This window comes from Delphinapterus leucas, chromosome 2, assembly GCF_059928025.1.
Source record: "Delphinapterus leucas isolate spDelLeu-1000000601 "Yukka" chromosome 2, BTC_Dleu_Yukka2, whole genome shotgun sequence".
NCBI lineage: Eukaryota > Metazoa > Chordata > Mammalia > Artiodactyla > Monodontidae > Delphinapterus > Delphinapterus leucas.
The window spans coordinates 137,400,115-137,544,293 of record NC_143130.1 but is presented as its reverse complement, the minus strand read 5'-3'; the positions used below and the strand labels follow the sequence as shown (position 1 = coordinate 137,544,293).

The 144,179-nt window shown below is 40.6% G+C and overlaps 1 protein-coding gene across 4 annotated transcripts; it reads right to left on the bottom strand.

Moving 5' to 3' along the window:
• Nucleotides 1-32,445: 32,445 nt before the first annotated feature.
• TMEM260 (transmembrane protein 260) lies at nucleotides 32,446-93,098 on the bottom strand. Of its 4 annotated transcripts, none has more exons than XM_022570489.3 (16): nucleotides 92,798-93,091; nucleotides 87,426-87,457; nucleotides 86,546-86,697; nucleotides 65,990-66,167; nucleotides 64,475-64,588; nucleotides 60,862-61,041; nucleotides 59,305-59,345; nucleotides 56,177-56,260; nucleotides 54,857-54,971; nucleotides 53,379-53,548; nucleotides 50,901-51,072; nucleotides 48,048-48,196; nucleotides 42,511-42,687; nucleotides 40,967-41,020; nucleotides 39,143-39,233; nucleotides 32,446-34,741 (listed from the first exon to the last, which is right to left on the bottom strand). In XM_022570489.3, the coding sequence occupies exons 1-16, from the start codon at nucleotides 92,955-92,957 to the stop codon at nucleotides 34,487-34,489; spliced, it is 2,124 nt and encodes a 707-aa protein (XP_022426197.1). In that variant the 5' UTR covers nucleotides 92,958-93,091; the 3' UTR covers nucleotides 32,446-34,486. The 4 variants fall into 4 exon arrangements, with proteins under 4 accessions (XP_022426197.1, XP_022426198.1, XP_089763872.1 ...); XM_030763409.2 differs by having other exon boundaries at nucleotides 34,582-34,785; nucleotides 92,798-93,098; XM_022570490.3 differs by lacking the exon at nucleotides 50,901-51,072 and having other exon boundaries at nucleotides 53,408-53,548; nucleotides 92,798-93,090.
• Between the last annotated feature and the right edge of the window lie 51,081 nt (nucleotides 93,099-144,179).

The window sequence follows — 144,179 nt, the reverse complement described above, 5'->3', positions numbered from 1 at the left end:
TTACTTCAGTTCACTGCAACTACTACTCTTATAGGAAAAACACGGCTAAAAGCTCAGTTTCTCATTTAGTGGGAAACTAAATTTAAAGTAAGATGATGTCCAGACCTGCAGTTGTTCCAAATGCTTTATTGTAATTAAGTCTTAAACTCCGCTTAAGCCAGTGAGAGAATATGTCTACCAGCTGTGGGGATGGCACAGAGATGCTGAGTCTTACTGGCCACAGAGGGGTGCTCAACCCTGGAGATATATTCTCCCATAGAGATCCTGCTTCCCGACCTGCTAGTTCAGCATCTCCCCAAATGGAACATATGGGTTTCAGAGAAAAATCTCACAGTTGCACAGGATGTTTCAGATGGAAGGTAAGGGAATCTCAACAGAGCTTGTTTGCACCCTGGAATGCCTTGTAAGATGAATTTCTCTTCTCGTACCAACTTCCCAAGACGGCTTTGTCTTTTATTGTGGGAAGTCCAGGTAAAATATGTGTGTTGTCACTCCAGTTGTGAGTGTTCTTAAAGCCTCATAGAAAGGACCTGATAGTCTTTTTTTTTTTTTTTTTCCTGGCAAAACACTAAATATATTTATAAGTCATCTTTGTCTGGGACCAAATGAGGAAAAAACGGGTGCAGAGGGGAAAGAAGGAGGGGAGGGGAGGGAAGTGAGGTTTAAAACTTCCAATCATTCACAAAAGATAAAAGACATCTGATAGCAGCATGGAAGCAGTCAGCTGTGCTGGGTAGACCATCCAGGGTCGACTGCAGACCAGCTGTGTCCCAACAGGAGTCTTAAAACCCCGCTCCAAGGCTAGTCCGGGGAAAGTGCGTGGTAGTTCGATTGTTACTGTTGTTCCTAATCCTGGTATTGGCAGATACACTAAATACCACAACTTTAATGGGTGCTGGGCAAGTCGGAGGTCAGTGTATGATTACTTATCTCGAGATACAGGTGTATGTTCGAGAAGGAGAGCCGCGGGTGTTCGGCTTGGGCAGCTGGATCATTTAGGAAGTCCCTGATGAGGATTGTGTCATCATGTGAACCACTGACAATCTGGAATTCATCGAACTGGAGCTGGAAAACTCTTCCAGAATGTTCCACAAGGGCCTGTAGACAGAGAGTTCCTGCAGGAGCACAGGGGAAAGACCTGATATTCTTGAGAGAAGACTCTCTTACAGATCCCCTCAAGGAATCTCTGAAGGTAAATCTATGCAGATCCAAATTATACCTAAAGGATCACCCAGGAAGGCAGAAGAAAGGGACCGAAATGGGACTGGCTTGTCAGTAGCAAGAGCAAGAAGCGACAACAGAGGGACGCCATTGAAGGGGTATGTGCAATGACAGAAGTGTTCTTTGTGTGTGGGAGGGATTATCCATGAGAGTTTATGTTTCTTTTTTCTTTCCCTAAAATTTAATTTAATTCTGTTCTATTATTTTTATATTGTACTATATTTGTATGTGGGAGGATGTAGATAGGGTTTATGTAAATAGTTAACTACTGTGTGTGATATGGGACAGCCGTGGTTCTCTTGCATTCACTCATTCATTCATTCATTCATCCATCCATCAAACATATGTTTATTAAGTATCTACCGCATGCCAGTTACTCGGCTAGGCACATGGGTACAGAAAGAAGAGACACTGTCCCTAAATTCGGTATACTGGGGAGGGAAACAAACAGGTCGTGATAATCTAACATGACAAAAGCTATGGGAGATTATGCCTTGGTAGCTCTGGGGGCTCCAGGGAAGAGCACTTCCCGAACATATATCCCACAGAACAGAAATTCCACTATGGAGATGTATTGTCTTAGGTTAAGGGAGCGAGGCTTCTTGAGAAGTTCTCTATTAGAAGGGATGTCTTACCTTGTGTTCTCCAAAAAAGGAGAGTCTGAGATAAGGGCTTATGTGCAGGTTGTTTATTTTGAGATGTGAACTTAGGAATCTGGAGTGGAGGAAAGCCAATCCAGGGTTGCATTAGGGGGCTGGTTATCACTGTGGGTAAGTGAGATCAGCCCCCCGGGGGAGTTTCGGAAGAACCACGTGGAGGACAGGGGAGAGGGGAGTTTTACCCACTGGCTCTTATCTCCATTGGTCAAAATTTGCTCTGGGGAGTGCCAGCGCCCTCACACTCCAGATCTGTGCGTGGTTGTACTAGAGTGGCCAAGCTGGTCCCCACAGGCAAGGAGGGAGAGGAGACCTGGGCAGAAAGTGGGAGAAAGGAGGCACAGCTGAGGAAAGGGACTGTCGGGCAGCAGCTGGGTGCAGGTGTGCCACAGTAACCACTGGAGCGAAAAGGTGCCCTTAGTCTATATGAGAAAGGGCACAAAAGCTGTCTGGCAAAAAGGAAATGTTATCTGAGGGGAAATAAGTCATTATTACTTTAGGTTAGTGCCAGTCGCTGAATACATATATTCAACTATGATCAAGCATTTATCAAGAGCGCTGGGTTGCTCATTCAGGGTCCTGAGGAAACAGAGTAGAGGGCAGTAGATTTTGGTAAGTCAGTGGGAGGAGAACAGTTTGATGATGGAGAGGGAAGACCCAGGAGGCCAACTCAGGTCACCTGAGGAGAGCATGGAGAGAAGCCTGGGGTATCTTGTGAAAAGGAAGAGGAAAGCACCCAAAGCAAATCTCTGCTACTTTACTCAGGACTCAGGGACTTCAAGAAGAGGTAGGCTGACAAGTCTTCGAGAGGTCTGAGAAGCTTGCATCCTCAGCATATTTTTTGAACTAATGCCACATTGCAAACCCAGGCCATTGCGCATACTTGAAACAAGACATGTTTCCCCAGAAGGCGAGGCCAGTTTCTACAAAGATTGGTCGTCATGAATAGCCTTCTCATTGCTTCATCAAACTTGGGTTTCATTGGAATTGAGTTACACTATTGCTGCTTTGAACATACACTTTTCCTCAGCTGGGAGCTAACAAGCCAGCTCTGTGGCTGGAACCCTGTGCTATAATACAATAACTGTCAGAACCACTAGGCATCAGTTCTGACTCTTCTTTCCTTATTGTCGTTGGAAAATACCATAGTTGTGTTTAAGAATAAATGCCTAGGCTTCCCTGGTGGCGCAGTGGTTAAGAATCCACCTGCCAATGCAGGGGACACGGGTTCGAGCCCTGGTCTGGGAAGACCCCACCTGCCACAGAGCAACTAAGCCCATGCGCCACAACTACTGAGCCTGCGCTCTAGAGGCCGCGAGCCACAACTACTGAGCCCGCGTGCCACAACTACTGAAGCCCACGTGCCTAGACCCCGTGCTGCGCAACAAGAGAAGCCACCGCAATGAGAAGCCCGTGCACCACAACGAAGAGTAGCCCCCGCTCGCCGCAACTACAGAAAGCCCACGCGCAGCAATGAAGACCCAACAGAGTCAAAAATAAATAAATTATATAGCACAGGGAACTCTTCTCAATACTCTGTAATGACCTATGTGGGAATAGAATCTAACAAAAGTGGATATATGTATAACTGATTCACTTTGCTGTACAGCAGAAACTAACACAACATTGTAAATCAACTATATTCCAATAAAAAAAATTAAAAAATAAAAAACTGCAAGTAAAAATAAGTGCCCAAGTGTTTTATCCCAGAAGGCCAAATATAGCCTGGAATTCTTCAAGCAGCCTGGGCCTCCACAGTATCCCACGTGGTTTATTTTTCGCATGTGCAAACCTACAGAGATCCATATGCATGGGTTGTGATTCCTAAACCAGAAGAGGATAAAAGAGAGAAAATCATCCACAAGAAAAAGAGTTTCAAATCTCCAGTCATAGATTTATTAATTAGAGCTGCCGTTTCTTGCATGCTTGCACTGTGTGCCAGGCCCCACATAACATGCAACTCCTTGTTTAATCCTCACCACAACAGCATGAAGTAGGTGTCCATTGCCCCATTTTTTTTTAATTGAAGTATAGTTAATTTACAATGTTGTGTTAGTTTCTGGTATACAGCAAAGTGATTCAGTTATACATATATATATTCCTTTTCATATTCTTTTCCATTATACATAGTTTATTACTGGATATTGAATATAGTTCCCTGTGCTATACAGTAGGTCCTTGTTGTTTATCTATTTTATGTATAGTAGTTTGTATCTGCTAATCCCAGACTCCTAATTTATCCTTCCCCATTTCCCAATTTTATAATCAAGAGAGCTTGACAAAGTGACTTGCCCAAGATCACACGGCTTGAAGGGGAAGATCCAGGACTCACGCTTAGGTCTGATTCTGAAGCCCAGGCTTTGGACATTGAATTGGGAAAAAATGATTTTTATAAACAAGAATAAAAATATCCCCCATGAAAACACCTTCTCTCCAAAAGGCTAAGAAGAGTTGAGACGTTTCTAGTAATTTGTCATAATTGCTTCGGATTCTCAGCCTCCCGAGCCGAGATGCTACCTTTTCTCTTTCTTGATTGTTCTTCTACAAAACCAGGCCACCTAACCACCACCCCCCACCCCTCCCCCAAACCACAACCAATTAGCCCTACACACTCTGGCTAATTATGCTGAGTTATTTAGGTCCTTTTAAATGCAGAGGGAGTGGTGGGGCCAGTCGGCCATGAAATATCTTCCTTCCATGAATATTCCTCTCTGGGGCTGAAGCCTATTCTTGGCTGCCTAGTGCTGGGAACACAGTCTACCCTGAGCTGGGTGGAGACTTTTTCTTCCTTCTGACTCCAAAGGATGTTTGATTGCATCATCCCGTGGTGCTGAAAGGAGAAGGTACTGGGTAGATTAGTTGTGAGTTTTGACTGTAGTCTATGGTTAGGCCATGGCATGATTGATTTGCCTCTCTTTATTACAAGAGTTCCTCTTTCACATACGTGGATGCCTACCGAACCCTCCAGAGGCCACTTGTCAAGTAAAACGAGGCACTTGAAAACAACTGAATGAACAACCCCTCTTTTAAAAATTTTAATCGATTCTTTCATTTTGCCCTTGCTCTTGGTGGGTGACTTAGCATTTTAAATGCACACCTTTTCTCCATTATGCCCTCTTACCTACTCATGGTGCCTTTCACCTCCTTCTTGTGGAGCACAATCGATATTCTGTTATTCTCTGTCATTTGGATGTTACTTTGTGCAAACAGTAGTTTATAACGTCAGGAGCTCTGCTGTCTACACAAATCAACAACAATGAGAAACAAGAAGTGGATTACTACCAAAATCCTTTTTGTTCTAAATTGTAATCAACTATATTGGATGCAAGGTTTGTCCATTTAAAAAATTTAATAATGGGTTTTGGTTCTATAAAAAGGGCATTTATAAATATTAATATGGAATACCAGGGAAAGAACAATACATAACAATAATGAGAATCACAAAAATCCCATCACATTTGACACTGTCATATCACCAGCTTAAGGATTAGCAGGTTAACCTCAGAGTTAAAAATATTGCTTCGTGATTAAAAAAAAAAAATCTCAGAATAAAAAAAGCTCCTTGTTGCATTATATATTCCTTTCGGCTTCCTTATTTTTCTTCAGGTTATGGGATCACTGCTTCAATTAACATTTGGGGGGAGAGTAGGCTGATGGGGAAGGTGGTGGGTTGACTTATCTGCATTCTTCCCTGCCCAAGTCGTGCTGAGCTTGGCTTTTGTCTAATTCTAACCTCTGACACTGCTTGAGTCAAAGGCCTGGCGACTAATACCCACATCTTAGCTGGTTTTTTTTTTATCTACCCGAAGCTCCATTTTAAATGATAAAGTTACCCAAGGTGTCAGTTTTCACCAGTATTTCTAAATACATCTAGTAAAAATGCTGCAATTTCATAGAAAATCCAAGCTATTGAGATCTAATCACTGCGTAAGCTGTGGCTTTATTCAAATCTGAATCACCAATATGGCTTAAGATGTAAATGAAGTGCAGAGAGAAATAAAGCAAGAAAATCTCCGATGGCCTTTCTCTCTGCTGTTTGATGCCCGGGCCCTTATCAGTCAATTAATGCCTCTAAACTTCAGTGGCGGCATCAGTGTAACAGCCCCAGTAGCTGCTGAACTCCTCCAGCCTTAGCCAAACAAAACACACTTTGAGTAGCCCTAATATGAAACGGAAAAAAGGTCAAAATAGACGGGCTTTGCCAAATAAATCCTGAAGATCCATTCTAATTTCCACCCGTGGATCTTTTAAGTCGTCCTGGATGCTCTTTATGATACGTTGATCCACATTTAGTTTCATTAAAACTTTGTGACTTGGTATTTTTCAACCTGATAGCTTCACTAAAAACTAGTTCTCAGAGTGTTCACTAAGCCGCTATGCATAGAACTACTTTGCTGTCATGGTGGCTTCTAATATCACCTAAACGCAGGCAGCCGCCGTCCTGGAAATGAACCTGATCTACATGCATTCCATCTGAGCTTGGGAATTAACTTTGCTTTTGCTTTTACTGGATGTCTTACGAGGAAGACTTGGTGTCCCCTGCAGCCCCTACGCTAAGCCCTCTTGAAACCAAATGCTAAATTATCTACCACCCCGTATTTGCTCTGGAAGCAATCTACACAGAACACGACTTTTATCTGCTAAGGTTTCCAACTGGGATTAACAGATGCTAAAACATTTGGGGAGGAGGGAAAGAAGGAGGGGCCCACAGAAGAGAAGAGAATTAAAATTGAGATCTCTTTCAATAATGGCATGGCCAATACAGGGGAGATTCAGACTAAGCTGAAAAAGCAAGAAGTTTCTCAGAGGGGTGCACCAAGAACCTGACTCTGCCGACATGGATTTAAAATGGTAAAAGAAGAAAAAAAGAAAAGGAAAGGAAAAAAACCCCACCACTCTGGGCTCTTGGCTAGCCTGAAAATTTCTTCCAAGCTGGCCAGGTCTCCCTCGCTGATTAGTGCCCCCTTGGCTTCCCTCCACCCTGAGATCTGACAGAAGCCTTTATTTCTTTATCAATTGCTGTGCTCAGCATACATAACTGCAGTTAACAGAACTATTGGTAAAGGGCTTCAAAAGAGGTGGAGATTATTTTTCTAGGGAAAAAGGGGATTAAATGTAAAATAAATAAATCAACAAGGCAGAATAACCAATTCCTAGCCTCAGCTGAGTCTGCAGTTGTCATGTTTTCAGGTAACATGGTGGCCCCCGAAGTTCTTCCCAACACGACAGGTGGACATGGCTCATCATCCACTAGGGGTGCAGGGTGGGAAACCAGTCCTCACTTTAGCCAACCTTGCCTTCCCCCATGAGCTTTGTCTCAGGGTGTGGGAGGTATAGGCTGAGACCTGACACCAGGCCTGCATTTATATTCATAAACTACCCGGCTTTGCAAGGAAATCAACCTGGACTGGAAACTTCACTCTTTTGTCAACTGGCTGTGTGACCTTGGGTACCTTTTCTGAGTCTCAATTTCTTCATCTATAAATGAAGTGATAATAACTCCCTCTGCTTGAGTTGGTTAAATGAGGTAATTTATGTGAAGCAGCTAGCCCAGTGCCTGGCACATGCTTGATTCTTACTACGTGAGTTAATGCAATGAAACTTACTATTGTTGTATTATGACTCTGCAAGTACTGGGGACCGGGCTGAGCGCGCCTGTGCCCTGGGTCTGTTAAACAAAACAAAACACATCCTGAAGCATAAACCTCCGCTTTTCTAGTGTCGTTGAAAGACTCTCACTGTAACCAAACTGCGCCTGGATGCCCCCCAGGACTCGGGAATCAAGAATATTTAATTCTCCACTCACGACCCCTTCACCAGATTGTGTGTGGTATAAAGATATGACAACCCTGGGGAAGCTTAAGTCCCCACGAATGTTGGGAAAAAGTGAAAAATCCCTTTGGAGAACTCTTAGAAAAGCATAGTGGGCTCTGCTAGGGGACTTTAACTCCACCTGCCTTATCCTCTTTCCTTTCGCCACGGCATCTTTCAGCATGGCTGCAGGTGCTCTGCTTTTGGGCCCCAGCTGGCCAACAGGGATGAAGCATGCTCAGTTCTGCTTTCCTAGTTGAGAATCTGTAACCTCTGGGAACCTGGTTCAGAAAAGTGAAGCCTTGTGATGAGAAAGTGATGGGTATAAAGGCCAGAGGGGTGGAAGAGAAATCAGCCACAGGAGATGTTTCCTGTAATCCCGAAGAATCGGTTTTGAGGTGTGGCTTCAGGCTTCCAGAGAAGTGTGTTGATCACCTTTACTGATTCATGAGAAATGAGTAAGTCATCTCCTTGTCAATAGCATTGAAAAGTTTCTGACAGCTTGGGGTGCTGGAAGAGGCCTCCTTCAAAGAGGAATAGGTGGAAAGAGCATTGGGCGGAGAGGTCAGGGGCCCCTGTTCCTGCTTTGCCACAGAATCACTGACTTCACCTCTCTGGACCCTTGTGTCCACATCTGGAAAATGAGGTTGTTGATACCTTTGACAGGGATTCTCTCTGAAGTGTGAGATTGCAGGGAGAGCTTTCCCTCCCCACTTTGAACACCTCTCTCGTTTAAGAAAATTCTTCCTAACTACACACTTGTATTATTTCTACAATAGAAACTTTTCATTGAAAATGAAACTAAAGTAAAGGGATAGGACTGGTGGGTATGGATTACAGAGGTGGCCAGGTAAAGACAATTTGGGCAACCGAGGAAGTCTTTGAGCTCTTGTAATGACCAAGACAAGATAGTTTCTGGAATATGATCATAAGGTAATCAGATGAAATTGGGCCTATAAAACCTAGATTCTACTAAGACCTGCTTCTCACTCGGATAAACATATGACCAACTCAGCTCCCTCCCCTAAGATGCTGGTCCTTTAGAACATTTCCTGGCACCATGAAATGGGATTCTTGGGGGAAGGGGAGCAATGGGGCTGAAGCTGCCCCCAGTCCTTTCACCAAAAGGACATGGGCATGAGTCAGTAGTTCGACATTTCAGACCTGGCTGCATATCAGAAGCACCTGGGTAGTGAGTTAATAACACAGATTCCTGATTCCTATCCCAGGAGGTTCTTCAGTAGGTCTGAGTGGGACCCAGATGTCAGCCTTGACTACGAAGCACTGATGCCACCAGGCCAGTACAGTGAGATCCACTGTGACACATTACCAGATGATTTCTTTAGGGCTTCCCAGACCTGAAAACACAGCTACCCAGGGACAAAGCATCCAAACAGGTGAACCTAAACACTGACCGCAACCTCCCAACACACCATCCACACGTGGGGATTGGTGATGGGGCCTCTACGTGGGCCACGGGTGTTTTGGCAATCCCGTCCCAGACACAGTGCTCTGTTTCCCCACCGGCCTCCACCCTCCACCCAATGGCAAGCTAACACACGGATGGAACAAACCTCCAAAAACAAGAACAGCTCTGCAGGAAGCATGTTTCGCTTCGGGAGAATTCAGTCCAATTTGCCACCAATATCAAGGCTAGCTTTTGATTATGTTGATGATAAAGACTGTAAACAAAACAGCCTTTCTCTACTAATTAATTCCCTTCAAAGAACTCTAAAGATCTTTAATTACACAGTTTGAAAAGCAGCAGTTACCCAGTCAGGCTGATGGGCCTGTGCACTCCTCTGTCTGCCCACCCGAACGAAATATTTTCTTGTTTTCTCTGCTTCACACACCTAGGATGGGCTTGCAGTAAATCCTGTCAACTAAACGCCTGACAAAAGTGCTCTGATGTCAGGTATAAAGAATGCCACCTACAGCTTAATGTCTGAAAAAAAATTCCGAGGGCTGCAAACAATGAAGGTTTTTGTCTTCTTAATGCCCAGTATGCAATCGAGTGGAAATGCTACTTCCATCCGTAATCTACAAATGAAATTAAAGTTGTTGAAAGACACAGGGTAAACCAGAAGCCTTTGTTTCTTTGCAGAACAGGAAAAATTTAAACAACTAAATGTTTTAGCAGATTTACTAAATTTCCAATTAAATCACAGAATGTATTATTGCAGAGCTCAGAGACGGCTCTCTCTCTCTCTCTCTCTCTCTCTCTCTCTGACTCAACATAGATATCACAAATCAAACTGTGTCCTCCCATATTTAGCTTCATTCTGTTCCACCTGTGGGGAAATTGGAGCGCAGAGAGAGGCACACAAGCTTGCAGGGGAATGAGGCCAGCTCAGCAGTGTTTGGGGGCATGGCCTAGGCCAGTCTTTGGAAAGAAAAATAGCAATTTGCCCCACGTGAGGGTTCCAGGGCCTCCAGCTGGTGGAGACAGCCTGGCTGGAGCGGGAAGGCATCGGGAGCTCATTGGTGGGGAGGGATTCAGATCTGCTATACAAGAGCACCCTCTGCCAGTTGGCACAGAGGGCTGGCTGGAGAGACCTGAGGTCCAGAGTCGGGGGAGGGGGTGCGCAGGGAAGGGGAAGGGCACGGGACTCTGCATACAAAGCCAGCGGGGCTGGGGGCCAGGCAGGAAAGAGATTCTATCTCCAAAACTAGACAGAACACTCACCTCTGGAACAATAGCTGGTTTAGGCAGGGGCGATGCTGATTTTTCCAAGGGCTCTCCACGTTAATCCGCTCCACCAAATCCAGCCACTGGGAGACTGAATGGTCCTCCAGACACCCATTCAGTAGAAAATGACGGGTGATTTTTGCCCTTGTCTCGGGAGATCTCCGGTGAGCACCGCTGCTCTGGCTGACATGTGTTTGTAAAGATAAAGCACCAGGCTACTTTGGGGGCCCTTCCAGGCTATTACAAAGAGCAAGTGGTGCCAACTCAGGCTCTGCATGGCTTTTTAGAATTGAGTTGTTAATTTTTTTTTTTAAATACGCACCTCTTTCTGAAAAGGATTTGAAGCAACTTACAATAAAGGCAAACACAATAAGGTCATTTAACTAAAATTAGAAAAGCAGAGCCATGGAAAGGAAGAAGAAGCAAGCATTGACTGTGAAGTGTAATAGAGTTACTGTGATTTAGCATCAGATTAGGCTTTGAGCTTCCTGGCAGCCAGGGTGAAAAAGGACATTCAGTTAGATCATCCATACAACCTACTGGAAGGAAGTAGAACAATTCTCCAAGAGAGATATGCTTTTTTTCTGGCATTAATTTTCTTGTAGAAGACTTTGTATAGGAACTCTGAAAACATCATAGATGTGTGTTGGACTGTCTTTTCATATAGCAAACGCAGAGGCTATTCTGATATAGCTATTTCTTGCTATAATCTTTGTCACTTGTCAAAGGCATACAACATTCACAACTCAATAATGGTAAGTTTTTTTTTTTTTTTTTTTTTTTTTGCAGTATGTGGGCCTCTCACTGTTGTGGCCTCTCCCGTTGCGGAGCACAGGCTCCGGACACGCAGGCTCAGCAGTCATGGCTCACGGACCCAGCTGCTCTGTGGCATGTGGGATCTTCCCGGACTGGGGCACGAACCCGTGTCCCCTGTATTGGCAGGCGGACTCTCAACCACTGCACCACCAGGGAAGCCCAATAATGGTAAGTTTTAATGGGAGAAAACAGAGTGTGGGGTGGGGAGTAGCCAAACAAATGTGATTCAAATTTTAGCTCTTCAGTGTCTCATTCATTCACTGATATATTAGATGTTTATTAAGTTCCTACTAAATGTCAGGTTCTAGATGTGGAGAGTAGAGCAGTAAACAAGCAGGCAAAGTCCTTACTCTAGAGGTATGATCTAACCTGGCACTAGAAAAGAACTTAGCATCCTCAGAGGGGTGGGTGGGTAGCAGGTGAGCTTTCTTTAGCTTAGCTGCTGAATAAGGTCAGGTGTAACAGAGAGGATACTTTCAGATGCAAGTCTCAGAAATCCCAACTTATACTGGCTCAACCAATAAAGAAATGTGCTTTCTTTGATTCAGCAGCTCAACAGTGCTTTCCTTATGCTACACCACCTTCACTGTTGGCTCCATCCTCAGGCTGATAGCAATTTGGATACAGTAGCTCTAGGAGTCACAAATTCAGGACAACCTCCAGAGCAAGGTAGGAGACCATTTCTTCCTGCGGCTTTACTTAGGATGGAGGAAAATTTTTTTATTGCTGCCGTCCCCACCTCATTCAGCAGACGGCCTTTTTTGTCCCACTGGCCAGAATTGGCCCACTTGCCCATTTCTGATTCAGTCCTGGCAAGGGGGATAGGGGCACCCATAGACCAAGCAGGCCACCCCTGTAGTTCTTGGCCAGGTGGGGAAGGAGGATTCCTGAGCAAAACTGGGATTGTGTTAGGCAGGAAAAAGGGCAGGGGATTAATGGATGCTGGAGTAGACAGCTAACACCGCCATTTTTGGTCTTTAAATACCACTTCCCTGGGCAGACTGGTGTAGGTGAATAGTCGTCAAGGCTGTTGCAACATCTATCTGCTTGGCTTTCTCAGAGAAAGAGCATCCTTATTATTCGCCTTATTTCTTGAGTCAGATTTAACATTTCCTATACCTTCTGCCTTTACTTACTTCTCTTAGGTCTTTGCTTCCACTTGTACACATTGAGAAAAAATTCTCCCGACTGGTCTTCTTACCTCTAATTTTACTTAAATATAATCCATCTTTCACACTGTTAGTAGAACAATCTCCTTAAAAATTAATGTACATTATTACTCCTCTGTTTAGCCACTTCTTTGACTTCCTATTGCCTATAACATAACATTAACAATCTTTGCATTAGCACATAAAAATGAAATATTTAGGTATATGTTTAACAAACGTGTGCAAGATCTATATGAGGAAAACAAAAAACTCTGATGAAAGAAATCACAGAAGATCTAAGTAAATTGAGAGGTATTCAGTGCTTATGGCTAGGAAGACTCAATATTGTTAAGAAGTCAATTCTTCCCAACTTGATCTATATAGATTTAATGTAATTCCTATCAAAATCCCAGCAAGAGGGCTTCCCTGGTGGCGCAGTGGTTGAGAGTCCGCCTGCCGATGCAGGGGACACGGGTTCGTGCCCCGGTCTGGGAGGATCCCACATGCCGCGGAGCGGCTGGGCCTGTGAGCCATGGCCGCTGAGCCTGCGCGTCCAGAGCCTGTGGTCCGCAATGGGAGAGGCCACAACAGTGAGAGGCCTACGTACCGCAAAAAAATAAAATAAAATAAAAATCCCAGCAAGTGAATATTAGCAAGCTGATTAGAAACTTTATATAGAAAGGCAAAAGACCCGGAAGAGTCAACACAATATTCAAGAAGAATGAAGTTTGAGGACTGATACTACCTATGTGCTAGACCTATCAAAGTCCTTATCTTAGAGAAGCCTACAGTCTGTTGGAGAGACAACAATTCAAACAACCATTATAAATATTTTACTAAAGACTTTGGGTTCATTCAGTCTTGCTGATTGTACTCCACAGAGTCAGAACTCTCTTTGTAGTTATAGGATGGCTTCTGGTAGCTTCCCTGTTTCTCCAGATGGTAACATTGCCACTACCTAATGGTAGAGGGATGAAATGGATAATGTAGTGTTAACTCCCATGTGTATTTCCAATGTATAAGTTCCATGTAAGTAGTGTGCCCATTCTACAGGGTAGCAAAAGAAGCTCAGGGAAGTTCAGGAATTTGGGTAAGATTGTTCAACCAGAAGATGGCAGAGTTGGTATTCAAACTTAGGGCTTTGGAAGAACAGAATTCCTACCACCTGCTGGTGGCTTCAACTCAGACAGAGACCCCCATAGCTGGTAAATGAGAAGGGAGGGTGGCATCACAAGTCCCCTGGGCTCAGAGCTCACTCTTGACCACATGCCACATGCCAGATCCTCACCCAGGGCTAGCCCTCCTGGAAGAAGTGCCTAGAGACGCAAACTGGAGGCTGGAGCCGGCAGGCCCCGCTCCATCCTCATAACCAGGGAGATGCGCAGTCATCTCAAGAAAGCAAACAGGTTGTGGCGGTAAGATGTAAAGGTGTGTTGGGCAAAAGACTTAGTGAGGAATGTTCGAAGGCTCAGTGTGGTTCACTGACCTCCTCTAGAAACATCTCAGGTTACAATAAAATTACACATGTCATTCTGAATGTCTAGGTAGAGAGCTATGTGGGAAGCTTTCTGCCAATCTCTGAAGGCAAAGAAAGGGGCTGTAGCCAGAAAGCAGTATTGAGTAGGGCATTCCTAAGTGGGGACCATGGAACTGTGGATGCTGGGGAGGTCCTGCTTCTGTCTCTGGCAGATGAGAGGAAGACAATGTCCACCTTATCAAGCACAGGGCCAGGGCATGAAGGGCCTGGGGGCAGTGGGACAACATTGTGAATGAACCATGCACACCTGCATGGAACGATAGAGGAAGGGTGACAGCATACGAATGAGTTAACAAAGGAAACAGCGTTGTGATGCTGGTATTTATCAAATTTATCTTTCCTGGTATTTATCAAACTCCAGAACACACAGAGCCATGTTGAGAGGTGACCCTGTGATGGGGACTTCCAATTACCGCCGCCTCGGAGGGCGCCAGTTTCCAAAGGGATCTCTCTGCCAAGCAGCCGAGGCTCCTATGGACGGTGCCTGAAAACACTTTGAAAAGATGGAGGGAGATGAAATACTTTTCCCTGCCTCTAAATTAGGGATAAATTGGAGATCAAATTGAAGATCAAGCCTACGTTAACAGTTCCTAAAAGGACAGTCCACTCCCTGGCTGCCACGGGCAGGAGTGAAGAGGGTCGTGCAGGTGTTGATGCAGCCCTACCCCAGAATGGGGACCCACTGCTCATCATCCTGGGAGGTGGGTAGGACAGAGGATCCGGGGACTGTCTGGCAATGGGAAACTGCTAAATCATCTCAAAGATCCCCCTTTCAATTTAGGGCTGAGACATGCTAAGAGGGGAAGCAGGCTCTAGAATGGCACGGGGCTCTCGCTGTATGTTCATCCCTTGGCTGCCGTTTGGAGGGCAAATACTGCCATGAGTAACCCTGAGAAGAAACATAAAGGGGAGGCCCATCCACCCCATATGTTTCTCTGGCCTCATCTCGTCCCCACTCCCCGATAAAGTTGAAATTCCTGCGGGTGGCACACAAAATCCTTCAGCAGATGGCCTCAACCCACCATTCCACGCTGTCTCCCTGTTACTCTAGCCCTCGCTCCTACTTAGGAATCACACAGACCTTATTCCCTAAACACACTGCCTTCCTTCAAGCCTCCATGCCTTTACCAGCGCCGTCCTCTCAGCCTGGACCACCTTACCCTCTCTTAGACTTAGTTAGCCCCTGACCATCCAGATCTATCTCACCTTCCTCTGGAAAGCCTCCCATTTCCTCTAAATTGGGACAGTGCCCTCCTACGGACTTTCCATACTCCCCCCCAGGGTAGCATTTATTGCATTATAAGTACCCATTGCCCTGTTTTTGTACTCCACTGGGGCCTCCTGAGGGGCAGGGCTCTGCCAGGTTTCCAATAAGCATTCAGCTCCTGGTAGGAGGCCAATCACAATATTAGTTGGTTGACAAATGGAGTCTGAAAAGAGCAAATATTTGTTTAGCAAATATGTAAACAAAACATATTCATAATTTAATTCACTATATTTAAGTTCCTATATAATTAAGTTTTAAAAGGGTAGTAAAAACTCAGTTGACGTTTACTTATAGGCGTTCAGAAGAGGGGCTGGAGGAGTTTGGGATGAATTCATGGAAGCTAGACCTTGGATAAGGAAACTTTAGATAAGTGGTGAAGTGGTTAAGAAAGGAAGTGTTTGGGGGTGGGTGAGTAGTATTAAACTGGCCCAAGCGGAGCGTACATCTGGGAGAGTGAAGGGAATACACTGCACAAGTTGGGTTGGGAGGCTTTGGATACCTGGCCAAGGACTTTGGACTTTATCTTATAGACAGGGTTTGGAAAGAGATGTGACACCATGATAATGGCATGTGAGAAGGATGAATCTGATGCCTTAAAGGATTAATCAGAAGTGGGGAGGCTGGTTGGGAGCTACAGCAATTGTACCACATACAGCCTAGATGAGGTGATAGTCATTAAAATGATAATATCAGGAATTCCCTGGTGGTCCAGTGGTTAGGACTCTGTGCTTTCACTGCTGAGGGTGTGGGTTCAATCCCTGGTCGGGGAACTAAGATCCTGCAAGCTGTGTGGCCAGAACGTAAAAAAAATAAATAAAAATGATAATATCATCCTCAATTCTTCACCTGCCCCCACCCCCATAACAGAATTACACATTCACAGCCTTGCCATGGCCTCAAGCTGGCAAAGTATCCTTTCCCCAACTCTTGATTTTGAGCTTGGCCAAGTGACTTTCCTTCACTGATGGGATGATAGCATATGGAATGTCAGCACAGGCTAGAGATGTGCTTTTATGGCTGGGTTTTCTCCACTGGCTTCTGCCATTGCAATAAGAACATGCTCTGCTGGTCCCAGAAAATGAGAGATTCTTTGAACAGCCTGGAGCCAAGGGCCAGCTCCAACTTAGATCGGCCGATCTCCAATCTAATTACAGACTGTGAGCGAGAAACAAATTCTTGCCATTGTAAGTGACTGCCCCACCTTTCTTTGACCCCTCCTTCACAGGACTTGTCCCTTTTCTTTACCTGTTCTACAGCCCATTCTCACTGCTGTAGAACAGGCACTTCAGGCTCTCAGCTACATCCACCAACTGTTCTTTTTGCTTATTCCTTCTCATCAGCATTGAAGCTGGCTCTACTCTCTCCAGTCATTAAATGAAAACCTCCATATTGACCCCAGTAATCATCCAGTCTCTCCTCAGTCTGATTTCTTGGAGATTTGTGCATACCAGCTGCTAAACTTCCTGTCTGCATATCCTCCCTCCAACTCATTCCTCCACACTGAAATTGGATTGTCACCTCTACCATCTCATGAAGCTGCCATTCTTTGTCTGCTTCCTCTCAGTCGTACTTGACGGTGGATCACTCCCTCTATGGAATGCTCTCTAGCCTTGGTTGTTTGATACCACACCAGCTGTTGCCTCCTAGTCTCCTTTGAGGATACCACTTTCTCTGCCCTTCTCTTAAAGGTTCATGTTTCTTGGGGCTTGGTCCTAACCCACTTTCTCTTCCACTTTATGTCCTGCCCAAGGGAGATCACATCCACTGTGGGAGCTTTCTCTACCTGCCTACCTATCTATCTACCCATCTAATCTATCACCTGTCAACGGCTTCCAATCGTCATCTTCAGCCCAGAATTCACTCCTTGAGTGCCAGACCCATAACCCAGAGTCCCAACGGAATCCTGTTGCTTTATCCAGCATTTTATTGGGTACCTCCTACCTGCCAGACATTGTTGTAGGTACTGGATATATGTAGTGAACAAAACAGACAGAAAGCCCTGCCCTCATGGAACAAATATCCTGCTAGAATCAGAGAAGTCGGAGAATGAACAAACCAGTACAATAAATAGTGAGAGCCATTGGAAGGTGGTAAGCAGAGCAGGGATGTCATCTGTTCATGTTTTTAAAGGCTCCCCTGGCCTGCTGTGTTACAGACAGGCTGGGGGAGGGGGGAAGGCAGAAACAGGGATGCCAGTTAGTTGACCTCTACTTTTGAATGACCCACAGACACCTCAGACTCAAAACTCCAAAACCGAACTCAGTACCTTTCGCCAAACTTGCTCTTCCTCCCATGCTCTGCAGTTCAGTGAAAGGCAGCTGAATCCATCAAGGACTTGAGTGGGATACCTGGAATCCCTGACCACTCCAGCCCCCTTCCTTTCCCTCTAACCAGTCATGAATCCTGTCCACTCCAACTTCTAAGTACCTCATTCCTTCCTTCCTTTATTTATTATTTCACTCATTTACCAACTATCTACTGAATACTTACCAGGTTTTAGGCCAGTACTAGAGAGGTAAACAATCAGATGTGATCCCTGCCCTCTTGGAGCTTAGAGTTTAGTGTGGGAAATAGATAATATAGACAAAAATAAGCCAATACACATATGACATCCTCTCATGATAAGGACTATAAAGAAAATGAACTTGTTTCAGCAAAGAAGAAAAATATGAGAGAAACTCTTAGACAAGGTGGCCAGGGAAGAGCCCCCTAGGGAAGGCATAGGGCTAAGAAGGGATGGGTCATGTGACAATGGCGCCATAGCCAAGGACCACAAATTGGGAGGCTGCAAACAACAGAGTTTTATCCCTTACAGTTCTCGAGGCTAGAGGTCAGAAACCAAGGTATCAGCAGGGCCATGCTCCCTCCAAAGGCTCTAGGGAAGGATTTTTTGTCGCCCCTTCCTGGTTGCTATGGTTACCCACCGTCCTTGGCTTGTAGACACACCAGTCCAACGTCTGCCTCCATCTTCACATGGTCCCCTTCCCTCTGTGTCTATATCTTTATATGTCCTCTCCTCTTCTTATAAGAATACCAGTCATTGGATTTAGGGCCCACTTTTACCCAGTATGACTTAATCTTAATTAATTATATCTACGAAGGTCCTATTTCCAAATAAGTTCACATCCTGAAATTCTAGGTGGACATGAATTTTGGGGGAGACATGATTCAACCCAGTACAAATGGCAAGATCCTTTCCAAGTAGGTGGAGCAGCTTTTACACAGGCCCTTCAGGTAGGAAGGAGCTTAGAGTGTTTGGAGCCAGTGTGGCTAAAGTGTAGGTGTCAGGAGTAGAACAGACCCACGGAAGCTTGCAGAGAGAGGCAAAGCCAGGTGGTGGAGGAAAGAGGGAGAGGGAGAGGGAAGGAATGAGGTACGAATGATGTGGAAGATAAGAAGTCCGAAGGATCAGAGTCCTTGAGAAGGTGGCCATCGTAGGATGTCACGGTTGGGACAGGGTTGGCTTGTGATAGGAGGAGGGTTCAAAAGCAGAGAAGGGGAAGATGGGCACAGGAGCAGGTAGGTGTGATGGCGAGGAAAAGAGAAATCCTTTCTAATGGCTTCTATTTTTTCAATTAAATGGGAGATAGCTAAGAGGAAAGGAGGAAAGGAGGAAATGAGCTGGAGTTTAGAGGAGAGAAGAAACTTGTGATAGTTGTCTTGGAGAGAGAGAGATCAAGCTTACCAGGATTGCTAGGAGAGTTAAGAGCCCTTTCCAGGTTTGTGGTTCTCTAGAATATGCCCATTTTTCTGCCTTTCACTGTCGCCCCAGCTCAGGCCACATGATCACCTCTATGTGACTGCAGCCACATCTGATGGGTTCCTCTTTCTCAACCTTGCCCCTACTCCAGTCTATTCTCTACACTGCTGTCGCTCTGATCATCCTAAATTCACGTGGCATCACACTCCAGCGTAGAACTCTTCCAATAGTTTCCCATTACCCTAACATACAACCCAAGCTCTTTCATGTGAGTCTTCAGGTCCTTTATGGGCTGGTCCATGCTCGCTTCACAGCCTCATTTCTTGCCACTACTACTTCAAATTCCACATTTCAAACATCCAGGATTACTATAAATTCTTGAATGTGCTCCACTCTCTCTCCACTCTGAGGCTTTTCACTCACTATTCCTTCTTCCTGAAATACTTTCTCCTCCTGCTCTAGCCCCCTCCGCTGTCTGCCTGGTTGACTCTCCTTCTCCCCTCTCAGTGTCTCCTCCCCAGGGAGCTTTCTCTGCCATTCCCTCACTCCGAGTTTGGGTGGGTTTCCTGCATAACCCTCTGTGCTCTCCTTCAGTTACCACATTACAATGTAATTGCCTTTTTATTTCTATTTGGCACTCATAAAGCAATAACCCCCCTAAAGTACCATACCTATGGTTTTCATATTACTTTACACATAGTGGATACTTAAAAAAATCTATTAAAAAAGTAAATAAATGAAAAGACGAAGACAAGTTAATGTCTATGCTGAAGGTCGTCAGTAATGCAAAGCTTTAGAGCGGTTGACTCTGCTTCCCCTCAAGGCACGATGCGATTGAACTTTATGCTGTGACATCAGGGAACTTCACTCTGCATGGCCATCGCAACTCAGCTACCTGTTTCACGCTCTGGTTCTCAGTTGGACTCCTGACTTTCCATCATAAATTGCGCGAGGCTTTGTAAGGGTTCCCCACAGGATAATCTCTGCTGTCTTTTTGCTCTATCCACCTCCTTCCACAATCTGTGGCCTCTGTTATTTGGTTATAGGTTATGCTTTTCTTTATAAGTGGTCTTCCAGCTTCTGTAAGTCTTGGGACAGTGTGTGTATTGTAGTCTCTTGGGTCATTGGATTTTGAGTTCTCAGAAATTCTTTTTTTAAGCTGCTTTTTTCCTGCAGCAAAAACAACTTTGTCCTAGTTCTGACTCTTGAGTGGTACTTCCTGCTCTGCCTTCCAGCAGTGGCCCAGGGAGATACGCCCACTCATGCCCAAGTTGTCCTCAGATGGCTTCTCAAGTGACAATGGAAAAGAAATACAACACGTATTTCTCTCCTATCAGCAGGCCCTCTGATCTTGTTGGAGGCACGTTGATTCCACTACTCCTGTATGCAGACCCAATTCCCACCGTGACCACTTTACATCTTTAACCCGTTCTATTGGTGATGTAATAGTTTCCTTTCTCAGTTCTAGCCTTCACAGCAGGTGAGCCCACACCAGTTCGTGTGCCATTACTAGGTGAAGTCAGCTGCTACTTGCCCTTCTGCTCCATCTTCTAATAACGCACTGTTTACCATGCTCCAGATATCACATAAGCAGTTACAGTATATTGGCCTTTGCTGATTCCTCTATTACTAGGATAGAGGAAATGAAAGAATTCCCATCCCCGGCTTCTTTGTGTGTTGACCTCAATACCTACAAATTCTTATTGGGACAATCCTGCTTTACGAATTTGTCCATTTCAGAATGCACATTTATTTTTGGTTCAAAAGAAACTATTTTCTCTTATTTGTAAATAAGCTTTTTCCAAAAAACCATGTTTTCAGCACTGTAACTCTTTGAAGTGTAGCAGATACAGTGTACTGATGCTTGACATTTATTCCAGCCGCCTTCTAGAATGCCTTCCATACTGCAGAGGCTGGGAAATGAAAACTGTATTTCTCAGACACCAACCTTGCAGCTGGGATTCTGGAAGTGAGCTCCGTTCAGCCATTCAGATGCATGGGGTTTGGAAGGCAGGAGTGAGACACAGCCCTTGCTTCTGTTCTTTTCGCTGGAGGTGTGGTCATGCACATTTATTTTCATTGTGTCTGATCACTGGCTCTGTGTGTTGAAAGCTATAGCAGGTCAGCTGTTTCCTGGTGTGGGTTCTAGTGTCCACTCGGGTGGTTCAGGCTGTAGCAGATGCAGGGGCTTCCTGACCATGGTGGCTTCCCGAGGGCGGCAGGGGTGTTGTGGTTCTGGAGTAGCTTCCTGCTTTGGCAGAGAGCTTCCTGGTGGTGGAAGCCACAGTTCTGCTGGTGACCCAGCTCTGCAGAGCAGTGCTGAGCTCATCCTGGAAAGGACCAACCTAGAGCCTGTCTCTGCTAATTTGTGAGCCATTTAATGCCATGTACTAAGGCCCTTTCTGCTGACACTACCTGGAATGGATTCCGGACTTTGCAAGGGGGACCCTGACCGATAAACCATGGGAGTAGTTATTTGCAATATTAAATACAGCTTCTGCTTAGAAAGATTTTAAGGCAAGAGAAGCAGCTATCTAAGAAGAGAGGCAAGATTCAGGCTTTTTTTGTTTTGTTTTGTTTTTTGCTGTACGCGGGCCTCTCACTGTTGTGGCCTCTCCCGTTGCGGAGCACAGGCTCCGGACGCGCAGACTCAGCGGCCATGGCTCACGGGCCCAGCCGCTCCGCGGCATGTGGGATCTTCCCGGACCGGGGCACAAACCCGTGTTCCCTGTATCGGCAGGCGGACTCTCAACCGCTGCGCCACCAGGGAAGCCCGATTCAGGCTTTTTATTGGCAGCTGCAGCTATGTAGGAACCAAATGGAGGCTCTTGCCATTTTGGGTGCATATATAACTTTCTGCGCCAGTAGGGGTTTGAGTGATGGATGGGAGGCAGAGCTCTGGAGGCCCTAACTTCCACATTAACTTGAATTTATCCTAAAACTCAACCCTAAGTTTATAAGCTTTCAGGTCACATTCTCCTGCCCCAACTTTTCCAATGATGAGCAGCCCCTCCCCATTCTCTCCCCGTCATCTTTCTGGTTCCTTCCCTCCCCTCCTACAGGGGTCCTTCACCACCTCTAGTCACCCATCACAGACACACACACACACACACACACACACACACACACACAAGGGAGGAGTCCATTTGTAAAGAAACAGAGTGCTATAAACAACAAATTAAAGTTTCCAAGGAGAAATAACAAGATTTGCAGGAGAGTCTGTCCTGGGGAGAAAGGCTCATTGTTCCTTTATGAAAAGCACAAGGGGAGAAAGACAATGTGGCAAGGAGACAGTAAACAAGAGCAGGTCCAAGTAGACAAGAGCAGGTCCGAGAACGGGCAAGTCTCTCTTCATCTCTCTTAGGTTCAGGTTCCGTTTCTCTACACTTTTAAGATTAGGCAGTACTTGCTCATGGTACAAAAACGGGCACACAGCAAGTCTCCTGCCACCCTGGAGCCCACACTCCTCCTCCCCGACTCAGCAGCCAGCACTGTGGTGAGTTTCTTCCCCAGCTCGTTTTCCCAAAGGGGCACTTCTGACCTGGGGATTGCATGGAAGCCTCTGAAATGGTGGGGAAGAGCTCTGGGGGTAAAGGTGGAGGAAGGGGCGTCCATGGTGGTGGCGGAGGCGGTGACGGCCAGGACTCCAGCCCAGCCGGCTGGTGCCTGGCCGAGATCCGATCCCGCAGCGTGGACAGGACACCTGTGCTTTCCGCCTCCCAGCCGCTTGATCCTCAGGAAATAGCTGGTTCCCTGGCAGGAGGCGGGCCTGTGCCGTTTTCCTTTTAAGGTTATTGTCTGCTAGGTTTTATTATGTTGTGGTTTATTCCCACAGCTTTCCCTTCAGCTGCAAAGTAGAGTGCTTATGGATGAATGTTTGTTTATATATGTCATGTTGCTGTCCTTTCAGGTCCAAATACATGCATCTGAGGCGGGAGGCCGTGTTTGTTTTTTAAACTAAGTGGAACTGCCAAACACCCTCTGCCCAGATCATGGAAAGTTGCCCTATTAGGAGTTTACGGAAGAAAAATCGGTGCCAGTTATAGCAGGTATTGAGAGAGGAGGAGGGAGGGAGAGCCAGAGCCACAGACTGAGACAGAGACAGAAAACCTGAATAATCCTCTGGCAGTTCTGAGTGTGACACAAGATTCTCTTCTTTCTTAGCAGTTCCGTGCCTCGTTCCTGATATTTTTAGGGTCTGCTATGTCTCTTGCTATGAGAATTAGCATCAGCAGCTTTCAAAATGACTTACCAGTTAACCCCTCCAGAAATCTTAAGACATTATTCTTTTCTTCTCCAAATTTCCCATCTCTAAGCCTTCTAATTCTCCTTCAAATTTCCATCTGTAAAGTTAATACAATCCAATAAGAAAATAATGTGCTCTTGAGACATTGACATGCTCAGAGCCATTTTATCCTGCCCTAAAGCCTGGAAAGTTTGAATTTTCCTTAGGATAAAAAAGTAAGAAATAATAGAATAATTCACTGTACTGTAACAATTAAATCCAGCAATTTAACATTACGCATTGGTAAATATAATGCTCACGACGACCCAAAGTCTCCCATGCGCTGACAGACAAAAACAAAGTTATAAATCTAAACCTCCTATTCCGAACCACATTCCTAAATGTAAATAAGCAACCAAGCATGCTGCTACATATCTTTACAGAAGCAATTACAAACAAGCCTTATCAGTGGCTAAGTCGCCAACACACACAATGCTTATCTGCTATGCCCTCTACTGGATAGAGTACACAAGACAAGTCGCATTATTTCCAATTAATTTTTGGCATCATCCCTCTGCATCTGCTTTAAGAATGCAAGGCGTGAAATTTATAGTAGCAGGTTTAATATTCCATCCAGCCAAAATTATTTTGCTACAAGGACTTACCTTTGGTGGAATATTTTGGGTTGGCCTTTTTTTTTTTTTTTTTAATACATAGATTGCTTCTCCCCTTCGTGCAACCCACCGTCCCAACTCTCAAGCTGTCACCAAACTCTGTACATGGCAGGAATAATTTCATGCTGAGTAAAATGTGTTTAATTTCACATCCTGTAAGAATAATTACTTAGCATAATGCCACTTAAAATGTATTTCTATCTGCAAATGCTAATGAAGCTGCAAAAACCTGAATCATCTTTGGAAAGAATTAGGGAATTAAGGGTGCTTTGCCTTCACTCCCTCTTCTCCTGGAGAAGGACTGCCTGAAGAGAGAGACCCAGACCACAGGAATAATCCAAGGCGAGATCCTGCCGTCTTCAAACTGGGTGTGAGTCCAGTGGCTTTTCGGGGAAGTTAATCCCACAGACCTCTCCTGAGCCTCCGCCAAGATGCTGCAACAGAGCCTCAGGCTCCCTGGAGATGCCCAATCCTCACCCAGGTCCCACTGGACAGCCACTAGGAGGGGACTCAGGCCCAGGGCCAGTGAGGACCGCCTACCCGAATGGCAGGGCTGTGGCCTTTGGCCTTAAGGATCTTGTCTCTTTGATCACTGGTGCGCCCAGGTAGTAAAGACCACTGTGCTAGCTATTGCTCATCTTGAGGCTTAAAGCTTTCAATAAAGAACGACAAGGACTAAGAGAGAAAAGAAGTGCTTTGCCTTAAAAAAAATTCTTTAAACCGCTTTATTTTGAAATCATCTTAGAATTATAGAAAAGTTGCAAAAATAACTCAGAGAGTTCCTGTATACCCGTCCCCCAATTCCACCTAATTTAATAGCTTACGTGACTACAGTACAATGATCAAAACCAAGAAACTGACATTAGTGCAACATTATTAACTATTAACTACACGGCAGAGTTGGATTCGGTTTCACTAGCGTTTCCGCTAATATTTCTTCCGTTCTAGAATCTAATCTGGGATCCCTTATTGCATTTAGTTGTCACAACTCCTCAGTCCCCTTCAATCTGTGTCACACTCTTTGTCTTTCCTTGTCATTCACAACTTTGACACTTTTGAAGAGTACTGGTCAGGTATTTTGCAGAGTGTCCCTTAATTTGGGTTTGGGTGCTATTTTCTTGTGACTACATTGAGGTTATACATTTTTGGCAAGAATGTTACAGAAGTGCTGATTCCTTCTCATTGCTTTGTGGAAGAGGGGCCTGTTCTCTTCCAGCAACGGAGTGAAGCAACAGCATGTGCTGAGGGCCTGAGGGAGCCATTGCACCTCTTAGAACCTGGGTGGTGGGTCCCAGAGAGTCAGGCACTGAGCCTGAGAGCACTCAGCATGCTTTTCTTACCTGTCTCTTCCCTTCTCTGTTACCATGGTGGCAATGGAGAAGTGAGAAGGTTTCTTCTCTGTAGGCAGATAGCACTAGTATTTTCTTAATCCGGTGCTGTTGAGATCCGCAGAAGGACAAGGTGTAGCCAAGGAAAGCAGAGTATTATGGATGCTGGGGGGAGAAGAGGTGTGGGGAGAGGAGGACCACGATGGAAGTGTGGGGAAAGGAACTGCTTTGTGATCCAGTGCAGCCGTTTGTGGATTCAGCAGGGCTCTCTATGACCTAGGAGTGAGATGAGGACGTCTCCGTGGGTGGGAACCGTGTTAATTTGTGTTGAGGCAGTGGTGGTAAACATTTCTCAATCAGCATTTGTAACAATGAGACGGCAGGTTTGATTTCCTCAGTGGGGTTAAATGTAGTGGTGGTACAAAAGGACCCTCGGGTAGATTTTAAATGCTTGCATTTTGGTTTTCTCCTTCTCTAGATTGGAAGTTCCCTAGGGAACAGGCCCTAGTCTGTCTGGTTCCCCTCCCCCTCTGAAAACCTAGTACCCGGGGCCTGGAACACTGTAGAGCTCAAAATGTGTTTATTGATTAAATGAATTTTTAAAAATGAGTTTTAAAAAATTGAGTGGATGAGATACTCATTTACAAAACACACTGACGGGCACTCCACTCATTCTTTATTGCAAGTCTTTGGCCCCGCCCCCAGCATGGTTTTGGAAGCCCAGTGGTGGCTGTGAGTTCAGGGCTCCAAGCTTTCCGACCCATATCTGTCCTCAAAGTGCCTGGCGAAGCTGTGTTGTGGGGAGGCTGTTCTTTGAGAGGTCCTGGGAATCTACAACGGAATCTACACTCTTTGGGGGAAAGTGGAATCAGATCAAATGTGTAGATGGCAAAATCTCAGTTTGGGAAGAGGCAAATAGTACTAATGTTGGAGCTTCCTGCCTCGTGGACCATGGTTTGGGGAAGCCAGTAAAGAAGGGAAGACAGTGATGGTAATGGGGCTGCGTGGAATGGATTTTACTCGTGTGTGTGTGTGTGTGTGTGTGTGCATGTGCGCGCACACACATGCACACACGTACTCGCAGGTTGAGTCGTGTTTCCCTTACTGATGGGACTGACTTCATTTTTCATGTGTTCAGTCCTTGGTTATGCTCTTATAATTGCCAGTTTTCCGTATAATTTAAATAACACATTATTTATAATTATCATTGTAATTTAAATTGAATTGTTTTTCAGATGTATATTTAGTGAGAACTTGTTAAACGTTCAAGAGAGAAGCAAAGCAGCAGGAGGCTTTGAAGACTTCAGTGTGCTCAGGTGTGTAGAGTGGAGCACTGGTGTTCTGGCGCATTAATAACAGTCAGCACCCTGAACAGTGGCTATGCGCCGGGTACGCTTCCGTGCACGCTGTCTGCATCGGCCCATTTCGTCCTTACAGACACACCGTGAGGTAAGTCTGCTATAACTCCCTTCTCCAGATGAGGAGGTTAAGGCACACAGACACGTGCACCACGTCATCCAGCTACCAAGTGGCAGAGCCCTTGTCCAGCCCTAACCACTGTACATACAGTGTTCTAGTGCAGTCTAGAAAAGGCCTGTGCTATCTGCAACAGCCTGGCAGCTGGAAATGTGAAGGGAAGAGTTGGGAAGGACTAGGATTCTGCTGTTTCAGGGACGCAATGACCCCGACAGGCACACGTCCCTCTGTGTGTGTGTGTGTGTGTGTGTACTGCTTCACGCAGGCAACAAGATCTCGAGTTGTCCTTCCCTCCATGGGAGGTGACAGTGAGTTCCTGCAGGAGACTGCACACTGCTGGGGGAGCTTTCAGATGAGATGAAGGTGTTTGTTAAAGTATTTCTTTAATCCAGCAGCACTATAATAAAAAAGGAATATAAAAGGTCTATCTTACAAAATTTCAAGCAGGTCACGTTTCACATGACAATTATTAGCACAATTATTAAGAAATCTTATGGCATTGATTTAAAATAAAGTTCTAGTTTTGTTTGACTCTTGCACAGGCTCCCACATTTATCTTGTACAAATTAGCTCATAGTATTCAACAGGTTTAGGCTCTGTAGATCAACTATTTAATTGTTCACAAGGGGACACGTGAAAGGAGAAAAGTATCGTCACATAAACGCATGCAGCATGGCTTGTGTGGTCACATCAGAAGGAGTCTTTGTCGCACGAATGACACTAAATTTATTTGCCTCCCAAAGATGAAAAGCCAAACTACTTCCAGCTCTGACAGTAAATGCAGGAATGAAGCCATTCAATGGATATCAAATGGAATTAGTTGTTACAACAATAATTGTTATTATTGTTGTTATACATTTTTACAAATCATACTTATGACTTCAGAACCAAATCTGGAAGAAGTTGTCATCTAAACACTGAACTGGTAAGGCTCATAATTAGGAAAACAGATATTCAGTTCTTCACAGAGGCCTCGGGCCTTCTGGACACTGTCAGAAATTTTTCATAGAGTGGCTGAACCAAACAGAACAATCATGAACACTGGCTCTAGGTGGTTTTGGTTTCTGGGAGGAAAAGTCTAATTCCCAACTCAATGAACATTCCAGTGGAGCTGGGACATATTTCCTTCTGTAAAACATAGAAATACTATCATGTTCTGAACACTGCATAGGAGGGGGAAGGAGTATATAATCTAGAGCGACATTTTTCAAATGGAGCTTTCAGTAGCTGATTCAGCTGGAATGTAATTTATGCTAATAAGTTCCTGGATTTCAAAGTGACTTTTTCTTATCACACTAAAACCTTTAATTTGGGTATATATTCCTAAGTCCAGAATGGGTAGGAAAATTCTCTGTCAAAAGCCAGGGATACAACTGGTCCTGTGTAGAAAGGAAGAAAAAAAAAGAAATTATATTCCAGAGGTTTGGAGGAGGGCAAGAAAGAAGTTCAGCGTATGGCTTTTAAACAATTTCCTACGACACAGCTCTTGATTTCACACACCTTTTACAGCTAGAAAAGTTTATCATAGTTTTAACATGACTGCATGATTTGGGTCAGTGTGACACAGAGTTGATAGTAGAATGTAACTGGTTTCATTTAACTGTGATGGAAGAGGGGAAAGTATACCAGATTGAGCCAAGAACCTTGTTTCTAGTCCCTAACTAGATTAGTTGTGCTAGTTATACTAGATGATCCCTTAGCCAACCTTTTTGGCATTAATATTCAATAAATTTGGATAAATTCTCCTAGGCCAGCGGCTTTCACATTTATTCTTTACTGTGATCCACAATAAGAAGTACATTTTATATTATGACCTTGTTCACATACATTTATAGATTTATATGTAAATGTTTCTATATCTATATCTATATATCATTCATAGTATGATATATGTGCTGTACATAAACCACACACACATATATGTGAAATGAAACAAAATTTTGTGAAACAATAGCTACCCTTGTTACCTCTGATGCATTATATTTTTTATTCTATTTCATTATGAAAAAGCTGGTCAATTTCCTCTAAATTGACGTTACGACCCAGCCTTACTATCGCTGTAAGTAGGCACAGTGCTGCACTTTGGGGAGCTGCCTCCAGATGAACGCAGGTTACTGCACAGGTTAATGGTTAACACTCTGATCGCTGAAAGAAAAATATAAAAACTGTGTGGATACCAGTCCACATATTGAAGGAATATGCTCTAATTTTAGTGAAAAATTATGACACACTAAATAGAAAAAACCACTAAGTACAAGTACTCTCTATCAGTGAACTTACCCATTTTAAACTCTGCATAATTGAACTTTGGTTTTTCATTCTTCTATAAGCAAATCTATTTTTGAAACTTCCTCTCACCTGGTAGATTGGCTTTTAAGTCTTCAAGCAAAGGAACTAGAGTTTTGATAAATGAATCATCTTCTATTTATAAACCACCCCTTTTAAAGCTTCTGTGGCTTTTGCTGGAGTATTTTAAAAGAGCCCTTGATTTTTTTAATATTAACTTTTAAAAGCACTGTTAATAATAAAACAATTTTAGGGAATTTCCTGGTGGTCCAGTGGTTAGGATATCCGTGCTTCCACTGCAGGGGGCCCAGGTTTGATCCCTGGTCAGGGAGCTAAAGTCCCGCAAACGGCATGGTGCAGGCCAAAAAATTTTTTTAAAATAATAAATGAAACAATTATATAATGTTTTCCTTCCACTTTCAAAACCCATTTTTGGGGGAGCTACTGTAACAAGATTCTAGTCCTTGCATCTTTTACCCTGTCCTCAAATCCTCTGTGGCAGTTTTTGAGTAAAAGTCTTGGCATGCCAGATATTACAGGGATTTCTTGTGTCTCAGGTGGTACTCAAGGATGTGTGGTAATAAGTGATTCATTTAGGTTCCATTACACTATAATCCAAGGAAGAGAAAATTGGGTCTGACTTCACAAGCATTGTTCCCTTGTGGCTTTAATCACACATACTTTTGCATATAAGTGAGGGTATTTCCAATGGTTCAACCATTAGGGAATATCTTATTTATATGAGAGAAATCTCCAAAGATTTTCTTTAAAAGGTTATATTATAAAATAACTCCTCAGACAACATTTCTTTTTTTTTTTAATATTTATTTACTTTTTATTTTTGGCTGCGTTGGGTCTTAGTTGCAACGCAGCTAAGTACGCGGGATCTTCGTTGCGGCGCATGGGCTCTTCATTGTAGCACGGGTTTCTCTCTAGTTGTGGTGCGCGGGCTTTTCTCTAGTTGTGGCACATGGGCTTCTCTCTAGCTGTGGCTCATGCGCTCAGTAGTTGAGGCTTAACGGCTTAGTTACCCTGTGGCATGTGGGATCTTAGTTTCCCGACCAGGGATCAAACCTGCATCCCCTGCATTGCAAGGCGGATTCTTAACCACTGGACTACCAGGGAAGTCCCCAGATAACATTTCTAAAATAGAAGATGGTTATGGTTTGTTTGCATATTTTAAAAAACAGGATGTAATCTTCATTTATTAGTTTATAATATATAATGAATTTACCAATATAAAAATTATAATTCACCTATGTTACCCACCCCCCCATACTACTTGTACAGATTTATAACAGATTCTGAACAATTAACATTCTGAATGGGTTAAAACTTCGATTGGGCTTATTTCTATTTATCTTTTATTAGACATTTATTTAACATTAACCTCATCTAACGGCAATTATGTACAAAAAGACTTGCAACTACTTAGGTGCTCTGTGAAGTTGGATCACGTGGATGGGAACATGGTCCAATTATTTGTCTTTGTATTCGATCTATACCTTGAAACTTTCTCAACCTTATCAACTTTTTAAAATCATAACAATATCTGTGCTATTGAAAATTAACCCTCACCGATAACACTTGGGATCGGTGGAAAAGATCCAGATAACTCTATTTACAGGGCAATAATTTCAGGCTCTGTGTTTACAGTTTTGTAACCTCTACCTGTCTCTCCCATCTTTTTCTTTTTGCGATACGACATAAGCTAATCTTTCCAGGATATACAAATATATGTTACATTGTTGAAGAGCAATCAGATTTTTTTTTCAGAAAAATCCCTTCCTCAAGATATATTCGTACTAGTTTACCTTCCGATATCCAGGTAAGCACATCGTGCTATTCCTGAGGCTTGTTTTATACCGTCCACACTGATCCAAGTCAAACAGACCTTTAGAGGGTACTGACAATGACGTCTTCATTGAATATGATCGCGGCTAAAGCTTTAGCTCCCTGTTTGCTCTGTAATGCTGTGCCAAGATCTTGGCCTTTAGATGTTTCCAGAATCCCTGGAAACATTACTTATTTGTTTGTGAGTATAAGCCTTAGAATGGGTTTGCATTCACAGCAAAATATGAGGGTGAACAAAGCAGTGTGAATCTCTTACTGAGTTTGAGTTTTTTTTCTTTACCGAACCACAGGGCTTGGAGCCAGTTAGAAGAACAGAATTTTAAGTAATACTCTCCATTGGTGCTTTTACAGAATATACCAGAATTAAAACAGAGTAAAAGGATTTGCTGTAATAGGATCCACTTTTTAAAAAAATCTTTGGTGTTAACTTTTTGTCCTGAATATTAAAAGTATTAACATTTCTAAATTCTGAGGGATATTGGTAGGAACTATGAAAAAGGACTCACACTGTTTAACTTTCAAAATATAAATTAAAAAACTACTCTTCATATCCTAATCTGATGACTTAAAGAAATCAGCAGGGTATCATATAATAATCCTAACACTCAAAATGGCTTTATTTAAGTATAATAAAGGCTAAACATCATGGTTCTGTCATTAGAAAGGACTACAAATATAGGCAGAAATAACATTTCACAATTTCTATTAGAAGACTTCAAAATAGGACACTAGTCATTGACTCACTTCTATTTTGGCTGCATTTTGAGTCATAGAACAAAAGTATTAAAAAAAAAAAAAAAGGATCCTTTGAAAAAACAAAGAGAAGAGGAAAGTCAACAGCAAGAAGCAAGCATACCTCCATCATCGGGAACAGGGCTGGGGCGGTTTGTTAGGGAACATGGAAGCCACAATCTCCCTCTCCACTCACTCTCTGGTGTGTGCCAGCCTCGGTGCTGGGCAGGAGGGCACCACAGCATGTGGAGAGGCAGACAGTTTTGCTGGCTCCCACTTGCTCCTCAGGCCAAAGTCCAGGCAGAACTTGGCCTTGCAGGGTTCCTGTCATCCTGCCAAGCCTCGGCACTCCAGGGACACTGCTAGGAGAATGCCAGCCAAAACGTGCAGAAGTCACCTCCTTCAAATCCTCTTCCATGTCGGGGGTTAGACTAAAGGATACCCCTTCTGTCAGATCTTATGGTGTTTGTGTATTAGCCAAGGAGAAGTAAGAGAAAGGAAAAGAAAGCAACTTGTTTAACCTCACACAGTAGAAAGGAAAGAATTCTTCAAAAAGCAGTTGATCTGGGAATGGAGCCCAACATCCCAAAATCTCAGCTCAGTTTGCTCTTTTTTCATTCACTGCTGGTTTTTTGGAAATTTAAATGATTATGATCCTGTCTACTGTGGGCCATCATATCATTGCTTTCTCAAACAGAGAGTGGTCCAAAGCCACTGATGCACAAATACAGAATAATCTGTGTACCATCAGACGACAGTCAATATGCAAAGCATATTCAGGCATATGCTGAATATGTGTGTCCACATTATAGACACATTTAAAATGCAGGTATTTTCAAAAAGAGGCCCTTATTTTCCATTCTTAAGGCCATAAATAGGAAATATTACTCCAACACCAGATGTGTATGTAGATGCTGTAATAATATTTACATATTATTCCATATACAATATGTAGATGTTCAAAACCAATATGATCATCTCACATACGCATGCAATCTCTTTTCTGAAATAATAAAGACAGTGCATTTCCAGGGAAGGCATATATGAATTTTATTGTACTCTTTTTAAAGAAAAGTGGAAATCATCATCTTATATAATTCTTTCAAATGGATCAACTTAGACAATTTATCAATGCTTCCTTAAATTTTTACACCACACTGCACTCCAACAGGTTTTTGTTTTAAGGTAAACCAGGTTTTTGGTTCTTCCCTGTGGAGAAGTTACTTTCAAGTCAGTGAAAGTTCTTGGCCCATGATTAAAAGTCTTTGCCAATTAGTACTCAACAACTTCAATTCATTTTTTTCTGGTTCAAGATGAGTAGGAGCCTAATAAGGCTGTGATAAAAGGGCAAAAGGCACCGAGAGCCAAAAGCGGATTAATGAGCTCCTCCATTTATTTGTCTTCCTAACAGCTGAACTGTTACAACTATTGACACTCTTCAAAAGGTTCCGCTCTGAACCCCGTCCAGGCACTGCAGGCTCCAATGGACATCTTCAAATCCAGAGAATGGAGGGGCAAGAGCTTCCCCTGTGTGATGCCAAAACCAACAAAGCCCCATGGATCAGGTAATGAAACTTCAGCTTTTCCCCCTTTGAGATTTATTTACTGGCAGCTGACAAGGGGCAAATTCAGCTCGAATTGTGCAGTCAAGGCCCTGTCAAGCTTTTAGAGGCACCCTTGTCTTGAAGCACCTTCATGACTGGCATTTCACTCAAAAGCCCTCGGCACTGGTCCTTAACAGCTTATGACATCACAAAGGACACTCCAGACAGATGCCTACATGGCATCCTGCAGCATTTTAAAAGAGAATTAGTGGTTTTAATTATGGTCGTAGTATGAAAGGGAACCATGCAAGCTCCACAGGAGACCTTTGATCAGACCCTTTTGCTAGTACAATGCCACGGAACTGTGACTATTCCTGGTAAGGGGCCTTTTCTTGCTGAATGACTCACCAGTGATCTTTGAATGCAGACAAGCTTCTAGCCCTCCCTCTTCATTAGTGAGCATTTCTATACAGGGGCCTATATAGTTCTTGGAGTCTAGGAGCTATACAATTGGGGGGAAAAGAATCCCTATAGATTCAGGCCTCTACTTAGGAAGTGCTGAAGGACTCTGAGTGACTTTATTCATTAAAACAGGTTGCTATTAATTAACTGTCATAATAAAATAAAGAACTATTATTTGCATTTCTTACTATGTTCTCTTTAGTAATATGTATAAAAGATGCTTGTAACAGAAATGAATTTATTGAACCACTTCCCCACACCCCCCGAGCCCCTGCCCTTTTTTTTTTTTTTGGCATTTTGGCAGCAGGACTAATTATTGGGCCCAGATTTATGAGCCCAAATGGAAGTAAAACATGAATATAAAATTAATTAAGGAAAGACAAAATCCTTTTTACTTGCCAATCAGTTTAAGCAACTGAAAAAAAAAGCAAACAACAATTAGCTTAATTTTTTAGTGATTTCAGAGAATGATCTAAGACAATAAAACCCCAACCTTTTCAAAATACCATTTGGTTGGTATTTAGTTTGAAGTGTGAGATTATGTAACAACCACAGCTACTCAAAAAAAAAAAAAACCAACAGTATTCTAGTATTCTAACTTGAAGCATAACAAGATTCATTCTTAAAAAAAATGATTTCACTTCTCGAAAACAAAGAATGTCTTTGGTATGGTATTAATGTTTGAAGAATTTAATTTCAATCCCAATCCCAATAAGCAGGGCCTTTAAGATTCATGGTCAATATTTTAAGTATATGAAAACAGTTCATTCTCTTCTAGAATCTCATCAAGCAACTCATTTGGTGCAAGACTGTGGAAGTAGGAAGATTTTTCAAAATATTCTCGCTGAAATGCTAATTCAGTAACATGGGCTAAATAGAATTTGCATAAATAGCACATCTCGGTCTCTAACCACCCCCCCGAAACAGTACGGCTGCACCATGTACTTATATCTGGGAGATGACTTAGGCCCCCATTTTTTTATGCTGTTTCTTTTCTTGGATGAAAAACTTTTAGATTTTGGAAGCCAAACGCCAAGCAGGTTTTTCACAGTTTGCTGTCTCAGCCATTTTTCATATTTCTCAGACTTTGCAGTTCTTTTCTTAGGTGTTTTAGAGCAACTGAAATATCGGCCAGCTGTGGATCATTCTGGGCCTTCTGAGTGTAGAGACGGAAGTGTTTGATGGTTTCAGATAACAAGACTTCAGGGTCTGCACCTCTTTCCCGAAGGCGCAGCATCCGTTCACAGGCGATGGCATAGTTCTTATGCCAGTTCACTGGATGTTCCTTTCGTAAATAGACAATCTCCTTATAAAGCTGGAAGACAGCAAAAATGTTGGTATTCCATTGTTATCCCTTGACTTTTTTCAAAAAAAAAAACAAAACACAGAGAAATTAACACAAGAAAAAAAAATCCAACCAGCCTACAGTAAAAATCTAATTGTTGCTAGGCCATGCAGAAAATGCAAGGATGTTACTATAATTATTACAGTAGCAGGAGGCAAATGTGCTTCATCTAAAACTGCTTCTGGGGTTTTTTGGATGTTGCAGAGGGAACCTAAGACACACTGTGTCAGGACAAAATGCTGTTCCTCCAGAAAGATGTTCTGAGAAAGGGATTTAGTTCTAATTCATGGAAAGCTATTTACTCAACAGGCAGAAAGGATGAAACTCTAAATTTAGCTATAGGAGAAAAAGATAGCTTTCTTTAGAAAACTGCACGGAAAAAGAACTTGAAGAAATTTAAATTTTGTCCCTCATTTTTACATAAATTTCTCTCTATATTATAAACAACAGTAATAACAATAGCGACAATAAAACACATCAAACAAATCCAGCATCAAACAGACTGGGCATAATAGAATTTAAGAGACATCCTTAAAGTGAGATATTGAAAATCTTCACAGTGTCCTAAAATTACAATTTTCATAGTTAAAACTTTGCCCACAGGAATTCAGAGTTTTGTTTTTCAATATCAGAGATAGTATTAATTGGATAGAGTTAGAATCTTTAATATTGATTTTTCCAGAGGAAAAACATCAAAATTTAACAAATAAACCAAAAAGTAGATGCAAATCTACAAAACAGAATATTATACTTGCATATGTGGGAATTTCACAGCCTTCTTGGGGATTATCAAATTGGAGTCAGATCCACAGGCACTTGAGTTAACCAGTAGCCTCCATGAGAGCACAGGACAAGCAATGGTGCTTTCTCCAGGGACAAGGGCTTTCTGAATTAGAACTATACTCATTACATCATCCAGTTGAAAGGGACCCAATTATATTATCTATTTCCCCAACCCCTACTCCAGAGCAGACAAATGCCTACCTAATCTGTTTCAAAACAACATCCCCATAAAAAAGTCCCCAATCCGTATGTGATATGTCATTTTGATATTTAATAACCCTCAGGCCTCAAGCTGCCTTTTAAAGCTATTTTCCCCTTAGTTCTCTTCACTCCATAAAATAGGAGAGTCACCTCGCACTTTCATAGACATCAAAGCTATTAAGTCAGCCTCCTACCCGTTTATTTTCTTGGTAAAATATTCAAAGCTTCTCTACCTTTCCTCATAGTTTTTTGGCTTTTTTTTTTCCCTATCCCTTGCTCCTCTTCCCAAGCCTCCCTCTGATGAGCGACATCTGTAAACTGCATGGCAGGCTGCCCGGAACAAAGTAGGTGCTCAGGAACTGCTCAGGTTCTTTTCTTCCCCAAGTTTTCAAAATCCTGATAAGGTTCTGGAGTGCAAGACAGACGCTAGCACTTCATTTCCCAATGGCTCAAGAGAATAAGAGGCAGCTCATGACCTCCCTGCTTCAGTCTGCAGACAGAACAACTACGCTACCCTTTTCTAGAACATCGACTCATTCTGGATGGCCCATTAGGCCACATGTGCTGTATCTTAAGAAGCTAAGAGTCATTTCTCATCATGTGGAATTACATTTCCCCCTCTAGGCGTGTATCACTGTGACATTAGTGTTAGTGGAACGTATTCTGTCTTGCGGGGGAAATCTTCAATGTATCAGATGTATTCCTAAAGATAACAAAGATCATTCTTGCTCTCCCACTACACCTGAACTTAATGTCCTGTATAAGCTATTGAGCAGGATAATTTAATAATAACAAAAATATCTTTTATAGCTAACAAGACTGTTCTTGAAAAACCTGTACTAGGGGCTGATTTGTGTTGACCCATGGAGTACTTGGCCTCATTCGTCTTGCAAATGGTGTCACACATCTGGAGACATATGTGAAGGAGATACCTATAGACTGCTACAGACTTGTGTTCACTGAACAGAGTAATGCTTACAGGCCCAAAGGGACAATAAATCCATGAATTAGCTTCAGTGGTGGCCTAACAACTGACCATGGAACAGATCACTGATGAGAATATAAAATATTAGTTAAGTCTCAGATTTCTCCCAACTAAATACTACTTGTTTTTCACAGAATTATACAGGGTATTAGAGATGAACCGGATATGACCAGGATATGAGAGATAATCTATAAAGTTTACAGTCCACTTTTTTTTTAAAAGAAAAAATAGAGGTCTGGAAAGGTTAACTGGCTCACAGTTGACTGTGAATGGTGGAGCAGGCCTTGAACCTGGACCTCCTGACTGCCAGACAGAACTCCAGCATGCCGCTTCCTATAACTAGTCCCTGGCTGTCCTTGAGTGGGCACCTAGGAGGTTTCCACCTTTGTCCCTGTGGTTCCGTCGTTACGGACTGTCCGCCCTCCCCCACTTTCTCGCTACCCTGCCCCACATGTGCCTGGCCAGTTCCTTCTGATCTTTCAGGATGACACTGCGGTGACATCTCCTCTAGAAGCCTTCCCTCCCTTCCTCACCAGCCCCTCCCCAGAAGGCTGTGCTCATGTGCTGCTCTCTGCTCCCACTGCACCTCTGCAAACCTCTCGTAACTCTCACGACTGAATTAACTGAGGACCTTATCTTCCACCTCTCTCTCTAGCTTGTGCCTCTTTGACAGCAGGGAATATTCCTGATTGTCTCCATCACAGTATTTGGTACAGACTGGGTGCTCCATAAATGCTCCGTGAGTGAATGAATAAATGAATAAACAATGGACCAATGAGCACAAAATTGAGGAGTAAAATCTGTCATACCAATTGGACATCATGCAATTTTGACTCAGCACCAAACAAATGCCCTGGCTGAGTAGATCTACAGCAGCCCAGAGACAGCAGAAATACCTCCTCACTTGCTTAGACATACAGCTCCTGGGCTCTGTTCTTATTGGCCTTCGCCAGGATGTCTATTTCCTACACAGCAGGCTCCAAGACTATCTCTGAAGGTGATGAACAGCCCAGTGCTATAAATCTCAGAAAAGCAGGGACTTGTTAACATAGTGCTACAGCAAAGCAGGCCTCTGCTCTGGACTCCCCTTGCCATCACAGAGGACCAGCTAAGCAAGAGCCTCAGTGTGGCTGGATGTGAAGGCTGTTTGGTTTCCTGGGGCCACATCAGAAGACAGAGCCACTCTCCATGACCCTTTATCTCTCTCATAAAATCCCAACCAGGGCTTCCCTGGTGGCACAGTGGTTAAGAATCCGCCTGCCAATGCAGGGGATACGGGTTCAAGCCCTGGTTCAGGAAGATCCCACATGCCCCAGAGCAACTAAGCCCGTGTATCACAACTACTAAGCCTGCGCTCTAGAGCCCGCGAGCCACAACCACTGAGCCCGAGTGCCACAGCTACTGAAGCCCGTGCGCCTTAGAGCCCGTGCTCCACAACGAGAAGCCACCACAATGAGAAGCCTGTGCACTGCAACGAAGAGTAGCCTCCGCTCGCCGCAACTAGAGAAAGCCTGTGCACAGCAACGAAGACCCAACGCAGCCAAAAATAAATAAATAAAAATAAATAAATAAAAATAAATAAATAAAAATTAATTAATTAAAAAAAAAAGAAATCCCAATCAGCCACGGCCCGATCATTTCAAGTGCAGCCAGGGTCATGATTTTGCGTAGAGGGCAACCCATCAAAACTTGTTTCTTTTTTTAAATAAAGCCATCATATTAGTTTCCTATTGCTGTTGTAACTAATCACCACAAATGTAGTGGCTTGAAACAATATAAATGTATTATCGAATACTCCTAGGGGTCAAAAGTCATAAAAATGAAGGTTTTTGTAAAATCAGCAGGGCTGTGTTCCTTCTGGAGGCTCTGGAATCTATTTCTTTGCCCTTTCCAGCTTCCAGAGGCTGCCTGCACTCCCAAACTTGTGGCCCCTTCCTCCATCTTCCAGGCCGTACGTGTGGCAATCTTTTAAGTCTTTCTCTCTGACCTCTGCTTGCAATGCCACATCTCCTTCTCTGACTCTGACCTTCCTGCCTCCTTCTTCTAAGGACCCTTGTGATTACGTTGGGCCCACCCGGATAATCCAGGATAATCTCCCCACCGCAAGATCCTTAATCACATCTGCAAAGTGCCCTTTGCCATGTAAGGCCATGTATTCATAGGTTCTGGAGATTAGGACATGAACTTCTTTCATTAATCTGCGGACCACAGCCACTTTAGATATTATTTGTGATACACATGACTATTTTTCCATTTATACTGCTTTATAATGTCAAATAAAGCTGGAAACAGAAAAGTAAAAACTCTGCTGTGATCCCAAACAGCCATCCCAAACTTTCTCCATCCCAAACAGCCACCACCCTCCCACCAAATAAATTTATATATGTAAAAGTACAACATACGTCATACGCGTGAGTGTAGAGCTGAGCTTTCACATTTGAAGGCAAACTTGCAGTTTCTGCCAGGTTAAAGATGAAGAACGGTGTTTTCATCCTGGGAGTGGGAGGGTGTTCATGTCAATTTTACATTCAAAGCTAAATCTGCCAGACTTTTCCATTGATAAGGAACATACAAAACCATTTATTGTATTCTTTTCACTTCTCTCGTATTAATGGTTTACTCTGAACCAACGGTAATCCTCCCCCGCCATCCCAAGACACTGCACTCACACCTAGTGCCAAATCTTAGAAAAAAGCTTATGTTCATCATCCCTACTGTACATCATCTTCCCTCCAGATGTACATTTCATTATGCAAGAGCAGCTAGGAGGCGGAGACTTGCTGAGTTTGTCAGCATATCCCTGAAGGTACCCATCGCGACAGTTCATGCCATGTGTGACCACTTCTTCAAAGATGGCTGGACTCTTTGACCACATGAACTCATCCAAATTGTAGTCAGCACACCAATTAAATCAATACCTACCTGAATAATGACCTGCTTTCTTCTTTTATGTGATTTCTCCCCCAGCTTTCCCGCATTCAATCACAGTGAGGAATTGTGGAGACATTCGGTGTATCTTTGATTAGTTCTTCAAAGCGACTATTTGTTCCTATAACTGGGCTGATAACTTGCAATATGCAATTTGCTGACTTTTTCAAAAACACTACTGCAAAAACTGTATCTTTTTTGTAATTGTTGTTTTGTCAAGAACCATTTCTTAGCAATTTTTTTTTTTAAGATTTTTTTAATGTGGACCGCTTTCAAAGTCTTTATTGCATCTGTCACAACGTTGCCCCTGCTTTATGCTTTGGCCCTTTGGCCGCGAGGCATGCGGGATCCCAGCTCCCCAACCAGGGATCGAACCCGCACCCCCCGCACCAGAAGGCAAAGCCCCAGCCACTGGACCACCAGGGAAGTCCCTCTTGACAATTTTTTTAAAAAACCTCTTTAAATGTATGTAAGCCCTTTACACCCTAACTCAATTCTTGGTGCAAAGCACAGTCCCTGGCCCAGAGTGGGCATCAACGCATTTTTACTGGAGGAAGCACTTCATACTTGGTACCCCTGTCTGCATCACTTAAGACTTTTACATTAATATTTAGGCCAAAGTCTGTTAGTGTTAGATGTTTTGAGTATTTTAAAAGAATGACAGGAACGCAGAGAGTCAAGAGCATCACCATGAAGTGTTTGTTCCACACAGGAACAACAGGAAAGTACAGTATCTATGAATAGTCAGATCTCTTTGAACATGTCTGTCTGTTCCACTAGACTGAGCTCCGTGCGAGTAGGAACTGTGTCATATTCATATGTGTAGCTTCCATGCCTAGCACAGTGCCTGGTCTCTAGGAAGTTTTCAATAAGTGCTTAAATAATTAACTAGCACATTACACATGGAGACAGGGTTGTAATTATCAACTTCTCCTCAATCAATTACACTCACTTTGGTTTAGTTGAGATAGGAGAGCATAGGAATTAGGAATGTTCCAGAGTCAGACAGATGTGAGTTTTGGACTCTATTGGTAGAACTATGTGGCCTTGGACAAGTAACCTCTCTACCTCCGGTTTGTTCTTTTGTAAAACGGGGATAATAATAACTTCTTCACAGGTTATCGTGAGGATGAAATGAGATTATGCATGGGTAATGATTAGTACAATGCCTCAAACAAAATAATTGCTCATAAGTATTATTTTTATGATCCCCACGCACCACTACTCCCCAGGTGAAAAGCGCCAGAGGCTCTTCTGCTGCATTACAGACTGCAAACACACACGTGTACATTATTCACCTGGCTTGCCACATCTCTTCATTGGCCACAGATTCCCAGGAAGATGGAGCAAACCTGCAGTTACAAGAAAACGGTAACATGTTTCTGCTAGCTACCTTTATTGCTGTGGACATGTAATTCTTGTTTTATAATCTTACAGGGCAAATAAAATAGGCTGCATCCTGAAGTACTGATAGAGACCAAAATAACAAACTTATTCTCCTAGAAAAATTTGATCATTAGGAATTTGAGATTTGGGTAAATGTATTCTTAATCTGCATAACGAGCCCCAGTGCCTCATGGGGGCAAACTAAAGATTAGTGGGAAGAGGCTGGAGGCATTTGGGGAGCCAGCTGTTCCTAAGAACTGTCAGGTGGGCGATGGGGCAAGGGTGAGGGCTGGGTCACTCTATGGACACAGCTAAGAGCCACTGAGCTGTAAAGAGAGGGGACTCCTGGCTTGGATAAATCATTGCTGGAGCTAGGATGCTGCTCCAAAAACACTGGCTGAACCATTTGCTGATTTTTTTTCACTTAATTAAAATTTCTTTTATTATGTATCTATTTTGACAGAATGGAGATAATGAGTGATGCCATGTACCTGTACTGTTGTTAGCTGTTTGGAGAACAGGTGATTTTCTAACTTTTCCTCACAATGGTCACAGAGTACTTTTTTTTTGGCCGCACTGTGCAGCTTGTGGGATCTTAGTTCTCTGACCAGGGATTGAACCTGGGCCACGGCAGTGAAAGTGCTGAGTCCTAACGACTTGACTGCCAGGGAATTCCCGTCACAGAGTACTCTGAGGTAGAACTACTTATCCAGCTCTCGCTGGTGCACAGCAATGTGGTCTATTTGCTCATATTGACTCAAAAAACTTTGGTACCATTTGTTCATATGATCTTGACTGTTGTTCTTAAATTATAAGCAATAATTATCTAATCCTTGAATAATTCATAATTTAAAAAACAGGCAATGGAGACACCTATCTTCAGATGGTGACTCATCTTCCATATGGGAGAGAGTCAAGTCTAGGTAGAAATGCTTCCAGGAAGACTAATCATGCCCAAAACGACAGACCAAGGCTGATGACAAACAACTGAAGAAAAAGTTACTCAAGTCCCAGGCTTCCCTACAGAGAAGTGATCTGCCATTCTTGAAGGAAAAAAAATATGAGTTTATGCAGGTGGAAACTATCATGGGCAACAGGGTGAGTGCCTTTTAAAGCTCTGTTGCAGTTAATAAATCTCTTCCACTTTTAGGCTCTAAGCTACAGGATGGTGGACCGTGTAGCATTACAACAGCTGGAGGTGGACGGCGGCACACGTTTAACTACTGTGGTGCCCAATCAACCACCACCGCCCTTCCTCCATCTCCAAGCCTGAGGACAAGAAATGTATGTTCTCTTTCTCTATTACAATACTCTGTGGGCAGCAAATAACAATATTAACTAGTAATAAAAAAACACAAAATACATCAAATAATTAAAAGGCATCTCAAAATTTAGTAAGTTTTTTAGGCACACAAAATGGCTATACACTGATGAAAACCATAACTGCTCTCCATACCTTCCATAGTCTTCAGTCCAGTTATAGATGTTTCTCGTAAGTTTAATCCACTCCTCAGGGTTGAATACAATCTCCGAAGAAACTAATTTGTCACAAGAACCCCATGGCCAAAGTGAATAGTTCTTTTTCCACGTTGGGTCGCCTTCATGAATTCCTATGCAAACAAATGTTTCTTTTCTATTGAAAACAGAAAAATATGCATTTTTAACTTAAAGTTCTAAATGTTAAAGTATAACTCATGAAGGGTCATTTCTGACTCTTTAAACCTTGGTTACCAATAAACCATTTGTGAACACTTTGGTTTATTTAAATCTCTCCCAAATAGATTGTTTTAAATTTACATTGAGGGACTTCCCTGGTGGTGCAGTGGTTGGGAATCCACCTGCCAGTGTAGGGAACACAGGTTCGATCCCTAGTCCGGGAATATCCCACATGCCGCGGAGCAACTAAGCCACCACTACTGAGCCTGCGATCTAGAGCCATAACTACTGAGCTCGCATGCCACAACTACTGAAGCCCGCGCGCCTAGAGCCCGTGCTCCACCACAAGAGAAGCCGCCGCAATGAGAAGCCCGCGCATCGCAACGAAGAGTAGCCCCCGCTCGCTGCAACTAGAGAAAGCCCGTGCACAGCAACAAAGACCCAATGCAGCCAAAAATAAATTTACATTGATATTAGTGCAAAAAATGCTGTTTGGGAGGTTGAGGCGAAGCACACAGACATAAATGATAAAACTACCGTTTGTGACATTGTAAGAAATCACTTGGGGATAAGCACTGTTACAAGGAACGCTTCTGTGGTTCTGTCTCATGTGTAAATATACATATTATTTGATACCTTTAAAATTTTATAGGTGGAAATATGTCTTCATAGTAGTAGTAGTAGTAGTACTACTACTAATCTCTCCTTCCTCAAATTTCCATTGCATTTTATTTTTAATCTCTTTTAACATTATTTTATTGAACTTGTTATCTTCATTTATAAATCTTTCTGAGAAGCCCAGAAGCATCCTGAGGATAGGCTCTCTATCTCTGAATTAATTCGAAATCCCACATAGCACGATGCATAGCTAATGCAGAATATTTGCTGAATAAAATTAATTAGATTTGACTAACTATTAGCATCTTCAAATCCTGCAAAAATTCGTAATAGAAATGGTTTAAATAAGCTTGGCTCAAAAACATTATAATTGACTGGTTCTATTCCAATTTTTGGTGTATACCTTAACAGCTATTACCAAGTAGAAAAAAAAAGGAGCATATTAGGAGCAATTACTTGAAAGTAAAAACTTCATGAACTTTGAAACAAGACACTTCTGGCTTAGATTTTGGATTTTTTCCACCACGTATTACCTCTATGATTTTGGGGAAATCACTTAATTACCTGTGTCTGGTCTCCTCATCAGTGAAATTGGCATGAACTACCTTTCACAGCTGTTTAAGATTAAATGAGATATCTGACATAAAGTAAAACACAACAGAGTTCTGGTTCTAGAGAAGATGGAGTCATCGTATTCTATTCTGTCTCTCTCACTGCACACAACTATAATTTCTGAACAGAAGACCTAGAACAACTATCTGAAGACTCTGAAAAGTAAATGGTAGAAAGAAGATTGAAGGAAGAAAGCAGAATTCTTAAGTTCCACCAAATCCGCAGTGAGTTTATCCCTTTTCCCCTTCCAGGATTACCTGGCCTGGACTCAAAGGAAGCCTGAAACCCAAAAGTACATACCAAGTAAGGACAGAAAGAACTCCAAGAAAAGCCCGGCCGCCCCCCTTTTTCCTAGTCCAAAGGGCAGGAAAAGGAACTTGTACGGACTGGGGAGAGCAGAGGAAATCCCCAGGATGTTTTCCCTTCTTTCCTTCCCTGGGCACCGGGCAATACTGTGCCAGCAGCAGCACAGTTACAGCAGTGGCAGCTGGGCAGGTCCCTATAGCTCTGAGGAAGGGGAACACTTCTCACTAATCAGAGGAGCTGTGGTTCCAAAGGTTGGGAGCAAATTCCTATTACTCCTCGACTGGGTGAACTTGAAGACAGATCAAGAGAAATTATACAATTTAAACAAAGAGAAAAAATATTGAGAAAAATGTACAGAGTTTAGGCACCTGTGGGACAATATCAAAAGGTCTAACATTGGTGTCATCAGAATCCCAGAAGGAGAAGAGAAAGAAGGTGGGGCAGAAAAACTACTTAAAGAAGTAATGTCAGGAAGCTTCCAAATTCTGTGAAAGACATAACCTTTCAGATTCGAGATACTCAGTAAATCCCAAGGAGGTTAAACTCAAAGAAAGTCATGCCCAGATACATCATAATCAAACTGCTGAAAACTAAAGACAAATAAAAAATCTTGAAAGCAGCCAGAGAAAAACAACACATTTCACACAAGGGAAACAATGATTTGAATAACTGCAGATTTCTCATCAGAAACCATGCATGTCAAAAGGATATAAAATAACATTGTTAAAGTGGTGGGGAAAGAAAAGAACTATCAAGCCAGAATTCCATATCCAGAAATATCCTTCAAAAATGAAGGTGAAATAAAGACATTTTCAGATACAGGAAAACTAAGAGAATTCACTGCTAACAGTCTTGCTCTAAAAGAAATGCTAAAGGACTAATTTCAGATGAAGAGAAATGATACAAGAGGGCAGCTTGGAATATGAGGATTGAAGGAAGAGCAACAGATCTGGTAAATATGTGGACAAATATTTTAGATTATCTTTTCTCTTAGATTTCAAAATATATGTATGAGGGTTGAAAACAAAAATTATCACACGTCTAATATATTTGACAACTCAAGCAAAAGTGGGGAGGTTAAAGGAACTTATATGCCACTAAGGTTTCTACAGTTCACTTGAAGTAGTAAGTAGGTTGTAAAAAGTTAAGTATGTCTGTATACTGTAATTCCAAGAGCAACCACTGAAAAAATTTACCAAGAGACATAGTAAAAATAATTTAACATGGAATACTAGAAAAAAATCAAAGTATCCCAAAGAAAGCAGGAAGGGAAACAGTGGAATGAAAAACAGAGAAACAAACAGAAAACAAATAGTAAAATGATAGATGTACATCTAAAACATATCAATATTTACATTAAATGCAAATGATCTGAATACACAATGAAAACATAGACATTGTCAGAATGGATAATAAAACAAGAGCCAAATATGTACTGTCTACAAGAAACCCACTTTAAACGTGACATAGGTGGTTAAAAGCAAAAGGATAAAAAGAGAAATACCATGAAAACACTAATCAAATTAAAACCAACCAAAAACCCAGAAGGATGTTTTTGTAAGTACAGAAAAAGGTGCAAATGCAATTCAACGAAGAAAGAATAATGTTTTCAACAAATGATATTCATATGCAATAAAAGACCTTTGTTCTAAGCAACACCCTTGCAAAGTTAACTCAAAAGGGGCCATTGATCTGAAATGTAAAGCATAAAACTATAAAACGCTTAGAAGAAAACATGAGAGAATCTTTGTGACCTGGTATTAGGCAAAGTGTTCTTAGATATGAGATCAAAAAGTATGATCTATAAAATAAAAAAATGATAGCTGGATTTCATCAAAATAAAGAAACTTTTATTTGCAAAAGACACTTTGAAGAGAACAAAAAGACTGGGAGAAAATATTTATGAATCACGTATTTGACGAAGGATTTGAATCTAGAATATACACAGAACTCTCACAACTCAATAGTAAAAAAAACAAACAATCCAGTAATCCCACTCCTAGGTATGAAAACATATTTACACACAAACGTGTACATGAACGTTTATAGCAGCTCTATTCACAAATGCCTCAAACTGGAAACAACCCAAATGTCCTTCTACAGGTGGATGGATAAACTGTAGTACATCCATACAATGGAATACTACTCAGTAACGAAAAGGAATAAACTATTGATATACAACAATAACTTGTATGGATCTCCAAGGCATTATGCTAAGTGAAATATGCTGATGTCAAAAAGTCACATACTTTATGAGTCCATTTATATGACATTCTGGAAAAGTTAAAACTATAGGAACAGAGAATAGATCAGTGGTTGTGAGAGTTAGGGCTTCGGGGACAGTATGATGACACAGGACAGCGAAAGGGAGTTTCTGGGGTCATGGAAGTGTTCTGTATCCTAATTGTTCCTACCCACTTGGCAAATTCTTACTTAGCCTTTAAGTTTCCAACATTTTATCCATACCACTATTATCATGCTTGCCAGCTGATACTATAACTTATCAGTTTCATGTTTAAGGTACCACTTGACAACTCTCTGAAAGACTGTGACAGCAGGGATCACACCCATGCATCTGCAGCTAGTATAGGTCTTGGGACATTTTGAATACCCAATATTTATTAAATAAATACTGCATGAATGCCCCTGGGAAGAATTAATTGCTTCCTCATCCATGCTCCCAGAACACTTGGCTTATACTGTCAATTAAATCATCTATTTAGTAAACACACATTGAACATTTACTGTGTCTGACACTTTACAAGGCTTTGTTAGTATAGAGCTTATGCCATCATATTATGGCCAATTGTATTCATATCTGTGTATAGATACAACTAGATTGTAGTCTTACTTAAATCTGGAACTGTCTCACTTTATTGCCTAATACAAACTGGTACATAGTATGTTCAATTAATGTTTATAAGGTTGAATTAAATAAAATTCACCAAAAAATGCTGATTTGGAGATGTTAATTGTTAACATTTTATTCCACAATAGAACAATTAAATATTACTCTCACAGCACATTTATACCTATCACCTTCATATTACTTCATGAGCCAGAGTAAACTTCAGGCTCTGAACACCAGAAGTACCACATCATTAGGTTCTTGGTAAGGGATAGTTTAACTTTTACAAAGAATTTCTGAAGTCCCCTTTATAAGAGAATAGAAATTATGAAATAAGTTTTCTTCTTCACGCTCTGGACAATCCCAAGCATTTCACGGACAGGAAAAATGTTCAACACTCTACCACTGAAGGAGTTATTTATTCTTGATCTTAACTATGAATAATTTTATGTTCTCAAGTATAGAATTCACAATTCTCATATGTTATCTCAGCCAACATAACTGTAGGTGTTTTTCTTATTTATAAAAATGGCTTATCCTTTAGAAAAAAATCCTTAAGCTATTTTTATATAGTGATTATTCCTGGAAAACATTTGCATTAAACTTAAAAGGGGGCCATGGTGTTGATCAGGGGGAAACTATAATTGCTTGCGATCTACCTGCAATGATTTCAAGTAGGCAGGCACATCTCCAATTTCTCTGAATTGTACTAAGATCTTATTTGCTATTCTTGCTAATCTGTCTTTATTTTTCTTTTACCCAGAACAATAACATTTATTTCTGCCTGGCCTCATTTATGCACAGATATTCAATTTAATTGCAGAGATAATCTCACTGGTGACAGGGAAATAGGTGTAGAAAATTGGTCTTTTGGATGAAGCACAGCTGCTACATAAACAATTTTAGAAAAGCTTAAGATTTTAGAAAAGCTATTATATGAGAAGAGTGCTTACAGTTTATTTACTTCAAGAAAATGATAAAGATTAAATGTGACCATTCCACTAGGTAATATTCCTTCCACAGGATTCCACCGGTTCCCAGGAAATTTGACGCCTGGTAAATGCTTTGCCATCTTGGGTAAATACCACTCATAAGTCATCACCTGCCAGAAAGATGAAATATGGTATCATGCTTTTAGTATGTTTCTTTAAAAAGAATCAAGTTTACCAGGGACAAGGAAAAGGTTCTAAAATGTGGAGGTACTCATTAAATATAAACATGACTGAAAAGTACATACAAATGCAACTGAGGTATGTTCACTGACTCTTCTAATGCCTTGACCTTAGGTTTCACGCCTTCAGTTGTAACTATCAGCCATCAGTAACAGCAGCAACTCGTTTCACTTACCTCCATGCATTTGCCAGACGACCCAGAAGGACCTCCTGCTCTCATGCCTAGAGAGGGTACTGAGCGTTCGGAACCAGCTTAAACACCACTGCCTCTCAGATGCCCTCCCCAGGTCCCATGCTCTTATAGCACTTTGTACCTACCTCAGTTAGCTCTTAGCCTATTCCTCACTAGACTGCAAGCTCCCACATGAAAAGGGCTGTTTTCATCTCACTGCCTCTGCGCCTATCACATTGCCTGGCACAGAATACTTCCCAAACTATGTTTGCTGGACCTGAAATGTCTTTCTGATGGCCAGACTAGACAACCTAGGCAAAATACAGAGACGTGTCATTACTCTGTTCTTTCATTCATTCATTCACTCAAAAAACAAGTATTGCTCACCTATAATGAAGAAGATATCAATCCCTGCCCTTGAGAAGCTCAATTATATGATAACCTAGGCCTCAAAATTAAAAACCCTTTGGCTAAATTATCTGAATTTATTAGTAGCTCCAAATTAATTACATAGTCTTTTGATTAAAATAAATCATTATATCAAAATTTTTTTCTTAATTCTATACTTAATATATACTTCATTCTATACTTCTATATGTACAGATTTCTTTTTTTTTTTTTAAAGAAAAGACTCCTATTTACACCTTCAAAGCTTCATTAAGTTTGGATATCATCGTTTGAGCAATTATGCTTATGTTTTTCTTGTCTATACAAGTCATTTAACTAGAAGCGACAAATTAGTTTTAATCTAAGTGTACACTGTAAATACTCAAAAAATACTTACTGAATTAGAGTTTATTACCCAATAGTTTCAGTTCTTGGGTATAGTAACATTAACTACCCACTGTGTGCTATGGCCTTACTCTTTCTAATTTAATTCTCATAATAACCTTATTATGTGAGAATAATTAAGTTATATCAGACACTGTTGATTGCCCACTCAACAGCCAATCCTTTCCAACTAACACAATCCCGGCTTTAATCAGGTAGTTCTAGTCATTCTCCTTTGCTAGTGAGTAGTTTAGGAGTGGTCAAGTGACCCAATACTGGTTAGTGGGGCCCAAGTAGAGGTCTGCTGGGGGCATCTGGGGTACATGTTACTCCCAATACAGAGAGAGAGAGAGAGAAAGAGAGAGACCCCAGGAGAAGCACTTTGCATGTGATGTTTGGAACCAGGCATCCATCAGTTCAAGAGACCTGCAGAAAAGCTGCCCCAGAACACTGTCATCATGGAACTGCTTGTATTATCAATCCTAAAACCTCCTCTCTCCAGACTACTTGTCTTATGAGATTAAAAACTCCATAGTTTAAGATACTCTTTAGTCAGGGATTTTGTTCCTTACATTCAGAAGCATCCTAACTTACTTATCTAATGATCATTTCCATTTTATAGATAAGGAAACAGAAGCTCTGAGAGGAAAAATCAATAGACCCAAGTCACACATCCAAGGAAGTGAGAGGATGAGGACTTGAATTTGGGTCTAATTAACTTTGAAATCCAAGCTTCTCAATCATAGTAGCTGTCATCCCAAATAGTATTTAAAATCATATTATGATACCATATTTTCAACAAATGATCTAGCTTTGGTCAGATGCTAGACTGAAGATCAAATTAATCATTTGTGTACATGATATAAATGCAAACTCCTTCTACAAATATGTGTAATTTTCAAATTTCCCTATATTTTCAAATCTGTTTATAGTGTTCTCAAAAAATTTTAATTATTCATTAATTGAATGAAATTTATTAAGTATTGTGCCTAATAGTTTGCTCAAACTAAATGTATTTTTTCAAGGTTAAGAATTTCTCTTTTCCTGACAACCGTTCTAAAAACACCAGAGAAAGATTTGTTCCCTTTAACTATTTATGGCTTAAACAATAAACCGTATAGTTTACATATATTTTTTTCAGTTCAAGAAGATTGTTTTAATAGACCTTGAAATTTTCACAGGTCCTCTCCAAAAATACTTTTGTCTTAAGATCAACAAAATTTACAAATAAATTCTATAGCAGAATTGTGGTTAATAATTTCTATTTTGCATGAAATGTATACCAACCTGCAGTATGACTTATTTTATAGTCAGCCTAATTTAATTTAATCCCTGGATCACTGGGAAGTGTTAATTTGAGTGGTTGAGTTAGCTGGATGTAAAAGAACAATTTAAAAATAAATTTACAACACAACATTGTCATGGTCTGTCACGTGAACTACAGACCTAGGATGCTGTTTGAATCTAATATGAAACACATTAATTCTTAGAACATTCAGTTTAAAAAGGAAAGAAGCAACTCATGACTTTTCCTATTAGTTAAAATAAATAAAAGAATGTGATATATATTTTACCTAAGAGTGATCACAGAAACTGAACCCACTCAATGTTTAAAAGAAATAGTTCTTTAAAAAACATGTTTTAAAATGATGGCTACTACTATATTCTAAGTGTATCTTTCATATACTTACTTCCTGATCCACTAATGAAATATCTGGCCTCAGTCCCTCACAATAATGCATGTAACGGAGAGAATTCCCTGGCAGATCTCCTCTGAGTAAGATAATTGCATCATGAGGCATAGAGGCTAGAAGATTCTTTGCAAACTTATCGATCACATAGTTGGTCCTTTGGTCACAAATGCTAAATAAAAGGATTACAAAATATTAAAATAGCAACACATTGTTTTAGTTTTAATAAGACTGGGCTTATTTCCTGCTCCATTCCTTTCCCATCACACAATCTACATTTAGTGCTTTAAAATATTCTAACATATCTTCTAAGAGGATGCATATATTTGAAAAGGGAACACTATTAACTGGGAAAAAAAAAAGAAGGAACTAATTGTGCAATTGAGAAAACTCAGCATACTGCTTTAATTCTGGAATTCATTATCATTTCCATAAAAAAGGGAATCAGTTAGTGGTCAATAATAAGTACTTTTTTTCCTAAAAGCATATCCAATTTCACTAAAAAGAAGTAACGTTTCTGATTCCACTTGGAGTTTAAGGTAATTTCATGTTAATTCCATTTAGCTCAAAGGAATTTTCAGAAATGCAAAAGGAAATCTGCCAGTTTCTGGCATAAATTTGCACGTTTGTCTGACTCTCTTGCACATAGAGGTTGATCCTTTCCACCACTTCCCTGGACCAAAGACTCCCTGTGTTCCTCTCCCTTCTAGACTGAGAAATCACTAGAGAATGAGACCAATGAGAAAGAAGGGAAGGAATAATTTGTTGAGATGTTTACTTCTCTCCAGGCATTATTTGCCATTGCCAACAACAGCCGTACAACTCTTTTCAGGGATGAAGTGGACTTTCTAACTTCAAAGAAAAAACTGGCATGAATTCTGAGAGCTTTCCATGAAAAAAAAAGAATACAAGAAAGGAAAAGCATCGAAAAACAGAAGCAGCAATGTCTTTCCTGTTATTATCAGGTCCATTACATGTAATGGTACTGAAAAACACAGCCTAAAGTTGAATCACTGGGTTAGCATCACAAAGCAAATGAATACTTCCGGGAACAAAATATTATCCTTGCCTTTGTAACTGATGCAACCATTTTCTACTGTGATTCCCTACATTGCAGGGCAATGCCTCACATTTTGTGCCATCCAGGAAAGTTGCTGTCTATTCCATTCACCTGGGGTAAAAAAAGAATCAAAACAAAACCAAACCACCCAGTCTGTGCAGGCATCCCTGGTGTGGAACTGGAATTGCCCTAAAGACCTGAGCCACGAGAAGACTGGGATAAAAAAGAGTGAGTGGAACTTCCCTGGTGGCACAGTGGTTAAGAATCCGCCTGCTAATGCAGGGGACACAGGTTCGAGCCCTGCTCCAGGAAGATCCCACATGCCGCGGAGCAACTAAGCCCATGTGCCACAACTACTGAAGCCCGCGCGCCTAGAGCCCGTGAGCCACAGCTACTGACCCCGCGCGCCTAGAGCCGGTGCTCCACAAGAGAAGCCACCGCAATGAGAAGCCCTCGCACCGCAATGAAGAGGAGCCCCCGCTCGCCATAACTAGAGAAAGCCTGTGCACAGCAACAAAGACCCAGTGCAGCCAAAAAAACAAATAAATAGTTAAGGTTTTTTTTTTTTAAAAAAAAGGGTGGGAAACACACTATGGGCTCGGCAAACCCTTCTTGAACTTGGAGTTGTATCTGGGACCTGCATCCCCTTCCCACAAGGCCTCCTGGTGACACAGCCTTCCTAACACCGGCTCTTCCTCAGTATTATAAAGAACATCAGTTTTTCAAGTTAAGTTGAAAGGGGGAGTGTAACCTTTTAAAGTACCAATCAAATCTCAGTGTAACAAAACTCCAATGGACTCTTCCACTTCTGTAATGTTTACTCAATACTGCCGCAAATAAATGAACTATCATCTAAACTTTTACATCTTTTATGTTAGACTGAAGTTTTCATTACAATGGTTATTAAGCAGATTTTGAAAAACACATATAATACTAATAATGCATCAGGGCTAAGAAACTTCTAGAACTTTGATTATTTAAAATACTTAATATACACTACTACAGAGAGTACAAGATAAGGGCCAAGGATTACTCAAAAGATGAAATCTTTGAAGCATAAAGTGAATTATTTTAGGGCACACAAAAAAACCCCAAATGTCTTTAGTCTCCATCTAAGTGGTATTTCAGATCATGGAATTTTAGGTACACTCCAGATTCTACAAAGTATCTCTAGGATTCCTTAGTGGAAAATATACAGAGTGTTTACATGCACCAGCCAAAACCTTGTTTGCAATGGCCTGAAACTACACATCACTCATGCTGAGATTCTTGTTCAAAAGTTTAAGAACCACTGCATTCAGACCAATCTGTCTCACTTTGAAAACTAGTGGAAGGTAAGTAAGACAAACCCCTAGAATCTAAATATCCAAATGCCTCTGGCTTGAATGCTACTTTTCATAAAAATAACCATGTGTTACCTATAATTAGAATATATTTGGTAAATTACAAAAAGAGTTGCTGAAAGCCATTCCAGACACTGAAGCCCATTGGTGTTCAGTACTCGGTTACTCTCCGAAACAAGTGCAGCCAAACCGATGCCAGCGAGGACAGCCACCACTGCATTGCTCTGCATCCAGAACCGTTCCACCTGTGAAAGAGGCATGCAAACAGTGCGTCCAGTTGACTGGTTCATGCAATCAATCAGGTATTTATATATTTTAAAAATATATTGCATGTATATAGTTGCTTATCCCTGTGTCATTTAGGTATTCTTAACTGACTTCTCCAACCTAACTCCATGTCATTTTATTTTTCAATTTTCAAGCATTCCTCCTTCCCTGTTTGACGTGTGGATCTCCCTTTTTGGATCCACACATTCTTTTCTATACTACAAACTTCATCTTGAACTCTTTATTCTAACATTCAAAGCAGAAGAGGTGGAGAAATGCTTTTGCTTAACTCCTGATGTTTCCTTCCATGTAGAGAAGCTCCACTAGTATAACACTCCTGGCCTCTCTCTACCCTCACTTATTTCTTCCTGAAGGATTGTAGGGACTGAGCTGACTGGGGAGTTTGGGAGCTGGGACTGGGCCTGCATAGCCCTCCTCTTTCCTCTCTCTTCCTCTTGGAAGTGAGCCGCCCACAGGAAGTACTTGTCCAGGGGAAGACTCTGGGATGAGGTGAGCTGGGGAGGGGAGAGGCCTGCCCTGTGCAGCACTGCCTGCGACTAGTCCATTCAGGGATGCAGGATGAGGAGACTCCCTTCCCCACAGATATTAACCACATTCTCCAATCTCAGCATTATGGGTAACAAAGGTGATTCTCCCACCCAATGTACTGGTTTATCGTGTTCTCAACTGATTCAGAACTCGGGTGCTCAAGTAAGGTATTATTCATCAGGCCTCTTGAACACACACACACACACACACACACACAAACTGTTTCAGCTGTTCAAAAAAGAGCTATCTACATTTATATAGTTTCTTCTGTAAGGAGAAGAAATACTCTAATCTCAGATATGGTAGTCAGGGAAAAACAGAAATATACTTGCTCTTTTGCACAGGCTTGGACTGGTGAGGTAAGAAATAAGGGAATGTGTTGGTAGAGCCCCTAATTACAACCCTTATTTCTTTGCTATTTTTAAAAGAAAATCCCAGGAGAAATGCAGTAGTACCTAGCACACATATAAAATGACTCACTGAAATCTACCTTACATTTATTTTTCTATTTAACTATTGTGTTAACTAAACAATGCTTCCCGCCCCCCTCCCCCCACCCCCCCAAAAAAGAAGGCTTAGCCTTACTGGTTCAATAACTTAAATTTTGATTTATAATAATGTATATACAATTTAAACTATTTCTGAGATAACTTGCTCTTCTACAAGATTCATGAAAGACAAATTTGTACATTCTTCACTAACTTTCTGGTCAAAGGATATATCTAAGTAAAACTTACCACACCCATGAAAAGTGGTTTTGAAATATCTAAATTTGCCCTCCAAGCAAAGAACAATGAATAAATGCAAAACATTCCAGTAAAAAGCCATACTAATGATGAGTTCTGTCTGTTCCTATAAAAAAAATTAAAATATGTCCAAAATTATTTATGTGACATGAATATCAATAATAATATTACACAGTTTTAAACTATGAAAAAAAAAGTTGGAACTAAAAAACTTTCCATTTTTAAGTAGGAAAAAAGAAAGATCTTAGGTTTAAAAATATGAGTTGGAATAGATAACCAAAGCATAGTAATAAACCATACACTGCACTACATATTGTCGACAGCATAATTTGGAACTATGCAGCAAAAGATACGAAGTTAAAATCTGCAGAAGAAATATAAATTACTAATCTTGTTAAGTTTAAGATGTAATTAAACATATGCAAAACAAAAGAGTAATTTCATGCATCAAAATAATAAAGATTTAAAAATGACAAATCTCAGTGCTGGTGAGAATGCAGTTGTATGAGAATATATGTTAGTACAATGTTCAAGAAAAGTTAATTTGATAATATATATCAAGAGCCTTAAAGAAAATATTCACATTCATTGACCCAGTAATTTGACATGTGGGCATAAATTTTTAAGCAAGAACCAGAAATGTGGATAAGAATTAATCCACAACAATGCTTTGGTATTACTTATAATAGTGGAAAAAGTGGAAGCAATCTAAGACCCTCAAATAGGAGAACATTTAAATTAATTGTCCTAGGTTATAGTATGGAATATTATACAGAAATTTAAATGATTCTAAGTATCTCTTATGGTATGGGAAAAAGCTCAAAATATAATGTTAAGGAAATAAAACTATAAATGTATATACAAATATATATTTACATAAAATACACTCAACAAGCTAGAAAGTAAATGAACAAGAAAATAATGGAGGTAAATAGTGCTATATTTTTTTAGGTTTCCTTTTATCATTGGAGGTTACTTTTTTCTTCAGGGGAGTTCAAATAATTGTTTGCCTCTTTTGCAAAGCAACAATAATTGGCTATGGGATAGTAAGAGATCAAACCAGAAGTTTAAGATATCAGATGGCCCACTTAGTTAGATTATAATATACTGTTCAATGTTCCAAAGTCATTAATTTATAATTAGAAAGAAAACCTAGCAAAAAAGCAATACATATTTGCCTTAATACAACTGGTTAGAGTCATTTATTTGGAATATAAAATACTACTGGCAATGTTCTATAATGACATTTAATATATTAATTCAATTAATGAACATGGGAAAAATAATGGAAAAAGGAATTACTTTACTCACTTTCTTACTAAACATATATTTGCCCAAACTGCAAGGGCTTGAATGTTGAATGAGAGTTGGGTCCTCATATTTGTCACCTGAGAACTGTAAAAGACAATCTAATTTATTGCTGGCAAAAACCAAATTTGTTAGTTCCAAATAAAGCATTCTTTATAGACTATATCTGATTATGCAATGAATAATTTTAAGGCTTTGAGTCAGATTTTAAAATTTTGTATTCTTTTAAATTGGGGAGAAAAAGTACCACAAGAAAGAGTTAAACAGTCTAAGATATTTTCCAGTTGTAACATTTGGTTAACAACTTACACAATGTGACCTGAGATAAGAACAAATAATTATTCAGTATTTTTGATATTGGTATACTATACTGATATTATAAACCAATTTGTATCCTAGATTAGTTTGATAAGAAGTCATATGAAACTGAAAATAAAACAATTCAAATAATTTTCTGGAGATCCAATCATGAAGAAAAAAGGAAAGAGAAGTGATCTCTAACCATCGTTTTCTAGGTTATCTTCTTCCGTAAAAGGCTTCCTTGTTTTCTATACTATTTGGTTCAAAAAATGTTTAAGCAATCTCCAAGAAATGTATTTTTCCCCTACAATTAATCTAAATTATTTCATTAACTAATAAGCATTTTCTAAGTGTTATCTGAGTTCTCAAATAGCTCTAGCAGTCTCCAATTTTAAAAAAAAAAATGACTCTATACACTATCTCAAAGAACTTTCTTCTCCCTACTGGCAATTTTACTGGAGAAAATGTGATGCCATAATTATGGAAACCACACAATGTGTATTTTACTAATGGAAACTTATCTACTATGAGAAGATATCCTTACTCATTTTCAAATACACTTGAAAAATTGATTCCAGCATGAGGCCCATTTCAAACCATTCTTCAAAAAGAATGAAGTCAGTCTCAAAATTTATTCTTGGAGATCTGTTGCTTAAATGTAAGCTCTAAAACATGGTCACTGCCTAGGGTTAGATTCAATAATTTCCAGAATGCAATTCAACAGGATTGCAATTTAAAGATATGCATGGAGAAAGAATGTAATTTGCTTGACTGGAAAAGAGATGATTAGGTTCCATCATGTTGAAGGATTTTCTAGTAAGTTAATTATGAGTTGCCTTTCTCAATACTCTTGTTCACCTGAAACAAAGACTAGAAATTCTCTCACTCATTCAGAGAGTGCTAGGATTATGCCCCCATACCATATTACGATTTCGTTTGAGCAAACAGTGTCGGTGTGAGTGGTCATCGCTCTTGTCAAGTCTTTTTTTCTAAGTATATGACCTAACTGCTATTATTTCAATGTAAAGGAGGCCTTTAAGTTCCCCAATAAATGACTTTTATGTGCTACTAATGAAAGTTAGATGTATGGTCTAGGATTAGTCTTGAGGCTTCTCTGGAGTTCATGTGGGATTGTTAAGACAAAATATACTAGTGATCCTGAATGTGACAACTTCGGAAGGTAGGTAGAAAAGAGCCGGCAGGGAGTCTTGGCATGGAGAAAAGCAGAACAAAGGAGAAGCCCAGAGACACTGATAAAGTTGTCTTTATCTTTAAAAGGGGAACTGAGCTTCTTACTACCTTCTTCCCAACAGAAAAGAAAAAGGAGCTACAAAAGTCTCTGTTAGACATAAAAAGAAATATTTAAAGTCAATTGTAAGAACCTCAAAAGGTTATATAAGAATAACTGGTGGCAGGGAAATATTTTCAAGATATAGTATTAAATGAAAAACAGCAGGCTAACAAAACAGAGTATACATTATGATTACATTTTCAAAAATATTAAAAATATTGGAAGGATATAGACAAAAATGTTAATGGATTGAGAACAGTGGTTATCTCTGCATGTTGGAATTATAGTAATTTTAATTTCTTGGTTTGCTTGCCTGTATTTGCTAAATTTTCTGTAATAATTATGTATCATTTCTTGGAGTAAAAAGAAAGTAATTTAAAAAGAAAAGAAGGAAGTATGGAAGGAAGCAAGCAAGCTAGCAAATGAACAAGACAGAAATTGTGAGAACCTGTGAACTACCTCACATATAGATTTGAAATATTTCCCCCATATTTTAAAAATAGTTTTCAAGTAGTCCTGTGAATTCCATATTAATAGTTAGGGGATCACTTTAGTGTTAGAGAAACCTATTCATCCCTAATTTTATATTGAAAATATTGTAAGAATATTACAGAACTGGTATGTATATTTTTCAAGTTGCCTTAATCTGTATAGTTTTTTTTTTTAACATCTTTACTGGAGTATAATTGCTTTACAATGGTGTGCTAGTTTCTGCTTTATAACAAAGCGAATCAGCTATACATATACATATATCCCCATGTCCCCTCCCTCTTGCATCTCCCTCCCACCCTCCCTATCCCACCCCTCTAGGTGGTCATAAAGCACGGAGCTGATCTCCCTGTGCTATGCAGCTGCTTCCCACTAGCTATCTATTTTACGTTTGGTAGTGTATATATGTCAGTGTTACTCTCTCACTTCATCCCAGCTTTGTATAGGTTTTAAAGCAAATATTAACCCATTTTTCCAAGAACTCTAATAGATAATATAGATGAAAATATATTTGCTTAAGCTGGTTCTAATAAGGCTGGATGTTTAAACATGTGCAAGTCAAAAATAGAGCTTACAGACAGCTTAAAGGAAGTCTTAAAAAACATTAAATAAATTAATGTTTGAAGAATTAAATGAATATAGCTCAAACCAAAATAACAAGAAATAATTGTTCAAATTGTGTTAAATACAATGTTCTAAAATGTCTCCAAAAGAAAGAAGATATAAACAAAGAAAAAGTTATTTCTAAAGCAACAATACATTGGGTAATTTTGTATACAACTGAAAGTTGAAACATTTTCATTTTATATATTCTATTTAGTCTCCTAATAGTCTTATTTACTGTTTTATTTATTACTCATTTTAAGCTTTATCTTATTGAAGGAAATGCTGGAATATTTGTCATTATACACAAAAACTGTTAACCACAGAGGTGAAAACTACATCTCAGACGTACTGCTTCACAAAGAGATAAACTCAGAAATCCCTAAAATCGTTTAAAGGAACTAATAAAGAATTCATTTAAAAATAGTTTAAGATATTTCATACTCACAGCAATATTTCAGACATACTGGATCCTATTTCAGATTTGGCCTAAACATAAAAAAGTTTATTTGCATAAGCATTAAACTGAAGCTTTGGTAGACTATTGTGTTTTAATTACCCTGATTTAAAAGATACACGTTTAAATATACAATGCAACTTGTCTCTTCATTCAAAGTGTTTACTTCAGAGCCTTATTGGATTTTTTAGGAGAAGTCAGTGAAAACTAAACACAGATATCCCTTAGGAATAATTTCAGAGACAATAATTGGCTAAAAATCAGTTAAACTCTTCCAGCAGGAATGATTAACACATTAATGAACTAACAGACTTTACACTTTCATTACAAAGTCTCTTTAAGCTCTTTTTTTGGGCACTTTGGTTAAAGCTCATTATCGCCTGCCTGTAATTTCACAATTATGTGTGAATTATACACATTTCAAATCTGGAATGGCCCTCAAGCAATATTTCAATGGAATAACCAATGTAAGTAAACCAGAGTATAAATTTAAAGTACCAAACTTTCTAAGTCAAAAAATAATAATTATCCTTTTATTAAATGACTTTATTATGAAATACCTCCTACATACAAAAAACGTATATAATATATATTTAGGGAATAAAGAGTTTTAAAAAATCTATAGACTCGCCACTCACTGAAGAAACAGAACTGCACGAATACCATAAGGTATCTCACAAAGCTCTCAAAGGGGCTTTCTTGTCCCCCAGTGGTAACTGTATATATATATACAGTTTTACTATATAGTTTTACTACTTTTTATGTATCCTTCAGCAATAGACTGTTTAGTTTTTGCATGGCTTAGAATTTTGTATAAATGGTATCATATAATATTGTAGTCTTCTGAGATTTGCCTTCTTAAGACACAGAAAGTGCAAACCGTGAAAGAAAAATCAGATACAACTGTCTTTCTTAAAATAAAAACCCATCTATTTATCCTTTCACTTTTCAGATAGCCATTACCTACAACCACATTTAGTGTTTTCCCCTAATTTATGTCTTAGGGAAAGAAAGGCCTTTTGAAATTCTTTAGAACATACAGTTTCCATTAAGTGAGATCATATTTTATGAAGCATTTACATATTTAGATCCCCCACTGAATACTAACATGAACACTGTTCATCAAATATGTTTTAAAAGAAGAAACAAATATACTCATTAAGGTATATTAAAATTTTTGAGATTTTTTTCCCTTTAATCATTTCCAAATATTTTTAATCACAGACCAAGAGCCCAAAGTGATACCGAATGCTAACAAGACTGAAATGCTTCAACTGCGGGCAGCAATCTTTTTACTGCTTGTTATCCTGAAAAACACATTCAGGGTATACAACAGGATGATGTCAGATTAAGTGATTCATTTTTTTTTCTAACATATGTGAAAGGCTACATTCCAAGGGGCAAGTCTGCTATACAAATAACAAATGAAAATTCCAGGTACTGTCATTGATACAAAAACACTGATTTTTTTTTTTCCACTCAAGGTCCAGGCAGAACACTGAAATTTTGCCACTTATTTCCTTAAAAGGGCTTGAAATATAAATTTACCAGACTGAATGTTCCATATTCTTCCCTGAGAAAATGTGTCAAAAATCCTAGCAATGTTGTCTGGTCTCCCCAGGTCCAACGGGCTTGATGGAGGTAGGATGAGATAGGAAGGTAGACATAGGGCAGCAAACCAGCAGAGAGGTACAGACCCAACTTCAACAAAGAGCCCAGGGACAGTTCCTGCATCAGAACACATGGTGTCACATGTATAATAATGTTTATTTTAGTCAGATTCATCCTGGAACTTCAAGAACACATCAAGGAAAACATCAAATATGTTTACTCAGAGCTGATCTCTCAATTTATATTAAGTCACCACAGAATACGATGTTAAACTTTCTGATTACTGTGGATTACTAGAAAATTGCATCAGTCTGAATTCCTTTGCATGGCAGGTGAAATCTGAGTGAAGCAAATAATATTAGCAAAGACTCATGAGTATCATGTCTATTGCATCTTTTACATTTAAAACCATGTCATGACATGCAGCATTGCACAGCTGAGATAACCCACTTGGAAGTGATTACGGTGTCTGGCCGTTTTTGAAAATGCCCAAAATATTGTTCTAATACTGATTCACTTCATTCCCATCATCAGAAGCAGACTTCAACTATATACTTTATTATGATTGTACACTGACAATATGTTCTTTCTACAAGTGTTTGGGACATTTAATGAAAATACTTGGCACAAATGAAGCTAGCTTTTAAGTAACATCCCAGTTCATCCAAATGTTCTTTTTTCTCAATTTACATAGGAAGGAAGGAAACTTGTTGTTGTATGCAACAGTCTTGCCTCAAGGAGAATATATTTCTCATCTTCACATTTCTAAAACAAAGGACAACACTGCCAAATTTTTATAAAGATTAAGTCCAGAAGAATCCTGGTATACTAGAAAGATTCAAATAGTGCTTGCTTTAGTAACTGGGAAAAGGGTCTCTTACAAATATTGTGATTAGAAATTGCCCATTTTTCCTTTACAAAAAAGGAAAATTCATAGGTGACAGTGAATATAAGTACCAAAGTTTGCATTCACCAGAAGTAGAAAAGCAGTTGACTTACATCAGCATTTTCAAATAAACATTCTTAATTGAAAATGGAGTGTTTTTATTATAGTACTAATTTTGCTTGACATTTCTAAAGTGGTAATGAGATTCATAAAAATGATGGGATGAAAAAAGTGTAAGAAATAACTAATTGAAAAATATGGCTTTGCTATTCTTAAGAGTACCTTTAAAGAAAGTAAATGTTTAGATTTTGGTAGTTTCTGCATATTATAAGGTTCAGTTTAGAATGGCAAGATGCAGTTGTTGCAGAATTTTCCTTTTGTATGGGAAATAAACAGGGAAACAATCACATGAGATCTATTTCAGAGAGTACAGGAGAGAGGTTCTGAGTCCCAGCTGCACGTATACTGGAATCACCTGGGGAACTTTTAAAAAATATTAATATCTGGGCTTTACCCCAAATCAATTAAATCAGAATTATTTTAGGGTGGTGGGATCACACACACACACACATACACACACACACACACACACACATGAACACTCTCTCTTACTTTCTTAAAGCTTCCCAGATAATTTAAGTGAGCAGTCAGGGTTGCAACCAACTGACGACTTCCAGCGCTGCCTTAGATCATCTGACCAGTGAGATCCAACTCCCTTGTCACTTCACTGGTAGATCTTATTTTCTAGCCTCTGCTCTTTAAATAATGAAAATAAAAGGTCCTTTGAAGAGTCATACTTTCCCAAATTTCGTCATTCAGCAGTAGCTGATCTAAGTAGAGCAAACAGGCTCTCAGACCAGGCTCCTAACTTGTCAACTAGGAGTCTTGCATGTTTTATATAAGAATACGGCTCTCCCTTCAAAGAACTAACACAAAAGATTTGCTTTTTAAGTTCATGCCAGAGAATGTACCTCTCTGATATCTAAATGCACCTCCTGTGATATCAGAAGGCTGGCTAAGAGCGACACCATCAAGATGGCAACATAAATCATTCCCAGCTTCAGTCCTTCTCACAAAACACCATCAGCAACTATCCACAGACATGGCCCCACTGTGAAAATCGCAGAAACTGGGGTTGAGGCTAAAGCATATTCCTGGACCACAGAGACTGAGAAGGACCACTTTCGAAGTGTCAGGGGGCACTCTGACCACGTCACCCCTCCCCTAGGCCAGCACAGCACTGCACCAAGAGGACTCCCCTAGGACTACAGTTTTTCCAGTGGGAAAAGAGAGCCCAAGGTGGATATCCCGCTCCCCCAGCATTGCAGGATGCTTCCCAGGAGGCTCACTCAGTTCTCACCTCGCAGGGACCACTGGGGGGATCTTCAGGGCTCAACCATTGGGGATCAGATAGAGACGGAGAAGGGGAGCAAGGCTTACAGCAACCAGTCTCCCATCTTGGCAGACCACGTTCCTGCTTGCAGCAGTGCCAGAGCAGAGATCTTAGCCAGCAGTTCTGCACATCTGCAGAGCTGAGCCAGTGGCTGATCCCAATCTAAAATAATTCTGATTTAATGGATGTGGGTCATACATTAACGTAATAAAAGCCATATATGACAAGCCCACAGCTAACATCATACTCAGTGGTGACAGATTGAAAGCTTCTCCTTTAAGATCAGGAACAAGACAAGGGTGCCCACTCACCAGTCTCACCACTCATGTTCAACATAGTACTGAAGTCCTACTCAGAGTAATCAGGCAAGAAAAAGAAAAGGAATCCAAATTAGAAAGGAAGAAGTGGGAATTCCCTGGCAGTCCAGTGGTTAGGAATCCACGCTTCCACTGCAGGTGGCAGGGGTTCGATCCCTGGTGGGAGAACTAAGATCCCACATGCAGCTCAGCAGGGCCAAAAGAAAAAGAAAAAAAAGAAATAAAATTGTCTCTGTTTGCCAATGACATGATCTTATATAGAAAATCCTAAAGATTCCATCAAAAAGCTGTTAGAACTAATAAACAAATTCAGGAAAGTTGCAGGATACAAAATCAACACACAAAAATTAGTTGTGTTTCTATATAATAACAATGAACTATCTGGGAAAAAAAAACTATCTCATTTACAATAACATCAAAAAGATAAAATGCTTAGGAATAAATTTAACCGGAGGTGAAATATCTGTGTACTGAAAACTGTAAGACGTTGATGAAAGAAACTGAAGAAGACACAAATGAAAAGATATATCATGTCCATGGATTAAAATAATTAATATTGTTAAAATGTTCATACTACCCAACGCCATCTATAGATTCAATGATATTCCTATCAAGCTTTATATGAAAGAAATAAATAAATAAAGCAAGCCCATGTTTTCTGATTCCATAAATGTCATAGTGGGCATAAATAAAATATTATGAATTTTCATTTTTACTCAAAAACTTACCTTCGGGGCTTCCCTGGTGGGGCAGTGGTTGAGAGTCCACCTGCCAATGCAGGGGACATGGGTTCGTGTCCCGGTCCGGGAAGATCCCACATGCCGCGGAGCAGCTGGGCCCGTGAGCCATGGCCGCTGAGCCTGCGCATCTGGAGCCTGTGCTCCGCAATGGGAGAGGCCACAGCAGTGAGAGGCCCACATACCGCAAAAAAAAAAAAAAAAAAGAAAAACTTACCTTCTCTTTTAAAAGTCGAAAGAGAATCCATGGAATTATGCACAAAACATAGACTACTACTGTGTGCTGATTACATAAGCTAAGGCCACAGCAGAAAGCACCAATTTTAGATATCTGAAAATATAAAAGAAAAAAATCCAAGTTAAAAATTCACCAAAAACAGCACAATAGTAAAAAGCTATTCTTTATATTAAAGCTAAGCATTTGTACGATAAGTCTGGTTAAAATCAACATCTTAGATGCAAACAGTCATGCTTTAACATGCACTAATATTTATCACCATTATTTTTTATTATTATTTTTCATTCTCATCAAATCATTGCAGAGTGTGACCTTAAATTACTGTCTTCAAACTAAGTTTTACAAAGTCCTATATGATGACATGTCCTAACAGTAACAGGATATTGTGTAATTCTCATTCAAGTGAAATCTAGAACTGAAGTTCAACAATTCTGTTTTACTTTTTCTCCTATTGAATTAAATAAATTGAATATAACACTTTTATTTAGAAACCTGGTTCTCTATGGGTGGTCTTTCTGCTATTTTTGAACATGTGTTATTTTCATAATCAGAAAAAAGTTTATTTTAAATAAAAAATAAACTCTAAGGGCTTCCCTGGTGGCACAGTGGTTGAGAGTCCGCCTGCCGATGCAGGGGACACGGGTTCGTGCCCCGGTCCGGGAAGATCCCACATGCCGCGGAGCGGCTGGGCCCGTGAGCCATGGCCACTGAGCCTGCGCGTCCGGAGCCTGTGCTCCGCAACGGGAGAGGCCACGACAGTGAGAGGCCCGCGTACCACAAAATAAATAAATAAATAAACTCTAACAGCACCACAGGTTTGTTTATGGAAGCCTCAGATAAACTTTTATATTCTTTTGTTTCTATAATCTTTAATGACACAGGCTGTGCATATACTAAGATGATCTGGCACTCTTCAATGTATAGACGGTAAGCCCTTAGAAGACAGGGTTCCTCCACATTTCAAATTATCTTGATGATAGTGTTGGCCTTAGAAGTCACTGTAATCTCTTTGGGACTACTTCATTTTACAGTTGATCCTCTCCTTTTAGTTAAAAAAAAAAGTGCGAATTTGATCTTTTTTGCAATTAGAGAATAAGTCAATGTGCCGTAATGGTAAATAATTTAAGGTAGTCAACCTAGGACTTGGCATCTTAAGATCACACACACACACACACACACACACACACACACACACACGATGGTGGATTAACCAACAAGTCTATCTTTCTCATAGGACTCAAAAGGGATTTCAGAATACCCTCATTCTTCAAAAACCTTCTGAACTGTGAAAGAAAAAAAAAAATTCCATGTTTTATAAAGCCTCTCATCGTTCATAGTAAAAGAATTGAGAATATTTTCTCTCTCAACATGCCTAGATTACCTTGACAGTAATCAGAATAGATAAACAATATCTAAACCAAAGTTAAAAAGAAATACAGCATCTGTCAAAAAATTAAAACAAAAAGTGATTTCACTTTGATCAAAATAGGTTACCTTTGATCTTTCTTGTGCAGTTGTTGCCTCCTCAAAATGTACAGTAAGAGCCATAAGCAGCCCCACAAACAGATTGTTTAAGCTAAAAACCTCTGCTGCAATGGACCACTGCCATGTTAGACGAGAAAATGAAAACACCCCCGCAGCAAGGATTCCTCCAGCATATGAGCCAGAAAGCCTGCAAATACAGATAACATGAAATCTTCTTTCCCAACCAAAAGAACCGACTTTACTTTCCTTTTTGTGAACTGTAGCAGCAGCAATTATGACAGTCGCCCAGCACTATCCCAACACATTAGATGGTTAATACATTACTTCATGTAATAATTCCTTTCAACGGATTTTAATTATGAAGTCCATATATTAACCTATTAACAAACAAATGAACAAACCTGCTTGGTATCCTATGGATTGGATGAGGTTTAGTTCTCAGATGTAACCTTTAGGATTCAAGCCAGTTCAGAAAGCCTGAAGAGACAGTAGCTAGAGAGATAACAAACCTGTGTCATTTTTCTTGCTATATCTAAGAAGAAGAATGATAACGACTGGTTAAGACTGAAATGCGTTTAATTGTAAAAATTCATGAAACGGCAGAATATCTGTTCAGGAACATTCACTTATTGTGGAATGTTTGGATCTAGGTACTTCCTACATTTATCTCCCAACATTTGGCAAAATATGTCTTGGTCACAATATTTGGTGCTTTTAAGATCTTGTAAGCTAGATTCTTAGTTTCTGATGATTTCTTCTTTACACAAAGTCAAAGTTAAAAATGATATATCTTTTAAAGAGAAGGATGGGAATGTGAATTTTAGAAACCCAGAAGAATCAAATGCTACACTTGGAAACAAATTCTTCGCCCCCAAATGCCAACAAGAGCCCCACATTTCAAATCAGTCAAGGAAACTGGATCTCAATTCAGAGATAAGATTTGAGACTGGTAATGTGGCATATCAAACCAAAACAACTTCCTATTTCACTATAAATCTAAAGCTATGAAAATTAAAGCTATTACTGAATATCTATTGCTTACAAGCATTATTCAGCAAGCATCTCTATGTCTAATAATTATGATATTATATGGTCCCAGGGCATTACTTTTTAGCTGTATTGCTTTGTATAAAATTTATGGAGTAATTGCATGGCTTTTAATCAATCTTAATAGAAAAAAAAAAAAAAGCTAAAAAATTTCAGTATCACCAAACCTATTTTTCTTTGAGTTTCTCTTTACAATTTTTCTGTTTTCTTTCCCTTATAAAATTCATCAGTTTCCTATTTCTTGCAGAGTACCCCATTCTCCCAGTTATCCTGATTCAGTACCCTAAAGTTATTTCTTCCTTCCAAATTCCTTCCCAGATTCCTTTCGATCTGTATTCCTATTGCCTTAGACTCAATTATTTTAATAGTTTCCTAACTTGTCTTATGTTTTTCCAACCCTTCTGCAATATAACATCGGATTAAAATTTCTGAAACAAACTCTTTGTGAACTCTCTTCATCCCTATAGGATAAATAAGAAATGAGTTAGCCTGGAATCCAGGCTCCCAATAAACCAGACACCCCTAGCCACTAATTACCAACATGATCTCCCACCAACTAGTCAAGCTCCTCAAAATTCCCTAATAAGACAGGACTATTCTTAGCTCTGCACCTTTGCTCATGCTGTAGTGCTGAACTGAATATCCTCGCTGCTCCTTTATTAAAACTCTGCTCTTTCCTCAATTTTCTCTTCAATTCCCTGGTTTCTAGCCCATCTCTGCATATTGATAGCATTTAATTGTCTGTAACAATTATTTTTACATTGTTTTTGAAATATGAACTGGAGTTAAACTTCACTTAGATTGGAAGCATCTAGCCCCAAGCACAGAAAGGAAACTTAGCAAATGAGAGAATGAATTAATCTTCAAGTATTAGTAACATTTTAAAGGAACTAAGTTTCAGCTCTCAATATGACTCTGGACAGTCAGCATAAGATACAAGATTCCTTCCTCTACTTAAAAGAAAGGAAGTGCTCAAACGGAGACATGACAAAAGGACATAGGAGCCAGCTTACAGGGCTCTCATCCCCAAACTGGGGATAACTTGATCATCAAGAAAATTATAGTAATAGACTGTAACCCAATGAATAAATAAGAATCTATGAATCTATAGTGATACAAAAATTGGGTGAGAAGAGAAAGTCCATGGAAAGTCAACTAATAACTGTAGAAGAAATGATGGAATTAAAATCACCATTTGGCAACTGTCATAACAATAATCAATGGATACCAAAATAGTGGGTAAGAGGTTTGCAGTAACAGAAATATGTACGTAGTCTAAAGGTATCATCCTGTAAATGGATTAATTACAAAGGGAGAAATGGTAACTTTACAGTGGCAAACTGGACAGACACAATCTTAACCACATGATCAAAGTTAACAGCCCAGTAATGGGACAAACAAACATCATATGCTTCCTTATCTATTGCAATAAAAAGAATACAGCATCATTTCTATGGCATTCCTGCCAAAAATGCATTACCTGAATTTAAGCAAGAGGAAAGGCAAACTCAAACTGAAGGGCACTACAAAATAACTGGCCTGTATGTATCAAAAAATGTCAAGGTCTTGACAAAAAACAAAAAAAACATCATGAGGAACAGTTTCAGATTAAAGAGGAATACACAACAGAATAAAAGACATGATCTAGGATTTTCTTCTGCTGTAAGCACACTATCTGAGAAAATTGGAAAAACTGAATCAAGTCTGAAGGTTAGGTAACAGTGTTGTATCACTGATAATTTCTTTGAGACCTCCACTGTGGATATACAAGAAAATGTTTTTAAGGAACGTATCTTGAAGCATTTAAGGGTAAAAGGATACTATGACTGCAGCTTACTCTTAAATGGTTAAAAAACAAAACAAAACAATACATGCATACTCACTGAGTCAAGCATAAAGCGAATGTGGTAAAATACTAACATCTGGGGAACCTGGGTAAAGGGTAGACAGAGTTGGGCTCTTCCTGCCACTTTTCTATAAATCTGAAATTACGGCAAAATAAGAAGTTAAAAAAACAAATCAGGGGCTTCCCTGGTGGCGCAGTGGTTGAGTCCGCCTGCCGATGCAGGGGACACGGGTTCGTGCCCCGATCCGGGAGGATCCCACATGCCGCGGAGCAGCTGGGTCCGTGAGCCATGGCCGCTGCGCCTGCGTGTCCGGAGCCTGTGCTCCGCAGCGGAAGAAGCCGCAACAGTGAGAGGCCCGCGTACCGCAAAAAAAAAAAAAAAAAAAAAAAAAAAAAATCAGCAAATTTCCAAGATAATTTGCTAACATTTATTGAGTTTCTTGCTAGCTGTGTTTCAGGTATTGCTCTAAGTGCCTTCTTTATATTAATTCATTTAATATGCACAATAACCCTATGAGTAGACGTGATTTGTCTCCTTTTTTCAAATGAAGAAACTGAGGCTCAGGGAGGCCAAGTAATTTTTCCAAGTCCTATGGTAGGTAATTAAGTGGCTGAACCAGGATTGAAATTGTTAGTCTAGCTATTTAGGACCATGACATTATGGGGTAAAAGATGGTTATTTTAGTTTTAATGTCAAATAATTTATTATTTGTTTTAGTTTTAATGTCAAATAATTTTAGTTTTATTTTAGTTTTAATGTCAAATAATTTATTCCAGACTAATGATACATTGTACTTTTACTTGGTTAACTATGCACTCCTTGAGTAAATAGAACAGAAGTTTTGTCCGTTATTAGAATCGTGTTTATGTCTATGTTTTATCAACACAACATACTACCAACTTGAATTGTACACACCTGTCAAGATTGATTTTAACCTTTTTTTTTTTTGAAAGGGCAATTAAAGTTTAAAACCACCAAACAGTTAATTAAAGAGAACTGATATGTACAAATCCTCAGGAAGAAAACTCATGACTCACTAATCTACAATGATTTTTAACACATTATTATACTCAGGAAGACATCCTAGTGTTTGAATTGTTGACATTAATTATTGGAATTATGAACTATGTTAACTGCCTTTTCAAATATTTCATAAGTTTTTAGAAACTGAAGAGTAAAGGTAAAATTATCAACTTCAGTGATAAAATTTATCCAGTCACCTTAGACTATTACAGATAGTTATGTACATTAGCATTTTACTGAAGACTTATCCTACAACAGCAAGGGCTTTATAATCTGAATTTTCCCCACCTGATTTCTGTCCCACACCACCCTCCTGCCAAGGTCAGGATGGTTTTACAACAAATAATCCGTATACTCTTTCATTAGATTTTTCTTGGTATCAGAGAAATAATTTGTGAGACTGCTGAGTAAGGTGACAGAAGAGAAGATAACTGATTATAAAACCAGTAATGGAAATCAAACCTATAATCATGATCTTTTTAGCATCTCAAATGAGCTTGCCTAGAAATCAACTCAGTCTATAGGAATTTGGGTTGTAGTCCTAATATAAATTGAAGACAAAAGGGTAGTGGACCTTTTCTTTTCTTTTGGTTTTGCTGCTTAACATCTAAAATCCTCTCCTATGCTTGAGGGATATGAGTTTATGAGGCAAGGCCCCACCTATTATACACACTGAAAATACGAGATACTTTTCCAACCTCCCTTGCAGCTAGAGCATGGGTGTATGACCTGGGCTCTGTCTGTCAGAATCACCTGCTCCATTCTTTGAATTGGAAAATCGTGAGGCCAAGAAGCAGGGATGGAGACAGAATCAGACATGGCTGGTGGGATTTGTGCATCATTTTCACAGACGACGATGGCAGCACTTGGAAGGGCGGTGCTCAGAATCCAGGTCAGTGTTGGTGGTGTAACCTGGGGTGTCTGGGACCCAGAGATGGCAGCAGTGGTGGTTTCACTAGCATATACCTGCCTAGGACTCTGAATATTTTGGGCTCTGAGCCTGGTAATCCATCCCTCCTAGAAATTCTGCAAGCTCTGCAACTTCCTTCTCTTTTTTTTTTCCAATGCTAGATTTGAATGTTTCCTTTTGTAAAAAGCTTTATTGAGACATAATTCATATACTGTACATTCACCCATGTAAAGTGTACAATTAAATATTTTTCGTATATTTACAGATATATGCAACCATCACTACAGTCAATTTTATAACATTTTCATCACTTCAGAAAGAAACTCTCTCTCCTTTAACTATCTCCCCCCATCCCCACCCCCAATCTCACTGCCAGGCTTAAGCAACCACTAATCTACTTTCTGTCTGTGAATTTCCCTCTTCTGGGCTTTCTTATAAATGGAATCATAGAATATGTGGATTTCTGTGACCGGCTTCTTTCACTTAGCACAATGTGTTAGAGGTTCATCCAACGTGTAGTATCAGTATCTCATTTCTTTTTATGGCTGAATTAATATTCCACTGTATAGATATACCAAATTTTGCTTATTCATTCTTCCGTTGATGGACATTTGGATTGTTTCCACCTTTTGCCTACTATGAATAGTGCGCCTATAAACATTTGTGTACAAGTTTTTGTGTGGACATATGCTTTCATTTCTCTAGGGTATGTAACTAGGAGTGGAATTGCTGGAGCCTATGGCAACCCATTTAATCATCTGAGGAACTGCTAGACTGTTTTCCAAAGTCACTACATAATTTTACATTCCCACTAGCAATGGATGAGGGTTCTGATTTTTCCACAACCTAGTGAACACCTGTTATCTGATTTTTTGATTCTAGCCATCCTAGTGGGTGTGAAGTGGTATCTCCCTGAGATTTTTTTTTTTAAAGCATTTTTTAAAAAAACATTTATTTATTTGGTTGCGCTGGGTCTTAGTTATGGCAGGCAGGCTCCTTAGTCATGGTAGCCGGGCTCCTTAGTTGCAGCTCTCCAGCTCCTTAGTTGAGGCATGCGACCTCTTAGTTGCAGCATGCATGTGGGATCTAGTTCCTTGAGTAGGGATCGAAACTGGGGCCCCTGCATTGGGAGCGCAGAGTCTTAACCACTGCGCCACTAGGGCAGTCCCTCACATTGAGATTTTGATTTGCATTTCCCTAATGGCTAATGATGTTGCACAACTTTTTAAGCACTTATTGGACATTTGTACATCTTCCCTGGAGAAATGTCTATTCAGATCTTTTGCCCATTTTAAAAATTGTGTTGTCTTTTTATTATTGAGTTGTAGCATTCTTCCAACTTCCTTTCAATGTTTCTCTTTTGCTAAACACAGCCAGAGTCAATTGCTTGCAATCAAGAATCCTGACTAAAACAACCTGCCTTCCCTGTTTATTATTTCTATTAAGTCTTCAAGAAAAACTGTGTGAGGAAATTCTGAAAATAAATGCTTAAGTTGTCAGAGCTTTGTGGGACACAGAAGAGATGGCAGTATGCTTAAGAGCAGAAAGTTACGTGTGCATCCATAAAGAGAATATACTAAAACATTTTGGAGGCCTCGTCATTTTACTATTTATGTTTTCCATAAAATAATGTATATAGGCTAAACCTGTGAGAAGTTCTTTGATTCCAACAGCCTTTTATAAGTCAAACCGTGAATGTCTCTTCAAACACACACGTTTGAACACACTGCCTTTAAAAGTTTACTTCATACTAAGATTCAGAATCAACCAACATTTACTGACCACGTAACATGTACAAATTAATGGATTAAGAAAAGTAGAGATAATTTGAAACATCTGTTGTGAGAAAGCTCCACAAGCTGAGGAGGGCTACATAACAAGGACTTGTAGGTAGCAAATAACATGTAATAATAAACGCTCAGCTGAGGCTGGAGACCGCAGGGGCTATGGATATGGGGCAGTATAGCCTCAGTCCGCATGGCTGTGGAAAGGTCTGCAGCAGCCTGAGCTGGGCCTGGGCAGGCTGGACGGAGCTGGGGTTAGGGGCTTTACTAGGTAAGCAGGACAGAAGGACAAGAGGGAAAGGTGTTAAAGTATGAACCACAACGTCTACATTGGATGGGGATGGAAGCAGAGCCAGCAGGGGGCTGATGGAGGGATCAAAAAGATGAGCAAAGGGATCTAGGTCTCAATTAAATGGAAGACAAGTGTAAGGGCATCGAGGAAATGAGGGAGCTGAAAGCTCAAGTCAGGCAGGGAGTGGGAAGTGGGTTGGGAAAGGGGACAGCAAATTGCTGAAGGATGGAACAGGCCTGTAAAGTAAGACGACTCTACTGTTGAAAGGAGCCTGTGATGGAAAAGTTTAATAAAGCTGTTCTCAAAATCATATGATATTCATTAAAATTAAGCATTTTTCTCAAAAGACAAGCAGTACATCATACATTAATAAGTCTGCAGGGTGAGCCCGGTGTAGGAAGACAGGTGTGTGGCCCAGTGCCACATCACACGCAGGCTAACGAGGAGATGTGCCCCCCCACGTGAGTACACAGCAAGCTGGGTCTGTGACTGGCTAACCCGTCAAAGGATAATGTCAGCAATGGTGAGGATGAGGGGGTTCTGAAGACTTCGGAGGTCTCCAGTTCATTCACTGACTCTGTAGGCAGGCAGTCTCATTATATTGTTCACGGTATACACATTATCTGCGCATGCTTCGTTTCACCTTATTGAGATGGAGATAAATGACTAAAGAGCAAGCTGATGTCGAGGATGCTTTCCTGAAGGCCAGCTTCAGGGTCACGGTGAGGCTCAGGACTGGCTTCACACTGTCCACATCTGCAGCCTCCACCCTCTGTTCTCACCCTGGTTCTCTACTAAAATTGTTCTCGCTGGGGTCCCCAATGACCATCTAACTGCCAAATACAACAGGCTCTGGGGACCCCTCTGCTGCCCTGGGTCACTCCCACAGCCACACTCATTGAGTTGACATCTGGACCTCACATCCTCTGGGTTTCCTTCTATGGCTCTGGATCTTCCTTATGTGTTTTCTCCAAATGGCTCCTCTTCTTGCCTTTAACTCCTTTAAAGCCAGCGTTTCCCAAGATTTCTTTCTCAGGACATTGTTCTCGCTCTGCTCTGCCTGGGTGACTTTATTCACCATCTTGATTTCACCTGCCAGCTACAAACTAAAGGAACCAAATGTCTCCAGAAATGCCTCTCCCTTAGTTTTGAACTTACCTTATCCCCAACTTACTGTTGTACCCTCACCACAAAGCCACCCCAACTCTGGACATTCCATAGAACCTCAGCGTCCGTACATGCAAAACTGATTTCTCATCCTCCTCCCTGAAATAATTCCTGCTCCCGTGTTCTCTATCTTAGTAAATTTCATTATCTTCCTCGTTTAGTAATCTAAGTTAAGAGACTTACGAGTCATCATCAGAGCTCCTCTCCCCCTCTCCCTGCAAAACATATCACATCCTGCCAACTGTACTTCATCAACATTTTAAAAACTCACGCTCTTCTCTCCACCCACATCACCACTGCCCTAGTCCAGCTCATCTGAACCCACACCTCAGGTTCACACCAATACTGCAGCTTTGCGTGCTGCCTGCTTCCAGTGCTAGGCCCACCACTGCCACCAGAGTGAGGGACCTCAAGCATATCTGATCTTGAACTTTTCTGCCTCCAACCCTTTAAGGATTCCTCTTTGACTATCAAGCATATTCCAAGCTCCCCATGACAACAGACAAGGATTTTCGTGATCTGGTCTCAGTCCACCTGTAGCTTCATTTTTGACATAACCCATTTCGAGCTGTGCTCCAGCAACACTGAATGACTTGTTAAGTCCCTGTGCTCACAGGCTCTTTCTCCTCCACCTCTGGGTTTCTCTGCACAGGAGGTTCTCTGTATCTGGAACATGGTTCTGCCTTCACTTGGCCACTGCCACTCATTGTGTACAACTCAATACGGGCATCACCTTTCCAAGAAGTTTTCCCGAAAGTGCTTTCACCAAGACTAGGGTAGTTGCTCCATCTCCCGATTCTCATTAAATTAAACATATTAAATGGGTACTGAATAGGTAGATTTTTCTGTATGTCTGAGGAATAGAATATTTTAACTGTAACCTAATCAAAACATAGGAAGGAAACCAGATGTGAGGAACTTAAAACTCTCCAAGAGAATTATTTTTGGATTACTGATACCACTAGATAGCCATGTCAGCATTTTAGCACTTTTTAAAAGGTAAAAGTATATTGCACTTTACATATATGTGTATTTGTGTATCCCATATAGAAAAGCTATATGATTTTCTGAAAACTAAATGTTTATATATATATATAATTTCAGATATACTTTATCTTCAGTTTTTAATGCTCTTCAAATATCCAGATAGCAATGGTTTCTAATTACCTCAACCTAAGTCCAACCATCTCTAGTAATGCTTTATAAAATAGCTTATGCCATTACTTAGAAATTATTCTCTTTTAATTGTAAAAAATTGAAAGAAAAGATGTTTTGGTAGTGGAGTAAATTTTGTTTCTTTTAAGGACCATGTCCTTTATCACTGCTGTCCTTTACTGTTATAAAAGTGATGTTTTAGTAACAAATGCGATTAAGGGAAAAGAACTAAAAAATTCATTTTGATTCTGTTACGCTGATTTTTTAAAAATAAAGTGAGGTCCATATGGATATATCTTTCAGAAACTAGGGAATAATCATTTCATCATTCTGTACTTTAATTCAAGTGTTTAAATATTCTTTTGGTAACAGTATAGAAATAATAATTTACTTTAAAAGTTTTTTTCATATTACTTGATTTATTCCTTGTCTGTAACACAAATATTTCAAAGGGAAAAATAAAATATGGAAGGTTCACAGTTACTCATATTGCCTTTCACACTGATGTGTAAAGAAGATCCCTTACAGTTTCTCAAACTTCTGTGAAATTTCAAACGAAATACCTCAAAGTTTCCATTTTATGTCTTTTTGAGCCAAATATCAATGAACCTTTCATATCAATAAGCCACTGTGAATTTGAGATAGAAAAAGACATTAAATGTGCAGAAGACTTATCTAAGTGATGCTGCAAAAATCACATTGACGAATATGTCTGTAGGTGAATCTGGTCTTAAACTTTTTAAGCAAATAAGATGACTTAGCAGGACTTCCCTGGTGATCCAGTGGTTAAGAATCCACCTTCCAATGCAGGGGACACAGGTTCAATCCCTGGTCAGGGAACTAAGATCCCACATGCCACAGGGCAACTAAGCGCACGCTCTGCAACTACTGAGCCCATGCGCTCTGGAGCCCATGTGCCACAACTAGAGAGCCCACGTGCCACAACTACTGAGGCTGCGTGCTCTGAAGCCTGTGCACCACAACAAAGAGCCTGCGCGCTGCAACGAAAGATCCCGCATACCGGAACTAAGACCCGATGCTGCCAAATAAGTAATAAATAAATAAATTAAAAAGAAAAGATGACTTAGCAAGCACTGTTTTAAATCTGTTTATCAGTTTTTTAAAAAATGGCATGAATTCTATGAACACTATGAATCTACTGAATCCTTTTTTTTTAAAACATCTTTATTAGAGCATAATTGCTTTACAATGGTGTGTTAGTTTCTACTTTATAACAAAGTGAATCAGTTATACATATACATATGTCCCCATATCTCTTCCCTCTTGCGTCTCCCTCCCTCCCACCCTCCCTATCCCACCCCTCTAGGTGGTCACAAACCACCGAGCTGATCTCCCTGTGCTATGCAGCTGCTTCCCACTAGCTATCTATTTTACGTTTGGTAGTGTATATATGTCCATGCCATTCTCTCACTTTGTCCCAGCTTACCCTTCCCCCTCCCCGTATCCTCAAGTCCATTCTCTAGTAGGTCTGTGTGTTTATTCCCGTCTTGCCCCTAGGTTCTTCATGACCATTTTTTTTTTTTTTTAGATTCCATATATATATATGTTAGCATACGGTATTTGTTTTTCTCTTTCTGACTAACTTCACTTTGTATGACAGACTTTAGGTCCATCCACCTCACTACAAACGACTCAATTTCGTTTCTTTTTATGGCTGAGTAATATTCTATTGTATATATGTGCCACATCTTCTTTATCCATTCATCTGTCGATGGACACTTAGGTTGCTTCCATATCCTGGCTATTGTAAATAGAGCTGCAATGAACATTTTGGTACATGACTCTTTTTGAATTATGGTTTTCTCAGGGTATATGCCCAGTAATGGGATTGCTGGGTCGTATGGTAGTTCTGTTTTTAGTTTTTTAAGGAACCTCCATAGTGTTCTCCACAGTGGCTGTATCAATTTACATTCCCACCAACAGTGTAAGAGGGTTTCCTTTTCTCCACACCCTCTCCAGCATTTATTGTTTGTAGATTTTTTGATGATGGCCATTCTGACCCGTGTGAGATGATATCTCATTGTAGTTTTGATTTGCATTTCTCTAATGATTAATGATGTTGAGCATTCTTTCATGTGTTTGTTGGCTACTGAATTCTTAAAGCCTCTAATTAATCCATAATCTGTTTTGATTGCTGGGGCCTTTGTTATGAGTTGGACCAATTATGAGCCTTCTCGATGAAGGGTTCCCCAAAATGGGTGATTAAACAAGTTAGTTGTAATCTAACTCTTTTGGGCAATAATTCTAACCAGAACACACATTCTACATTTTTTTTCCCCTGAAAAGGCTACAACATATATTTGTAATTTTTTGGCAGAGTTAGATTATATAAGTAGAGTGAAACACTATGCATAAATACTGGTACATGAATTGGTAGTCCAAATTTCTGGCTAAGCAATATTTCTTTCAAAAATATATGAAAGGAATATCTAATCTGATATTGTTATTTAAACATGAGTTTTAAATGAAATTGTTGTTCTGAGTCCACAAAACGAGCTGTTTGGTATCATCCATAAAGTCAAATGTACAGATGGAGTATAAATATAAGTACCTCCCAAATACGACAAAACAATTGTCATCTATCTGTAGACTAAGTATGAAGGGTTTTCTTCCCAAAGAAAACTGGCATAATCAAAAACACCATTGTGTTTTCACTTAGCAGTCAAGGAGGCCTACTTTCAATTTTCATTTCATTCTTTTAAATAAATATGCTTAAGTAATTATTATTTTTTAAAAAAGCAACTAAGGAATTAATGAATTTATTTACCCTTAATATGCTAAAGTGACATCTTAAAATTAGCTCATTAAAATTAAAAGACGTACATTTTTCTACTGAAACTGATGAACCTACTTCAACCACACTAATAGGAAGCTGGAGGGAAAAAAAAGGGAAATTCAAGTGAGGTTGTGAATAAAATGAGAACCGTTTTCAGCAGAACTCACTAATAAATTGCAAAATAATCTAAACTGTTTTCCACTTGAACTAAAGAACACCTCATGATAAGTTATATATAATATGAGAAAAAACTGTTTTCTATTCCCAATCTAGAGACTCATAAAGCCTCATAGAAGGATATCAAGGAAGACACTTCTTCAAGTGAAATACATATTCTCAGAATCTAACCTGACTTACAGAAAGATAACGTCTTACAAGGCTATATGAAGAACACACACTTCAAACATTACTGTGAAATTTTACTAAAACCACCATTGTATTTTAAAAGATAGTCACATGCCAACAATCAAAATCAAGTTTTTACACTATTAGAGAGGCATGCTTAATTTTCAAGGTCTCACATTAACAGAGTAAGGTAATGATATGGTAATGATATGGATGATTCAAAATAACAATCTAAAAGTCATTGAAGTATGTTTTATATAAATAAATATCTTACAAATATGTTATATATAAAATATATTTTGCAGTATATTGGCAGTAAATAAATTTTCCTAATTATTTTTAACTTGGGCTAACACTAAAACCATGTAGTTCACATTCCAGGAGATCACAGTGGTCAGTCACTGAGAAAAGATATACCAAGAGTATGACAGATAGTATGGGAAAGGTGGTTAAGTATTTAAAATTTCACCCAGAAAATGCAAATGACAGAAATTCTCCACTAGGGTAAGGAATATGTGATGCTTTTACGAGCATCCTAACAAATGTGAGGCTCAGAATTCTATAAGGCCTACATGAGATTCCTAAGAAAGGTACTGACTGTGCAGCAGTTTTCTCACTTATGGAATACTATTCATCTGTTGACACAATGGATAAATCAGGAGGTTACAATTTACACCATTGACACAGGTTTGCTATTGATGATAAGGTATATTTTTCTTTCCGCTATACAGTATTTGATTTTCATGTGTAGTCACATGTTTGTCTAACCCTCAATCAAAAGGCAAATAACAGAAACCTGAAATTCTTTCAGAACACACATTTGACATGCCTCATAAAATTCATGAATGTATTTGTCTTCAGTGTTACTTGTGTGCAAAGAACCCAACATGGAGGGTACACTACTTTCCTTCAACACTGAAAACTCCTACTTGAAGTAAGTAGAATTGAGTAGGAAGGCCACAATGCAGCATCTGAGCATTACTGTTAAATAAATTATTATTAGTGTCAACTCATATTCACGACTTTAAAAAAATACAGTGGATTACAGGGAACACATATGGTAAAGCAGGGTACAATTAGTGGCAAATCTACTGCCCCTGTCCTCCCAGGTTCTTATCTTTCTGGGTCTTGTTCATGAAGATTATACAAATGTTATCTCTGGCTCCCATGCACAAAATCAACACCCATATATTTCTCTCTTCAATGTACCTGGAGATGGTCAAACTGGGAAGCTAAGCTACTGACAAGAAAGGTTTTCAGTTTCAGCTGAACCTTTCTCATTGAGTGGCAGTTCACTCAAGACCGTTTCAACAAATACGTATTGAGTAGCTAACATGTTCCAGGTGGGCAAATTATAGTCAGTGGGCATTTGGAGAGCAGTAGAATCTAAATTTTTTCTTGTCATTTTCAAGTTTAGACCTAATAAACATAAATCAATAATTGAGGACATGGTATATTAAAGTTCTACCTCTGAAGCCACCATCACTGCACCTAAAAAATAATGTAAAACATTTCCATCTTTAGTAAATTTGCAAGTAATCCCATTTTCCTATATTTTATAAAAATTTACTTTCACTCCAGGTAAAATCCTACCAAGGTTTATTCTGTTCCATGCGATTCTATCAAAAGGAAGAAAACTGTTCTACCCTGAATTTTCAGCTACGTAAATATCAACTACCAGTACACTGAAAGGAAAAATACAAAGTATTATTCCTGATTTAAAACCACTAAATAAACTTGGGAAAAAAATGGAAAAGACTTCGAAAAGGAAAAAGGCACAAGTGAAATGGAAGGAACAAGATTATGAATAGCTTCCATAAATAAAATGTAATTACACAATTTCCATTAGAATTCAAATTTGTTCACTAACCAATAAATGATGAAAATAGTCAAGGCTTAGAACAATTCACTTTATTACAGCTCATCAACCTTATACCCAAATATCTAAAAGGAAAACAATGAACTGAGCTTTATAGGAATCACCATCATTTACTTTACATTTTACCAAGTTCCCATAGTGTGCCAAATGACTTGCACCATGGGAGGCAATATCTTAAGGTACAGCCTAGCTTAAAATAACTCCCAAATTACAGATTTTCATCAATTTTGTTTGAAATTTTTAAAAACACACAAGGGCTTAGGCTTCCCTGGTGGGAGAGTGGTTAAGAATCTGCCTGACAATGCAGGGGACACGGTTCAAGCCCTGGTCCAAGAAGATCCCACATGCCCTGGGGCAACTAAGCCCGTGCACCACAACTACTGAGCCTGCACTCTAGAGCCCGCGAGCCACAACTACTGAAGCCTGCGCGCCTAGAGCCCGTGCTCCACAACAAGAGAAGCCACCGCAGCGAGAAGCCCGCGCACCACAACGAAGAGTAGCCCCGCTCACCGCAACTAGAGAAAGCCCACGCGCAGCAACAAAGACCCAACACAGCCAAAAATAAACAAATAAATTAATTTAAAAAAGAAAAGAAAAAAGCACACACACAAAGCCTCAAGATTAGCTTATTACTCAATCCTGACAGTGTATTTTGTATTCGGTAGCAAAACTGAAATTGGTTAAAAGTATAGTCCAGCATATTATTCTCAAAGTCCTTTTTAACTGAAAACTTAGAAAATGCTGCATAATTTAAAAAATGTTATATACTAAAGGTATATGAAGTAAACGTAAAAGATCCAAATAACTAAGATCAACAGAATGAGGGTATTAAACTACTTTCATCAGCAACACTAACTAACAACAGAGATTTAATATAAAGTAGTCTTATTATGCAAAGTTATGAAGTATATTGTAATATTTCAATTCATTAAGACTGTTTTCTACTTTTTATGGCTTTGAAAAGCAGCAAATCTATATGAGTTATGGTTTATAATTTTATTTGTAACTTTAAGAAATATATGCATTTATTATTATAGCCATAATGACTGATGACTAGTTCCAGTGGCAAAACAGATTTAGCAATTTAAATGTTTTATAAGTTTCTGTAATTGAGGAAACTTTTCATAATCTGACGTTTGTTAAAACCACTTATTAGAAATTATGCAGCACAGTAGCTGTGGAAATATGAGCTAGCTTCACAATTATAAAGTCAGCCTATGTAGCCCTTTCCTATTGTATATAGTGGCATAAACCCCACGGCGGCCTATCAGCTAACTGGCAGGCAGGGGGCTGCTCTATTCAAAGTGAGAGATACAAGCTGCAGGGCAAAAACCTGGCAGCTCCCATCTGACCCCACAATCCCCTACTGGTGACAGCTCCAAGCTCCATGGCAAATTAGGCCTTCTCATATTACAATTGGAGAAGACAGATTCCATTAGCAGTATCTGAAATTGAGTGGAGAGCTGCACTGTTATCAGACTTGACTCATAAGCACTGCTATTAATCAGAGCTATGATAGCATTTATATATTTCAAGCTATCTGCTGCCGCTGTGATATTCTGCTACAAAGGGTTGATGGGACTTAGGAAAGTGAACAATAGAGCTTTCTGGGAAAAGCAGAGTAAATCAAGAAAGTCTATGACTTCCGCACATTCTGAAGGGATTGTGGTTTACATAAATTTTCTCCCAATTGGAGATTGAGCTCTTCCTCATCTTACACATGGGATTTAGTTGTCACTCAATGGTAACAGCTGTGAAAAGGTGAAGCGGCCCACCGCTCAGAATATTGCCTTCGCTTTTAAAGCAATTAACCCATGAACAGGAGGATACCTGGTGATATCAAAGGGATTAGGCCAGGCAATGCATTATTAACATTTCCTTGAACTAATTCTAACTCTGACTAGCTGTCAGAAGAGACTCTACAGTCTTAAAAAAGAGTTTTTGCCCTGCTTTTTTCCCTTCAAAACGAAATGCTATTTGAGCCTAATATGTCCCTCTACTTATAAGAAAATGCAAATGAACCAAGCTCTTAATATGCTTAGCCAGTCTGAGTCAATGCAATTTTAATACAAGTATGAGAGAAATATATGATCAATTAACCAGGGATCAAGACAGATATTCTCCTGAATAGAAATTAATACTCCAGTACTTTCCATTCTTCTTCAACTACAAAAACTTGGTGACTATTTGTTACTTATGCATAGTTACCTCTGAAATTAGGAAGAGCTTCACATTATTTTCTATGGCAATAATCTAAAATACTCTTTGAGCTGGAAAATCCAAATGTCTCTTAAGCAGGAGATTCTACGTTCTCTAAGGTATGGCATTTTAATTTTCGATTTTTATTGAATGGAATCTTAGCTGAAGCTATAAGAACAGCAGACACAGTGCTCAGAATCAAGTGTTCCTGTTCCAAAAGTTTAATAAAATTAATTTTTAGCAGCGGCATAATGTTTAGGAATACATAACTTATAAAAAATAAAATATGCATAAATAAAATACTGCCACAAAACAGTCTTCCAGGAGATATTTAAATATCACTGAAATTGGTTTTAAGTTCTTTGTAGTAAGCAGGCATAGTTTCAAGATACCTTTAATTATAATTAATATTCATATATTCTAGGGAACCTGCTTGACATTAAGAGATCTGATTTCTTACTGTACAATGTTAATGGTGTTAGAAAGCTTTTTTATGCAAGTTTCCTGAAACAGTGCCTTTTAGAAAAACTGTTTATTTAATAGTAACTTTGTCTTACTTTCTTTAAAGTAAGCACTGAATTTTGATTATAAAAACTAAAAGAATTTTACTTTTGATTCATATGAGTGTGTAACAAATATTGTTCAATGAATTCTTCTATAGTTCCATCTGGCCCATACTAGCTTGAAAAGGATATGCTGACTCTCAAGCCTGTTGAAAATATATTCCCTGCCCTGTGACTATCAAAATACATGATACAAGACATGCCCTCACCTGAGATCATAAGCAATTTAAATCTTCCCTCAAGTAAAGAATTTTTATATGATACTATCAACAGACTCCATTCTATTTCAGTGTTACCAGAACATATGAAACGTAAGCATGTTGATATTAATTACAGTGATTTCAGTACTCCTTCCTTATTAAGTATATAGGATCTAGTTTGAGGTTTCTTAGAAAACAATTTTGAAATTCAAGTACTAAGGAAAGCTAAATGATGTTCCTATTAGTGATTTACATACCTATAACTTTTTAAATTTTATATTAATAGGATTTGTGAATTTCAAATATGGCATTTTAAATATCATACTATCAAACTAAAAAATCATTTACTTCATTGGCCTTAAAAGAGAAAATCCCAGTTTCTCTAAATCACTAATTGTAGTACAGTCAAATGCACAGATGTACATATTAATAAAATGAATACTCTTTCCTATAAATGAAATAGATTAGATTAAACTCCCTTAACAAAGTGCATGCTTTAAAATACCCCTGAAGGGGACAATACATAAATAAATACATGCAGAAACAACTGCCACAATCTTACTATTTTTAATTCAATAAACTACAGTGACACAGCTTTCAATGTACTGTTTTACTCATATGCTTTCTACGTCAGGGCAAAGCAAATATAAAAGAGCTCTTGCCAACCATTAGGAAAGATTGACAAAATATGCAGTGTTAATGACATCTTAAAGGCTTTTAAAAGCAAGATGTAAGAAAAGCAAAAATTACAAAGTAATTGGAAACAACGAATAAATTGTTCTTTCAATCTAAGTCATGTTTACTGAAAAAATGGAGCTTTTTACATCAACATATTTAAACAGAAATTTGCTTTTGAAATACAATCTTTGTTTAAAAGGTACAGAAGGTCTTTATACCCACCCCAAGAGCTAAATATAGTGAATGCTACGTGAACAATTACCTGAAAAAAACCTAAAACTGTTAAAAGAATTAATTTCCTGCACACCAGTCAGCACTAATCCTACATGTACAGTAATGTTCTCTTAAGTGATGGGGGAAAGAAAGAATACAGCTGTCTCCTGGATCAAAACCCTTCAATATTCAACAACAAAATGGAATGATGACTTGGTCGGCAAATGAATAAAGTAGTGAAATGTCTCCTGAATGAGTGCTGGTGAAGGAGTCAACCTGTGAAGGAATACATTTACTGTACACTGGGACAGGAAAAAAGCCGTCACTGTAATGGCTGCACAAAAACCGCGTCCTGCTCTTGGGCTTATATTCACAGAAGGAAGGTTTTAAAGGCTAGGTTCAGGTCATACGACAAATGAAATTGTAACAAGCCAGCTGACATTGTATAATGTCTTCTTCCACTGGATCAATAGGCTACTGTTAGTCCTATTACCATAGAGATGGCTTCCTCTTTCCTGAAGGGTGGCTATTGTTTGACAAAACAGATTTGCCACTTGAACTAGGTTGTTCCCAAAGGACGTGTACCTTGTCAATTATTTGTATTCAAAATAATGAAGTATTTTCATATTAAAAGTATGTAAGAGATAATGTTGTCAGGTCCCTTTTCAGAAAGAAAGCAACTTTTCCAAAGTACTAGATTACTAAAAGCATGCAAATATCCAATTTAGTCTATGAAGAGTTTTTGATTTAAAACATATGTCAGCAAGTATACGAATTTATCATTAAGACTGTATATTAAAAGAAAAGGGTCACAGGCTTGTGTGCTAATCTAAAACCCATTATAATCAAGCATAATAACTAATCAAAGCTATTTTAAAATGTGGACAATTCAAAGGAAAATTATTGTCCCAAACTATTCGGATTCTGGAAAGATAAAGATTTTTATATATGATTTTTACAGTGGTTTTTATGTGGAAGGGCATTGACAATTAATATAGTGGAAAACATGGAAAAGTTTTAGAAAACGAATCACTTTACTTGCTTAAGAGCTGGCTACAGCATTTAAATATATGTATATATTGTAGAAATAATCTAAAATACAGATGAACTAACAAAACAAATACAAGTATTAGTTTTCTTTAAAATGTCTTTGTCTTAAATGTCTTGCGAAAACTCATACATTTAATAAGACAGGTAAGTTCTAAATTTCAACCTAGATATTTAAAAATAAAGTTTTTCTCTTAACGAAAATGACAGTCTTAATTATAAAGGATCAGAAGGAACAATTCTAATAATGATTATTCTAATCATTTAGAAAGAGAAAGTATTCATAACACATAACACTAATTAATCCAAGCAGAAATGTTATTTTAAACATTTCATACTTAAAGATATGGCTATCACTGAAAACCTGTAAGACCGAAATAGAAACAAATTAAATAATACAGATTAAAGTTTAGTAAATGATCAACAATTACAACTTTGAATCTGAAAGCTTTCCACAAATAGATTTAATAGTAAGCTTTAGCCATAATTATTGTAACTTTTACCTTTCTACAAATAATCAAAAGGGAATTTACAAAGAATTTAGTCAAAGGGCAGTGATATGACAAATGTAAATAAAAACATTAGTCTCCAAAAATGACATTTGAAATTGTCTATTCAAATTATACTCTATTTACATACAAAAATTATTTGTTTTTATAATAAAATCTGCAATACTTTTTGAAAGAAATGTTTTAACTTGGTTTCCCCTTTGCAGGATGAATAATTTGTATTTTTGACTATAATCCTTTTAGGCATAAGTTAGACTGAGTTAATACCGAAGGAGAGAGAAACAGCAAAGGCAAATGTGTTTAGCAATATCCTAAACTAATGACCTGTTTTTTTAAAAGCAGCATAGCCTTCCAAACTAAGAAAGCCTTCCATCATGAAGTAAGTGGTGTCTAATTCGCCTATCTTCCCTACAGCGATAATGGAACAAAGTGAAACCTTACTAAAACCACAACCCAAATTGATTTCCTTAGTTAACAGCCTCATTTCAAAAAGTATACATGTGCATATTTAAAATACAATATAATTAGGTATTAGCTCTGGACCTGATAGGCAGCTGCCCATCAGCAATGCTGTGAGTAATTGATATTTACCATTTACCAAAAGATGAACTTTATATTGTTGAATTAAACTGGCCCATCTGCATCTTCCTGAAATGACAAACCTTATTAGTTCTGCCTAACCAGAGAACTGTGATAATGAACCGGTGACACCTTCTCTCCGTTGTATGAAGCAGAACCAACTGTGTAATCATTTAAGCAGTCAAACGCATATGAAATTACTGTAAATTGAGAAAGTGAAATCACATGAGTGATTAGGAAAAACCATTCAAGCAACAAAAGATTTTTTTTTTGTAATGTATGTACATGGGCCATCTCCAATTAGTCAAAATTAACTAATCAACTACTTTACCTGAAAACGGTGAAAAAAAGTAATGCTGCAGCTACTGCTCCAAATAAGCCACACAGAAGATTGACTCGGTAGGCAACCGAACCAAAAGGAAATAGTATAATTGCCAGTTTAGCCACCAGAGTGAACAAAGGATAGCCAGGAGGATGGGCAACCTAAGGGAAAATTAGCAACAGTCAGAAGGTTTTCATCTAGTAAAGGAAGAGTCACACTGGCTTTAATAGAAAAGCAGCGCTTTTCTCAGGCAAGTATAAAGATTAAGAGACAATGACTAAATGTTTGAATAGTGGTTTTCTATTGTAATCCTCTTGTGCCAATACAAATAAATATTTTCTTTAGTGGATTTGGCAGGGTCTATCACATGGTGTGTCACCTAGAGAAAGGGTGACATATTTCATTGTCAGTTCTTAAGCAGTTTGTTCTCTGGGTTCACAGTACATTAGGGTCATTTAAAAGGCTATTGAAAAAAAGCGGGTTCTGAAATATCGTATTGGTTAGTAAGTTGAAAGACCACACTGCTATCGGATTACCACCGTGCTGACAGTCCTAAGGTCTTGCCTAAAGGGATCATGCACCACAATAAAGTTTATTAAATAAAAAACTTATTAAAACTGTTAACCCGATTTATTTTATTCTCCATAGCTTATACAAAATTTGGGGTGATAATAAGCCAGCTACTGTATATATAGTAAAGGCTTTGCTTTATGATTTAGTTTAATTGGATTTAAAACTTAAAGTAAATTGTCATGTACTGTATTTATAAGTTACTAAAAACTGGGGTTTGAAAATAAATTAATCTACTTTACTCCATGCTTAATTAAACTTTCTTAATTCCTAAAACTGTTAATGAGAGCATTGATTAAACAATAAAACTAATACTTACTCCAAGCTCATGTGCGGCTGTGATCAGTTCCCCTGTGAAAAAATAATGGAAAACCAATAATTACTATTAGAAAATGACACTCCTCCAAAGTTTTCAAAATCCAAATGCTTGCATTGGGGTTTTGCATTAATTTGACTGGATAAAACTGTAAATCTGTGGAGATTTAACAGCATGAAATAGTCTCAGAATATGTTCTCCCTTAGGTATTACTGAACAAACTATCTTTGTTAGTTTTTAATAACTGGTCAGTGTAAATATATGTGAATTCTAGTTTCTAAAAATGCTTATTTTAAACAAGGTCCTACTGTATAGCATAGGGAACCATGTTCAATGTCTTGTAATAACCTATAATGAAGAATATGTAATATGTACAACTGAATCACTTTGCTGTACACCAGAAACTAACACAACATTGTAGATCAACTATCCTTCAATTTTAAAAATATGCCTACTTTCCCTCCTGAAAGTTGTCTACCCTTGCAAATATAAAAAAACTCTTACAGAGCATTAGTGTAAAATGCTGTATTATCCCTCAAGAATTTAGTACAAAACTGTCGGTAAAGATGCAACCTTATGATATGTAAAATGTGCAGACACTGGAGATTTGAACAGTCTATAAAATGTGCCATTCTGCCCTAAACTGACATTTGGATACATTCTCTACATTAATTATGTTGGATACCTTTAAACAATTGCCAAATGTTTATTAACTCCAGGTTATTTTGGTAAGCTGTGACTACCAAAGTACATTTTTTTCAAACCAATAAATCATATTATTTACATAGTTCTTTGTAATTCCTCACCATTAGTAATTACTTCTAAAATTATGATGTAGTAATTCAGTGCTTATTTGTTAATACTTTAAGTATCCAGAGCACAGGGACTATTTCTGATTATCCCTATACACTTAATACAGTACAGTGTAACAAATCAATCAATATTAATTGATGATTTATGAAAGTACTATTATCTATTGGGAAATGTATTAATGTCCATTTTCTGTCCTTCAGTGGATATCAGTACTCTTCATTTCTACTGCCCTGACCGTATTTTAGATCCTTCCTCTCTCTGGCCTGGGCTACAGCGATAGCTTTGACCAATGTTTTATTCCAATTCATCTTCCTACTGAAATCACTAATTACTGCCATCCCCACTCCCCAGAGGTCAGATTGTTTCCTTAGACTAAAACTGCTCAATGGCTGCTCTCTGTGTACTGAATGAAGTTGATTCCTCAGCGTGACATGCAAGCCCTCTATGGCTTCCAGGTCCCCTTCCAAGGCTTATGTCCATGAAACCTATGCTCACCTTTGTCAGATCTGACTACCCACTGTTCCTCTGAATGGTCCTCTTTTGCACCTCTTACCACTCATTTTCTCATCCAGCATTCTCTCCTAAATCCATCAAGGCCTAGTTCAGTTGCTACCTTCTCAGTGACACCTTTCCTTACACATACACTTCCCCAGCTTCACCCATCAGAATGAATCACTTCCTCCTCCTCCATAGAACCTGCTGGAACCTCTCTATTTAGCACTTAGATTGCCTTTTATTCTGGTTAGTTGTTCTCATTTGTCTTTTCCACTAAGTTGAAAATATCCTATCCATTTCAGGGTTCTGTCAAGACATCAGCACCTCTCCCTCCTCGTGCCACACAGAAAAGCCCCGCACCTAGAGACTGACAAAAAGACCTATCACGTTGTCATCCTTGCTACTCAAGACACCCCCATCTCAGGTTGAATGACTGCTCACTTCACAGAAATCCTGAGGGCACCAAAGACAGATACTGCTCACTTAAGTCATTTACTTAAGGACATCTTTGACGTTTACTGGAGATATTCAAGAGCATCTTACAAGCCAAAGGCCCTTCTTGTATCTTATATAAAGAAATTGTTTATGGTCTTAAAATGTTTAAAATAACTCCTCCCTTTGTAGCTGTTACCAGTATTTTATAGTATTTCATAGTTTTACTCTAGAATGGGTTTGCTCTTTATGTCTTCAGTCCCAAATGGTTTTAATCAATTTTTGGTTTTTATATTTCTGTAGGTGCTATGAAGCACAGTTCAGTTCAGATTTCCAAGGTTGCTATTCATTCTCCTCCATTTAAAATGTACTTAGAATTACATTTAACATTAAGAAAAATAGCCTATTTTCTCTAATTTCCTTTTACCATTGAAAAGTCAATACGCTGTTATTCTTTGCTGGAGTTGTTGGTAAAAAGATGAATCTGGAATGTGACTAACCTCCATCACCAACTCTTATCAAATGTGAAACTAAAATATAAATAGAAAAGATGCTACTATTCAAAGTCTATGAATGCACCCTTGATAAAAAGCTAAACATGACTCTTAAAATTGAATATGATACAAAAGAGAAAGTAAATATGGTAAAAGGGTGCTTGCTTTCCCTCAACCCTTTACACTAGGGTTGCCTCAAATGTTAAGTCCTACTACAACCTGCATCAGAATTACCCAGATGCCTTTTTAAAATGAAGATTTCTTGACCATAACCCAAATCTACCTACACTAAACCCTCTGGCATTGGGGCCCAAGTTTCCCAGGCAATTCTCCAGTACATTCAAGTTTGAGAACCACAGCTTTTTCATCTGGGACACAAATGGGTGGCAAGCTCAGAGTTGTTAGCAGAAGCTTCACCTTTACAAAACCCAGCTCCCTCCGTATTATACTTTTTATATTAATTATAAAATTATATTGTCATATATCAAGTGTGTTAAAGACAGTATCTTAAAAATATATAAACACATATATAAGCTAATTTATTTTTCCCAAGGATAACAAATAGAAGTGAAGGCTAGATTCCTACTCTTTCCTCTACAGGACCAGAAGTTCTCCTGCCCATAAATCAACTATGTGTATCAAGCAGTGCAAAAAATAAATTTTGGCAAGGCCACACAATGCGATGGATTCATGGAGTATAATTTAAGACTTATCAGGAAGAAGAATACATGCTTTATGTTGGTTTTGAGATGTGTTCTGTTTATTGGTAAAAAAAATTTTCATAAACACAAAATTCAAAGAGAACAGTACATTCAACATATAAACAAAATCATCAGACATGATTATACAAATTTTACTGGCAACACTTGGAAAACAGTTTATCACTCCCAAAAATGAACATAGAAATATTAGAAGCAACCACTATTCAGTGTCAAACTAAACAAGTCACAATGCCTAAAAAGTTTGATAACTCAAAGTGAATAAATAACTTTATTCTTTTGGGGAAAAAAGACAGTATTAATAAAAACAAAGCAACAGCTGTAATAGGGGCGGGACAGGTGTGAGCTATAGCAGCCCGCTCAGCCATTGGCTGGCACTGCAGTGGGCCCCCTCCTCCTCCCCATCTGTATAAAAGGAGCTCAAATTTGGATTGAGGGAAGATATTTTTTGAGACACTAGTCAGCCATCTTCTCGGTCTGCTAGCTTTCCGATTCAAGTGGTTATTCCTTGCTCTAACAACATATCTCTCGATTTATTGGCCTGTCATGTGGTGAGCAGACCAAGCTTGGGCTCTGTAACACAACTGTAAATTTTAAATAGACTTTATCACTAAACACGTGATGACAGATTTAACAAAGAATTCAGAGCACAGGTTGGTTAAGAGAGCATGTTCTAAAGTCAGTCTACTTGGTTTCTTTCCTTGACGGCCTCTACTTTCTAGGTGTGTGATTCTGGACACAGCTTAACCGTTTTGTCATCTATAAAATAAAGAAATTGATAGTACCTACCTCACAGGGTAGTAGCTGGGAGGATTAAAATAATTCACGTAAAGCACTTAGAACAGCGCTGGCACGTAGTAAGTACTCAATAAGTATTATTATTATTCATCCTAATCCCGTCCTTCAGGCTCAAACAACCATGGTAAAGAACTGTCAATGTTTTTTTGAAAGTTACAGAACTACTCAACCTCTGAGTAATGCTCTCCAATGTCAAAACTCTCACAACTATAAAGCTATTTCTATTATTTAGTATAACCCTTAGAAATACGGTAACTCCGTTCCCCACTATACTAATGAAACATTGCTCCTATTTGTTGAATAGGACCTGAAAGAAAGAGTCAAGGTAATGACGTGTAAAAGGAACATCAAGGATCCCCAATGTGGTAGGCAGCCTTGAAGATGGCCTCCAAAGCTTCCCAATTCCAGTATTCTCACTGTGTAATCCTCTCGCCCTTGAATGTGGTCTGACATATTGACTCACTTCCAAGAATAAAACAGGGCAGTGGTCTGTCACTTCCAAGATTAGGTTACGAAATGACAGAGTTGTCAGGCAGAGGTGCCATCTCTTTCTCTTGACAAAAGTCAGCTTACAGAGAAACCCGTTTGGCAAAGAGCTGGATGGGGTTTAGAAGTTAATCCTCGCTAAGCTGAACCCTGAGAGGACTGCAGCCCTACCCCATACCACAACAGCAACCTTGTCCTAAAAGCACCCACTTAAACTGCACCCAGATTCCTGATCAACAGAAAATGTGAACTAGTAAACGTTTTTTGTTTTAAGCCACTCAATTTGGGGGTATTTTGTTATGCAGGAACTAGGGCACTCAGTTTTTTTTCAGTCTATACATTCATGACCCAAATTTACAGCACCATTCTAACAAAATTACGGACCATTATTAGGCATTATTAGTCAATTTGGCAGCAAAACAAAGCCTGCATCTTGTCTCTCATCCCAAATACATAACGATTATTCATGTGATTTAAATGGCCCACGGGTCACGCTTTTCAATAGAAGCAGCTTTAAGCCGCAACTGGCTTTCACCCTTTCAGGTGTTCTCCCGCAAATAGTCTGCAAGGCTAGTTCCTTTTCAACATTCAGGTTTCAACTAAAATATCACCTCCTCAGAGGCCTTTCCCAACTAGCCATTCTGATGGAGCCACTGCCTACCCCACTGTCAATCACATTTCCCTCTTTCTGTCTCCACTAAATTCTCCCCACCTAATATGTTGCTGGCTATTCAGTAGTATTGTCTCTGCCCGCATTACAACACTCTCCAAGACACCTGTCCACCACTCCTGTTAGTCCTTTTGTCTGGAACACGATAAGCACTCAGTAAGTAATGTTTGCGGACTAAAAAGAAATGGAAAGCAAAAACTCAGGTCCAGGAAAATGATCGGAGAAGTGGAGAGAGAGGTCGGTAAGTCCCATCAGGCGAAACCAACCAGCCCCGTCTCGAAAGCCTGAGAACTAAAGAGACCAGAATTACAGAAAAATTACACGAATGGAAACACAGGTTGTTTCTGGAACGCGAAACCCTGCGGGGGCCCCAGCGGGTGGATGGAGGGGTCGAGCTGACCAGGCCTCGTGGGGACAGTGCGGACCAGAGGGGGGGGGGCAGGAGGCACGACCCTGAGAGTACGTTACCCGAGTCGCCCCCCGGCACCGAGGGGGGCAGCGTGAGGGTGAACACGGCAGCCACAGCGGCGAACACGGCGACGCCACCGCGGAGGCCCCCAGAGCGCCGCGGCCCCGCTCGGGCTGCCCGCCCCCCGGCCGGGCCCCCGCCGTCGCCATGGAGACCCATGGGCCAGAGGTGACCGAGGAAGGAGGACACGGCAGGCCCCAGGACTCGGGACAGCCGGGTATCCCCAGGCCGACGGGCGAGCGCGGCGCGCGGCGACTTCCGGGTCGGGCCGGGCGGACGGGACCGCACCTTCTGCGCCGGCGCGGGGGGAGAAAATGCGGGGTCTCGCTGGAGCCAGGCCCAGGCAGCCTTCTGGCGCCGTACCGCGCGCCAGGGTTTACAGATTTATAATATGCTTTCCACTAGCGCATCACAAGCGACAGTCTTCTTTTAAGAAAGGAAGCCTGGGCCCAGGGCCTCCGTCTCTATGGCCTCCGCAACTTCCTAGAGACTTGGTCGGGTCTGACAGAGACAGGAGCCGGGTTGCCAAGCGGGCGTGAGGAAGGGCCGCGACTTCCCCCTGCGGTGTGGGGTGGAACTACACAAGGGGCCCCAGACCGCCAGCCCGAGGGGACGTGTGCGCACAGTAAGTACCGAGTAAGCCAATACATACATTAATCGCGTGTTTACTACGAGTAATTATAAGCTCGTGTGCTAATTGTTAAATCGCTGAGTTATTTTCAGAGAGATTAAAATAAGTTAGTTGGTCTATTTTGTTTCTTATAGCATGAGGAAAACTTGGGATATGAGTTGAGAAACTTGAGTTTCTGTAGTAATACAAATAATTTACACCGTGATAAAGTTGTCTCCTACTTTAATGAAGAGAAGTATTTAGATGAAGATTTGACCACACAATGGAAAATGAACTGAAGATACCGCATTTTCCAACTAGCTGTGATGCAAAAAAGAATGGGGACTCTTGGGTCACCACATAGCATGGCTCTTGGCGAGATCTTTAAGCTTACATTTTACATTATTATAGCAATTATTCTGGAGTGGGAGGAGAGGAGGGCAACCTCCCTGGAATGCATCTCAAAATACACTGAAGATCAGTGACAATCTAAAACGTGTTACAAGCAATCTGACAGGAACATAGTCTCAAATGTAGAGTGACTAACACACTTGCATAGATAGGCAGCCATTGTGCCAGCATCTCAGGTACTACATAGTGCTTTCTCTGCTATATTGTGAGCCCTGGAGAGTAGGTAGGCAGCTTCTAAATGGACCCCCAGTAATCCCTGACTCCTGGTATTCACTCCCTTGTGTAATCCTCTCCCCTTGTGTGTGGGCAGGATCTAGTGACTCACTTCTGTCTGTAATAGCATAAGGAAAAAGTGATGGATGTCACTTTGGAAATTAGGTTATAAAAGACCGACTTTTCATCTTGCTTGCCCTCCCCTTGGCGGGTGCTACCTCTCTTGCTCTCCCACTTGTTCACTCTGATGAAGTCACCTACCATGTTGTGAGGTGCTTTATGGAGAGGTCCACATGGCAAGGAACTGAGCGTCACCTCCAGCCAAACAGCCAGCGAGGCGCTGAGGCCCTCAGTCCAACAACCTGCAAGGAACTGAATCCCACTAATACCTCACGAGGGAGCTAGGGAGCCGAGCCTTCCCCACGTGAGCCATGAGATAATGACTAACTCCCTCCAAGACCTTGACTGCAGCCTTGACTACAGACCCTAATGCAGAGGACCCAGCTAAGTCTCACCCAGATTACTGTCCTGCAAAAACTGAAATAATAAATGTTGTTGTTTTAGTCCACTAAATTTGGGGTAATTTGTTGCTCAGCAATAGATTACTAAGACAGCCTGCCTTCAATTTCTTTTCTGAAAGAGTATGCCAGTGATTAATACTGACTGAGCCAAGCATATGCTTCTTTCCTTTTTTATCCACTTCATCTTTTGCTCATGAGCTTTATAAAAAAATAAGTTTTTATCATGGCAATTACTTTCAAAAGAGCATAATTATGGGGCTTCCCCGGGGGTGCAGTGGTTAAGAATCCACTTGCCAATGCAGAGGACATGGGTTCGAGCCCTGGTCCGGGAAGATCCCACATGCCGCGGAGCAACTAAGCCCATGGGCCACAACTACTGAGCTTGTGCTCTAGAGCCCTCGAGCCACGACTACTGAGCTCGTGTGCTGCAACTACTGAAGCTTGTGCACCTAGAGCCCGTGCTCCGCAACAAGAGGAGCCACCGCAATGAGAAGCCCGCGCACCACAACGAAGAACAGCCCCCGCTTGCCACAACTAGAGAAAGCCCGCGCGCAGCAATGAAGACCCAACATAGCCTAAAATAAATAAATTTATTTAAAAAATTTTTAAAAAAGAAGGGCTCCAAGTGATCCCTTAAAAAAAGAAGCACATAATTATTTGCCCATGTTTGAGAGGTAGAGCTCAGTGCTGGAAGTTTGAATTTGGGAGTTGTCATGTAAGGATGAGATAAATTAATAAGTTCACAGAGGCATAATGTAGGGAGAACAAGGTTGAGGTCAAATGTTAGACCACATCTTCATTTAGGGAATGGCAGGAGAAGAGGAGGGAACAGTGGAAGAGAGGGATGCACCACAGGGACCTAAGGATGAAATGATATCAGTGATGTATGTGTGGTCAGGTTGTCACAGAGAGGAGAAGGATGGTGAGGAGAGCCACATCTAAGTTTATGGGGCTTAAGTTTATACAATTTGGAGAATCGTGTAAGCAAAAGAATACAAAACTGCAGATACAAAATTAGGTATGGGCATTGGAAGGAGCTTGTGCTAGTGACGGGCTGTGAAAAAATTTTTTAATTGAAGTATAGTTGATTTACAATGTTGTATTAGTTTTAGATTCTTTTCCATTATAGGTTATTACGATATAGTTCCCTGTGCTATAAGTAGGTTCTTGTTTATCTATTTTATGTACAGTAGTGTATATCTGTTAATCCCCAACTCCTAATTTATCCCTTCCCTCCCCTTCCCTCCCCTTCCCCTTTCATAACCATAAAATTTGGGCTGTGAAATTTAAGCTTTGTTAGCTTCATGGCTAATCTCCTTTGAGGATGGAGTTTCGGTAGAGTAGTACATATGGAAACAAGGTAATAGTGGGTAAGAAGTGAGGAAATGGAAGAAAGGAAAATAGAATACATTTGCAAGAAGTTTGGCAGTGAGGGGAAAGAGAGAAGTAGTGTGGGAAGTCACAGGGATTGAAGTGTCAAATGGGTTTTTGGTAATCCAAGGGAGTATTTGGAGAGAAATAGTGAGGAGATAAAGATGTACTGGAGGATGGAGGGGATGGAACCAAGGAGGGAAGAAGAGAAGAGATGAAAACAGAAAATGTTAGAGTTGTAGTTGTAGAAGAAAGAGGGAAACACATGACAGTTGGACTTTATCCTTGGGCAGACTAGCAAAATATGCAAAGAGTATTATTTATCTGTTATGTATGCTCTGTTTCACTCCACAATGGGTTAGAGACAGCTACTATAATACATACAGTGTGGCTTCCCTGGTGGCGCAGTGGTTAAGAGTCCGCCTGCCAATGCAGGGGACACAGGTTCGAGCCCTGGTCCGGGAAGATCCCACATGCCGTGGAGCAACTAAGCCCACGCGCCACAACTACTGAGCCCGTGTGCCACAACTCCTGAGCCTGCGCGCACCTAGAGTCCTGGCTCCGCAACAAGGGAAGCCACCACAATGGGAAGCCCATGCACCGCAACGAAGAGTAGCCCCCGGTCATCGCAACTAGAGAAAGCCAGCATGCAGCAACGAAGACCCAACGCAGCCAAAGATTAAAAAAAAAAAAATACATACTGTACAACAGAAAAATATGTGGATCGTTTAGGATCCAACCAGAGAAACAGAACTAGTGGGAGATACGTATTAGGAGATTTATTGCAAGGAATTGTCTCATGTGATTGTGGGGCTGGCTAGGCCAGTGTGAAATCCACAGGGAAAGCCAAGTCTAGCATCTACGGACAGTCTAAGGCTCCGCATTACAGCCAAGCAGAGGTGGGTGTCCCAGCTCCCCACCAGGCCTCCACTGATAGATACCTCCCTCAAATGGGAAAGGGGTAAGAGTGCCCGTGACTGCTCCCCCGTAGCCCACGCCGACACGACACCACGGCGAGGAGAAGGCAGAGCGGGGAAGTGCCCTCCTTTTTCTGGGCACAAGTCCTGATTCTCCTCTAGGGCCCATCTAACACCACCACAGCAGGGAGAAGATGGGCAGCTCATTACTGCTGGGTGGGTGGGAGTGTGTGCCCCCCACGTGGACTCCACTGATGCCATGGATGAAAGGTCTGGCTCCCTGTTCAGCCTTCTTTGCCATCAGCCTGGTGGGTGTGCTGGGGCGACTGGAGAGGGTGGAGGTCAAGGTTCCCCACTCAGCTTTTGCTGGAGTGAGTGTGGATGGCCACAGTTTTCTCTTTGGTTTCTGGCTACAGTAGAGAGTTATTTTCTAAATGTGTCTATCTTGCCTTTTCCTCATCCTCTGACCAGGGAGAGCAGGCTTTTTTTTTTTTTTTGTCTGTGCTGTTGGTGTCTCTGGGTTGCTCACTTCTCTGGCACACGGTCTGGGCTGCGCGAAGCAAAAAGAAATCCAGGGATCTCACCACCGTGTTGTTCTTCAGGTTTCAAGGCTCCTGTCTGGTCTACCTTATTCTCTCCACCTTTCCGTCTTGTTACGTTTGTCTTATCTATAATATCCAGGGTGTTTAGTTGTACTTAGCAAGAGGAATAGGGGAAACTATGGCCACTCCATCTCTCTGGAAGCAGAAGTCCCTCCCCTTTGTTTTATTCTTTCTGAGCATTCAGAGCAGCTTCACAGATATTAATGCACTGAAATTCACCTGAAAATTTTGTCATTATCCTCCAAAACCCCACTTGAGATAAAGTCAAATGCATCTTAATCTTACAAATACCTGTGAAATTTTAGATTAGAAACAATAGAAATTAGATACATGGAATACTATCCAATAAGCCATCTACAATAGGACAATACAAGAAGATGCAAACATCCCTGTTAAGTGCCTTAGAAAAATAATTTTAAACATTCAAATATACTAGTAACCAAAGGAATTTAAAATAAAAGAAAGAAAAGCCATTTTCACCTTTCTAATTATCAAAGATTTTTAAAAATTGAAGTGTAGCTGATACACAATATTGTGTTAGTTTCAGGTACACAGCAAAGTGATTCAGCTATATATATGTGTGTGTGTGTGTATATATGTATATATGTATATATATATACACATACATGTATATATATATTCTTTTTCAGATCCTTTTTCATTATAGGTTATTACAAGACATTGACTATAGTTCCCTGTGCTATACAGTAGGTCCTTGTTGTTTACCTATTTTGTATATAGTAGTATGTTTCTGTTAATCCTAAATGTCTAATTTACCCCCCTTCCACTTTGGTAACCATAAGGTTGTTTTCTGTGTCTGTGAGTCTCTTTCTGTTTTGTAAATAAGTTCATTTGTATCATTTTTTTTTAGATTCCACATATAAGTGATATCATATGGTATTTGTCTTTGTCTGACTTACTTCACTTAGTTTGATAATCTCTGGGTCCATCTGTATTGCTGCAAATGGCATTATTTCCTCCTTTATTATGGCTGAGTAATAGTCCATTGTATATATGTATTTTATATATATATATATATATATAATACATATATATATATACACACACACACACATCTTCTTCATTCACTGTCAGTGGACACTTAGCTTTCTTCCACATATTGACTATTGTAAATAGTGCTGCCATGAACATTGGGGTGCATATATGTTTTCAAATTAGAGTTTTTATCTTTCCCAGATATATGCCCAGGAGTGGGATTGCTGGATCATATGGAAACCCTATTTGTAGTTTTTAAGGAACCTCCATACTGTTTTCCACAGTGGCTGCACCAATTTACATTCCCACCAACAATGTAGGAGGGTCCCTTTTTTCCCCACCCTCTCCAACATTTACTATTTGTAGACATTTTGATGATGGCCATTCCAAAGATATTTAATATCTCTAGAGGACTGGTGATAAAGGAATTTGGTATAACATTTTATAGGGCAATATACCTATGTGTATCAACAGTCTGTAAGATACTCATATAATTTGACCTAGAATTGTGAGTAAATATATGAAAATGTGTTCAACTTTATTAGTAATCAGAGAAATGCAAATTAAAACCACAATGGGATACTACACACTTACCAGATTAGCAAAAATGAAAGTCTAACTGTATATAAAGTCGGCAAGCATGTAGAACAATGGAAATGTTAGCAGGAGAGCAAAATGGTACAACCACTTTGGAAAACAAACATTTTTTTCTAGTAAAGCCGAAGATATGCAGAGCCTACGACTCAGCAGTTCTACTCTATGTTTGTACCTAGAGAAGCCAGGAGACAGATACAAAATGTTTATGGCAATATTGTTCCTGAGAGCCCCCAAATAGGAATGACCTCAGACACTCATCAACGCTGGAATAGAGAAATAAATCCTAGCATATTTATACAATGAAATACTGTATAACAATGAACAAACTACAGCTAGCTACCATGGAATAATATAGATGACTCCCACAAAAAATAGTGAGCAAAAGGAACAAGTGATAAAACAATACACACAGAATGATTCTAGTTATTTAAAGCTGAAAGATAAATAGTTTAGAGATATATTCATAGAGTTTTAAACTATAAAGAAAATAAAAAATCATCATCTCAGATGTTGAGACAGTGGTAGTTACCTCTAGAGATGAGTGGGCGCTTTGATGGGAAGGGGTACATTTGGGCTTTATGTGCTATTCTGTTCTTCAGTGTTTCTATTCTTGACTTGAGTGGTGGCTACATGGGTATTTCCTTTATAATTATTCTTTTTTGATTTTTTTTGGTTTAAAATAAATTGCAGTCTTTAATAAATCAAAATCACAATACCAGCCTAACTAGTAATCCAAAAAATGGTATTCTAATGATGACAGACATGGGAAGTTCCACTGTCCTATAATTATTCTTTAAACTATTTGTAAATATACACTTTCCTATCTATATGATATATCTCATGATTTAAAAAAGTAGACAGGAGGGAAGGAAGATTGCAGAGCTGTTACCTAATGGATAGTTTTGTAATGAATGCTAGCAAGAATACTACCCTGAGTTAGCATGCAATAACTCATGAATATTTCTGCATTTGTTTAGTTCCCTGTAATATAAGTGGTTATATGGAGGTGTTTTATACTCAAGGAAAATAACTTTCAGCATGAAAGTAAATTCTCTTTCAAAATCCCTTCTGGTGATATAATATAATAGTGTACTAAACTCGCTCATGAAACCAATTTACTTTTTAAACATAAATTTTGTGAATTGTGCTTCAATTTGGCAAAACTCTTTGGCAAAAATAAATACTTGGTTTCATAGTCTGGTATCTGTGAGTATTCCTCAAAGTTTTAATGAACCAATTTTTTCTCCGACAACACTCTAAGATATCACACAAAAAAGGAATATTGTTTAAAGGCACAAAAGTAAACAATTAAAAAAGCTAAACCTACAACTATCAAAGTTATTAAGTGGAGGTGAGGATTGTAGCAATGAGCTACATCCTCATTGTGTCTGGGGACTAATAGATAATGTCTTAAAGTGATACATCAACAGATCTTCTAGAGGCCTGTTACTTAGGGAAGTAATCATGGGAAGAACCAAAATCAGAAAAGGTTAAAAGTGGTTGCCTCTGAGGCAGGAGATGGGGAGGGGAGAAGTAGGATGGGAGATATGGCTTTTGTTACAGTTGTTCTGCACTACTATATATTTTGCCATCTGCATTGTATTATTTTGATTAAAAAAATAGGAAAATATTTGTAAAGGAACAAATGAGAATGAAAAAAAAAAAGCCAAAACCATAGCTTTTTTTGAATTAGAGATTATAATATATGTGAAGAGCCTGAAACATAGTAGGAGATATATAAATATTTGCCCTAAAGCAATTGTTTCCTGTTTGAATTACATGTTATTTATTTATTTTTCTTCCAGTTTTATTGAGATATAATTGACGTACAGCACTGGATAAGTTTAAGGTGTACAGCGTAATGATTTACATACATCATGAAGTGATTATCACAATAAGTCTATTGAACATGCATCATCTCATATAGATACAAAATTAAAGAAATAGGAAAAACATTTCTTTCTCATGATGAGAACTCTCAGGATTTTCTCTAAGAGCTTTCATATATAGAATACAACAGTGTTAATTGTATTTATCATGTTGTACGTTACATCACTAGTATTTATTTACCTTGTAACTGGAAGTTTGTAGTACCTTTTGACTGCCTTTATCCAGTTCCTCCTCTCCCAATCCCCCATATCTGGTAGCCACAAATCTGATCTCTTTTTCTATGTTTGTTTATTTATTTTTTGTTTATTTTTGAAGTAAAATTGACCTACAAGATTATATTATTTCTTGTTATACGGCATAGGGCTTCGATATTTCTATACATTTTCAAACTGATCACCACCATAAGTCTAGTTGCAATATGTCACCATATGAAGATGTTACATAGTTATTGACTATATTCCCCACACTGTACATTTCATACCCTCGACTCATTTATTTTGAAACTGGAAGTTTGTCCCTCTTAATTAGTTACATTTGAAAAATTCTCTGATTTAGCCATTCTATTTCAATTTGCAAATAGTTTTATCCATATTAGACAAATTCATAAAGTACTTTGAAAATCTTGATTCTAATTATCTGTTTTCATGTTAAAAACTACCCCAAAACTTAGTGGCATATAACAACAACCATTCATTATATCTCACAATTTTGTGAGTCAGAAATGTGGACAGGGCTCAGCTAGAAGATTCTTCTGCATTGTTTGGCATTGACTGAGGTCACTTTGTGGTATGCAGCTGGCAGATGGTCTGTAAGGTCCAAGATGCCTTCATTACATGTCTGATGCTTTGGTGGGAATGGTGGGAATGCTGGGCTTGGCTGAAACTTTTGATCTGAGTGGTCACATGTTGCAGTCTCAGGGTACTGGAACTTATTACCTGTTCAAGTTTGTTTACCAGAGACTTATAAGAGGCAAGGGTGGAAGCTGCAAGGTTTCTCTGTGTGTGTTTGTTTTGTCGTTATTGTTGTTTTAATGACTTAGCCTCAGAAAGCCCAGAATTTTCCTTCTGCTGTATTCCATTGGTCAGACAAGTCACTAAAACCGGCCCAGATTCAAGGGGAGGGGAATTGGACTCCACCTATCAAAGGGAGTAGGAAAGAATTTACAGCCATCTTTTTTTTTTTTTTTGCAGTACGCGGGCCTCTCACTGTTGTGGCCTCTCCCGTTGTGGAGCACAGGCTCCGGATGCACAGGCTCAGCGGCCATGGCTCAGGGGCCCAGCCGCTTCGCGGCATGTGGGATCTTCCCGGACCGGGGCACGAACCCGTGTCCCCTGCATCGGCAGGCTGACTCTCAACCACTGCGCCACCAGGGAAGCCCTACAGCCATCTTTAATACATCCTCCAGTAAGACCTCTTACAAAAATAAAGAAAATATATGGGACAAACATTTTTTTTCTGCCTGAGCAAAAGAAAACACATTTGAGGCAGATGTCTGGAAAATTCAAACCATTAACCCAATACGTATTTAGGAAAAGAAATGTCTGGCCCCAACACAGAAGAGTCTTAAATATTATGGTACAACTGTTCCAAAATCTGGTGAGCTTATACCTTAATTCAACTAGAGTTTTTGATGGTTTGAGCTATTTTCAAAACCTTTTTGTTCTAATTCAGTTCAAATCATGACTTTTTTACATTCAGTAAAGAAGATGATATTTAAAAGTTATCTATCAGATTGAAAATGAACATTGAATACTAGGACTGTGGATTTACCCCAGTGCCTATCATAGTACTTAGAACATAATATGTACTCAAAAGTATTTGATGATTGACAGTAGAAAAGCTGTAGAGGGGATATCTAACTTTGCCAACTGTTTTCAGAAAAGATTATATCTAAACCACCCACCCTAAGGAAGGTCTCTCCTAAATCAGACCTGCGATAAATTAAATGACAAAGGAAATTTAAGAGGCATATAACTATACAGGGTAATTTAGAAAGTAATTATGGAACTTATATTAAGCATTTTCATAATAGTTCAGGGAGCACCTGTGTTAAGTCTTGGTTCTACTAATTATCTTTGTGATCTTGAACAAGTCTCTTAACTTCTCTGGCCCTCGGATGGCTCATCTGAAAAATGAGAATGACAGTAATGCCATCCTCGTAAGTTTGGTCTGAAGAGTAGGTAAAATAATGAAAAGAACAAAGCCTTGCTCATTGTGAGCCACAATAAATATTCGCTATCATTATTATTATCTAAATTTAGAAGAAATACTCGAGGATATGATTTTTAAATAGGACAAGTAAAACTCATACTTTTCTACTTCATTTAAACTTAATTCACTAGAAATGAAAATATATGAGAGAAACGAACCATCCATTTGCAGCCTAGGTGTGATCTGAGAAGCTCCTTGCTCCCTACAGATTTAGTCTAACTTGAGTAAAACCCCCAACCCAAAGCCCTTTCCAATATGTCCGGGGTGGGAAATCTTGCTGTAAATGTCCCTCACTGTCTGCAGCTCTTTAATCATGCTGCATTAGCCCAAACTCAGCCCTTTCTCCAGTTTCTACAGAGATCCACTCATGCCAAACAAGCTTGCGTTCTAGTGAAATGAAGTGTTCAAACAACCACCCCAGCTTCCTGCTCACTCTCTTCCTCATCCCCTTACGTCTCAAAATTGCCTTTGCAAACTCTGAGTTCTTCCCCCACTTATGCACAGCACGTGTACTTGCTCAAGCTAGCATACCACAGTCACCAAAGGCATTTAGTTAGTAAAATATAGGACCTTCCATGTGACAGGAGTTACAAGCTCTGAATCACGGGCATAGTTAATGATCTAGGACCTGACTCCCAGTCTGGTACACTTTCTCCTCTCTCAGGTTTCCTGCATTGATGCCTTCAACATCAGAAGAAAAATTACCAAAGGATAGATGTGTAATATCTTGATGAGTTTAACATAGTTGATAAGATGAACTAAATATTTTCACATATATGCATACAAGTAGTGATTCCACATATAATTAAAGTCTACCTTCCATAGACTATGCAGTGGTCTCTCTGGGTATAGGCAACGGAGTCCCTGGATGGTGCTTTTTGAGGGTCAATAACCCAAGACCCCGGTGGTCAGTTGGGCTGTAATCCTGTTCTTTACCTTCTCCCTGACCTGAAATTCTATGGTTTGTCATTCAGCCACACGAAACACCAAAGTTGAGAACGTTGTCTCCAGACGTGTCAGTTTGCTTGTGATGATCTAATCTTGGAAGTTGGAGAAGAAGAAAAGTAAAATCACTGATTTTCTGATACTGATTCTTTTCTTCCCCTTTAGAAATTAGGCACACACTAATAACTGGGGTTTAGAAGAAGGCAAATAGTGTCTTAAAATGTTGACAGTCAAAGGACAACTTAGTGTTTCACAACCCATAGCACAACCCAAGAGTGTTAAATTTGTCTTGCTGAGTAAGATAAGATGGATCATTCTTCTGCCTGAGACTTAGGAGTGAGGGAGAAGCCCCTTACTTCCCAGGTAATAGAGCCCAGTGGGAAACTGGCTTTTCTCTGAAGGATGGGAGCTTGAGTAGAGTAGGGAGAGAGGACCCTTCTGGGGGCCTGAGCCCTACACACCCCAAGGCTTCTGGGGCTGGCATTACATCCTGTAAGGGGATGCCCCAGATTCAGCCCTCCTACTCGTTTCCAGATGGAAAAGGTGAGGATGCTGACAGTTGAGTCTTCATTTTAGAAGGATGTTAACAGCAGGTCCCTGTGAAGCCAAAGGTAAGCCGAGATGAAGAATGCCTGAACACACTAGACTTCTGTCACGGGGTCAGGAGAAGGAGTATGGCAGACTGGGCAATTAGTGCCATTCCTAGTGGGATTTTTCCCCCAACAAACCCAATAAAAGGGCTTTGCTCCCCTGTGGGAACGCACCATGTGAAGTGCATCATTTAGTTCAATCACGAGTTTGGGCTCAGGACATTGGGAATAAGCTGCCGGTAAATCAGTGGAGTTAATTGAGGGAGCATTCATCAAGTGTTATTATTAAAATTCAAATATGCAACCTGAGGGGCAAATGAGACCTTCCTCCCCTGTGCACATGAAAGAAGATGGGGTTACTAAGTTCTAGAGTGTTCACCTTGGAAGGCAATGTCCTGGACATGAGAGTAGCACATAAAGCATGTATGTTCGTAGAAATAAAGGAAGGTTGCAAGAGCAGCAGGTGGGGTGCGTGGAGTGAACAGAGAGTATTCACGGAGTGCAGGAAGTGGTCATGAACCGTGAGGTGGGCCTCTCAGCAGAGTGGTAGTCTCGCTAGAGCCCAGGGAGATGGTGGTAACTGGCCTACCAGGAGCTGTGCTCCTTTCAGGGCAATGTTTAAGTCCATGGGCTGTAGAATTAGGCTACCTGAGTTCAAATCCCACCTCCATCACATACGAGCTGAGCAAGTTTCTTAACTTCTCTTACCTTATTTTTCCCGTGTATAAAATGGTGATATTGTCAGAATTAAATAATCTAGGTTAAGTGCTTAGCAGCCAGCCTGGCACAGCGTAAGCCAGAACAGCAGTGTTTGTTGTTCTATTGTTATTCACTTCAAAAATTTCAGCTGGGGGCTTCCCTGGTGGCGCAGTGGCTGGGAGTCCGCCTGCTGATGCAGGGGACACGGGCTCGTGCCCCGGTCCGGGAAGATCCCACATGCCGCGGAGCGGCTGGGCCCGTGAGCCATGGTCGCTGAGCCTGTGCGTCCGGAGCCTGTGCTCTGCAGCGGGAGAGGCCACAACAGTGAGAGGCCCGCGTACCGCAAAAAAAAAAAAAAAAAAATTTCAGCTGGGTATCTGTGTGCCAGGCTTTGTGCACTGTGTAAACAGTTATAAGTATGGCAGGCATTATTTCTCCATCCCACTTGGTTGTCAGGAAATTCACCCAGTCATTATTGGGGCTCCTTTCCATCCCACCAAGGTCACATGAGAGTCTTGGGGCTTATACAGCCACCACACTCTGGGCTTGATCTACATGGTGGCCTCTGGTGATGTGCTCGTTGTTCAAGTCCACCTGGTGTCTTGAAGGCAGGTGTCATCTACGCCAACGCCAAGTTCGGGCCCGCAGAGATTTTCCCACCTGGATACCAAAGAGATGTCTCTCTGTGTATGTACCCCACACTTGTTCCCCTCACTCCACTCCATCAGTCCTTAGTCTCAGGTGGTGCTAACAGGTGAAGCTGGATCTCCACCTGCTTGAAAACCTTTGAGAATCTGGTCTCTCTGGAAATCTCTGTCACCTGTCTAGTTTGGCTACTTCTGTTTCTTAAATCCTCAGCTCTTGTGCCCTTCCTCCCCCTCTATAGGACAAGCCAACGTCCATGAGTCCAAATGTCACAAACAAAGGCCAGCCCTGGAGTCGTCTGGACAGATTTTCTTTAAACTAATATTATTGAACTCCTACTGTGTGCCAGACACTTTAGCAAGTGCGTTATGTGAGTTATGGAGTCGTGGCTGAGGCTGTGGAGTCTGAGCCTACCTGCCTGGGTTGGAGACCGGCGTCCACCGGTGACATGCGTCAATACTCGTACAATGCTTAGAATGCTGCCTGCTGTGCAGTAAGCACCTAAAACAAAGTTAGCTGTGTCACATGATCTCATTTTACATTACAGCAACCCTGTGAGCTAGAAACCATTTTTATTCCTGTTTCACAGAGGAGGGAAGGGAGCTACGGAGAGGTTAGTTAACTTGCCAGTTAGTGGTGGAGGCACGTATTTCATCTCAGGGCCCACACGTTAACCACGATGGGCAACTGTCTCGTCTGTACCCCTTGCTTTGACACCACGTCCTTGAATGAGCATTTGAAGTGACCTTGTCTTGGGCTAGCCTTCGCCCCAGAGCCTGAGTATGTGGATATGTGGGTGGTACGGATGTGCTTGAGGGACTGGGTTCATCCTATCAGTGGCTTCAGCTGCGGCCGGTAGTGAGCCGTCGGGGCAGGAATCCAAGCAGTGGGAACAGTGACGGGGCTCTCAGTGGAGGAGGGACCTGAGGACATAGGAGGAGCAGAGATGTCTGTCTGTGGCCACAGGTGCAAAGGAGCACATCATGAAACCCCTCAGCAAGGAGTGGGAAAATGATGGAAGAGACTGGGGTGAGTTTGAGAGAGATTTCTTTAAGCAGGGTGAGAAAACAGGTGTGTTAAAGAAAGACCAAGGGTGGCCAGTTTTCTAAGGTGGTATTTCTTAGACCTGGCTGATCATCAGAAACATTTGGCAACGCTTTTAAAAAATGTAAATGCCTGGGCCCACCCCTGGAAATTTTAATTAGTAGTTCCAGGTAGATCTTGGGTATCTTCACGTTTTCAAAGCTTCCCAGGTGAACCTGTTGACTAGCTTGGTCGGGGGCCCACCGATCTAAAGTTACAACGCTTCATTTTATAGATAAGGAAGCGGATGCCAGGGAGGTTAAGCGTCTCCCCTGAGCCACACAGCTGGTTGATGGCAGAAGTGGAACTGGGCTTTAGTCCAATGTTCTTTCCACAACATTCTACCTTCCTGTCACTATATTGAATGGGTCCAATGCTTTTGGGGGAAAAACACCCAAATGTAAGTGCATTTGTGTTTTGGTATGCCATTATCATACAGTATTTATCATCATACACTGGGAGTAACCATAATTATGCACAATATACATTCTATGTAAGTTTCTCTTCACAAGTTCACTGTGGTTCTGTCCTCAAGTGGGATGTGAGCAGCTCAGAACCTGGAACCATATTATTTTTTTCATTTTTATGTCGCCAATTTCTCCCATGTTAAATAACTGCAATGACTTTTAAAAAGGCAACATACGTTCAGTAGGAAAACATTTATTTTTGGGCAAATCTCAAAACTCTTTTCTCTTTTTAAGTCTGTCAAAACTTCGTTGCTTTTGAAATTACAGCTTGTTTGGTAAATAATATAAACCCTAGAAGGAGTAATTATCTTCTTTTTTTAAGGCACTTCTAACAAATGGGGTTGCAGAAACCATCCTGTAGATTGAAGAATCCTGAGTTAACAGCGCTGATTTTCACCTTTGGTAGTGCACCACACAAGCCTGGTTCTCACATGACCTCTCTTTTACAAAGAAGGAAACTGAGGCCTAGAAAGTTTGAGTCAACCTCGATCACACAACCGACAAGCTGAGAAATTTGGGGCCTGCACTTTCTATACCTAGCATCACGCTGCTGGGTTTGTGTTAGTTTTTTCTGCCCAAAGTCACAGGAGCACAAGGCTGAAGGAACTTTGAGAGTGAGAGAAAAGGCAGGACCAGCGTGGGGGCTTTGCTGTCACACAAACCATCCTTATGGGTGTTCTCAGAAGCCAACGAGGTGCCCAAACCGTGGTATTTGAGGGGCTTCTGGTCCTGATAGAATCTCGGGGTCAGGAGTGGGACAGATGGTGCTCATTTGCTCCTGGAGGCCTGGAGTCCACAGCGGCTAGTTCCCCTGGGTTTCTAGAAGGGGAGTCAGAAGGACCGACTGTTCAGGAGCCGCAGTGGAAGAAAGACGGCTCCTGTGTCACATGGATGGGGCTCTGCTTGGAAGCCAGAGAAGATGCTCCTCACGTGACTTGGCTTAAAACTGTACTGACGTAGCGAGTGTGCTGCCTTTATTTAGATTCTGCTTTTATTTGGGGTGGCTTTGAAAGGGCGTGGGTGTAGGTTATGAAACAGCACCTAAGAGGTTGATCAGCTTAAACTGGTTTTGTCTCCTTCAATAGGTCGTTGATTAATCAAATTGAAACAGCACCAGCTTAAACTGGGTTTGCCTCCTTCAATAGGTAGTTGATTGATCAAACCTTGCGTTATTTTACAGCACATGGGCCAGCCCGGAACCCTTGCCTCCAGAATGACCCCAGAACCAAGAATCTTCAGTCTTCGGAGCTCAAAGAATAGAAATGATGCCACCGGTGCCCTTTACGAAGTGAGAAGACCTTCAATAAGGAAAATCTGGCTTCGAGCAGCCGGAGTAGTTTATATGGACTGATTCAAGGCTAGCCAATCAGCTTCTGAGTTTAAAATTCCCCTAACTCCTTGAATTTTGTAGGGAACCCTGGATCTAGGAGATAGGTTTGAGAGTCTTGCCGCCTGTCTCTTTGTCAGTCAGCCTTGCAATACACGCTTTCTTTTCTCAAAAAGTGCCATGTTACTGGCTTCTGTGCATTTCGGGCAGCGAGCCCTTGCTCCGTAACTATTACTGCAGGGAGGAGGGGTCCTGAAATCTTCCAAGCTACCTCTTTGTGGCTCCATTGTGCAAGAGAAACTTTGAACTAAAGAGCGTTCACCACCACCTCCCAGCTGAAAAGAGGGAGAGGGCTGGAATGCTGTCTGTTCTAAATCTGAGGTTCCTAGGAAGAGGGGGCACAAGTCACACAGGGGTGGTTAGGCACCTATGGGGGGGAGTCTCTTCAGGGGCAAAGGAAGCCTGGCACACTGGACCACCTCAGCACCCTGGGCTGTGGTCCCTTTAGGGCCAGTCTGCTTCAGGGTGGCCTCCAGAGCGGGACCTGGGCTGGGTCTCCATCTGTCTAGGCAGGACCCAGCCACCTACTGCTGTGAAAGTGGTCCTGGGCTATCCTCTGGTTAGAAGGAGAATGTAAGCCCCAGAGGTGGTGGCCGCTGAACCCTGGGCAGTTGAGCCTTAGACATCCAGGCAGACAAGGGGTCCCAGCTACAAGGATGGTGTTGCAGACTTTGCTGGAGCAACTATACTGACTTTGCTGAAGCAACTATACTGAGGCCTAATACAAGGAAGTTATACTGGGTCTCAAGCTGTTTAAAGGCCCAAGAGCAAAAGAGTGGGTCAGTGGAGGTATGAGGGGCCACTTTCTCTCGGGGAAGAGTACAGATGAAAGGCAGTGCTGTGTTCCAGTGGCGGGACTGAAGGAGGAGGAGGTGATGCTAAAACGTTCGAGCATCACACTGACGAGTGTGGCGCTGTCCTCCAGCATGACCGGCCCCCAGTGTGGAGGCTGAGCTTGTGCTCTCATCACCATCAGGGCGCCCGAGACTGGGGGAGGGGTCTCCTGCCAGGAACTTGAGACAAGGGCAAGGGACACTCAAGGAATTAATCCTTTCCCAGTCATGTCACTATACATCCATGCACTGGGCCATGGTGATGGTTATTTTATAAATCAAGACTTGCTGCCTGAAAACATAGCTTGTAGATGGAGAGGGAAATATTTCTTACCATTGGAGCTAAACGAGGCAAATTCCAAATCCAAAAAAACGAACTCAGTCAAAACAGTATACATTAATATTGAAGGTGAAGTCTCCGGTTCCACTTTAATCATATCCACGAACATAATCCAGCCTTACCGAGGCACTTAAAGGGACACTTGTGAAATTAGATGCAAAAGATTTTTTTCCTAGGCATTTCATCTGTCTACCTTGCCAACTTCCTAAAGAAAACATTCTGAATCTTATGGCACTGGAGCACACTCTAGTGGTGGTGAAGCAAAGCAGATACTTCCAAACGGCTAAATTTATCCACTGCGAGGGAGCGCTAGATAACTATTCCTTGTTTGGGCAAAAGGTTAGGTAGGCTTGCCTCAAAACAGCTAAGGGAATTAGTAGAACATTTATGATGACTCCAAGCCTTATAATTCTCCTCTAAGAATAAGGCAAATTCTGTTTTATCCAATGTTCAATGCCGAAGGCAAACAAGAATTATTCAAAATTGTAAAACAATCTAAAATAACACCCTACCCAGTGAGGATTTAGGAAGGCTTTTGTTTTTTCTTTTCTTCTTAAATCCAAGCCACATTCAGACTTTCTCCTTGGAGATTCTGTTTATAGAAAGGAGAGGAAGCAGATAATAGATATAATACCTAAAACAAACTCCCTTCAGCCATGACGGTGTTATTACAAACTTGAGTGAGTACCATTATTGCAGATAAATAAAAACAATGGACCAGAACCAATTTTACATAAGGAAATATCATTCAATTTTTTGCAGGCCTTGGTTTAGACTTTTCTCTGGTCTATCAAGTGATGGTTAATATAAATAAGAACATCTGTCTTTGCTTACAGATAGCACTCTTAGAAAAGCACCCGTATCCACTTAACCAAGTAACAATGTTACCATCTTTTGTGTGTTACTCTTGACCAAAGGAAATAGATTCGCTAGGTTTGAAAGGTAAATTATACTCTTAAAATCAAACAAACACAAACTGGAAGAAAAAAAACCCAACAACACACATATAAAAAAATAAAAACTTTTTTTTAAAAGCCAGAAGCTTTATGTTCTATTGTGTTTAGACTTAAAATATGGAACTATTTACAAGGAATTAAAGAGATTATGTTTATTTGATGTCAAGTTATCTCAGCAAGGAACACATTTTTCCTACCTCTTTGGAAGAACAGCAGGTCAAATGACACATTTGTGAGTGCCTGTTTGAAATATTGCAGCCACGCTGCAGGGTCCACCTGACCTGAGCACCATAGATTGAGGGAACAAAGGCTCATGTTTTAAATGTTGCTTTAAGAGGCTTTCTGGGGAGTCAAGGGAAAGTGGGAAGCTGTCACAGGCCTTGCTTTTTATTTTTATCCTATGACACTAATCAGTTTATATTTCTAACCCATGACTTAGGATCATAATTAACTTTCCCAAATGCAAACATCATATAGCATAATTCTGCAACTTTGCAAGAATAATAGTTTCAGTCACCCACATCCTTAAACTCCAAAGAGTTTCCCAATATGTGCAGATTCATTCCTCGCGTTGAGTAGGTTTTGCTTGTGAATCTGTTCAATAACAAAGGTAGGTCTTTATTCTCAATGCTAAAACAAGGAGAAGAACAGGTTTATGAAAGAGGAGATCTGCGATCTGAGAAAGCCATTCACGTTATTACTTGACTAAATGAAAATCGTAGCTTCATGTAAGGTTCAGGGGGACTGCGGTTCCCTTATTAAATGGAACAATTAATATTACAAGTGTCTGAAGATCACGCTTGGGAAGACTTCACTGAACATTTCTGAGAGTAATCATTCCAAACACAGAGCGGCACACAACCCCTGTTTAGGGTGTAACTCAATATAAGGACTTGTGAATCAAATATTGAGTCCTTAGAACTACAAACCTTTGTCTGTGGCCTTAAGAAGAAATCCTCCCATCTCCATTTAAAGGGATAGATCGCCAAGGTCTAAATAAAACGCCAGAACCTAAATCGAAAATGGTTTGACCTCAGTACTACACCTGGTACTTCCAATGCTGATTTCCTCCAAGCTCCCCTTTCTTCACCTCCTTTGCCCCAGGCTTTCATAAGCCAGAGAAAAATGAATTTCACTTCCCAAATGCTAGAATTGGTGGTGCAGAACATAACTAAGTATCAGCAGCTGTGCCAGGGCACCTGGGGCCCTAAAAGGAAACCTGACAAAAGACTTAGTTATGAACAAGATCCCAGTTCTCTGCTCATCGTGGTTTCATGTACTTTAAGAAGGGCAGGGAGAATTGGGAGAATTGCAGCTACGCTCTTTAAAAAAAAAAAAAAAAAGCATGTATGAGAGAAATTCTTAGGAAAAAGGGTAAAATAGATGTTCCTAAAGCAACAAAGTGGGACAGAAGTAATGCCAATATTTCTCCTGAGCACTCCTTCCAACTTTAATGTGTAAATATACCACCCGGGGATTGTGTAAGATGCAGATTGTAAACCAGCAGATCTGGGGTAGGGTCTGAGACTCTGCGTTTCTGACAGGCTCCCAGAGGATGTCGGTGCAGCTGGTCTGAGGACCACATTTTAATTAGGGGCGGGGCTTCCCTGGTGGCTCAGTGGTTGAGAGTCCGCCTGCCGATGCAGGGGACACGGGTTCGGGCCCCGGTCCGGGAAGATCCCACATGCCACAGAGCGGCTGGGCCTGTGAGCCATGGCCGCTGAGCCTGTGCGTCCGGAGCCTGTGCTCCACAACGGGAGAGGCCACAACAGTGAGAGGCCCGCGTACTGCCAAAAAAAAAATAAATAAAAAAAATAATAATAATAATTAGGGGCTAGAGCAATTACTGGTTTTTCAAATAATCATCCCCCCCCAGTATTATTTCAAAGTAGTTTCATTTAAGAATTGCTATTCAACTCAACAAGAGATCTCCCGAAGACAAGCACTGCGTATTCTAGCTCCTTGGTATACCCCTTAGCACATAGCCTAGCACCATCATCACAACAAGAAAGATGAAGTAACTAACAGTTCCAGAGGCAAACGCTTTCAGAGGTGATGGCAGCACAGCTGTGAGGAAGGACCCTTAGGTTCAAGGACAATGCGTGATATTGGCAGAAAAGGTGTCAGAGAGCCTCTCTTCGTGTCTTTATAGTCTCTCATGAAGAATGTTTGAGAAGAGCATCTCTGGTCTCTTTCTACTTCTCTTTCCAGTGTTTGAAATGATGGTACTGTCCTTCCAGGGGAGCAGCAGTTAGAGCAGGAAAGGATTACGTTTGAGGGCAGGCAGATGGGACAGACTCTCTGTGACCCTGATTTAGCCTTAAGGCTTAGTGTATTCACTTCTCAAAACGGGATGAGCATACTTACCTGCAAGTTGATTTTAAGGATTGGAAAGGATCCATGTAAAGTGCCCAGCGCAGTGCCTGGGGATAGTAGTTGCTCAATAAATATCAGGTGCAATTAACTCCATCAGGACTTGCTCTAATCCACGGGTTTTCAAACTTGGCACCTCGGCAGCTGCACAAAAGAATCACCTGGAGGAGTTCAGAAAAAACCAATTCTGCCCTCCTTCCCCCTCCACCACACTACAGCCCAATTAAAAGATAATCCCTGAGGGGGTGAGTGTGGGTGGGGGCTATTTTAAAGCCCCAGGCGCTTCAAATGTTCAGCCTAGATTGAGAACCACTGGTCTACCTGTAGCTAAGGAGCCTAGTAATGGGCACTAGCTAATTAGCCTGCCCCAGGAGTGGTGGGGAGGAAAAGGGGAGGGGGAGAGGCTGCCCACCCCCTCTCCTGCACACCCCCAAGGCTTGTCCTTCTTCTTTTCCAGCTTGCCAGAACAGCAATCTGCCAGCCATCAGTGCTAATCAGTTTCTTCCTAGTTACATCTCTGCCCCTGGGACATCAGCACTGCACAGCTCCTTCTCTCCAGATATTCGAGCCAGGACTACTTTATTTCTGATTTGTGGTAATCTACCTTCTCCTTAACCCAGTATGATTATTTTATTCTCCAACCCATGCAATCCAATGGGGTTTGATTAAAATAGTCAGCAGAAAACCCCCAATATTTAGCTTCTGGAGAGCTCACCCCACAAGTGTCTGTTTCCTGGGGATGGGGCAGTGGGCTCACGTGTGTTCTTGAACGAATCCAGTCTGTTACCTTCCTTGTTCTGTTGCACCGTATCTGAGACCTCACACTACCTCAGAGGATTGTGAATAGTAAATAAATAACGTACATGATGTACGTTAGCCTAGTGTTTGGGACAAGGCATGTTTTCAGTAAATGTTAGGGGTTTTTACCATTGATAGGTGACACCTGCCGGGCTCAGCCACCCTGCCAGGAACCACTCCGTTTGCCAGGCCCTGCTGTCCCTTCCCGACGCTGCTGCTTTTTCCACATCACACTGCTCCCTCACAATGCTCCTACCATTGTCTGGAGACCGCACAGGGGCTCGTAGCAAAGATGAGCAGAGTCCCAGCCTTCTGTGAGACATTTTGTTACGCAGGTTCCTGGGGCAGGACTGCTTGGGCCCCAAAGTCTCACTAAGCTTTTTCTTGCTTCCTTTTCTCCCTCTGACACAGGCATAAGCCCCTGCCTTGTACTCAGAAGCATATTCTTCCCTTTATTCCTTAACTGTTGCTACCAGGTTGTGCTTAACGGCCTGACTCCCTCTGTGCCCCACCTGCACCGGGTCATTAGACATTGCTGGGCACACAGAGCTGAATCTCTGCAGAGAGCACAGCTTGGGCCAGGCTGGGACACTAATGCGCTTCCCCTCCATGAGAGGAGGAGGGCCTTTGGGGGGGTGCTGGTCTGCACATCGCCATCCGCACCCTCTTCCACTACCAACTGATGAACGATTACTGTGCACCTGTTAGGTCATTCAGCAGGTGACGGATGCCGGACCCAGTCCTACCCTTGTTATGTGCTTTTTGAGGAGGTACACGATGTACAGGAAGGGGTAATTAACATTTAAGTTTATGTTTGGATAAGGGCTAATGAAGATGGACAGAGTATAATGGCTATGCAAGATCTTAGAAGAAACAAGTACTAGGAGTCAGCTTGACATGGGCTGGTCATAAGGATGTTATAGGGCTTCCCTGGTGGCGCAGTGGTTGAGAGTCCGCCTGCCGGTTCAGGGGACGCGGGTTCGTGCCCCGGTCTGGGAAGATCCCACATGCCGCGGAGCGGCTGGGCCCGTGAGCCATGGCTGCTGAGCCTGCGCGTCCGAAGCCTGTGTTCCGAAAAAAGATGTTATAGATAACATTAACCTAAGAAAATGTTTGAAGGAAGAGCAGTGGTGTACCAAGGGGCGGAGGGCCAGAGTCATAAGAGTGGTTACCCCAGGGTGCAGGCAAAAGGAAGGCGTTCTCTGGAGAGAATCTAAAAACAATAAAACCAACTAAAAGTCAGTCCACTTTTTATTATCATTGTGAACCAGCAATTCTAGATAATAAAAGATTATCCTGGTAGTAGTCCTTTATTGCCCTAGTAATTCTTACAAAACACTATGAGCTGAGTGCTCTATATTTACTCTCAGAGAAATCAGTGTCTTTCTGTCTTAAGTATTTGAACTCCCCATTCCTTCTGTCAAATAACTTAAGCTTTCTATTTTCAATCTCTCACCTCACCTTTCTGGAAAGTCCAGTATTTGGTAAAAGTCAGATCATTATTCCAATTTAGAATGAAAAAGGGACATCAGTGAGGGGATTAGGTACGTAAACAACATTCAGGGAATAGGCAATGGGTCTAAAATCCTAGAATTTTGCCTTCAGCCTTTACTTTCGACTCCCGATGTAAACCCGTTGTCTCATCCAAAATCAGTTAGCCCATGGTGCTGTGGATAGCTGGAATGTAGGCCCCATGCGGGCTGGGGTCCTTTCCTTGTAGTGTTCACTTGTGTACCCAAAGCACCAAGATTAGTGCTTGGCCAGAGGAGATGCTCAATAAATATTTGTTGTGTTGGAGGGAAAAAGAAATAGTTCAAGTGATTCAAACAGAGGTTAAAGCCTTTCTTCAGCTGATACGAATCTGGCTCTGAAGACCCAGAAACTTTCCAAGAGGAAGCAGTATTGGTGTCTTATAAATTGAGAAGTGAGGGGTATGTGACCTTGTGGTCTGGCCCAAGTTGCAATTTTCTTGATCTCTAACTGCTGCAAAATTTGCCTTGCAGCAAATGGTTGGAGATTGCTCTGGGTGTTCATGATTCTTGCTGGAGATCACTGGAGCAATCTCACCCCAGCAACCGTCAGAATCGTTCTTTCCAGAGCTGTTTTTGTAAGCTTGGGGGTTGCCTGTTAATCAAGGTCATGGACAAGGGAGGTAGCCAAAAAAGGGATGACGTGGAGAAAAAGGGAAAAAGAAAAAGAAAGGAGGCAAGGTTTGAAGCAAGGAAAATGAGGTCTGTTCTAATCCTTTTAGAACCAAATGAATGAATGGCCTCTTTCCCCCCTCAGCCATGCATTTGCACTTAGAAAGTTGCTAGAAATACTTAATTTTTTTGGATCCACACATATAGCCAAAGCAGCTACTGCAGAATATTCCCCTACCAGTTCTGATCTCACATAGGAGATTTGCTACTCCTTTAGTTTCCAAAGCCTCTGTTTTAGCAGTCACATTGAATTAAAATCAGATTCACTAGAGGCATTTTAACATTTCTTTAGTGATGGGATCAGGACTTGGGGTCCCCACCGAATACTTCAAATGCACAGCTAAGAGAGAGCAAGTCAGCCAGGTTCTACAAAGTTTTATATCCAGTCTAATTCTGCGCTGGTGTGTAACTCTGATCTGTTTTAGGAACACAGCCTGAACTTCTAATCTGGGCCGATGGTCCTGCCCGTAAGAGATGCTGAGAAAGAAGGGGTAAATACATAGGGCAAGACCACCACTACCACCCCTGGGAAAAGCACCTCAAGGGCATTGCTGGTGCTAGGTCAGCACTGCCACCTTTAATAGGAAAGATCCTTCCGGAGTTTTCAAAAGTATTCCACTTCTAATGAGGACTGTGCTTGAATTGGGGATTGATGAGGGAAAAGAGATAAGGCAAATGCTATTTACTTCTTAGGAAGACCTCAGACAACACCATCTTTTCTTTTTTTCAAAACACTTGTTGAACTGAATGAATCTTCGTCACTTGTAGGTGTATTCAGTGGTGTTGGAATTGGCTTGCACTGGCTCACAAGAGCCAGTTATGAACAGTTCTCCCCACGTCACGTTCAGTGAGATCAGGTTGGTAGCTTTCAATCAGCGATGGTGGGAGTGTTTATGGAAATAGCGGATGCTACAGATCAGGCTCCCCCAGTCCACCAGCACACCCCTGCTCCTATCCATCTTTCATGAACCAGCTTAATACTCATTTCCTCATAAAGCTTCAACTCCAGCTCAGTGATCTCCTGCCTGCCACAACCTGAGGGCACATATACGATCTATTCCACTTATTTGACACTTAAGCAGTATATTGTGGCTTAGGATGTGTTCAGAGTTATTTTCTTAACATGCCACCATTTAACCTTTAATGATTCTTCATGTGGATTTTAAGCTCCATGAGAGCAGGAACAACGTGATGTGTATCTATATACCCCATGGGGTTTGTCAGCATGAAAATGAATGGCAGGTGCTCAAAATAAAATATGTTAAAGAAATGAGTTACTTAGTCATAATTAGGCACTGGAAAAATGTAGGCAGTTGAATGGAAAATGAGGTACATTTTGAAATATGTAAAATCGTATTTTCAGAAGATGATTTAAATTAACCATACAAATAGCTGTTGCAATGCCACTTCCAATTTGTTGATAATAGAGCTGGTTTTTGCTTTTTGGAGACTTGGACCTGCCTTTTGTGCTTGTTCAAACATTGTTTGGTGGTGAAAGCTGAACATTGACTCGCTGGTTGAACATGGCAGATGTCCTTCACTGCAATCAGACACATTCAAAGGCAGGGAAGCAAAATATGTCACAAGGTACCGTCTTTTTAATCCGCTGTCTCACTAATCAGTTATAAATGGCCATCAAATCTTTGCTCTGCTACTAACTGAAAAAGTGATGTAAGTCACAATCTGTATTCCCTACCCAACTTCACATATAGTCATGATTTCTACTCAATGTTTTTGGGGTCAGGATATGTCTTAATACCAAGAAATAAAGCCCCATACATAGTGTACCAGTAATGGATACACGTGTTTTTAAACATGTTTTAATACTAATGTCAGATGACTTAAGGTCTAATCCATTCTGTTGATTGGACCTAGTATCAGTGGAAGGATAAAGATTTCTATCCCTACATTAATACATTTTATGGGTTGCGAAGCCACTTTTTCTCCACTAAAACATAAGGTCGTGAACTAATAGAACCCTCACTTTCTGAGGGTTTCAGTTGGCTTTAAAAAAACAGTTTTAGAAAAGATTAATCTGTAGGATAGGCCTGGAGAAGAACTGGGTAAATAAGCCATCTGAGTTTTAGGTAATGTTGCTCTCAAAGTAACGTCTGCTCCTCAAAATATTTACGTTAAATGGAGTAGAAGTAAATGTTAAGAGCACTCTGCTCAAAGCTCTTTATGTAAATGTGCTGTCACAGATTAAAATTAAGTGACTTGAGGCAATCTCCCCCAAACAAAACAAGACTAAAAGGAAAGACTGGATTTTTCCATAACCTTTTTCCTTCTACATGGCTAAAATTTCTATCTTATGGCCATTAATGATTGTAATACTAAATGATTTATTTTACTTATTTCATTGTTCTTTTTACTTTCCCCTCTATCACGTGCGTCTTCTCTATGCATCTGCCTTTACATCAGTAAATGGCAATTTTATGGATAAAAAAAGTCGGGCAACAATATAATTAGCACTCCTTTTTAAAATTTAATTTAATTTAAATTTTTTATACAGCAGGTTCTTATTAGTTATCTATTTTATACATAGTAGTGTATACATGTCGATCCCAATCTCCCAATTCAACACCCCTCCACCTTCCCCCCCTTGGTGTCCATATGTTTGTTCTCTACATCTGAAGCACTCTAAGATGGTCCCCTCTCCTTTATGCTCAGTTACTACCAATCTCCTGCCTGACATTAAAGAAAATTTTCTTTCTTTTCTCCCTTTTTTTCTTCCTTCCTAATTTCCAGGGTTCTACTGCATTCTACTAATCTCTTGTTTCTCCAGAATGGCCCATTTACTCTTTTCCTTGGGGACGAGGAGCTGGGCGACCTGACTCTCTTATCACCAGCCTTTTCTATCTGCCGCTCAGGCTCCTGGCAGCTGATTCAGGACTCACAGTCTTGGACGAAGAGAGTCCATCTCCCAAGAAAACCTGGAATCAGCAGTCTCTGTGCTTGGTCTATTTGCTCCAAATTGTACCAAGATGAATAGATTACAAACTCTTTGCATCCGAAATAAGAAAACGCTACTGTAGGGCAATTACCATAGCTGAAACAAGTTCCAGGTGCCTGAGAAATTATATTTGCCCTGCAGGAACTTAATAAGCACTGGGTTTTAGTTTTCAAAGAAAAGGAAACCCTTTACAATTTTCCCCCCAAAGTAGTTTTCCCCAATGAAACAATGGAGATAAAGAGACATCCTGTGATTTGTCCCAGTAAGTTTACATTGTTATTTCTCTCTGAATTGTTATGTAGCACAAGTTTTCTCTTTTCTGCTCTTAAAGCATCTGTTAGCAGTGCTTTCCTTTCCATCCCCATTCCCAGGGCATTTTCTTTCCTCTGCTCCTGTTGCGCCATCTGTATCTAGTCTTGCCACATTCAAAACCATCCTCCATGTAGCCATATGAGAGGAGTCTTCCCCAAACAGAAACGTTATTATGTTATTCCACTTTTAAAAACTCTCCAACATGTATAGCAAGGGAGTGGTTGCTTGAGAGAGTAAAAAGCATCTGGGGCAGCCAGGCTGTGATGCTCCCAACTGAACATAAGCTGTGCTCACAGAACAGTGATCAGACACCTTCTCTCCATGACCATGTCTGAAACAGACAAGGATGCTCAGCAACCACAAAAATGAGTAAATATCCCCCCTCTTCCCAACTAACATGGAAGACTCTACAACAACAATGCTAACCCCGCTTTAATCCTTCCATCTCCTAGATTAAATTAAATACGCAACTACTGAATAGCCCGTTCTGGATGGGACTCAATCCAGAACAGGCCTGCACTTGCTTACAGCCTCCTTAAAACTACTCAGCAGAGGCCCGAATGAGCCCCTCTCAACTTCCTATTACCTTCGCTGATCATTCTCTCCTGCTACAACAAGCTAAATAAATTTATCCTTTTTGCCCAGGTGTAGGTTCTTGATGGTTTTGGTCCATGGGCTTTAACACATCTCTCCCCTCCACAGCGGATGCTCTGGTCACAGCAAGCCCACATGCAGTTTCCCAAACATGCATCTTTTAGCACAGGCAGCTCCCTTGGCTTCCAGGATATTTTTCCTCCCTTTCTCCACATAGAAAACTCCATCTTAATTTTCAAAGTCCAACTCCCATGTCAAGTCATGTGTGAACACTTCCAAGAACCTACACACTTTCTTGGGTCAAGTTCCCATTGTTTTGTGTTAACGCTCAGCCAGAGCCTCTGACGGAGAGGCTCAACCTCTGTGGACATTGAAATCAGAGAAGACCAGATTCAAGTTCTGGTTTTTGCAATGTATGACCTTGAGACGCTTACTTTCTACTCAAATTAGGGCTGAACTAGCAAATGCTATTCCCCCAACGAATTCTATTTAATCGTTACCACCCTCTTTCTCACTTAAGAAACAACCCTGAAACCAACGGCACACCTATTAATAGTCCTGGGGCTGAGAACAATATATCTTTTTCCTATTTGGAGCTTAATAAGACAATGCCCAAGATGGGTAAATAAATCATGTTCATTTTCTTTGCTTCTCGAGTTTGTAAACTGGGAATTATCAATTTGATTTATTCTAGAGCATGGTTGTGAAACATATATAAAGAATTGGCTCTTAAGAGACAGTGATAGAGGGTCTGAGGATTACAGCCAGGTCTCAATCCTCAGATTCTGTCCTGACCACTTGACCAAGCCAGAGGGTCCTCATCTGAAAATTTGTGATAATACCATCTTCCTCTGAGGGTTAATGGATGGGCTGTATGAACTTTCTAAATCAGTGGTTCTCGACCTGTGACGTACATTAGAAGGAGCTTTTGAAACATACCCACGCCTGGGTCTACCTTCTAAATTCTGGAGGGCTGCCTGGGCATGAATAATCTTTTTAAAGTTTTGTAGGTCTAATTCACAGTCAGGGCTGAGCATCACTGATCTAGATTTAGGCAGGAAAGTTCCTCTAAAAACATAAAGCATTTCCTAGGACTGGCGAATGGTTAATAAAACAAGCATAGAAATCTATATCGAATAAGTGATTGATAAATTATCAAATTTTATGAAGACCCCAGGCACACCTTCATAAGGGCAGTACTCCTCCAAACTAAAAGGAAAGAAATGATGGATAGATTCACAATGAAATTCAGGTGGTAGAAATTTAAGACATTAACAAATTTGGAAATGTACACTGTTGCATATTTCAGGGAATGCTGAAATGAGATGGAGCCAGAAGCTAATTATATGGAAATATTTCTATTTGCACATTTCTCCAGAAGGCATAGTAGAGATTGCAACCAGTGTATCTATACAAGTGACACGAATATTAAGTTTTCTGTCTTTCCCCCAGTACACTACCTTTCTCAGCATGTATTCTGTCCTAGTTCTTGTCAAGGTGAGAATAATATCAAACTCATTAACTGTCTACATTTTAGATATAAGACTTTAGTGGATGGTGTTAATTAAGCTACAAAACAACTCCTCTTGCTGTGGTGTGCATTCCAAGTTAGAGCAATTAATTCACTCACTTAAACTGATCAAGATTTAATTACCATCACTCTGTGCAATTACTCCATAATTAAAGTAATTTGGTTCATTCCACTTGCTGACAGTCATTGAACAGCAATTCACAGGACCAAAAGAAGTGATAATTAACTTAAAGAATAGCTCAGGGCAGTTTTACTCAGACAAGTTCACTGTTAGTTAGTCCTAAAATACCTAGAATGAGGTGAAGTATGGAGAGAAAATCCTGGAAGAATTTTAAAACAAGAATAATGATAAAAATAAACAATACTTTAAGGTTTTCTCCTCCCTTAAATACGGTCCCCAGCAATTAAAATAGCCATTGTTATAACCTAACCGTAAATTAGTGTCATGGGCAAAACACACAGACCTTGAAAAAAAAATTAAGCACTTAAATATTGGTTAGGGCTAGTCACCGTGGGGGATTGGTGCCTACTTGGAGGTTAGTAGGTTTGGTACAAAATACACTGGTACAAAAAGAACACCCAGAATCTTTAGAGAAGCGCCAAAAAGCTGTTTAAGAAGGGCAAAACTCGGGCTTCCCTGGTGGCGCAGTGGTTGAGAGTCCGCCTGCCGATGCAGGGGACACGAGTTCTGTGCCCCGGTCCGGGAAGATCCCACATGCCGCGGAGCGGCTGGGCCCGTGAGCCATGGCCGCTGAGCCTGCGCATCCAGAGCCTGTGCTCCGCAATGGGAGAGGCCACAACAGTGAGAGGCCCGCGTACCGCAAAAAAAAAAAAAAAAAAAGAATGGCAAAACTCAAGTTTGAAAGTAGCTTTAGGACACACATGCACAAAAAGATCATGAAGATGAACAGTTGTCTCTACTTACATAAAGAAACGTTGTTTTATGTGGTTAATTGACTAGTTCTCCAACCAGGAAAAAATGGAGAGATTAGTTTAGGAATTCTGATGGAGCATTACTGGGAAATGCTAGAACAGATTATAGGGTATGTGATTTGCCCAACACGATGGGACTAGAGAATGGGAGAGCGAGGACTGGGACGCTGCTCCTTAGAAAGTGTACTCAGAGGCAAATTACACTGAACTGAACAGAATGGAATTAAATTGAATTTCTGGGAGCGACCAGATGAAATGTAAAGTAACCTCCCTTGTAAAGGGCCAAATGAATTTAAATATTCAGGTAATGGTGGTTCTGCTGGGTTTTAGGGAGCAGTTTCTGAAAGCCCTGCTTCTAAGGGAAAAAGTCATAAGAGGCAATAACCTGCCATTACACTTCAAGGAAAACATTAGCTTTTGAAGGGTGACCCTTTAGAGTCTAGCTATTGGGCGTGACCCCTGGGCAGCTTCTCCTGGATCCTGTGCTTGGGGTTAGAGAGAGGGTGAGGGAGACCATGTCCTCTTGCCCTTTTCTCAACATGATTTCAATGCAAGTTTGAAATTTTCACCTTTAACGATATATCCCACGGAGCCTGTAAAAGATGCCAAGAGTGCAATTACCTCGGGTGGTCCACACTAGGGGAGTGGCCCCAGGAACGAGCCCTTTCAGGAGGCCCTGCCCACGTCTTCACCATTATACTGGTAAGGAAATTGGTTGTACTAAACAACTCTCTTCAAACACTGAGAACTAGGGCTTCCCTGGTGGCACAGTGGTTGGGAGTCCGCCTACCAATGCAGGGGACACGGGTTCGTGCCCCGGTCCGGGAAGATCCCACATGCCGCGGAGCGGCTGGGCCCGTGAGCCATGGCCGCTGAGCCTGCGCGTCCGGAGCCTGTGCTCTGCAACGGGAGAGGCCACAACAGTGAGAGGCCCGCGTACTGCAAACAAAAAAAAACAAAAGAAACCCCCAAAACACTGAGAGCTAGGGGGTAAGAGGATTTGTACGAGATCCCAAGTCTAGCTGGTGCCAGAGCTGGGGCTACAATTCCTGTCTCCTGTCTGCCTAGACCATGCTCTTTTCACTGACAGCGATTAATACAAACTATGGCACAAATGACTCTCTATTAATCAAAGCACTGTGTATTTCCCCACTCATGACAGTTCCATGTACCCTTAGAAAATTTAGCTTAATGCATTGCTCAACCTTGTCTCAGAAAAGTTCCTTCTGAAATCCTTCTTTTCTGATCCCACTTGAAAATATTAGAAGGGCATGATATTAAAATATCATTCAAAGGATAAACTATATACCCTCAGAGTTTTGCTCACAAATTAGTTGTCACCTATGTATTATTAAGGGTATTTCCTGAATATAATGAAAAAGATTATAAGAAGAATCCATGTAATGATAAAACTAAGTTTTAAATAGGATAATCTCAGAATGAGTGATTAGGATCATAGAACTTGATGGCTAAATGTGATTGTTGGAATTAAACTAACAACATAATCTGTATATAAGGAAGTGGTTGCCTAGAGTGGCGGTGTGACTTGCCAAAGGGCCGGTGGGTAAATAGTGGCAGAGCTGGGACCAAATCAAGTCTACTCACTGTCACCCAGGAAGCAGTGGGGAAAGTCAGATATTTGAATTAAACATAAAACTTCAAGTTTTCTGAGGAAACATGTCCAGGCTTCTGTGTGCTAAGGGCACAGGCTCTTTAGCCAGACCACCTGGGCTAGACCCCAGACCCACCATTTCCTGACCTCTGTGTCCCTCAGTTTTGCCACATGTAAAAAGGGGGTATCGACAGCACCTCCTCATAGAATTAGTGTCGGATTAAATGAGTTATCTCCAGGGACTTCCCTGGTGGTCCAGTGGTTAAGACTCCCTGCTTCCACTGCAGGGGACACAGGTTTGATCCCTGGTTGGGGAACAAACATGCTGCATGCGGTGCGATGCGACTAAAAAAAACAAAAAAAGAAAGAAAAAAAGAGTTAACTCTAGGAAAAGGCTTAGAAGAGTGCCTGGCCATGGCAACCAGTAAATGTTGGCTACTACTCTCACTCCACCTTGGCAAAGAAAGGCTGTCTCAGCAGCTGTGTGTCTTCTCTGTGCTGGGACCTCCAGCTCACTCCAGCATTGCTATTTTCTAATATAGATCCCTGAGCTTCTCAAGGTTCTGATACTCTGGGTTGGAACACAGTATACTAGGAGAATGTGCCAAACAGAAACCTCAGATCTCAGATCAGCTTACTCATTAAATCATTAACCCAGATGCGCAGGTTCAGCCACAACTCCAGGCAGGTTTGTCCATTGCTGTTGAAAAACCACCCGCTGCTTCAGACTTCTCACCACCAACCTTAATTGCACCTCCTAGCTAATGAATTCTCTTCATATAACTGATGGACTTTCTATCATGATTTGAGTTCCAAAAATATCTCCTGCTGGGTACAAAAGCAAAATTCTCATTGAAGCAGGTTGCTTTCATTTTTAAAAAGTGCGAGCGTGTGAGCATCCCAGTGTGGTGCTGTACACATGTGGTATAGGGTGCAAGAGCACTGACATAGGAATTTGAGGACTTGGTTTCTGACCCTGATCCATCCCCAAATGGCTGTGTGACCTTGAGCAAATCACTAATCTCTCTGGTCTTTAGCTGATTCTGCTCTAAAATGAGGGAGGTTGGATGAAAAGCTTTCAGTATTAGGGTTCTCCAGAGAAATAGAACCAATAGGATATTTATTTATTTATTTATTATAAGGAATAGGCTTGTGTGATTTAAGGAGGCTGGCGAGTCCCAAGATCTGCAGGGTGAGTCAGCAGGTTGGAGACCTAGGAGCGTTGATGGTATGGTTCCCGTCTGGAGGCCAGCAGATGTGAAACCCAGGAAGACTTGATGTTTCAGTTTGAGTTGGAAGGCAGAAAAAAGCTGATGTCTCAGTTCAAAGGCCTTCAGACAGGAAGAATACTCTCACTTGGGAAAGGTCAGTCTTTTGTTCTATTCAGACCTTCAACTGATTGGATGAGGCTCACCCACATTATGGAGGGCAATTCCATTTACTCAAGCTACTGATTTAAATGTTAATCGTATCCCAAAATTCCCTCACAGAAACATCAAGTCATGTTTGACCAAATATCTGGGTACCTCATGGCCCAGTCAAGTTGACACATAAAATTAACCATCCCACCTTCTGAAGCCTCTTCCAGTTTATACCTCTGTGATACAAAACCATATTTATCACTAGTACATAGGCAAAAATCTCTCCTGTAAGCAGAATCAGTGCTCTCTGTCTCCCTAGCCATTTCCTAAGTGCAGAAGGCCTAATAATTACTGTAAGGCAGGTGCATACAAAGCATGATGGGGAGAGAAAAGTAGCAGTTCTGAGTAGGCTCTCTTTACCAAACAGGTAAGTGGCTCAAAAGTAGGAAGTATTTCCTTCAGTTTTTATAGTAGGCACTAAATAATATATACTTATTGTAAGGCCAACTGGCCCGAGGCAGGGGAACACAATCAGATTCACAGGTTGCATCAGAACGAAATTCTCCGGACCACCCAGTTCCAGAAACTGCCCTGGAGACATTCCGGACCACCCAGTTCCAGAAACTGACCTGGGGACTTTTAAACCAGCCCAGCCTTCCCGCCTTTCGAGGGGCGGGACTAACGGTCCCCCAGGATACCCGAAAATACCACCAAATAAGGAATACCCTGCGCCCTCCCAGATTCACCACACCCCTTTCCCTTCTTCCCCTATAAAATCTTGCCCAACCCTCGCCCGGGGGCGACTTCTCTGGCCCCCTTTCTCTCGGACCAGTGAACCTCGCCCGGGAGCGCTCCCTAATAAAGCTCACTTGAAGCTTTCCTCTGTTTCGTGGTGCCATTTGTTAAGATCCGACCTTACACTTATTAAATTGAAAGATATAAAGTAAGTAGAAATTTGATAACTGGGGGAAGGAAACACTTCAAAACATTGAACATGATATGAAATTATCTGGTCAATAGGAAAAGTTAGACTGGGAAAAAGAAAGTCTGGCCACTAACGGCTATTGTGAATTGAGATGTGCTGTTGTATATGAAACACACTGGAAAAAAAGACTTAATATGAAAAGGAGAAAGTAAAATATCTCAAAATTTTATACTGATTCTGTGTTGAAATAAAATAATATTGAATATATTGATTAAACATAACACTAAAATTAACTTCATCTGTTTCTCTTGTTAAATGTGGCCACCAATAAATTAAAGACTATGTATGTGGCTTGTATTATATTTTTATTGGATAGCACTTCTATAGAATGTCAGCAAAAGGCTGTAGTGAAATGGAAAATGGTGGAAATTTTAAATGAAGAGATATAGGTATCCAGGAGGGGAATAATAGGTCACTTGAGTACATATATGTACATTCTAGGAAAAAGTCTGTAGAAGTTATTAAAGATACAAGTGTATAGAATATCTTTATGTTAAATACCCATTAATAACATATAGATTGAATATATCTCATGAATGCAATACATGGTTATTGAGTACCAGACACTGCACTTGACATTGGAGTTAAAAAGCTTTATCCTTCTTCTTACATCTCACTGACCAGAATCACCACAAAGGATAATGAGATTACCATAGACCTGGTAGGAAGAGTCTACCTTTCTTAAAATCAAGAAATCTCTGCCTATTATCTGAAGAAAATCTGAGGTTTTTAAAGCAGGGAATAAAGGTGACAATTGCTGTATGCCACAATCAACGTATGCACTGGTGTCCTGGTTAAAAAATGAGCAGGTTCACAGCATTCAACATTATGACCCCTTAAATTAATAATTTAAAATACTATTACAAAAATCATTTGGTGTCATTCACATTTGATCATCATCTCTCCAAAAACTTCAACCATGGGCATGAATTTTAGTTTTGCTGACGTACAACTCTAACAATATGTGTTTCATTTAGACTTAAGTTAGAAAAAAATTGGTTTCAAATTGAAAAAGATACACAGAAGCATATGGCCCTATTTTCCTTCCTTCCCTCCCTCCCTCCTTCCCACCTTCCTTCCCTGTGGAGGAAATGTGTATATCTTAGCACTGATTTTTTTTTTTTAATTGGAAGGGAAAAGGGCAGGAGGGGAGACTTGAAGCTTTTCTGGAGGATAGGATTTCCCTGGATGGAGCATACCTGTGATTACATTTGTAAGGACATGTAATAAACTACCACAAAATCTTATCTTCCTCTGTTGACTGACTCAGTTATACAGCCCCTTATAGCATGGACTGAAGTACAGATTTATATCACTAAACTCTTGTCCATAGGTATACTAGTCCATTTTTTAAAGCTTCAAATAAAGTATTTAGAAAATAGAAAAGAGAGGATTCCACTGAATTGATTCAATAAGCTTTCATACACAAGAATGAGGCACATCTAGTAATAGGTGGATGTGGACATAATTCATACTAACCTTGCACATTTAATACCATTAATTTGTCAAAACTAATAATATTAATTCATTCAGAAATGAGATTAAACCCAGGCACCCCTTGCAGCCGTAATCCATGACTGATGGCTCTTCGACACGGGCAGCACGGCACCTCCAGCAAAGCGAGCGGCACACGTGTGGCAGATTGCAATGGGAAACCATCGAGTACCTCCTGTCTTCAGCTAAAGCATCTTTAAAAAAAAAAACAAATGCCTCTGCATTCCTTGAATGTTGTATTTTAGCAGCCAAACCAACGATTTATATTTAATGCCAACAGGGCGTAGTCACACAATTATTTTTCTAAACAGCGTTTAATGGAAATCAGCAGGTATGAAGAGACCGACCAGACTCACAAAATGATGGTCGCTGCAGTTGACTTTATTTCTGACCATGCAAATCAGGTATGGGCGTCATTAAATGTAGCCGACCAAGGATGGTGCAACGTGTTCCGTGGTGTCAACTCTGAATTATGAAGGACACCCACTTGTCTCATTCCCTCGCTTGCTCCTTTGCAGTATGTTAACACACCATACTACTTTTCTCCAGTCTATTCTCTACTATTATTCATTCTATAAACATTTACTGAGCACCTACTATGAGTGAGGGACTCCACTAGAACTGGGCATGTGAAGATTAATAAGAAAGGGCAGTCTTTCCCACGGAGATCTTTGCCTATTGAGAGGTACTGAGGTGGGTGGAAAAGAGCACACACGTGTACTAGAGTCAGGCGGCTCCAGCTTCTCCGTTCCAGATGCTGGAATTAGAATAACTAGCTATGTGACCTTGGATAAGTTACTTAGCCTTTCTGAGCTTCTATTTCCTCCTCTGTAAAATGGAGGTAACTACTTATCAGCTTTATAACATTGTCATGAGGATGAACTGAAAAAAATAGATGTAAGACAATTAGTACAATACTTAGCAAATACTTATTTTTTAAATGATAGCTAAATTGTTGTTTTAATTATTATGTAAAGTATCCAGCAAAACACACGTGTGAGGTAGACACTCAATAAATATTCACTCCCTTCTTCCTTGTTATTTAAGATGATAATTTGCTCAGCACCAGCCTTAGGGAGGGATGAAGGGGGAGAAATTTGTTTTGGGCACATTCCCTCACCTTATGCTTCTTTCCCTCCCTGGTGAGTCTCTGTGCTCCTGTGTCTTCTGTTTAAAGCACCTATTTTCGGGAAGAAAACGGAAATTTCTCCAAGCTGAAAAATGTAGGTAAATAACTGTCAAGGGGAAAGAAGCTCTAACAGAAGCCTAGTCACCAGCCTATAGATAAGGGAGGCTTCTGCTTTTATTAGATGCCAGTCACCGGAGATAGCAAAATACCGCTCCCCTCTGATTCTAATCACTGGTGGGGTTGTCATAAATAGTGTATTCTTGTGATATGGAAAAACAAGCCAAAAAAAAAAGACTTTTGTGGTCCCATATTCTATAGTGGGCATTTATTAAAGTATTTTTTCCAATCAGAGAGTTTTCTTTCTAAGACAGATTCCTGTGATAGTTGTTAGAATTAAAAATAAGTATGTGGGGACTCCCCTGGTGGTGCAGTGGTTAAGAATCTGCCTGCCAATGCAGGGGACAAGGGTTCGTAGCCCTGGTCCGGGAAGATCCCACATGACATGGAGCAACTAAGCCCATGTGCCACAATTACTGAGCCTGTGCTCTAGAGCCCTCAAGCCACAACTACTGAGCCCCCGTGCCACAACTACTGAAGCCCATGCACCTAGAGCTCATGCTCTGCAATGAAAGAAGCCACCACAATGAGAAGCCTGCGCACCGCAACAAAGAGTAGCCCCCGCTCGCCGCAACTAGAGAAAGCCCACATGCAGCAACGAAGACCCAATGCAGCCAAAATTAAATAAATAAATAAATAAATATTTTTTAAAAGCATGCGACATACAGTAATAGTACCATTTATATGTTCTGTGTAAGTACATAACGTGGCTCTTCTCATTACATCCTTCAAAAGTTCTAGGAGGTAGGCAACTTAACATCTGCATTTTACAGATGAGAAAACTGAGGCCAGAGAAGTAAAACATCTCCACTAATTGATAAAGCTAGGATTTCCTGTCCCTTCTGAATGAACACAGAAATGGTGTTCTTTACACTGTCCTAGGAGTGGTTCTCACAAAGCTGAGCCTCAATAGACTATATGAAGTGAAATCCAATTTTTATTTTATCATATGTTTATATATGAAATTTTTCCTTAGAGCTACTTTTACTGAGAAAGCAAATCACCCACATAAGTCTGTTGGGAGCTGCTGATGACTCAAAGCTACCTGTTATGTCCAGCATCGCTGATGGAGGGGATTATGCATGGTCCTAGAGGGAGAACTCAGGTGCTTCCTCGTGGACAATGTCCTATGTTGCAATGTGTGGGGTTTTTTTTTTAACAGGTTAAATTCAATCTATCATTTCTTTTAGGTAGGAATTAGGGACAGAAGATGCAACAAGATAATACAGAACCAACACAGAACGACCTACAAATCTGAGCTAAAAGATGAGGCAATACCAAAAATGTTAACAAAGTAAGAAAATATATGACAAAGATACCACTAAACTTTTTCAGACAATGTACATCACAGACAATGTGCTATAAATGTAAAAGTTGGAGATGAGTCCAAATTCTTCCAGATATTTTGAAAAATTGACTCTAAAACTCCTTAAAAGCATAGACTCATGCTACTGTTTTGCTCATCTTCTCTTAACCTCGCGGGTGCGAGAGAGAGTCTTGCCCTAAGGTTCCAGGGAAAACTGAATAAGTGACACTGGACACAACAGATGAGATTGACAGCAGTTTATTGGTCCCATGTACTCACAGCCTGGGGGAGGACACCACATACCATGCAGAGCCACATACAGGTCATAAAGTGAGGCAGCAGGGACCGTAGGAGACAAGCTCTGTAGTAGTAAGAGGGTGGGATGATGTCTGGTTCCCACAGGAGGATGTGATTTTCTTGTCTGAATAATGCCACAGGCTTGCAGAGAGGTGAAACTCATTAGGTGGAGGACCAGGTAGGGAGCAGCTGGTCTGGCTGCTAGGGGAACTAGCTGGTTAGGGAGCCTTTTCTCCCTAGTGGGGGAGGCATATCTGGTAAGAGCAGGAAAGCTCAGAGTTAGGACTTGGCCCTGTGAGGCTCAAAGATGTCAAGGCAGCACATGAAATTTTAGGCCTTACAATCTAGTATGTTAGCCACTGGCCACATGTGGCTATTAAACACCTGAAATGTGACTAGTCTGCACTGGGATATGCTGTAAGTGTAAAATACACACCAGAGTTTAAGGATTTAATACAACAACAACAAAAAAGGTAAAACTATCTCATTAACTTTTTTGATTACATGTTGGAATGATAATATTTTGGATATATTTTGGGGTAAAATATATTATTGAAATTAGTTTTACCTGTGTCTTTTTACTTTTTTTAAAAAAGTGATTACTAAAAACCTTAAAATTACATATGTGACTGGCATTTGTGGTTCACATTACGTTTCTGCTGGACAGTGCTAGCATACACCTGCCTCTAGGAAACTGAGAAACTCAAAATACCTTGGAAAAGTTGACTGGAATTTTTGTAGTGCGGAAAACTCCTGCTTTACTGACAGAGAGAGTCATTATAGCTATGTGCTCCAGGTATCATTCCTCAAACAGGCCCCTTAGCAAATAGGTGCTCTTTTTTCTGGCCTGGACCAAATCTCACCCTTCATTGACTAGCATTCCAAATTTAGCTTAGCTGAAGTTCAGAAAAAGAGGTGTTACTGTTAAGTTATTGGGCTGAGTTGTAGCAAAGTAACAGAAGGGGTAGGGCAGTAATGCCCAGCGCCTTGCTGCTGTGATGTACATGGCCAGGGATGCTCTAAATCACGACATATGATTTATTTTTAAGCCCCTGGTATTGATTGTGCTGGACCCCAAATATCAACAGCCTTCTCCTAAAACTAATTAATACAAGGTGCAAAAGCAACAACTGATCATTTTGTCCCCAAAATTGAAACTAGGAGGCCAAAAGCATATCACACTAAATAAAGCAGAGTTAACGGCAATTCCACATACTCAAGAGAAAAAAAAAAAAGAAAGAAAAAAAAAGAAGTGCTATCTTTGGAGGCAAAACTCTGTGGTCCAAATAATGTTTCTCTGGTTTTTAATTGAAATGCCCTATTAGATGCTAATTTTGCAGTTTGCTGCTATTACTGCTCAGGAATGAAATACAGCCAAGGAATTCAGCTTCACTATAAACAAGGCAACAGCTTGCTCTCTAAGCGTTAGAAACAGCTAGTGTGCATTAGCAATAAGCCAGAAAAATCTCCTAAAGTAAGAACAGAAGGATGCAGTTTTTGGATATTGACTATTTATAGACCATCCTACTTAGGTAAGGCTTCCACCCCAGTCTGACCTCAGCACCTTGCCCAGAAGAGTCCCCATCTCAGGGAAAGCTGGGCTCTGCTCCTTTAAGTTTCCTGAAAGAAAAAGAAATACTCATTTCAATCTTACCAATAAATAATAATAATAGCCTCCAATTATTACTGTGAGTCAGGTATTGGGCTAGGAATTATACATGTACCAACCAGGTTTTACAGCAAATCTTCAAAGTTGATAAAGATTAGATCTCCATTTTGTAGATAAGGAAATGAAGCTCAGAGACATTGATTTATCATTCAGAAATGACTTGGTTGCAAATAATAGAACACCTGACAACTGGTGGCTTAATGCAAGTTGGAGTCTACTTGGTCCATGCAAAAAGATGTTGCGGGGAGGCCACCTAGGGTTGCTGCATTGGCTCAAAGACCCAGCTCTTTGTGTCTTTCCACTCTGCCATTCAGAGTTTGTTGGCTTTTGTCCTTGGGTTCGTCATTGCCATGTGGCTGCTAGACCTCTAGCAGGAAGAGGGGAGGAGGATTGAGAGGCGAAGGACCCTGCCAGCTGCGGCTGCCCTTCTTAATTAAAAAGTTTCCCCAGAATCATATCCGGCATCTCATTGGCCAGAGCATGTTTCATGGCTACCTCTGTCTGCCGGGTAAGCCAGGAAACAGTATCAGTATTTTTATCTGAACAATGAACTGTAAAGCTGGATTCTTTTAGCAAGGAATAAGAAGAGACTGATTAGACAAGTAATTTTAGCATCTATCACTTTGGGGCTGGATTCCAGGGTTATCTGATTCCAAAACCCATGCTCATGTCTTAAGTGCTTTGCAGCCTCCTGAGGACCCTATCTTATTTATCACATTCCCACACTTGACTGGCGCAAGTAGGCACACAGGCTTTTTGACTTAAGGCACCATGTTGAAATCCCACCAGAGAAGGTTTAGTATCCCACCTTCCTTATAACCCTCCTTGGATGTTGGTGATTGCAGCACAATTGGTTGCAGTTCAGTTGTGCAATATTAAAATAGTCTCTGTTTAGAGAAATTTTTTTTAAAATACAGAATGCTAAGTGATTTTTTTTTTTTAAGGTTTGGAGACCACCTACGTGAAAAGATTCTCCCAACAGCTAGATACAGAAAACAATTCCAAAACTAATTATTTTCTCTTATTCTATCTAAGCTTTTACTAATGTGTTTTTAGCCCCAAAGAGCTGCCTCAAATCCTTTGCCTTTGGGTAGCAAGTTATTGGAACTAAGCTTCACGTTTTTGGTAAAATAACATTTTCTTCTTAGCAGACATGGGATGCTGTAGATAAAATGAGGACAATTTTAGTAATTGGAAAACAAGTGGGTGATATGTGTGAGGCCGTGTATACAAACACGTAGACACAAAAGCTGTGGAGGAAAGATTTTTCAGGGGCAGAAGTTGATGAGTTAGACTCTGGATTGCAGAGCTCCAGTTATCATTCCTCAAACAGGCCCCTTAGCAAATAGGTGCTCTTTTTTCTGGCCTGGACCAGGAACGGGAGAAGCCATCATAAACATGACTTTCTTCTAGGCCAGCAACAGAATCCATTATAGGGAAACTCACGGATTTGTCAGACCTTCTGGGGCAGTCCCAATTTTAAACATTCTGTCCTGTTGCAGATCAGATATTTGATGGTGTGTCCTGATCAGCCGGTCATGTGTGAAATATGGCCCCTTAGCTACTGGTGAGCATTGGGACATTTTCAATTAAAATGATCCTGAACCTCTTTAAGTTGTCTGTGAGGGATTCAAAGTTTGGCCACTCCCTCTTCTTTGTTCTTTACTCTTTTCCTTTTGTTGTAATAAGTTGCCAAGGGTAAAAGTCAAATTTTCACGCCAGGGCAATTCTGCAGGTCAGACCACAGAGTTTTCTGTGGCCACAGTGCCAGTCAGTCTTTTTATTTTTAAACCTTTATTTATTTATAAATTTATTTATTTACTTTTGTTTGCGATGGGTTTTTGTTGCTGCGCATGGCGGGCTTTCTCTAGTTGCGGCGCGCGGGGGCTCCTCTTCGTTGCAGTGCATGGGCTTCTCATTGTGGTGGCTTCTCTTGTTGCAGAGCATGGACTCTAGGAGTGAGGGCTTCAGTAGCTGCGGTACGTGGGCTCAGTAGTTGTGGCGCACGGGCTTAGTTGCTCCGTGGCATGTGGGATCTTCCCCCATTCAAGGCTGGACCAGGGCTTGAACCAGTGTGCCCTACATTAGCAGGCGGATTCTTAACCACTGCGCCACCAGGGAAGTCCCAGGCAATCTTTTTAAATGGAGGCTCTTTTTGGAGTTCCTAATGATCAGCAAACAAACTCACAAAATCCATTTCCTCTGAAGTCATTGTACCTGGTTACAGATATGCTAATCAAATGGATGTAGTCATAGCTTCTCCCACAAATAAAATAAGCAAAAAATAAATAAAAGAATTATTTTACTTTTTATGTGTTAACACTTGATTTGCTTCTGATTTCATGCACACTATGGTATTTTATATTGAAAAATGCCCACATGATCTTCATATAGGGCATGGGGAATGCCATTTTACTTATTTTATGATAAGACAATAAAATGTTATTCCAGTTTTTTGTTTCATTTTTCCCTTCCCCTCTCTCCCAGAGACTCCCAAATCTCTGACATTCTGGAACTTTGATCTTTTAAAATGCACATTTTAAAAGGTACTACAGTGATCGAGGCTTTCTTTCCAAGGGTCTGCTGAAAATTACAACGGACAAGCCTAAAAAGAGCAATTAGTCAGCGCTTTGTCTCATCTTCTGGCTCATCAGTTCCAAATTTTCAGTCCAACTAATAGCGGTTTGGGATGTTTCTTTAAGGTGGCATATAGCTAACGGTTTCTGGAGACTCTCCCTCTAGTCAGAACCACACCATCTCAGCACACCCTCATCCATAATCCGAGGGTGGGCTCAAATGGGGCTAGACTGTGAAATGCTTTCATTTCTTATTGACGGGTTGTATACTTCCCTTGTGTTAATCCCTTGTTAATGGACACTTTCTTTGAGCCAGCTGAGATCGGGGTTGTGTTGTCTTTGTGATTCCAGCAGATTTTATTACTTGGATATCTTTGTTTTCATTATTTTTGAGATTTTGGGATTTTGTCTGTTTCGTTGATATTGATTCTCTCAGTTAGAGATGGTCCGGCCTCCTACTGTTTCTGTTTGTGTTTGATCTACAAACAGTGGGAGGGAATCCTTAGGCTGCAAATGCTTTAGTTCTGTGCTTCCGCTGGGAAAGACGTGGTAAGAGCCATTAGCAGATTTCTCAACTGAAAACAGATGAATGTGGCTTTATACCTAGAAGGGGGACTTATATTTTGTCATTTAAATGACCTCAGGTCATTGTTCTGGGGCACTCATTTTAGAGGACAATGTGCAATTTTGAAGAGCTCTGATAATCACTTTCTGAGAAATCCAAAGAAAAATACATATGATTCCTTTATTTATTTGCTCTGTCTCTTCCTAGCTGTGTGACTTTGGGCAAGTCATTTTACTTCTCTGGGCCTCAGTTTCTTATCTTTAAAATGAAGGTACTAGACCAGATGATCTTTAAGTTCTTTCTCCCCTTGATTAATAAATGGAGAAGAAGTAACATTTCTTGAGCTGTTACTTAATGCTCAGGTATTTAAATATCTTATTTCAATGATGTACAGTTATTTCACTTTGTAACAACCCAGTGTGTAAGTATCATGATTTTGCAGATGAAATAATGGAGTTAAAATGTAGGCACATGATCTATCACCTATCTATGCTGAGATAGAGTTGGCTTCATCACTGCTTAGCATGGAAAAACGTACATTCTCTCCCCATTAAGATTATAAGGTGTTAGAGAGAGAGACCACACCTGCCGAACACTTACTTCAGGGCTTGGTGTCAAATATGTGGCTGTTAAATTAGGTTACTTAGTAGTTTATATGCAAGCTAATGGGTCATGACATTGAAAATGCACTAGCTGTGTAGTTGCAACCAGGTTGACTTCAGATGACAGTTGCAAGATCTCTGATTCCCCTCCACTGGGGAGTCTAGCTGTTTATCACCTTGTCATCCAACTAATAGCCAGAAAGATGCCACTTTCTGCTCAGGATCCCTTTTCAGGCAACCTATCCTTTCACTTATGTGCCTGTTAAGAAAGATTAAGAACTGACTTAAAAAAGAAGTAAAATCTTAAAAAAAAATGCTTATTAAGTACCAACGTTAGTAAGGATTCCTTAAAAAATTGAAACATGTTGGCTAATGTATTTTATAATTGCACAATTAAAAGTAATCTAAATTGGCTAGAGATTTTACAATAGGTGTAATAAAAATGCTATCTCAGAAAGAAGTATGCTTTGAGCTTCCCCCTTCATTGTCAATAGCAGTCTGGATTGGACATCACTGTCTTTGCAGAGGCAGGACCTGGACCAGAGCCTTTTTCTAAGGAGGTAGAGGGAATGATGACAGGTACAGGCTAAGACAAGAGAACTTAATAACTTGGATCCCTTTCAAAGTGATATTCTTTACATTTTTGTTCAAAATGTAGAAACGCCAGAGGCTTTAGGTGAGAAGGTTGGAGAACACCAACTGCTGGTATCAACAATTCAGCTCTGGCCCCAAATTTCTAATTCCCACCCAGTAAAGCAAAAGCCATATGGTTAATGGAGCTCATTCTTCTTATAAGGCAGTTTGGAAACCATCAATTGCCCCTCATGCCGTGCCCTTTGGGAGATTAATCATTTTATACATCAAGCTATTTATCTAAGAATTCCTTCCAACCTGTTGCAATTCTTCACCTCCTTCTGTTTCTAGAGATGTTTTAGATGGTTGTGAGCACATTTTGCTGAGCTTCCCTTTATCCAGCTCATGGGCCCAGTGAGGGGGTTTTTTGCCCTTGTGCTCCCAACTACCCTTCTATGGACTGACTTGTTAGGAGATTTAAAGAATCTACCACTGGAATTTCTCAGATGATGGTGTCTCTACGGCAGTCATGCTCAACCCACAACAGAATCCCCTTCAGGAACTTAAAATAATCCCCAATGCCTAGGCTGCACCCCAGACAAGTAGCTCAGAATCTCTGGACTTGAGACCTGGTAGGAGTACTTTTTAAAGCTCCCCAGGTGATTCCAATGTTCAGCCAAGGTTGAAAACCAGGGCTTTGGAAGGACGGTGCTTATAAAGGCTCTTACCTGGAATTTGCAATATATTCATTTGGATATATTTATCAGGAATTTGTGATATATAGTTAACTGTTGAACAACATGGGAGTTAGGGGTGTTGATCCTCCCCACGGGCTAAAATCTGCGTGTAACTTTACAGGTGGTCCTCAGTATCCATGGTTACATGTACACAGATTCAACCACCTTTGTACTGTAAGAAGTATTTCTTTAAAATAAATTTTTTTTGGCCGCGACGGGCGACCTGTGGGATCTTAGTTCCCCAACCAGGAATTGAACCTGGGTCCCCTGCAGTGGAAGCATGGAGTCCTAACCACTGGACTACCAGGCAAGTCCTTGTAAGAAGTATTTATTGAAAATGATCCACATGTAAGTGGACCCCTGCAGTTCAAACCCGTGTTATTCAAGGGTCAACCACATTCATCTTGTTATCACCTGTTGAAAATTTTGTCTGATTCATCTGCTGGTCAGCAGAGGTCTGAAGAAATAGATTTTTCCCTTTTTGAAAAGAGGAGTGGGGTGGAGCCTGAGAAACCAGGGTGTCACTAACCACAGCAAACCTTGTGCTTGTAGTGATGCTGTCTCTGTGCTCACTGAAGCTACAAAGATAACTATTTGTCTAACCCTGCCCTGGAGAAGCAATTAGGGGAAAGGTGCCTTGTGGAGGGCAAGGTCTGGGAAAGGAGATGTGGGCACGGGCAGAAGAGGGCTCTGAGTCAAGGATTCCACCTAGATGCTGCCTTGGAAAGAAGACTCAGAATGGCCCACACCACATCCACTCCTCCCCCACCCCAGGACCTCAAGCTTCCTTGTGCGCGTGTGTGAGTGTGTGTGTGTGTATTTATTTAACATATATAATACATATAGAAATGCGTATTTATGAGACAATCATGTAAATTTGAACCCCCAAAAATTTAGGAGTAATTGTTAATTTAAAAAAATTTTAATTTTATATCAGCATAGTTTATTAACAATGTTAGTTTCAGGTGTACAGAAAAGCGATTCAGTTATACATATACATGTATCTATTCTTTTTCAAATTATTTTCCTATTTAGGTTATTACAGAATACTGAGCAGAGTTCCCTGTGCTATACAGTAGGTCCTTGTTGGTTATCTATTTTATTTATTTATTTATTTTTTGTGGTACGCGGACCTCTCACTGTTGTGGCCTCTCCTGTTGTGGAGCACAGGCTCTGGACGCGCAGGCTCAGCAGCCATGGCTCACGGGCCCAGCCGCTCCGTGGCATGTGGGATCTTCCCAGACCGGGGCACGAACCCGTGTCCCCTGCATCGGCAGGCAGACTCTCAACCACTGTGGCACCAGGGAAGCCTGGTTATCTATTTTAAAGACAGCAGTGTGTACATTGTCAGTCCTAAACTCTCAATCTATCCCTCCCACCCACAATTCCCCCTGGTAACCCTGAATTCATTCCCTAAGTCTGTGAGTCTATTTCTGTTTTGTAAATTCTGTTTTGTAAGTTCATTTGCATCATTTTTTTAAGATTCTGCATATAAGTGATATCATGATATTTGTCTTTCTCTGTCTGACTTACTTCACTTAGTAGGATAATCTCCAGGTCCATCCATGTTGCTGTAAATGGCATTATTTCATGCTTTTTAATGATTGAGTAATATTCGGTTGTATATATGTATCACATCCTCTTTATCTATTCATCTGTCTATGGACACTTAGGTTGTCAAGCTTCCTTTTCATGGAAATAACTGCCCATTATCCTATTCCGGGACTTTTCCATTCCTCTGCCCTACTTGGTCTGGATAACATTCCACCCTTAGATAGCCACTAAGTCTATTACTTATTAAATACTGAGTATGTACTCTACTGGGCCCTACTGGGCAGTGGTTTCCTTACTATAGTATCAGAATTACCTGGGGGAATATGTTTTAAAAAATATATTTCTACTCTAGCCCTTTTCTTGATTAAAAATGAAGATTTCTGTCACTCACCCCAGCATATTTGATTCAGTAGAGCTGGATAGAGGGTGGAAATCTGCATTTTTAAACATGCTCCCATGTGATTCTGTTGTAGGTGCTATGAGAAATCCAGTTTGAGATGCTGTCACAGAAGATATAGAGAGAAGAGTCACGTGTAGTCCCTAACCTTGAGGAGAACGACAGCAACAGATGGGAGCCAGGGCTCAGGACCAAAGCATAGGGCTCCCAGCCCAGGAGCAGTAGGGGTGGTCCATCCTGTGCTCAACTCACCACGCTTGAACTCTGTCCTCTTACCTAGGAAAGTGCCATGTGGACGAGCCAGTCTTGCCAGAGGGTTGACCTAAGACCAGGGCAAGATCCATAGAACATGACTTACTATTCCCCAAACTGGTCATATTCTAGGCACCATGGTGCTTGGTTTCTCCGTCTAGTCCTTTCTTGCTTGTCTGGAGAATCTCATCAATTCTTCAACATTCAATTAGTAAGTCATCCTCTGGGTAAAGTCTTTCCTCATCCTTCCTAAGCCCAGTTGGTACATCCTGTTGGCTCTCCTGGTGTTTTGTGCTTGTCTCTGTGTGCTTGTCTCTGTGTCTCATTATGTCACACTGTGTCTCACTGTGACCTCCAGAATATGTGGTGCTTCTCAGTCTCAGTATTAGCAGCGCTTCAGCAGGGACTGGCACATGGCAGATACTCAAGAAATCTTTATCGAGTAGAGTCCTGTCCTGAGGGCAGGAACAGGCAACCACTGGACCCCTCCATACCATGGGAGTGAACCTCCTGAGCAGCGAGAGTGAGATGAGAAGACACTCCCCCACCTCCAGTATAAGTGCTCATAATCCTACCCCCAGCTCCAGGAATGGTGAGGAGCCATGGGATGTGAGCATCCCACTATAAGGACCACTGCATCCAGCGTGCTGATGGACGCAGCTCCGCCAGAGCTCACAGTTCCAACAAGCAAAGAACGCGTGTGTAACAGATAGGAATAGCTAACACATAGTGCTTCCTGTGTGCCTGGCCCACCTCTAAGCACTTCCACTAGTAATTCACACATGGGCCCTACTTAACAGGTGAGACCAAGCTACAGAGTGCTTAGTTAACTTGCCCAAGGGCATACAGCTTGAAGTGGCAGAACTGCGATTCAAACTCATGCGACCTGGCTCCAGAGTCTATGTTTTAACCACCACGCTCTAGTGGTTCTCTCTAAATACTAGTAAGTGTTCATTTTATGGCAGAAGAATTGGGGGGAGAAGCTCATCACTTGTGGGGGGCTCAGGGTTTCCATTTTATTACGCTTTCATATCACTGGAAATCATTTAATCCCATTTGCTAATCCATTTGTGGCAAACACTCTTCATCGTCTTCAGGTATTTAACGCCACTCCCAAATCTATATTAATTCACTAAGTTGAGAGTTTCAGAATTCAACATTTTTGCTTAACCTCTTTAGCTGGTACGTAGGAAAGCAAATTAACCATGCAGAATCCTTTCCAGTACTTCATATGATTTTATAGAATAAATTATTTTAGTTATTTAAGCTTAGATAATTTTCAATGGTAATTGCCTAATGCTCTCCACTGAGCTTGCTTTTTTACTCTTTTCATTGCTTCAAGGTATTCACTAAAAAGGATTTAAAATTATTGCTTAGAATGCTCTTTCCCTCAACCAAGAGTACAGGGCATTCTACCTTCAATACGCTGTTAACTCACCTTTTCCATTTGACTTTTCAGAAAAGTTACCCCATGCTTAATATTTGCAAGCAGTTGAATAAAGAAAAAAAACTGAGATGTTGACGATTTTTAGGAATCAATGCAAGTGAGCTCAGATAGAACTGGCAGGGGCACAACTCAGTAGAAAAAAAAACCCTTCAGAAAGGCAGAAAAGAGATGCTCTCTCTGAAGCACCCTTGGGGCTGGCAGTGGGCTAGGGGCAGAGGCATCGGAGGATGCCTGGATGGGAGACCTGGTGCCAGAGCCTGCAGCAGACAGCTGTCTCCTGCTGCCCCAAGCAGGGGAACTCTTCTTCCTCAGCAATCACAGAATCAGAGGTTTAGAGCTTTTGCATTTGTCAGGAATTGTACACCGACTCTGAATTTTTTGTAATGAATTAAGGAAGGAAAGGAGGGAGGAAGGAAGGGAAGGAGGAAAGAATTAAGGAAGGTGGGGGAATATCCCTGCCAAAAAACCAAATATATACACTCACAGATGGCGGAAAGAAAGGGCAACCCACTTAAATTCTACATATTATCCATAAAAACTGTACTTAACTTTTTCAATAAATAGAAATTTGCATTACTAGGTCTTCTTTCCTTTTTTAGCATTAACAGATAAGGCATAATCGATTCTTGGTCTAGAAATTTTCTGAGGATGGGGTAGGAGGACAGGGATGGTTTGGGACTCCCCTAAGAAGCAAAATAAAACGAAAATTGTCAAAGTGTTCTGAATTTGCCTCCCTGAACTAGCTGAAACATTTCACATCTGGTGGGGAGGTGATGGTGGTGAGAGCAGCTTTAGTGCTCTATAAACAAAATTCTAGCAAAGAAACTCAGACTGCACCCCTCCAAGGATCCATCCACCTCAATATGTATGTATTCCTATAGTATCAACAAGGGAATTTTGAAGGTAAGTACAAAAGTTACCTTCTCTAAAATTATCCTCACAGATTATGGATCCTCCTTTGAGGGCAAGAATGCTATTTACCTGCAATATTCGTTCTCTTTCTTTCTCTTCTTTAAAAAAATTTTTTAAGACATTTTTTTAGGTTTACAACAAAATTGAGAGGAAGGTACAGAGACTTTGCCTATGCTCCCTGCCACTACATATGCAAAGTGTACCTCATCATCAACATCACCCTTTCCTTGACTTCTTTTATGAGAGAAAGAAAGACACCTCTATCTCAATTAAGCCTCTGTTTGGTTTCTTGTTTGGGTTTTTTTGGTCATGCTCTTATATGTAGCCAAAGCTAATCTGAAAAGATACATCTGCTTTTTTTTGCGGTACGCGGGCCTCTCACTGTTGTGGCCTCTCCCGTTGTGGAGCACAGGCTCCGGATGCGCAGGCTCAGAGGCCATGGCTCACGGGCCCAGCCACTCCGTGACATGTGGGATCTTCCTGGACCGGGGCACGAACCCGTGTCCCCTGCATCGGCAGGCGGACTCTCAACCACGGCGCCACCAGGGAAGCACCCCCCCCCCCCCCCATGACATTTTTTAATGAATGCAACCCAGCTGCCATTTCCTCTTGCACTAAGTGAATTGAAGCCCTCACCTGGTGCACATCACACTCTTAGATGTGTGAAAAACTGATACCCACAACATAAATCACCATTCCTCTCTTTCCTGGGACCATGCACATGATTCAATATCCACACTAGGGCTGTCAGGAACGTGTCAGCTCAGCGTTAGGAAAATAATCCAACGCCATCTCCCAGGCACAAGATGTTATTCTTCAAAAACGTTTTTAAAAATTCTTTAAGCAGGTGGATGATTGAAGGAATAAGTTGGCTGGCTTCTAAGAATGAACTTTTCAAAAGAAGTCCAACACAATTGTTGTTGACATTTCTTTGGAAAGACGATAAGCAAATAAGATATTCTGCAGAGAGTTCGGAGGGGTAGGGCCACGGCATCTGTGGAACCTAATTTACTGCTCCACAAGGCAAGGGGTATCTCATTATGATCATGAATAGATGGCTCTAGGATTGAAACAAGAAGGGTGTTTTGGATGACTCCTGCCATTTTATTTGAGTAAAAGTAGATTTGGGCTTAGATCTGGCAAAGAGCTAAAAGAAAATAACGAGCAGTTAGAATGTCTGGTTTTTAATTTGTGCTTATCTATCTTTTTGCAGAGTACACGTGGTGAATATGTGGTACTTTTTTACTCTGTTTCCCTTTCACACTCCTGAAAAACATTGTTGATTCTTTGCACTCCTGCTTACTGAGTTCAGATTTAACTTCAGTTACTTCTCAACTCACCAGCTAAGCAGCTCCTACCAATCCAACGACTATGCCATAAAAATGATTATTGGTGCCCTGCTCTGGACGCTTGAAAGTTTGGTGAAAGTTATTTTATCCAATGCGGCTGGATGGGAGCCATGGCTGTTGCGTATGAGTTGGCTGGAGTTTCTAGTCATCTAGGTTTAAAACACGCCCAGGGTGCCTCCCCCATGGTTCCTAGTTAGTGTCTTTCAAGTAAAGTACAAACATTACGGACACCTATAAAGCAACCTAAGTTCAGAATTCCTTTTTATTTTTGTAATGTTCCCCTTCAGTTTAACTTTACTTTGTCCACACCTAACCTAGTACATCTGCGATATTTTTTTTTTTTTTTTTTTTTTCTGTACACGGGCCTCTCACTCTTGCGGCCTCTCCCATTGTGGAGCACAGGCTCCGGACGTTCAGGCTCAGCGGCCATGGCTCACGGGCCCAGCCGCTCCACGGCATGTGGGATCC

Coding starts and splice junctions, on each gene's coding strand:
- TMEM260 (XM_022570489.3), bottom strand. CDS start 92,957: ATGGGTCTCCATGGCGACGGCGGGGGCCCGGCCGGGGGGCGGGCAGCC. Junction 87,458..92,797: donor GGTGCCGGGGGGCGACTCGG/GTAACGTACTCT, acceptor ATTTTTTCACAG/GGGAACTGATCACAGCCGCA. Junction 66,168..86,545: donor CTTTTTTTCACCGTTTTCAG/GTAAAGTAGTTG, acceptor CTGTATTTGCAG/GCTTTCTGGCTCATATGCTG.